This window comes from Watersipora subatra, chromosome 8 (assembly GCF_963576615.1).
Source record: "Watersipora subatra chromosome 8, tzWatSuba1.1, whole genome shotgun sequence".
NCBI classification, from domain to species: domain Eukaryota; kingdom Metazoa; phylum Bryozoa; class Gymnolaemata; order Cheilostomatida; family Watersiporidae; genus Watersipora; species Watersipora subatra.
In genome coordinates, this window is record NC_088715.1 from 61,765,586 (window position 1) to 61,906,170 (window position 140,585).

The 140,585-nt window shown below is 36.2% G+C and overlaps 2 protein-coding genes and 1 pseudogene across 4 annotated transcripts; 2 read left to right on the forward strand and 1 right to left on the reverse strand.

Moving 5' to 3' along the window:
- Positions 1–21,596: 21,596 nt before the first annotated feature.
- Positions 21,597–53,733, reverse strand: LOC137401715 (uncharacterized). 2 transcript variants are annotated; one of them, XM_068088173.1, is made up of 14 exons: positions 53,624–53,733; positions 51,160–51,749; positions 49,171–49,410; positions 45,074–45,267; positions 43,421–43,586; positions 42,229–42,377; positions 41,816–42,028; positions 36,156–36,283; positions 35,824–36,006; positions 33,897–34,007; positions 31,499–31,637; positions 30,698–30,901; positions 26,473–26,623; positions 21,597–22,126 (listed from the first exon to the last, which is right to left on the reverse strand). In XM_068088173.1, exons 1-14 carry the CDS (start codon positions 53,727–53,729, stop codon positions 22,076–22,078), a joined length of 2,625 nt encoding a protein of 874 aa, XP_067944274.1. In that variant the 5' UTR covers positions 53,730–53,733; the 3' UTR covers positions 21,597–22,075. The 2 variants fall into 2 exon arrangements, with proteins under 2 accessions (XP_067944274.1, XP_067944273.1); XM_068088172.1 differs by having other exon boundaries at positions 35,824–36,021.
- Positions 53,734–63,439: 9,706 nt separating this feature from the next.
- LOC137401721 (uncharacterized) lies at positions 63,440–112,470 on the forward strand. 2 transcript variants are annotated; one of them, XM_068088179.1, is made up of 16 exons: positions 63,440–63,498; positions 76,189–76,293; positions 76,607–76,719; positions 80,032–80,630; positions 81,376–81,609; positions 83,530–83,720; positions 85,158–85,311; positions 88,295–88,443; positions 91,078–91,311; positions 95,355–95,482; positions 99,255–99,440; positions 101,224–101,334; positions 103,147–103,279; positions 104,345–104,548; positions 104,998–105,154; positions 112,059–112,470. In XM_068088179.1, the coding sequence occupies exons 2-16, from the start codon at positions 76,286–76,288 to the stop codon at positions 112,113–112,115; spliced, it is 2,658 nt and encodes an 885-aa protein (XP_067944280.1). In that variant the 5' UTR covers positions 63,440–63,498; positions 76,189–76,285; the 3' UTR covers positions 112,116–112,470. The 2 variants fall into 2 exon arrangements, with proteins under 2 accessions (XP_067944280.1, XP_067944281.1); XM_068088180.1 differs by lacking the exon at positions 101,224–101,334.
- Positions 86,201–87,210, forward strand: LOC137401901 (uncharacterized; annotated as a pseudogene).
- Positions 112,471–140,585: the final 28,115 nt, after the last annotated feature.

Here is a 140,585-nt window from a genome sequence, read left to right on the forward strand (position 1 = left end):
ACTTTTTAATATACTTTAAAAACTAAAAATATTGTTTTACCAGCTCATATCTATTGCTTGCCATTTGCCTGCGATGATACTACAGGCTGCACCCAGCATTGCAATTTGTTTTAGCTTTCAATTATTTACTTCATTCTAAATGTGGAGGCACATCTTTGTTTTATAACTATATAACAAGTTTGAATAAAAGCTCATTGCACTTACCGATGTGCTTGCTACAACTTGCAGCCAAAACTGGCTTTTTATGTGCAATAGAAAGTGAGTTATGAGTATTGATCCATTGTAACCAAAGTTTAGATAATCGCGATGTTGCCATATCAAACAATATGCTATAATTCTGCATATTTTAAAGTCATATAATATATCAAGAGCTACAAATATATATTTAAGAACAATTGCCATCAACAAACCATACATATATTACATTAATATTTGCATCATTTGCTTGGTTAGTTGTATTCTGATTTTTGCTTTCGTTTGAAACCATTTGGTCTTTTTCTGGCTATTCAATACTTTGCACAATGTCTTCTAACCTCAATTCTTCTTCTGCACTGCTGAGCCAGTCGATATTAGCCTCCAACCCATTTAATCCCTTTGTTAATTAATGTTTCCATGCTGTTTCCGGAGCTGTTCCAAATGTTTAAATTTAATTTGCATGCTCCACTTTAGTCGAGAACCAAATTAATGTTTGAGATCTGAGACAAGCGAACCTCAATTTTTTTGGTCGAAAACCGAATTGGTCGAGAACCGAAGCATTCAAGAACGTGAGATCATACGTGAGATCCAATTAACTTTTATTATTGCCACCAACACTATAAAAATATAAACGTCACGTTACACTGAACATTTGTTTCAGTACAGTCTGGGTCAGAAAAATATAATATTTGACAGTACAAAAATTCAAATACGTCTTATCAACCAAAAATTTTAAACCAGACTGACTAATATTTCACAAAAATATAGCACAATAATAATTACAACATATCGCTCTCAGTTTTTGAAAGACTCTCTTTAGAAAGCTAGCCTTAGTCCAAGAGCAGACTACTGCCGGAACAGGGTAACCAACCAGTGGATTTTGGCCTACAGCAAGTAAGCCAAAACATTGAATCTAATTGAGGCGCTAAATCACAAATTCATATCAATAAGAAAGCAAGGTATTCCAGTAGGTTTAAATTTAATGGAATTCGTTTTCACACCGATGAACTTCGGCATAACACACTTGGTGCAAGCTTTCCTTTAGTTAAAATAGTGCAATTAGATACTGCAAGTCAAACAAACAACAGGCTGACAGAAAGACTCTGCAACTGACCAGGTGTTATCCAACAATGTTTAATTATAAGCTAGGTAAATTTGAATGATAAGATATACACCTTAGGCCTGGTTTACAGGCTTTTATTTTTACTTTCGGCCTAATGATGTTTCTGTTAAATAATATATTTATGACTTTTACCACCTATTATCAACTCAGACTTGTATTACACATTGATAGCACTTAATACTAGTCTAATACCAAAGCATACATCAATTACTAACGCTCAACTGATCAACCCCTTTTTGCTTTATTCAACATGTCTAAAATGATGAGATATTTTGACTGTGCAAAAATTGTAGCATTTGGATACAAACATGCTCTCACAACTTAGAGTAGTGTCTTAACATACTAGGTATGCTTATTTGATCATGTGACCAACCAATAACGCCATATGTAGTTTCAGTTTTGTTGTTCTTTTTAATTTTTTATAATTGCTGAAGGCTGAATAATAAAAAAAAACTAAATGTTTTATTTGGAACGAGTATGAAAATGAATGACATGAATATCACATGAATATGTGACAAAGCCTTGCAAACACCTTTGTCATAAAGCGGGGGACCTTTTTGGGTTATGTTTGTAGCAAATCAAAACTTATCCTTTCAAAATCTCAGTCATTTACTTTCTAGTTACTTTACGTGTATGTCCCAAACATGTTTAGTTTGTAAATGACATGAATAGTTCAGACACGACATGTCCAAAACTATTCTACTTTGGTAAGATGTAAAGTAAGGATAGAAATCAGCTTCTGTAATTTTACAATTTTACCTTTAGTAATTTGATGTGTGAAGCATCTGTTGAAGCAAATTTTTGTCATATACATAATTTATTACTACATATTCATATATGTCATTATATAGAGTGGGATTCAGTTGTTTCTTTCTTAAAAATTACCATTCAATGCCACAACATTTTCTGTACCAAGTTACGCGCAAATTACCATTAAGATCAAAGAGTGAATCAGCAGCTGACATGAGGTAATTAATAAGCTGCTCAATCTGCAAGTAAATGATCATCAAAGGCAAAATGACAGAGCCAACTCACTCTTGCTGCCAGCTCTATTCCAAGATAGTCAGCTTCAATTTCAATTCTTCTGTGGGTGGGCAAGTCTACCTTTTCCTAAAATTTGACTCAGAATAATAATATCCTTCTACAGACTCACACTTACACAACAACAGAATTACGCGTAAAATTGTAAACCATTGGGGCTGTACTACGTATATCATCTTTGTACTTCGATATCAATCATACTTATAACCCACTGTAGCAGCATAGTTTTGTCTATGTACTTTTGCATGACTCAAACTTATGGTTCACTTTGACAACGTGCTATAATCTCCTTAGCTTAAACTAACAAACATACATACAAACTAACATCTCCTTAAACTTTAACAAACATTACATTTATATAATTATAACTAGTTTCATCAAATTGCTGCATAAATTATACAAATCTATTATTGAAGCAAAGTATTAAGTAGTTTATATGTTTTTGAGTTTATCTGTTGAGTAGTCTATATGTCGTAGAGTTTATCTGTTGAAGCGCTTATGTCAAAGAGGCGTGTATTGTGTAATTGTAATTATGAATTGTTTATTTCATATAATGAGTAATGAATATAAAAAACAATGATTCTATGTGTTAAGCAATCTATATATTCGGTAAACTATATGTTGAGTTGTCTATATATTGAATAGTATATATATGGAGTAATCTATATACTGAGTAGTCTTTGTATTAAGTTTTTTATATGTTATGTAGTCGATATATTGTGTAGTCTATAAATTGAGTAGTCTATATGTTGAGTAGTCTATATACTGAGTAGTCCATATGTTCAGTAGTCTACATACTGAGTAGTCTATATATTGAGTGGTCTATATACTGAGTAGTCTATATATTGAGTAGTCTATATATTGAGTAGTCTATATATTGAGTAGTCTATATATTAAGTAGTCTATATATTGAGTAGTTTATATATTGATTAGTCTATATATTCAGTAGTCTATATACTGACTAGTCTACATAGAGAGAAGTGTATACATGTATGTTGAGTAATATATATATTGAGTAATCTATGTGTCAAAGAGGCCATCTAGTTCAGTACAATGTATTACTCGAAAAAAGCAAATACATGTGTATTGCATCTGTATATCTGTAGCTATATACGAAATTAATTACAATACAATTACAATGTCAATCAAAACTCAACAGATTACATCTTGGTTTCACAAAAGCAATTACTAGAGGTCAAACAACTACATTAAAACTTTGTTGGGTTTTTTAACTTTGCAAAAAAGTTTTCTGACTTTTGCTGTGACTTCAGCAGATCAACGCAATTTTAAAAGCCTATATAAGTCATGGAGATATCCACATCTACATGAATTGTAAGCAAGCTGATTTGGCACATGCCGTTTAGGCTTGCTCTCATCTGCACTTTTCCTGCCATTACCCGAACGCATGCGGCTTGCTTATCAGAATTTTATTTTGGAGTTCTGGTAAAACAGTTAAAACTTTACAAGCATATTAAAATAACAAGTAGCAGTTAATTGCATTGAAAAAGTGTTGCAAATTGTCATAATTTACAACCTTTATGCGATAAATATGAGTTCATATATATAATATATATATGAATATAATATGAATATAATATATATATTCATCATATATATACAATATATAATTTTCTCTGAAGCGCTGTCAGTCTCAAAAGCAAGTATTAGTATTTGTTAGCCTTAAAGTCTCAGAGTACATCTCATCCTTATAATATAATACATTTGGACTACCAAAGAGTGTTAAGGACGGGGCTCATAAAATCGGAGTTACAACACAATGAATTATTTATAAATTATCCGTTCAAGCAACAGATATCCAAACTTGACGCAATCAAGTCATCATTCAAATACTTACCTTTGTAATAAATCAAGTCATCATTCAAATACTTACCTTTGTAATAAATGAGGCAATGTAAGGCAACAATACCGGCATCACATGAAATTGAGTGACTGGCAGCACAGACCAACAAAATGCTGTAAAGCCAATTATGAATTTGTCTAACAACTTCATTCCGCTGATCAACTCGACCTAAAATTACAAAGTTAATGTACATACTTGTGGGATAACAAAAGGGAGGCTATAAGATTAAGGTAATCTAAAATGATTGACATATGTTGAACTTTCAATGATGTCAAAAGTTAGTTACCAAAAACCGATCATAAGTGATTATTCTGAAGCTTTTAAAAATATCTGCGTATCGAGTGTAGTAACACAATCATCTCGGGTTTCTCAACAAACTTATTAGATTATTATCAATCAATAAATTTTTACTATAATGAAAGCAGAGTTTGTCCGTCTGTCCAAAGCTTTGCTAAGAGCAAAAAAGAATTGCAAAAAAGCAAATTGTCAGAAAAAAGAATTGCCACGAAGAGGAATTGAACTCGGTATTTCAACTTTCAGCTCAGCACTTTAACCACTTGGCCACTGAGCAGTCAAGCCAGTGCAAGTATTAATAATGCACCTGATGATTACTTAATATGCTCTCTCAGGGTACGGAGGTCTGCCAAGCGTACTAGTGTATTATAACTCATAAGTTATATGTACACTAGGGCACTGGCAGTCTCGTGACTATCATCATGATGAGATTGTCGTGCGTAATAACTATGTGCACAACTATTCTCTACTGCAGCAATGTGGTTGAGTGGTGCAGAGGATAATGTGCTGGGCCTAGAATCTGAATATCTGGGTTTGATTCTGGTGAGGTACCGTTTTTATCCTATTCTCAAACTAGCTTCAGACAAACGGCCACAGCTTTTATTATAATAATTTTTCATTTTTGTGTAAATTAGCTTTCAGCTGATGCTCATTAGCATGCTGAAGAAAGTGGTGGGGATATAACATTTCTGTAATAGGGTAGATATACATGTATTTTTAGCGCTAAAATAGTATTGTATAGGCTAGTAACCAGGCCCGTGTTCCTTGAGGGGGCTTGGTGGCTGAGCTGCCTCAACTCTTTAGTATTTTTGGTGGCTAAATACTAAGAATTGCAATCTAAGCTCATTCACTTGGATTTTCCAACAACTAATTTACTAGCAACTAGCGTTCTATATTGTCTCCGTCGTGATCTCGCCAAATGAGTGATCTTGTGAGACTTTGTTAAGGCTTGAAACTTTATTGCTTATAGTGGGGGTGTGAAGAAGACCCCAAACTTACATTTTCCTTATCATATAAAACTTGATCAACGTAGAATCAAAACATCGATGAGGAGAACTATGAGGCAGGCTCGTCTAAATGATATTTTAATATTACACATATATAAACATGTTGATATAGATACAGAATCAGTTGTAAAAGATTTCTGCCACGGTCACATTGACAGAACAAGAGCTAATGCAATAAAAAAGTAATAGCTCTTGTTCTGTCAATGTCCCTTTCAGAAATCTGTAGTGTCGTGAGTTTTATATCGTAATTTTATTATCGTTCGTTGAATAAAGAAAAAGTTTTACTTTCCATGAACCATAAACAATATATTTATGTAAATTTTAATGCTTACAATTGATTGCATTTATGCATACTTTGAAGGTTGTTAATGCTTAAAAGTCCTGAGCTTCGTAGTGCTGCTTCGAACCCCATTAGGGGGCTTACACCACCCTCAAACCCTCAGGTGTATATAACTAGTCGCCTAACATTTGCTGCCCCAACTTGCAATCAGGGAATACAGGCCGGCTAGTAGCTTACTCTCCATTTCATGTTGATATATTGTAAACTTTCTTTGTTTTATCTTATATTCTATTATTTTCTATTGTATCATATTAATAAATACAAACGGTGAATATCATTATTTTAAAACTAACTGAATTCACCACATATTGCTGTATTTTAGATCTTTTAGTGAGTGATAAAAATATGGTTCATTTGAATGAACCTTGTTTTTGTGAAAAAACATATTAATAAATAATTCGATACAGCTTACAACAAACAATGTGTTTGAACAACAATGCTAAAATTTATACTTTAAAAATCTCATGTTCTTTCAATACTTATTCAATACACATACAATTCACATTCAATACACATACAATACACATTCAATACACATTCAATACACATACAATACACATACAATTCACATTCAATACACATACAATACACATACAATACACATTCAATACACATTCAATACAAATACAATTCACATTCAATACACATACAATACACATTCAATACACATTCAATACACATACAATTCACATTCAATACGCATACAATACACATTCAATACACATTCAATACACATTCAATACAAATACAATTCACATTCAATACACATACAATACACATTCAATACACATTCAATACACATACAATTCACATTCAATACACATACAATACACATACAATACACATTCAATACACATTCAATACACATTCAATACAAATACAATTCACATTCAATACACATACAATACACATTCAATACACATTCAATACACATACAGTTCACATTCAATACACATACAATACACATTCAATACAAATACAATTCACATTCAATACACATACAATACACATTCAATACACATTCAATACACATACAATTCACATTCAATACACATACAATACACATTCAATACACATTCAATACACATTCAATACACATTCAATACACATACAATACACATTCAATACACATTCAATACACATACAATTCACATTCAATACACATACAATACACATTCAATACACATTCAATACACATTCAATACACATTCAATACACATTCAATACACATTCAATACACATTCAATACACATACAATACACATTCAATACACATTCAATACAAATACAATTCACATTCAATACACATACAATACACATTCAATACACATTCAATACACATACAATTCACATTCAATACACATACAATACACATTCAATACACATTCAATACAAATACAATTCACATTCAATACACATACAATACACATTCAATACACATTCAATACACATACAATTCACATTCAATACACATACAATACACATTCAATACACATTCAATACAAATTCAATACACATTCAATACACATACAATACACATTCAATACACATTCAATACACATACAATTCACATTCAATACACATACAATACACATTCAATACACATTCAATACACATTCAATACACATACAATACACATTCAATACACATTCAATACACATACAATACACATTCAATACACATTCAATACACATTCAATACACATACAATACACATACAATACACATACAATTTACATTCAATACACATACAATTCACATTCAATACACATACAGTTCACATTCAATACACATACAATACACATTCAATACAAATACAATTCACATTCAATACACATACAATACACATTCAATACACATTCAATACACATACAATTCACATTCAATACACATACAATACACATTCAATACACATTCAATACACATTCAATACACATACAATTTACATTCAATACACATACAATTCACATTCAATACACATACAATACACATACAATACACATTCAATACACATTCAATACACATTCAATACAAATACAATTCACATTCAATACACATACAATACACATTCAATACACATTCAATACACATACAATTCACATTCAATACACATACAATTCACATTCAATACACATACAATACACATACAATACACATTCAATACACATTCAATACACATACAATTCACATTCAATACACATACAATACACATTCAATACACATTCAATACAAATACAATTCACATTCAATACACATACAATACACATTCAATACACATTCAATACACATACAATTCACATTCAATACACATACAATACACATTCAATACACATTCAATACAAATTCAATACACATTCAATACACATACAATACACATTCAATACACATTCAATACACATACAATTCACATTCAATACACATACAATACACATTCAATACACATTCAATACACATTCAATACACATACAATACACATTCAATACACATTCAATACACATACAATACACATTCAATACACATTCAATACACATTCAATACACATACAATACACATACAATACACATACAATACACATTCAATACACATTCAATACACATACAATACACATTCAATACACATTCAATACACATACAATACACATTCAATACACATTCAATACACATTCAATACACATACAATACACATACAATACACATTCAATACACATTCAATACACATACAATACACATACAATACACATTCAATACACATTCAATACACATACAATACACATTCAATACACATTCAATACACATTCAATACACATACAATACACATTCAATACACATTCAATACACATTCAATACAAATTCAATTCACATTCAATACACATTCAATACACATTCAATACAAATTCAATTCAAGTCTTCAAATACGCATTCAACTACCAAAAAGTTGTTTTAATGTTCCCGTTATACTAACTTGAAAACTATTCATAAAGTTCATCAAATGCTTGTCAGATCCTGTGTCGTCTTCTATGGGTTTAACTCTATCACTATTGCACATCTGTACGCTCTAGGTAAACTAAACCTTTTCATTTTTATGTTGTGCTCAGCATAGCAGTCACACAAAAACAATAATGATAGCAATGATAACAATAACAACCTATATGACATTCGATTACAGGAGCATATCTATTTGTAGTAAATAACATATTAAAGCATAAAATAGACTTTTGTATAAAACTTATAGTCACTAAAAACTTAAATTTAATTCTAGTATAACAGCAAGGAAGTTGTTTAAAAACGCGGCTGTTTATAAATGTGTCAGTACAAAAAAGGTGTATTTGTTAATAATAGCTATTAACTGACAACTCTCACATTGGGTCACGTTTGTGTCATAAAAGGACTATTGTGTTGAGGCATACAACATGAACACAAATGGAGATTATTTTGACAGAAACTTCCATTTCGATAATTTCCTAAAACAGTTCAACTCCACTTTCCAAGACTACATTTGTCAAAAGTATTATTATCTAGCAGTAAGCATGACAGACACTCCTCAACTAACGAATAAGATATGTTTCGAACAGCCATTTGCTGAAAACCTAAAAAAATTTGATCCAAAGTGGTCTCTGTTCATTATTTTGAACTGGAGTGAAACAGTATTACTTAGAGCCACATTACTTGGAAAAACCTACACAATACATATCTACCCTAGATTATTTCTGTGCAATCATTTTTGACATACACACAAAACCGTTTGAACCAACCAATAATTTGCAAGTACGATAGCACCTGTAATTCTTATCTGTGACCAAATTATTGACAAAACAATATAATCAAAAGCAATTTCTTGCATACCAAGTGTACTATATAACGCTTTGGGATTAGGCAATAAAATATAATTTTCTTCCGAATATTCAGTGTAAAACAGGTATTATGCACAAAAAGAATTATTTTAAATAAACAAAAACTAGTAGTAGTCAATAATGTGCTGATATTGCTAAAATGTTTATCAAAGGGAGACAAACCTTAAAAAGTGGTAACTTGTTAAAAGCTTACCGGGTGTTGTTCTACAGCGTGAACCATTTCGTGAGCCAAGACATTTCCTAGTCTGTCTTTATTCTCAAGATATTTTATCATTCCTGAGCTTATGTGAACATGCCCATCCTAAATCGAATTCATATTTTCACATATTTCATTTCATGAAAAGTAGTTTTAGTTGTTGCAGTGTGACTCTGTTACAAGTACAGGTAAAGAAACTCTATTGACACCATTTCTTGCTAAAGTAAATATTCTAAAAACAGACTATTCATGAAAACACCCTATATAATATATATAATAATATAGTAGCATCTAAGTATTTCATTTAATGTAAATAGAAGTTTGTTCAGCTCATTGCCTACAGAGAATGCTGACCTTATAGCTGCTTTTTATGTTGAGATTCTCTGGTTATGGAACAGATTTGACAATTGAAATATGGCCTTTTTATTCTCAAATATTTTTTTGCCTTCTAGATGTGAATCAATTATTTCATTTGAGAGTTCAGAATGTTAAATATTATTTGTCATCATTGAAAAAATCTAGTTGTTTAATTATAAATACATTGACTTCCGTTGAAAACAGTTGTAACTTGTTTGATTGGTTTTAATGTCTTTGAAAATAGACACCTACATTCTAACGCACTCTACTTTCATAACATCTTATTTATTTAACTTATATTCATGTATAATATTATAAATCCCAGTATTTTATACTAGTAACAGTTATATAATAGATTTCTAATTAACTATTTTGAAGGAAAAAAACATAAAATTTGATTTTTTAAATTTGATTTTTCATTTTGATGGAATAGATTTAAAGATTTAAAACCGATTTCCAATTGTAATGTTCTGAATAAAACAATATTTGTGCATTTATATATTCTAATAAAAACACATTAATATTCTGAAATCCAGTTGTAAAATGTATATCCATAGATATCTTTTTTCAGGTAAAACACCTTTATTTGTCGAAATCCACATAACAACTGACGACCATGGTCACACAGACAGGGCGGTCATCTAGTGCATAATAAGAATGACATACAAGGCAGCTAAACACACGGTGTGATGGCTAAATATGCAAGAACTGGCTTACTAAGAGATTAGGTATCTCAACCGATAAGCATGGGGCACTAATGATGTGAGGTCATAGAAAGGTCACAGTAACAATTTCAACATAACATTTTTGTATTAATGCTGAAGTGCATGTTTTTCCGCAAATTTGTTAGTAGGTTAAAATAAACTACAAGTTCCCAACGAATAACAAAGTGTAAACAACATAAAACGGTAGTTCTGTAACAGATACTGCCAAGCTATTGTCTCTCATTTGTTTCCTGATCGGTGTCCCAGTATCCATCACTAGGAACCTATCGGTGTCACAGTATCCATCTCTAGTAACCTATCGGTGTAACAGCATCCATTACTAGGAACCTATCGGTGTACAATACAAGGGACCTATTAGTGTAACAGTACCATCACTAAAGACCTATCGGTGTAACAGTATCCATCACTAGGGACCTATCGGCGTAACAGTATCCATCACAAGGGACCTATCGGTGTAACAGTATCCATCTCTAGCAACCTATCGGTGTAACAGTATCCATCACTAGGAACCTATTGAAAACTAAGAATAACTTCCACTGAATTCGAGTAAAGTTTATTAGAAAATAACGGTATTTTTTAACATTTGCAAAAATGTTCGATTTCGATGTGATCTGACGGCCAAGATGTTTCAAGATTATAATCGACAAAACTTGATTGCGGTTAAAATACTCGGATCAATTGAGAATGTAATTATGACGTCTGCAGTTGCCAAGACACCGACATAATAGAGACGCATAACGCTGCAACCTGAATGCAATAGCCAATATCAACCATAGCAAGGATAGAAACTATTGTGGTGTCATTTCACTGGTTTTTACTTCTGGCCTTTATGTCAATGATCATGTATTGCCAATGTTAATCTTGAAGCATCCTGGAAGTCAGATCATCTCAAACATCAAAAACGGTTGCAAATGACAGAAAACTACAAAAAATTTTAATAAAATCTGTTAAAAGTTGCGTAAGTTCATATCTAAAACACGTATAATCAGAACTCTATGCTGTTGCTATGAAGATAAAAGAAGGGGCTGCTTATTAGTGATACCACTATTTAAAAAAGTCTCCCATTGGGCTCTTTGACCTCCTGGTGAACAGTTGCTAACTCACGGGGTAGACTCCCGCTATAAGTTTGTCCGTGTCCACCACCGTTACTTTCCAGGCAACATCTTTGAATCTTTTGGAGAGATGAGCATTAGCTGTGACCAATCGACTAACACATTCTTCGCACCACAGACTGTAGCTGTGATCAGCAGGCAGCGTACTATATTTGCTGAATGCCTAAAAATAGGACACAAACTAACAAGGCTAAATAATATCACCAATGTTTGAGTTTACTCGAGGGTAAGCAGCAAACGGGATGACAGGCTGAAATAATTCACACCTATAAAAATTTGAGCTACTGCCTACCATCAGCTTTTGAACATCTCCAATTTAAAAAAACTGGAGTTCATACAAAAAATAACATGAAGACTTCTTTTTTAACGTTAAAAACAACAATTTTTCATTAATCTCGTTCAGAGAGTTGCTGTGGACTAGTGTTCTAGACTGCCAGACCTGCCAACAACAGGTCGATTCTGATTTCAAAAAATTACATTAGTGGTAATAGGAATGACATTCAACCTGAAACTTGTCTCTGAAACGGGGCAAGTCTCCAGTCATCGAGGCTCTTTAGCCTTTGGATTTGGACATGTTCAGCCAAGAACACACAGCTATTGTCTGAGCAACGATACTCCCAAAAAACTCTCACACAGCCTCTGCTCGCAGTAAGCTAAGCAGACGTCATACTCGATATTTGAGGGATTGTTCACACACTCCACTCCTCCGCGATATATTCGGATAACCCCATGACACCTTAAGTGCTCAACAAAATACGGACTGTGAAATTTATGTTTGAAATATGGTAATACTGTATTATATTATTTTAATATTATTAGATGACTTTAGCCATATGCACAGTTGTTTATTCTGCACAAAAAGCTGAGAAAAGAAGGCTGGACTGCCAGACTGTGAGCTGTGACAGACTAAGTAATACATCCACTAGCCTAGCTCTCTTATTAATAGAGTATTTTAGAGAGCATCAGCTACTTCATGCGGTAATTTCAACATTAGTATACATCTTTACGAATTCAACATGATGTTAAACCGTTTAAAAAAAGCGTTTTCCCATTTGGGATGCGATTAGAATTTTTACATTGGTAATTGAAAAAATGGTTTTAGATTTGCAACAGTTTGCTTTTCAACCATTATTGGAGAATAAATTGCAAACAGAAAGTGAAGCTGTGAACTACTGAAAATGCTTTTTCATATTTGTACAGAAATTTTAAGAAAAGCGGATCAGATGAATATGAGTCTTTAATTTAGAAACCATTGCAACTGATGAGCATTAAGTCGCGAGTTCGTCAGATTCTTCTTCAAAACAAAGCCATAAACAACAGAATCATGAAAGAATATTTTGGCTCTTTTATGCCTTCTAACATTTACTGCTTCTATATTTGCACAATACTAAACAAACTTTTTAAAGTTTAAGACAAATAAAGTTTAAATGTGAAGTGTAGCAGGATAAGTTAAGTAAATACTACCAGAGCCATAACGAGCCTGCTATCCTTTAGAATGATACCCTGACCAGGAGCCATCACTGCTGTAAACTAGCAAACTACTTGCTCTCAGGCTTTTACATTTTTCAGCAAAATCTACCTGGGATACAGATCAAAAACTCAATACGGTTAAAGCCTCAATTTGCCAACAATTTTTTTTACCTCCAGTACTGTACAAACTTTTGCAAGAAATTTTACTTTTAGTCAACATATACATACAACATCTATCATTCTAGCTTTTAAATGAAGCTGTTTGTTCATTTCTGTGTAGTTCATACTGTACCGGCTACAGTACCAGCTACAGTACCTATTTTAGCTCTATACGGATAACAATAGTCTTGCTGCCCATCTGAGTTTAAGCATTTTCTTCTGGCTAACAATTCTATCATAATGGTACTTTAAGTTTTTAGCATGAAGCCATGAAAAATGTGCATGCATAATGAGCATGGGCACACTTTATTCCATAGTATAGCCAGTTGCAGTGTAGTGTATTGGATAAGTGCCTGCCTACAGAGCTGGAGGTTTCAAGTGTGGAGCCATAGACTAAGAGCCTCCACATTATGACATTAGACTTTCTAAGTCTTGTAAATATTCCTATATATCTTGCATGTTGTGTTTGCTTTTTTTTTATTGCATCATTAATAATCATTATACTATATCTCTATTATGTTTTACCTTCGTTATGTTGTATCGCTGTTGAAATGCATTATAGCCATGCCGACGCATTAGCGACTCCATTTATAATTATTATTATAGGGTTTTTCTTACTGGATTCCATTCTCCTGAACGGGTAAAATGAATGTATACAAAGGGAGTGCAATCGGTAAGAGAGCAGAGCAATAGTCGTAACCTCCTTGACTAATGGGTTTCCATTCATAAATAAGACAAACAGAAAAGACACTTATTCTCTCTTCTTCATGCAACAGTCTAGATCGTGTCAAAGTAAAGGCCGGCAAATTCCTTTACACAAGTTCAACTCCAGGGCATAGCGAATTTTTCATTCCTAAAACTTTGTTGATATAACTGGACACACCGACAAACAAACAATAGACAAACATTTAAGTTTATATTTATACTAGCTGAATGCTCGATGTTGCCCGGGTAATAAAATAGTCTTTGGACAAAAAGTTTATTTTCATGTAACATATACAACATTTATCATCATAACTTTTAAACTTCATACCGCAATTTTGTGCAATTCAAATAAATTATGAGAAAAAAACTAAAAAAAATGTAAAAGTGTTTAAATGAAAATAATGAGCAAGTAATGGCTAGAGAAAGTAATGGCTAGAGCAAGTAATGGCTAGAGAAAGTAATGGCTAGAGCAAGTAATGGCTAGAGCAAGTAATGGCTAGAGCAAGTAATGGCTAGAGCAAGTAATGGCTAGAGAAAGTAATGGCTAGAGCAAGTAATGGCTAGAGCAAGTAATGGCTAGAGCAAGTAATGGCTAGAGCAAGTAATGGCTAGAGCAAGTAATGGCTAGAGCAAGTAATGGCTAGAGCAAGTAATGGCTAGAGAAAGTAATGGCTAGAGCAAGTAATGGCTAGAGCAAGTAATGGCTAGAGCAAGTAATGGCTAGAGCAAGTAATGGCTAGAGCAAGTAATGGCTAGAGCAAGTAATGGCTAGAGCAAGTAATGGCTAGAGCAAGTAATGGCTAGAGCAAGTAATGGCTAGAGAAAGTAATGGCTAGAGCAAGTAATGGCTAGAGCAAGTAATGGCTAGAGCAAGTAATGGCTAGAGCAAGTAATGGCTAGAGCAAGTAATGGCTAGAGCAAGTAATGGCTAGAGCAAGTAATGGCTAGAGAAAGTAATGGCTAGAGCAAGTAATGGCTAGAGCAAGTAATGGCTAGAGCAAGTAATGGCTAGAGCAAGTAATGGCTAGAGCAAGTAATGGCTAGAGCAAGTAATGGCTAGAGAAAGTAATGGCTAGAGCAAGTAATGGCTAGAGAAAGTAATGGCTAGAGAAAGTAATGGCTAGAGAAAGTAATGGCTAGAGCAAGTAATGGCTAGAGAAAGTAATGGCTAGAGCAAGTAATGGCTAGAGCAAGTAATGGCTAGAGCAAGTAATGGCTAGAGAAAGTAATGGCTAGAGAAAGTAATGGCTAGAGCAAGTAATGGCTAGAGAAAGTAATGGCTAGAGCAAGTAATGGCTAGAGAAAGTAATGGCTAGAGCAAGTAATGGCTAGAGAAAGTAATGGCTAGAGAAAGTAATGGCTAGAGCAAGTAATGGCTAGAGCAAGTAATGGCTAGAGCAAGTAATGGCTAGAGCAAGTAATGGCTAGAGAAAGTAAGATTTGTTACAATGATTACAAGAAAAAATGAATTAATATTGAGTCAATTAAAACGAACTAAAAAAAATAAAAGTTTTGAATATGTCAAATTAATAATAACTAAAAGTATATAAAAGTGTGTCCATAAACTGTTACTGTTGCCATAGAAGCTATTTCTAAAAAAATTTGAATATAAGATTATAATACTAGTACGAGTTGATAGCCAGGACTAGCACAAATGTAAACAAGAGATATCGAAATTAAATACAACAATGAGGCACACGTGGGTACTTTGTCTGACCGAACCAAAAGAAATGTAGAGGCAAATCTTACTTGAGAATGTCTACATGAAAATTTTTTAATTTTACAATTTCGAGCATTTGCCCATTGCAATTATGGTCGAAAATTAAAGATTAAGGATGTGCCATTACAGTGCAACTGTAATGGCATTTTTAATTTGAAATTGAAAAAGCGCGACTGAAAATTCTAAATAAAGAAAATGGATAATGGATTAAGAAATGGCTTTTAAAGAGAGAATTAAATAAAGAACAAATGAAAAGGTAATATTCATTCATAAAAAACGTACATATTTAGCTTTAATTGCAGTAAGTATACCGTATATAAGCTAACTAAAGTAAGAATGGCATTGCCTTGTGGTTAGGTGCAAGTGTTTGCATAATTGCTTACTTTGCCGTTTGCATAATTGCTTACATTGCATTTGCATAATTGCTTACTTTGCCGTTTGCATAATTGCTTACTTTGCCGTTTGCATAATTGCTTACTTTGCCGTTTGCATAATTGCTTACTTTGCCGTTTGAATAATTGCTTACTTTGCCGTTTGCATAATTGCTTACTTTGCCGTTTGAATAATTGCTTACTTTGCCGTTTGCATAATTGCTTACTTTGCCGTTTGCATAATTGCTTACTTTGCCGTTTGCATAATTGCTTACTTTGCCGTTTGAATAATTGCTTACTTTGCCGTTTGCATAATTGCTTACTTTGCCGTTTGAATAATTGCTTACTTTGCCGTTTGCATAATTGCTTACTTTGCCGTTTGCATAATTGCTTACTTTGCCGTTTGCATAATTGCTTACTTTGCCGTTTGCACAATTGCTTACTTTGCCGTTTGCATAATTGCTTACTTTGCCGTTTGCATAATTGCTTACTTTGCCGTTTGCATAATTGCTTACTTTGCCGTTTGAATAATTGCTTACTTTGCCGTTTGCATAATTGCTTACTTTGCCGTTTGCATAATTGCTTACTTTGCCGTTTGTATAATTGCTTACTTTGCCGTTTGCATTATTGCTTACTTTGCCGTTTACATAATTGCTTACTTTGCTGCTTGCATTATTGCAATACAATCGTCGCGAGTTCAATTCCAGTACAACGGGGATTTTTCCTTGCAAGATTTTACTCGCTATACATGTAGCTGGACATATTCAAAAGACAATACAAAAACGTTGAGATTTTTATATATATGTACGTGTATATATATGTACGCAAATGTACGCGTATGAACGCGTCTGAGCGTGTACGTGCGTGTATGCATGTGTATGCGCGTGTATGTACGTGTATGCGTGTAGATGCACGTATATGTACATAATATACGTATATAATACGTATATAATACATATATAATACGTATATAATGCCTATATACATATATAATACAGATATATACGGTATATAGTGTCATGTTACAATAATAGCATTGTCAAAGTAAAGAAATATTTGTTCAGTGCACACTACATTTGATTGGTCAATAAATAAAGAAGTGATTCAGTGATGATTGAGCTGTAGATAGAAATAGGTGGACCAATGTTAATTTATATGCAATTTTTGTTGTCTTAGTTGGTTGATTTGGTTTAGATCTGTACCAGCAATGAGCTCTTCAAGCTAAAACTACCTTGAGACTCCCACTACGATCATGATACATTTACAATAGAAATTTACTGGGTAAATTTCATTCAACATGATAACGTTTTAGTGTTCAAGAAAGACCGATACAACTGAATCTTACCTTCTCCTGGTGAAGCTTGCTAACTTGAAGACTTTGATTTTGTGTTAGAAACATGTAGCGTCTACGACCGGAGAGGGGGGCTGTTTCTAAGTGGAGATAATAATGAATCGCGGCAGTACAACCCAGTGCTAGCATTCCTAACCAATACAATTTTTTTCGCTCTTGTGGCAAGTTGAAATAGACTCGTCTAGCATTCCTTGATGAACAAATAACAGAGTTTGTCTCAAAAGATGGCTATTGGGTAAGGAGAACACAGAAATCAAATTTGTAAACAAAGTACAAATACAAAATTTATAAACATACAATTCAAGTCAAAGTATTACAGCTTTAGAGTTCTAGCACAATTTAGCTTTGCTAGATCTATTTATACACCAAAATATATTGGTTAATATTGCTATCATTTGCCTGATCAGTGACCTAATTCTGCGACCCATTTCAAAACCGCATTCTTTTAGCGGTAAGAGGCAACTATGACAGTTTACATCGGTTGATCGTCTGGGATAACGTTTTTCATGTTATCATAAACCCATATTCTGATAGTTCGCTACATAGTATTCTCATTTTACGATGCTGTCATTGAATTGATGAGATACTGTTCTTCTAGCAACTATCATGAAGAGAAACATACGGTAGTTTAAACAGTCTGTCACAGTCATATCACCATCGCAAAAGTAGCAAGCATTGCCCAGACTGTCATGGATGCACGACGAAATATCAAGTGGGACAGCTGCGTTGTTTGACAGGTTTGTCTACCTCGGCAATGCCATTGGGCTACGGTGGGAATAATCGACAAATAATTGCTAAAAGGACAATCCCCCCTAACTGCGATCACATGTATAACATCATTAATGTCTATCCATTAGTGCGTCTACTAGGAAAATTATAGATTGATAATATTTATTTTAGGAGCAGCATATTTTACTGACGACAGCGGAGAAGTAAACAGAATAAAGATTAGGTCTGATTCTATCCCTTACTGATGAATAGATTTCGCTTCAAGATCTTCCTTTATGCAGTTGAGTTTCAAGAAGAGCAACTCTGTATTGTGGTGGTTGTTACAGGCACACCTAATACTGCAGTTGTATTAAATTGTTGCATACTAAAGTCATTGTATTCAAACCAAAATAGCCTTTCCTATTGCTGAAGAATCAAACAGTATGTCACAGTAAGTCACCTACTACAAGGAGGCGCAGGTTCGTGAGAATGGTAAGAAGAGCCTTACCAATGCCATCTTCCGTTTTGAAACTCTTAAAACGTTGAACTTGTAAGCACCTGAGAACTTACCATCCCCAGAATGCAGCCAATATCTTGTCGATAACATGAGCTCTTGGAGTCGTGTGGAGAGCCCTCTGTTGCCATGGTAGTTGAAGTGTCTTTAGATTGTTTACTTGCGACCAATGGGTAACTTTGTGCGGTGGGTGCTTGGCAAGTGACCGACTAACTGCTAGCGATCTAATTGTGTGCAGATTTGAAAATTTTTTAAACATCCTTAACGATATCGAGCAGAAGTGTTGAGGGGGTATCATTTTACAGTCTTCTTGTTTCTGAAGCAGTTTGTCAAGCCAGCTGACAGTAGAGGTTAAAGTTGATTATGCATAACTGGGAAAATACATTTTTGCTTTCATTTTGATTTTTTTGAAGTATTTAGAAAATTTGACAAATTTGTTAAAATATTTTTGGTGCATTTCGAGGTAGTAAAAAAGTTGACATTAGGTTAATTTTAACAGTAGGCCTAATGACCAAGTCATGCAATACAGTAGGCGCTCCTACAATGTAAATAATTCGTTCCAGGAATGTTTACGTTATAGGAATTCTACATTATAAGAACAGTAAAATATATGTAAATTGCCTAATCCGTCCAAGATTTTTCCAAACTCATTCCTTTGGCCATACAAAAAGCAAAAACGTGACTTGAATTTTTCAAATTGTGGACAATACCCAACTGCAGCATTATTATTTTTCATCGTTAACTTTTCTCCTTTCTATGATCAATTCTACTGGTTTTATAGAAAATGATTGCCATAATTTCACAATAAGTTGACGGGGATCACACATCTTCAACATTCATTTACAACAATTTGCTTTGTTTTTAAGCAGCAAAGTCTAATCTGCAAGTTAAAACTAATAAAAAATATGTTATGTCTACAAAAACTAAACCACAAAATATTTATTAAAAAAGCGGTAAAAGAGAATTTTCATCGATACTCTAACTTTATACTCAGCATTCGGATTGGCGGACCGACGCTGTAACAGCTGCACCAATTGATCGCCTTTGTATCTATAAAAAATTGCTCAGCTACCGTATTTTCTGTTTTATCAACATATCTGATGATCTATCACAATGAACTGGATTGTCACAGAAGTTGTATGTATAATAGATAAAACGCCACACACACGTCGTTTTATTTTTTCCAAGTGATTAACGATCAAATCAAATTTGAGAACTCGCTCAACCTAACACTTTGAGTTATACCTATATGGAAATATTTATGTAGTAGGAAGCTAAAACATCACATAATTTTTATGTTATCTGGAATCTACGTTATAGGAGGTATCTGTTATAAGAGGTATACGTTATAGGAGGAATACGTTATATGTTATAGGAGGTATACGTTATATGTTATAGGAGGCATACGTTATAGGAGGTATACGTTATATATTATAGGACGTATACGTTATAGGAGGTACATGTTATATATTATAGGACGTATACGTTATAGGAGGTATGTTACAGGAGGTATCAGTTATAGGAGGTATGTTACCGAAGGTATCGGTTATAAGATGTATGTTATAGGAGGTATATGTTATAGGAGGTATATGTTATAGGAGGTATACGTTATATGCTATAGGAGGTATACGTTATAGGAGGTATACATTATAAGTTATAGGAGGTATACGTTATATGTTATAGGAGGTATACGTTATAGGAGGTATGTTATACGATTGTCTACTGTACTTTAGAACCAGACAGTAAAAACTAATTTAATTCTCTTATAGTTTTTACGGTTTTACAATAACAAATTCAAATGCTGTTCGGATTATGGATTCAGAGTTTTCCGATTTGTTCATAGAAAGCCTTCTAAAATAATCAGCTTCTACAATAATAAGCTTACAACAACATAACATGATTTTTGTTTGTGTTCATGAAAAGTACAATTCATCTTTGTGTTTACTAAAACGTATTGGTAACGGAGGGTACTGAAGCAGTCATTGTTTGCATAACTCCTTTTTCAGGATGTCATCTTTAACTAATATTATAGTGCTTGCTAGCTTAATATCTATATAGCATGACTAGCAATAGAACTTGCAGCTTATCATATTTTGTAACTATTCACTAATAGTAAAATAAAAGGTTTCAAATATTTTCATCTTAATTCGGCACCTGCTGGCTATCAGTTTGTTCTCCGCAGTAATTAACTCAGATAATATAAAAATGAAAAAGCTCACTACAAAAAGAAATATAGGCCTATATTTCCTGTTAAAACTCAGTTACATAATAGTTTAAATATCCCCCCAATGGTTCTCCCGTGATAATACAAATGAGAAATAAGTAATCAGGGACAAACCCATTTGGTCATGCGATTGCTAGGAATGTATTCAAGCCACTCTAGATGACCTGCTGTTAAGTGTCACAGATGTAGAATGTTCCCCTTTCTACTATTAGAATGCAATTCTCTACATCATGAATATTGTCTAGTGTAAATGTACCTTCACTTTATAACTGAGCCAGCAGATTTACCTGGACAGCACAAGCTGAAGGCTTAAAATGAATGACCTATCTCGATATTACCACTACGATATCATGTTTAGCAAAAGTAATTTGGTCAAGGGTTCAACCAAAATGTACATGATTTTGTGAAATGCGTCCATGTTGAACATATGATTGCTACCTGCTGTACTGTAGCAAAAATGAGTAAAAATTTGATCCCGAAAATGCAAAGTGATACTTTATGAAATTTATTTCTAAGGAAGCTGGTGAATTCGAAATACGACTAGCCGCTACGGTTCAGTGAATCACTACTCTAGAATTCAAAATAAAATAAATTACAGCTAAGAACCTCTAAACTAGGCCCATCATGGCGGATATCAAACTCTACAAAACTAAAGTCCAGAATGCGACAATAATTATAGAATATTAGGAGACTACATTACACAAAATAAATCACAAAGGTTTTGTTCTGGCGTGACCATCACTGCAGGTGGAGTTTACAAACCTGTTGCTTGAACAGGAAGTGTCTGGTGTTCAAATGGTTCCGCCTAAAATAGAAAATGAAAATTATAGATATAACACTGACCTGTCAAGCTCTTTTAAACAGAACACATCAATACTCGGCCCGCTTACACTGACAGGCACGCAGGACACACCACCAACGAGGCATAGAAGCTTTACGTAAAAATGCTTATAATTTAGACAGGTTTGGGGAATGAACAACCCTAATTCGCTCTACCATAGTTAAATGATACTCTACAGCTTGCTAGCACAAGTTTTGTGCAAACGGATACTTCTATGTATTACCGAACTGTAATGCGTGAGAAGTGTATATTAGATCTGCAATAACCATGCCTTTGAAAACAAACACCTGAAGAAAGGCTGAGAACATGAAACAAATTTGTAGCCTCTGAACTTCCTGGTTTATGAACAACTTCTGTCTCCCCCCTTTCAACAGTTTGCATAGCTAACACGAAAAATTTTTTAGAAGCTATTTTGTTATAGTAACAGTGCTATAAGTTGTTGACATAAGTTGCATCTATAGATGTACTGTGTAGTCATAGAAAGGAAATAACATTTTAAAGCCCAGCATAAGTTGATAGAGAACCCTATGAGCGATATTATTATTATTGGTCGTTGGCCGTCTGTTCACTTTTTCTCTCGCTAAGCAATCTTTCTTTTCTGATTGGTGCAACTCTTCTGAGGATTCAGAATGTGGCCAATTAGCTCGCTATATTAGCGTGTCAGTCTATGAGCCAAATGTCAAGGGTTTGAGCCTTATATTGACCAACATTTTAGTCATTTTATTAATTGCATATACAGAATATTGCGTTTACCTGAAAGTCGGCATATTTAAAACTGCTATTGTAACCCAAAGATTAAAGGCTTGGACATTCATACTGATCATTTCATTTCCTTATCATTTCTTACAATTTAACATTGATTCATAAGTCATGTTAAAACGTGACTTATGCGACTCCTCTTAAATGAATCCCAAATGAAGCTGATTTCACATACACTAGATAGAATTACAATAGAAATAGCGATCTGTGCAATAAGAACAACTCATTTTAATAAAACACATATGCATGAATTGCTTCTCATTAGTTGATTATGAAGGTTCATTAACGGAAAAAATGGTAGCTACCATTCAACTTGTATGTCTATAATTTTACGCAGATAACTATGGTGACTGCATTATTATATTATGTCAAACACACACAGACAAGCACACGTGTACACACGCACACGTGTACACACGCACACGTGTAAACACGCTACAAACCACAGATGCGCCCACACACACACCACACACACCACACACACGCACGCATACACACCACACGCATACACACCACACGCATACACACCACACGCACACACCACACTAGTGCTGGGCACGGGTAATAAAACTCGTTGAACTCGCGAGTTTATCTTATCTCGAGTCTCAGGTAATAGAGATTTTGAGCATTGTGATCTTGTGTGTTCAGGTTTTGACTTGAGAATTCATGTTATGGTGCACGGACCCGTCGAGAAGAGTGAACATAAACTAGGTCTATTGTACTACGGACCCGTCGAGAAAAGTGAACATAAACTAGGTCTATTGTACTACAGACCCGTCGAGAAGAGTGAACATAAACTAGGTCTATTGTACTACGGACCCGACGAGAAGAGTGAACATAAACTAGGTCTATTGTACTACGGACCCGTCGAGAAGAGTGAACATAAACTAGGTCTATTGTAATACGGACCCGTCGAGAAGAGTGAACATAAACTCGGTCTATTGTACTACGGACCCGTCGAGAAGAGTGAACATAAACTCGGTCTATTGTACTTGCGCTTTAAGCACTGTTTAACTCTTTCTCTGTCGCATGCACATTTATGCAAAATCTATGGTCGACTGCCACATGTGCATTTTTGCGAATTTCCTAGCAATTGCGTAGCTGCTTACTTTTATTATCTGTTGACAACACAACCAACGATCTTTAGGACTTTCATGGTATCGACAGTGATGTCCGAATATTTCTCCATAAAGTTAGCCTAAAATCACGAAGCAATTTTAAATATTTGTTTGGGAATTTCCAACTTGAAAATGGAACATTTTTTGTGTAAGTTTTATGTATGTACCTCTCGAGTTAAAAAACGGATTATTACTTATGTTGTTGACATTATAGCCGATTCAGATTTTGTGATTACACAGATAATTGCTATAGCTGATAGTGGCGAAAGTAATAGTTTTATAAGAGTTAGGAACGTTGTGGAAGGTCGTTTTAGCTTCGGAGAAATCGTAGCTTCACATCGCTTTATAAATGCACAAAGTATAGATATATTGAATTTTTTGCATAGCAGTGTTTGTTAACATGTTGGCAAAATAAAATATATAACAAAATTTTCTAGATAGAGTTTGAAATTGAAAAAAACCTTATATACATTTCATGAAGCAATAGCGGCAATTTTCGGTAAAATGGCTGGCAGTAGGCCCATAGCTAAATGTGTACATGGGTGGCAGTGAATGAGTTAACAACTCGCCTGTTAATGCTGCGAGCAGGAATGTCAGTCGATAGAGAACCGTAAAAAATAACAAATGGAATAAAATTATAATTGCATTGTAAATTTTAGGATATGTATGTCTGGAAATTTTAAACATAATATCCGTATCAAAAAAACCTGTTGGCCAAGAAGTACTTGTGCCAAGCACTACACCACACACACCACACTGTATTCACGTATACCACTTTATAATATATACTTTCATTTATTCCCTATTCTGATTACAGCTAACATACTATATAAGGTAAAAATATGTAGGCTATTGTATGTATTGTTGACTCTGTATTTCGGTTTAACTGTTGGACATCTTTAAAACTGTACTACCTCTTTATTCCCATTTATGAGAGCAAGTGACACTCTATCACCCTGCCAAAAGCTTTTTAATTTTTCCAACATTACTGTGTACTAGAAAAAAGCGCAATCCAATAATATAGCAAGCAAGAAAAGGGTAAGAAAGAATAAGCAATACGCAAACATAATTAATCATCTTACAAGTTCTTAATGAATATTCAAGTCAAGGGTAAGAATAAAATAAAGTGTTCTCCAGTTATTAAAACAATTCAGTATTATTCTTCTATTCGTCAACTAATATCAGTTTCATAACTTGTCATAGTAAATCATCAGGTACCTGTAGTAGCTGTAGGACTGTAGTAGCTTATGAACTGACCGTAGTAGCTTATGAACTGACTGTAGTAGCTTATGAGATGATTGTAGTAGCTCATGAATTGACTGTAGACGCTTATGAACTGACTGTAGTAGCTTATAAACTGACTGTAGTAGCTTATGAGATGACTGTAGTAGCTTATGAGATGACTGTAGTAGCTTATGAACTGACCGTTGTAGCTTATGAACTGACGGTAGTAGCTTATGAACTGACTGTTGTAGCTTATGAACTGACTGTTGTAGCTTATGAACTGACTGTAGTAGCTTATGAACTGACTGTAGTAGCTTATTAACTGAATGTAGTAGCTTATGAACTGACTGTAGTAGCTTATGAACTGACTGTAGTAGCTTATGAGATGACTGTAGTAGCTCATGAATTGACTGTAGACGCTTATGAACTGACTGTAGTAGCTTATGAACTGACTGTAGTAGCTTATGAGATGACTGTAGTAGCTCATGAATTGACTGTAGAAGCTTATGAACTGACTGTAGTAACTTATGAACTGACTGTAGTAACTTATGAACTGACCGTAGTGGCTGAATAGACAATACATATAAATATATTTATTCCATGGTTATCTTTTGTTAAACAAGCGAAACAATCAGGATGTAAACCTTATCAATGATACTGAAACCCATCATCCAGTTTTCAATAGTTATTGCTATATTCATATTGTCATTCATAGTGTTATTCACTGCTATTCGAACTTGAAATGAATGTCTGAGTATTTAGATGGAAGAACTCACTAATAAAAGAAAGATGTATTTTCTTTAAAATATTAAAAAATTTAAATAGTGGCACGTGATGTTTTTAACATGATAATACAAATGAGAATTACGTAATTACAGACTAACCCGTTTGGTCGTGTGACTGCTAGAAAGCTATTCGCGTAGTAGCTAATAGTAGAAAATGTAAAGCAAAAGTAATCCAAAATTTAATAACCGTTAGCGTAAAGCATCATTATATATATTCTTTTAATAATATAATAATACTTCAATAATTTCATGCAATAGCTTCATTTCACACAACTGTTTTTCAAATCATGCCATAGAAGCATTATAAAGAAGTTTTACACCTTGATGATGTTTTAGCCAGTTTGAGGTATTTGTGATGAGTGAGAGACATTACAAACTGGTAACATCTAATAGACAGGAATCCAACACTTTATTAATCACCTACCAGGTCAATGTCACTTGACGATAATATCAACTCCATAATTTTAAGTTTTTCTGGTCCGGGATGATCATTTTTCTGCCAACATTTGACAAACCTTGCAACATAATCGATTCTTTGCTGGTCTGCACCATCATGTTGAAGCAGTCCTCCAGCGCTAAAAGAGCATCGACTATAATAGTAACTTTTAGGGTTAGGAGCCCTGCGCTACTAGGAGATTGACTCTATGCTATACTCATGGTCAACTAGTTATTTGAGCTATACAAATGCTATACAGATATACAATTTGTGATGCTATCAAATTAACGTGTCCAGGATAATGCCAGTACAACAACACTGTCTTGGCTGGCATTCTTTCAACGCAGCAGATAAACATCTAGGAGAAACTTGAAGACCAATAATTTCCAAAAAGTTGAAAAAAAATTAGCAAAGCCTTTGCTTTTGCTAATGCTTCACATAAGTCAACATTTAAAAAGCTATTTAAAGTTTTACAGCATATATTTCCTTTTACATCCGACAGCCGTGCACTTTCTTTAAAGGTTGACTTGCAACAAAATTCACATTACAGTACTTTGGTATCAAAAGATTCACCATGTCTTACTCTGCTGCGTTGTAGGTGCAAACTATGTGGAAATAAGATTACAAGCTCTTAAAAACTCAAAAACGAACAGTTAATCGCAGCCATCACGAAACCGCCGTAGATAGGAATCAGTTTATTTTTCTGACGTAGTCATTAAATTTGGTTATTGTTTTTTCATGTGATGTTCTCATGTAAATTAAAAGGCCAATAAAAGGCTCGATATAAAACTTCTCGTAGCACTAGTTTATGACAAACACTTCAGGTTTTACCGAAGACCTCGTATCAAATATAGATGCTCACTACTTTACAGTTTTGTTTCGGCTTGGTCTAATCATCTAGTCGTAATCTGAGCATGTGACCCATACTTCGTGAATAATTTTTGCAGCATTTTTCGATTATCACAGGTGACCAACAGGCTCATCATGTTTATCAGACGATGATATGTACTCCTTCGAGCTGAGGTTAAAAAATCAAACAAATTTTCACGGTAGGTTATAAGATATCAGTGCTGAAAGTGACAGCATTAAGTGACGCGTAAGAACAATAGACATGGTTTTATTGAATGCGTGAAGTATATTTGTGAAAATATTTCGACGAATGAGGTTGCGTGAAAGTGTAAACAGAAGCCATCTTGTACAACTACGTCCCATTTGAGCCGTTTGGGAAATAGATTTTAATCTACGGCGGTCTCGTGATAGGAGCGGTTAACTGTTCGTTTTTGAGCTTTTAAGATCTTGTAATCACATTTCAACATATTTTGCACCTACAATACAGCAGAGTAAGACATAGTGAATCTTTTGATACCAAATAACTGTAATGTGAATTTTGTTGCAAGTCAACCTTTAAGGTTTAATAAATACTGTCGAAATTGAAAAAGAACAAAATTCAACTTCAATTGATGCTAAAACAAAACTTTGATGTTTTTGCTTGGTGTTGGCTTCATCATGTTAGTACAGTAAAGTGCTGCCAACTTCACAATTTAATAGCTGTCTTGCAACATAAGTCAAAAACATAGAGTAAAAACTAAACAAATTTGACATTTTCTACTCACAGATTAGTTAAATGTTGAACAAGTTTTTTCTGCTATATATTTATATATAGTAAAAACAAAATCAAAAACATATTTATATTATATATATATATAAATCTTAAAATTTGTGTGTGTGTGTGTAGGTACTTCGGTTTGTCTGGCTATAGTTATTAAAATATTGGAATTAAAAGCTCGCCATCCTGCTGGATTTGATCTTGGAACTTCCCGTTCATCAGGCAATTATCTTGCCAATTAAGCTACAGGAAATTGCTGGGTACTGCTTATAAGCTGATTGTTAATACTTTTCCAAAGGGCATTCCTGTTCCATACCTTTAATACGATAGGGCATTTCGCTAGTATATATATATATATAATATATATACTAATTAGACATAGGAATATATATATATATATATTACTATATAAGATAATACAGTGATATATAACTTATATAGTAATACATATCTTACACTAGAAATTCCCGTCATACAGCCTACGACCTGATAATGGAATAAGTGATAATGGAAAAAAGAAAGGGTAGTGCTGGTTGTTCAAAAAGTAGTTGTCAGCAGGAATTGACAGAGTATAGTATAAATGAGAGTTGTTCGAGATGATATAAAATAAAGTTGAGGGAGCACAACTTCAAAAAGGAAATTCTAGTAATCTAGGAATTTGACAGGGGAACTTGTAGGCACGTATGACATAGTTGTATTTGAGCATCGTATGTAATGAAATGTTTCTCATTACATCCAGTACACGTGAGCTGTGATATGTTGTCAAGTCTGCCTAGAAAGTTGTTACGCAGTTCTTGAAAATCAGGACAATCTAAAGATTGAAAATGAGGAATGTGATGAAGGGGGGCAGCATTGGGAGGAGCAATATTGTTTTGTGCAATATTTTCATGGTCAATGGTGTCCATAAAATGATGATCATCATCTGGAAACAAGGGGGCTGCCAAGTCCATGTCATTTACATCGCCTACAACATCTACTAAAAAATTCTCTGAATCAGATGAGTTGTTGTTATTAATTTGAGTAGCGTGTTGTTGAACATTAGCACTTGATGTTGATGGTTGCTGTGAGGACCTTATATTTATCCTCCTATTGAGCTGTAATAATTGAGAGACATGTGGACAGCCACTGCATCAGCCACGACGTGGTGTTATGGGAAGTTGTATGTTCATTGTAGTTGTCACGTTGTTTTGAAATTAAATTCAAAAAGTCAATTATGCAAAACAAAAGGTTGTAAAAAATTCACACCTAATCTACTACTATCTCAAACCTATGTTTTACAACAATAAAATGAATATTAATTAAAGCTGTAGGCCTAACCTACTGTAATGTATGTAATTTAACAACAGCAATAAGGAAATATGTTCATTATATCTCTGAAATGCAATATTAGAAGTAAAATGGTAAGCTGTTGTGTAATATACACAGTTTGAAAGTTGGTTGTGTTGAATGTAGAATGGTTTTGATAGCGATCTAGCAGAAAGCAAGTATGAGCGTTTACACGTCTGGAAGTTTTCTGCAAACTGGAACAAAATAAAAAAATGTTTTCGTCATAAAGGGGCCTTGTAGTTAAGCCCTAGTTTGTACATAAGATGTAAAGAATTTTGGCTAGCGTTTTAAACAATTTAACGAAACCTTCGGTAATTGGGAACAAACATCGGCTGATAGACTATGTACCACAATTTCGTACCTGCAAATCGGTCTACACCTCAAATGGTCTACATTTATTACAGAAACCTTCGGACAAATAAATTCGAATAATTATTCTTATGATTATTTTATAAAATCAAATAATTATTCTTATAGTTAAATATTTTTGCAAAATACTAAAAACGGAAAAATATTTTAAACCTTCGGCAATTAGACAATGCTATAGACTGGTGAAATGAGCACGTTTTTCTCGTGAAATGCGCCCTTCTTAATAGTTCTATCTGTCGCACGGCTTTATTGGCGTATCGTTGGCCGGTCCTAATTTGGATTAAAAAAGCTTGTCAAGTTCTTTTTTGCGAATTTCGGCCAAATTAATCTGGCTATTTGTGTATAATCCGATCAGATGGGTAAGTTTTAGGATATTGTGGAAAATTTTCCAAGACTTGGTAACATATTTAAATAGGTTTATATGTGTTTTGTATTGTTATTATACTTAAACGACTCCATTGAAAAATGGTTAAATTTGTTGATGAGATTTCGGTACAAGGGTTTGTGACGATGTTGATGAATAATTTTCATGAGTTGTGTGCATATCTATTTATCATAAATCTCTCAAACAATCGCTCCGCTCGTGTTTGGTCGCGGGATAATGAATATGAACTCATCTATTATACGCTATGCTGACTTCTAACATATGTTACAATGTTGCAACAGTGATATAACAGTTTTTCACACTAGTGTAAAATAACACGGTTACATGAAATAACAACATACCACAGTTTGCCATTATAGCAACATAACATAATTTGCTACTATAGCAACATAACACATTCTGCTACTATAGCAACATAATACAGTTTGGTACTCTGGTAACATAACAATGTTTAAAAGATTAAAATAAGGCCATCTTTACCTAGCTAGTGGCACCTTTTACTCAAATCTCATAGACTTGGACGTTACCTGTGGCTCGCGTCATAGCCTCTATAATAGAGCCACAATAAGTCAAGGAGAGGTTTCACTTTGCTGCATGTCTCCTCCTGTTCAGGAAAGTCAGACCTATGGCTCTTTGTGAGTAGGAAGGAGTTGAGAAAGATGAAGGCATCTAAAAGAGCTCTTACAGCCTCTCTTAGCTTCTCACAGTTCCACAGAAAATCAGCGTAGTTCCTGACAGACAACGGACATAGATAGACAATCAAAGGCTTATCATACTAAACATATGAACATGTGAAAGATGAAAACATTCTTTCACATGTTTCCATCTTTCATGAAACGTGAATAACACTGTTTCTTGCCTTTCACAGAATGTCGATGTCATCAATTCATCTGCACATGCGCTCAATTGCGGAAACGCTGCCATATTTGGAGACAAACAATCATCATTCTTGTCCACTTTAAGTTATTGAAAAATAATTTTGGTGTTATTTCAATATTAAATTTTCCGAAAAATAGTGTTTAGCGTCGCGATACAAAAATGTGAAAAACAGCGTCATCCGCAAAAGCTTTGTGTTTTTTATGGTAAAAGCTCTCCACAAAGATGGTGGACCATGATAATTCATAGTCCCGCACTCATAGAATAATGTCAAGTAAAAAAGAGGATAGATTAGACATGTTCTTCTTTGACCACAGTTTTTTGTGAATGAACTGTCGTCACAAACACAGTTCCTTGACAACTTTTGTACCGTGCAAGTGTCAAGGTCGGTAAGAGAAGAGGCAACTATTCCTTCAACTATCAGCAGCGCTACTAGATGTACATTTATATACCTGTAAGCCTTGCATGTTGTCATTTGATTGCATGTTTTAAGCTTAGGATCACCTTCTTTCGTCTTGCTAATGAGCTGATCGAACATAGAGCTAACTGTATCAAATTCATCGTCATTGTGCTCGAGGGCGCATCTACGACCTGTGGTGAAAGTAAGGAATATAGAAGTCCCATTGGTTGTCACAAAGATTTCATAACAGCACATGCCACTCGCAGGGCATCATCATTTGGCCTGTGAACAACCAAATTTACCAACGTATGGAAACTTTGTGAATTCAATTAGGCCCCGACACAACCATTGAATTAAAATGAATAAAAAGCAGCACTATATATGACAATTGGAGACAGATGTCATTTAAAACTTGCTCAACTTTTTCTATGAAGGGATTAATCATACTCAAAATGCCTTTCTGAGGTTTCACGTTGGCTTTGTTAAAAATAACAGCAGTTCTAACACAAGTACTATTAGAACTAAGTAGTAAGTAGTGACTCAGAGTCAAACCTGATTACAAACAACAGACTACGTAAAGTAACTAACAATAATAACTATAGTAATAATAATTGTAATAATAATAACAATAATAATAATAGTAATATTAATAACAGTAATAATAATAATATAAATAATAATAATAGTATTAATAATAATAGTAATAATAATAGTAATAATAGTATTAATAATAATAGTAATAATAATAGTAATAATAATAATGATAAGCAAAAGTTATCAAGAAAAAGAAATAAAGCAGAAGTAATCCAAAACTTAATAACCGTTAGCATAAAGCATCATTATATATATTCCTTTATTAATATAATAATAATTCAGTAATTTCATGCAATAATTTCATTTCAAACAGATGTATTTCAAACCCTGCCATAGAAGTATCATGAAACCCTGTCATAGAAGTATCATGAAACCCTGTCATAGAAGTATCATGAAACCCTGTCATAGAAGTATCATGAAACCCTGTCATAGAAGTATCATGAAACCCTGCCATAGAAGTATCATGAAACCCTGTCATAGAAGTATCATGAAACCCTGCCATAGAAGTATCATGAAACCCTGTCATAGAAGTATCATGAAACCCTGTCATAGAAGTATCATGAAAACCTGCTATAGAAGTATCATGAAACCCTGCCATAGAAGTATCATGAAACCCTGTCATAGAAGTATCATGAAACCCTGTCATAGAAGTATCATGAAAACCTGCTATAGAAGTATCATGAAACCCTGCCATAGAAGTATCATGAAACCCTGTCATAGAAGTATCATGAAACCCTGCCATAGAAGTATCATGAAACCCTGTCATAGAAGTATCATGAAACCCTGTCATAGAAGTATCATGAAAACCTGCTATAGAAGTATCATGAAACCCTGCCATAGAAGTATCATGAAACCCTGTCATAGAAGTATCATGAAACCCTGTCATAGAAGTATCATGAAACCCTGTCATAGAAGTATCATGAAACCCTGTCATAGAAGTATCATGAAACCCTGCCATAGAAGTATCATGAAACCCTGTCATAGAAGTATCATGAAACCCTGCCATAGAAGTATCATGAAACCCTGTCATAGAAGTATCATGAAACCCTGTCATAGAAGTATCATGAAAACCTGCTATAGAAGTATCATGAAACCCTGTCATAGAAGTATCATGAAACCCTGTCATAGAAGTATCATGAAAACCTGCTATAGAAGTATCATGAAACCCTGCCATAGAAGTATCATGAAACCCTGTCATAGAAGTATCATGAAACCCTGTCATAGAAGTATCATGAAACCCTGCCATAGAAGTATCATGAAACCCTGTCATAGAAGTATCATGAAAACCTGCTATAGAAGTATCATGAAACCCTGCCATAGAAGTATCATGAAACCCTGTCATAGAAGTATCATGAAACCCTGCCATAGAAGTATCATGAAACCCTGTCATAGAAGTATCATGAAACCCTGCCATAGAAGTATCATGAAACCCTGTCATAGAAGTATCATGAAACCCTGTCATAGAAGTATCATGAAAACCTGCTATAGAAGTATCATGAAACCCTGCCATAGAAGTATCATGAAACCCTGTCATAGAAGTATCATGAAACCCTGTCAAGCTAGCAATAATACTTTCAAAATACTTGTTACATGTTGTATACAATTTGTTTTATTATTACAAAAAAAATAATTAAGGCACAATTATTTATTATCCTTAATAAATAAATAATGGATGTTTCATACAATGAGTGTGACAAGAGATACACAGGGCTATGAAAAGGTGTCAGAGATATGACATCTTCAAGATGTTCTGAGGCCAGCTGTATTGACCTTTAACAGCTTCATGAGAAAATAAAGACATACTTATTAATAGAATATGGAAATAACAAATCAAAAAAACATGCCGTTCTACATACCCAAGGTACGTATGAGACCCTCTTCACAGAGAAATTTATGGTAAGCGTCATTGGTGAGGTCCGCTCGGAGTATTCCGTACTCAAACCTTTGCCCCTCAAGTCCACTCAGGGCTACAAGAGACCATCCTTCACAGAAAGAGACCTACACGGGCAACTCTGGTAATCTGCCTTCATCATAATGACATAGCTGATGGGTTAAACAAGCACCACCAGATTAACCATAATACCGGACCTTTGTAAATGTAATTGTAAGATAATGGATATGAAAACCAGAAACAGGTCAAGGTTAAGCTTGTGTCTTCGAATTTCAGCGAAATCGGTGTAACATAGATGAGAATTCTACCTTGGATACATAGATATAAATGCTCATAATGCTATAATTTTCTACATTATTTGAGTGAGTAGAAACAAATATACACTAGAAATTCCCCTGTCATACAGCCCACGACCAAAGAGATATTGGAAAAAAAGAAAGGGTACTGATGGTTGAGAAATGCAATATTAGCAATCAAATGGCACTGCAGCGCAATAGGATAACTGCAATGGTAGCTGTAATGTACTGGGTATGGGTGTTATTATATACAACAAACAGCAACAATAAAAGGAAAAGATTATATGTTTATATCTCTCCCCCTGCAATAAGAGAAATGCAACAATGGCCAATATTAGAAGTAAAATGCACTGATATTATTAGAATAACCAATATGATTAATATAGTAATGATATACAACCAATGCACAATTTTGTTTACATTTCAAAACGCCATAGCTAGCAATATCAAGAAGCTGTGATATTTACATAGATTTTTAGAAAATCTGTACTACGTAGTCATTGTCCTGTAGTCATCAAAACTTATAATTAAATATTGTAATAATCTCATAAGAATCGTTAGAAAAAATATCATCGTCGTTTCCTTTACTTACACCGCGTTGGACATCAGTTAGAATACCAAAGTACTCAAAAGTGTCTAAAATGTCAGTTTCTTTGAAATCGGCAAAAATGAAACGATTTCAGTACTCCTACGTTAATTACAGAAACCTTCGGCAATTCGACAATGATATAGACTGGTGAAATATGCACGTTATTTTTTCGTGAAACGCGCACGACTTAATGGTTCTATTCTTTGTCGCTCGGCGTTTCATTTGCCGGTCTTAACTTTGGTAAAAGTGAGGCTTAGCAAGTTTTAATAACGATTTTCGGCCAAATAAATCTGTCTATTTGTGTATAATCCGTTCAGATGGGTAAGTTTTAAGAATTTGCGGTAACCTTTAAAAGGCTTGGTAACATATTTAAATTGGTTTATATGCGTTTTGTATCATTGTCATACTTAAACGACTTTACAAAAAAATAGTTAAATTTGTTGATAAGATTTCGTTACAAGGGTTAGCGACAGCCGCTAATGAATATTTTTCGTGAGTTGTGTGCACATGTGCATTTATCATAATTCTCCCAACCAATAGCTTTCTTTCTTTTACCCATAATGCATTTTATGTAGGTTTTGTTTAACACATCTGGAACCACTTGCATTTGTGACAGAAAAATTATAAATTTTCCATCTATGCTCTCACCTTGGCTCTTTTGATCAAATTCTTCAATGCCATTTTTATAGCCTTGTTTTTACAATTCACTGCTTGATAGGTTATTGGAATTTTCCTGATTGGCTATTGACTATTTCTTAGGAAATTACAATGGATTAAAGTAGATAATCAGTAATATTCTGTGTAATTACTGGTATTCTTATGTTTCAATTGCAAGCTGAAGCTTATGGGCATGCTATTGGAATTGGTTTTGCTCAACATATATAAATAGATTGATTGATTGCACTCTCAGTTTAATTGAATGAAGGTTCATCTATTAGAATACAAAAATATTCGCAGATCGCACTTTTATAAAAGCTTAAAGATCATGTCGTAAGGAAATGGTTTACCTCTCCAACTATCGGCCATGATGTCTAACTGCTCCAAGTTGAGGGAGTCACTTTCTAACTGAAAATTTAGCATGTCTCTCTCCAGTAAAACTTCTGCCAGCAATGATACATCAAATTCCTGTCTGATTCGCTGGTAGATAGACCGAGCAGCTGCGGCGTAAGCCAGGCTGTTGGGCTGCGATTCTACTAAAACATATTCTGTAGACCGAGTTTTAACAGTCTGCGACACAGACTGAACTGTATATGTCTATGACATTGATAACGATAAAATTACAAGATCTTTCCCAAGTAAGCTCACTACCTATGACTTGATTTGTAGCCTGAATACCTACCATCTGATCGGCAAGCAGATGTTCTGGCAGCCATGCCGTAAATGTCTCCTAACAGCTCAACTACATAGAATTCCCGAATCTTTACAACGGCAAGGACTTTCTTTGACAACGGCAGCTCTCTCAGACGGCTACAAACATACGACAACCCTAAATAAATACTATAACCGTGCAGACTACAGCCATGTTTTAGGGTTATGCTTAGCATGTTACCGTGTTATGCAATAGACATCTGAGAGTTTTCAGAAACCCTATTAGGTATCTTATAATTTACTTGGTACCTTTTGAAGTGAACTCAGTCGTAAAAAATAGCTGTAATTGTCACTGATTGTTATTGATTTCATGACGTAATTTTTTCAGAAACAACCACAAACCATAACCATCAAGACTGACCTTGCAAAACAAAATTTCCGAAGTTACGCAGCAAAAACCTAGTTGTGCCAGTAGACATTACAATAATGTTCACATAATGTAAAACAAACAATGAGACCAACAATAAATATAACTCATAGCTTCCCAAATACGAGTTCACTAATTCAATTCTGTTCACTTTAGCTCACCAAAATATAATATCAATATATAATGTACGATATGAATCTTTTAGATTAAAAAATTCATCTCTATTTTCAGAAATAAAAAAGCACAGACAATCAGGTCACGAAAATGCTACGCGATGCGCAAGGCCAGACTCTGGTAATTGGCCAGAACATTTGCACTTTATTTCCAACTAGATTAATGTCCGACGTTGCGCAGGTGATGAAAAGTTTTTGTGTGGAAATTTTATTTATAATCTACATTTACAACATTTACCGTTATAACTTTTAAATGAAGTTGTTTATTTTAGTGTGTGTCCAGCCAAGGCATAACTCAAATACTTGAAAGCTCGAAGCATAGCTAAAACAGATTGTTGAAAAACATTTCTTACTTCTTATGCTACACACTTGCTCAAGATTTCAAACCACATATAAACGGTGGCAGGTAATGTAGTTGACATTGACTAAATTTCTTTACCTAATGAATGTGAGTGACTTAAGCTACTCTAGATCTTTATTATAGTAAGAGGCGTGACCTTCTTCCCGTCTGGGCGTTAGGAAAAAAGACTGCACCTAACAGGAATCAAACCCATACATTCAGATGCACGGATGTGAAACCAAGCCCACTACCACTAAGCCATGCAGCCACCTTGCCACAACTTGAAATAATTGCATTTATAATCATTACACTTCATGACCTCTTACAGCGCATCAGACTGAAAACATTTTTATAAAAAGTCTGAGCACATATTTATTTCTTCTAGTAGTTCAAGTGCGCTTCTAGTAGTTCAAGCGCTGCAAGCGTGCATATTTTCACCAATCGCTATAAACTGGACATACAACAGACAAACAAACAAACATTGAGATCTATATATATCTACTACATAAACGGCAATCGTTGTCTGTCTGTGTGTGCGTGCATGCGTGTATGTGTCCGCCTTATAGAGTACCGTACTTTTCGGACTATTACCCGCTACTAGGTATCTAGGGCGCATTAACAGGAATCTTCGGTTACTACACACCTCTATACATAACCTTTTCATCGTTTTTACACAAAATACGTCATCTCTGGTTAGCGCGCCTCTTTACAGCGCCCAACGACACTGGTGCGTTTGAAATAGCAAAGTTTCTGCCGTGTTAAAAAGCACCGTCCTGAGTTCGACTGCCTATACAGCTATACAAATGTACTAATCATTAAATAAAATAATGAATGAATGAATAGTAATTTACATGTGATTAATATTTACTGCCAACGTGTACCGAGAAGGTCACGTAACCGTTTGTTTCTTGCGGTCACTGAAAAACGCAGTTCACACCTACTAAATTTCTACATAAAAAATAAGTATTTCTTAATCAATGTTGTATTCTCTATGAATTGCCACACTTCCACTACATAACCTTTTCACTTGCGTCCATGTACAAATGTAGCTATCGGCCTACTGCCAGCCATTTTGCCGATATTGCTTCATGATATTTTTTCAATTTGAAACTCTATCTAGAACGTTTGTTTTGATTATATAATAGATTTTGTCTACATGTTAACAAGCACTATTATACAAAAAATTCGTTGTATCTATATTTTATGCATTTTAATTATCTGTGTAATCACAAAAATCTGAATCGGCTATGTCATCAACATAAGTAGTTATTTGTTTTTTAACTCGGACGCATTTAATGAACTCGCACAAAAAATCTCTGTTTTCAAGTTGGAAATTCTCAAATGAAGATTTACAATTAAATTTTATGCTAATTTTATAGAGAAATCTTTGGACAACACTATCACTACTATAAAAGTCTTAAAGATCGTTGGTTATGTTATCAATGAATAATAAAATTCAGTTACTAGCAATTGCCGGGAAAGTCGCAAATATGCGTCTACGGCGGTTGACCATAGAAAACGCATGAGTTTACTTCAGTGAAAGGGTTAAAAGCGTTGGATTTGCCACTGTTTTTGATAGTAAACATGTTCATTTCCTTCCGCAGCTGAATTACTTTTACTTTTTTCCAGCTATGAATACTACAGAACCACACCTACTACAGAACTTGCACGGGCACTCCGAGCGTTGCAATAGGCGACGGAGAAAAGAAAGCGAGCGGTGTATATTACAAAAAAAGAGCACACCATCTCATTCAATTTTAGAAAATTTTAGAAACGCTTGAAGCAGTGCAATGCCTTCCAAAAAGCCTCCTGCTCAAACGCAAGAACAGATTGATTCCCGTAAAGAAAAAGACCGAATTCGCAAGGCAGCAGCTAGACGAGCAGAAACTGCAGAGCAAACACAGCTGCGCCCACAACAAAGCGGAACTGCTACTGCAGCTGCTTAAAAGTGCAGAAACTGCAGAGCAAACACAGCTGCGCCCACAACAAAGCGGAACTGCTACTGCAGCTGCTTAAAAGTGCAGAAACTGCAGAGCAAACACAGCTATGCCTACAACAAAACAGAATAGCTACTGCATCTGCTAGAAGTGCAGAAACTGCAGAGCAAACACAGCTACGCCTACAACGAAACAGAATAGCAGCTGTTAGAAGAGCAGAAACCGCTGAACAAACACAGGTACATCGAGAGCAGGCCAGAATAGATGCTGCAGCCGCTAGAAGTGCAGAAACTACTGAACCGACCCAGCAGCGACTCAAATGGCTCAGAGCAGCCGCTACATCGGCCAGACGTGCAGAAACCTCCGATCAGATGCAGCGGCGACAAGAACATGATGCACTAGCTACAACAGCTGCTCGGCGAGCTGAATTTTCTGAGCAGATGAAACGGCGACAACAGCAAGATGCACTAACTACAGCAGCTGCTACCAGGCGCCGTGTATGGACAGAAAACTTCGCACTTGACTACAGTTCTGCAACACAGTCTAGGGCCGAATTTTTCTATGGGACGAATGTCCAAAAATGCTCCAGATGCAATGCCTTACGTTGGAAAGGCGAGAGGCCATATATGTAGTTTATATAGTAGATTTTATTGAGAATAAATTTTATCAACACAACCACATTACTGCTGCACAGTTTGTATATACCATGTCAAAACACAGGCTATAGACGAAGAACTGGTGAGTCATGATTAGTGTTTCAAGAATGTAGAAGTCTCAATTCAATAAATGCTGGTGATAGCTAAGCAGTGCAATAGCAAAATATTTTCTAGAATTTTTTAAAATATGTAATTTAAAATATGTAAAATTTTTTAATACTGCCAGTTTGAAGAACTTCAGTTTGCCTAGCAATGTCAATTTCATTATCAGTTCTGTGTACAGAATTAGGACAATTCCGATTTGAGTGGTTCGAGACTGATGCATTGTAGACTAGCTGTAAAACACATTGCATATTTCCATTGTTCTTTCCAACATTATTGACATGTACAACTGCATATGTGTATGTAATCAGATCAGCACAAAGATTTCAGTAGATTGCATATTTGGAGTTGTTTTACAGTATGAAAGACAACTCTCAATAAAACTCTTGCTTTACGTAAACTTGTTCCCGAATACGGGTAATGCAGCTAGTATATATATAAATCTCAATGTTTGTTATATATATATATATACAGTATATATATATATATAAAACATTGAGATATATATAACATAACACAACATATATATAACAAACGAATGTTTGTTATACATATATATATATATATAGATTAACTAATTGAATGCCCGGCGTGGCCCGGGTAATAAAGGTCGTTGCACGGAAGATTTATTTTTATTTAACATATAACAACAGTTACCATTCTAACTTTCCAACTTCATATTGTGAGAAATATATTTTGTGCAGTTTAAATAAATAAATTAAAAGAAAAAACAAAACAACTGTACAGGTTTTCAACTTTTTCAAACTGTAACTTTCAAACCTCATATTATTAAGAAAATATTTTCGAGCGAGTCAAATAAATTAAGAAACAAAATAAAACAAATATAAAAGGGTTTAAAAGTAAATGTGAAACAATTAGCAAGTAATAGCTAAATTAAGTCTGTTCTGCTACAATTACAATAAAAGCTGATTCGGTAATGATACTGTACAATTAATACAAACTAAGAAAACAAAATAAAAATTCTGAATATGTTAAATTAATAATAAAAATTCGTGCAAAGTGTGTGTGTGTATAAAAAAGGTTACTGTTCCAGCAGAAGCCATCCATCAAAACTTTGAGTACGACGATACTGGTACCTCTCGACAATGGTACAAATGTAAAAGTGGGATATCGGACTGTCTCTGTCTGACCGAACGGAGAGAGAATGTAGAGGCTATTCGTATTCGAAATAATACAATTGTCCGCGTTCAAAGTATTGACCTTGACCACAATTTAGCAATTGAACCTTACAAAAAACCGAAAATAGAAATCCACGAAAACACGTAAAAGGATCGTGTTTCATAGAGTTAATAGAATTCATAAAGTTTTAATTGATACGCCATTTATCGCGGGCTATCGAGAAAAGAGTGTATACAGTATACAGTAAGACTGGTGATTAGGCAATTAGATTACCAACCTGCGGTTGCAATCTTTATGAGTTCAAATCCAGCAGACTGCGAAATTTTAATTCCATAATTTTAATAGCTATAGCTGGACATACACAGACAAACAAACTTTGAGACATATATATATATATATATATATAAAATATATATAGAGATGGTGTGCTATTGGGCTTTAAATACAATGCTTTTTACTGTATTCAGATGACAATAGGGAAAAAAAGGACTGTAACAGTAGAAGCATTTCATGCTTCGCTCTGGGAAATTCATCATGTAGGATTCTATCTAAATTCTATTATGTAGGAAATTCAACTCTATCGTCCTAATGTAGTCTTGTAAATATTCTATGCCTGGTTTGATTCAAATGTTTGATTGATTTCATCTAACTTAATTTCATTGGCTAATGTCGACAAAAGCAAACCAAGCTGCGTGGAAAAAATAACATAGGAAATTAATATTTTAAAAAAAAACACTGGTGATACATGAATGTTCTAGATATGGGATAAATGTTCTTAGATGGGCTAAATATTTGCTTAATGACAAATAACTTGATTGTTACACACGCTGATAGAAAGAGAGGCTAAATGTGTACAGCCCCTGGATAACCTTTCCAGATTTTTAATGTAAGAGACACACAGGTTGATAACCAGTACCTGGCAGTGAGATGGTTGTTGACAAAGGAGATGTCATAGGTGTTCTCAGATTCAGCAAGCAGAGTCTTGTCTGCCTTAGACAGCCGCTGGAACTGTAATGACTCCGTTACCAGTTGGTGGTAGTCTTGTTCTTTATAGAGAATCGATTGAGCCCCTATACTCTCATCGTACAATGTCATGCCTTTCTGAACATCAACTGGTATATCTGGCAGCCTGAAAAGAAATGCAATTCAAATCACTAATGCATACTAGCTATCGATATTTGGGTAATAATGTCCATTATAGTTGTACTCCTGGTGCTAGCGACATAAGTACTGATTATGATAGTCTCGGTACCAACGGCAGATTTACTACCAGTAAAAAAGCTACTGATATTAAGCGATGTTTCAAATAAAAACGCAAAAATAACTAACCAGGCTCCAAGATCACTGTAGTTTCGATCCGTGTGTAGTTTGGAGTAGTAGTTGAGAGCTGTCTCTACATGTCGGGTGGCAGACTTTCCCGCTCCTCTAAGTGAAAACTGCGCATAAGCCATTGCCACATGCAGTTGACACATCAGTAGCTGCAGAATAGGTTTACCAGTCTTTAAACAAAGTAGAGAAAAAACTAACAGACATTAAAATTTAAAACTCAACCATATGTTTGTTGGCAAAGAGATTTGAACATCAAGAAAGTGAAACTAACCTTTACTTGGAAAGCGAAACTAACATCTGTCAGTAAAGTGAAACTAACATATGTTACAAAAGTGAAACTAACCTCTACCCAGAAAGTGAATCTAACTACTGTTGAGAAAGTGAAACTTTCATCTGTTATGAAAGTGAAACCAACTTCTGTTAGAAAATTAAACCTACTTCTGTAAAGAAAGTGACACTAAGTTCTGTTAGGAGAGTGAAACTAACTTCTGTTAGAAAAGTAAAACTAACATATGTGAGAGAACTGTGAGTTCAAACCATGTGGAAAAGAAGAAAGCAACTCGTATGATGGAAGTAAAAGAGAAGTCCTGTAATAAAGTGAAACTACCTATTGGTAGACTTAGATTAATTACTGCTATAAAGTAGAATCAAGCCTGGCAAAAATGTCCAAATGATCAAAGTGAAAGCACCACCTAAAAGAGACGTAAAGCTAACTGCTAACAGAAAAATGAAACCAGCTCATGTTAAAAAATGAAATCAACCCCTGTTAGTGAAGTGAAACCAGCTCGCTCTTGTCAACAAATTAAATTAACCCGTGTTAGTAAGGTGAAACAAACTACTTTTAGAAAAAAATCTTTTTACAAACATAAAACTAGCTGCAGTGCCATTACAAAAGTGCAATGAACTCCTGTGAAAACAATATAACTAGTTTTGTTGGGAAAGTGAAACTAAGATTTGCCAGATAAGTGAAACAATCATCATTAGGAAAGATATCATGGAGTTAAGCAATACCCAAGTTATGAATGTAATGAAACTGACTGTCTCCCAGTTGCAGTGGCTGTGTCAGAGATACTATCTATGAAAAAGGCACAAAAACCATGGGAGAAGCAAAAGTGTTCTTGCTCTACCAGGTATAAAAAGTGTCAACTGCTAGAGGGCATCAGAGACTAGAAGAGGTCAGAATCATACTAACCAATACGCAAGGAGTGCGAATCCTGCTGACTGCACCCCAGGCCTCTAGTCGCTGTACTTCTTGGACAAGGCACTGAGCATGATTGTACAGGTATTCATGCATCGCTGGAGGCCAGTGAAACCTGCCATCCTTTGGCATCATTCTGTTCAATGCTATCAGGGCCATCCTGTTGCACAGCGACGGAAAGGTTAGAGTAGATAGTACCAAAAAGATGACAACTCTTATTGTGTGACAAAAAGAATAACAGTGGTCAGACTATTCCTATTTGTTGTATCTATGCATATTGACTACTTGTATACTAACAATAACAGAAGACAGACAACTATTATCTGTTGTCTCTGTATATTAATTAAAGTAACAATAACAGATGACAGACAATTCCTGTCTGTTGTGGCTCTGTATATTAACCATATTAATAATAACAGAAGACAGACAACCTCTGTCTGTTGTGGCTCTATATATTAACCAGACAATACTAATGATAACAGAAGACAGACAACTCCTATCTGTTGTGGTTCTGTCTATTAAAAAATCTAAGGATTAACTACATTATACCTGAAAGGGATCTGCGGGTGTTTTACCAATAATAGACTGCACGTTCGGTTGACCAGGGGGAAGTACTCAGTTGGTCAGAGGTAGAATATGCAGTTGGTTGGAGGAAGATTATGCAGTCGACCAGAGGGAGATTATGCAGAGCGTCAGAGGTAGAATATGCAGGTGTTCAGAGGTAGATTAATTCGGTGGTCAGGGGTAGATTAAGCAGGTGGTCAGAGGTAGATTACGCGGGTGGTCAGAGGGAGATTATGCAGATAGTCAGAGGTGGATTAAGCGGGTGGCCAAGGGTAGATTAAGCAGGTGGTCAGAGGTGGATTCAGCGGGTGGTCAGAGGGAGATTATGCAGATAGTCAGAGGTGGATTAAGCGGGTGGTCAGAGGTGGATTAAGCGGATGGTAGGAGGTGGATTAAGCGGGTGGTCAGAGGTAGATTATGCGAAGGTCAGAGGGAGATTATGCAGATAGTCGAAGGTGGATTAAGCGGGTGGCCAAGGGTAAATTAAGCGGGTGATCAGAGGTGGATTAAGCGGGTGGTCAGAGGTGGATTAAGCGGGTGGTCAGAGGTGGATTAAGCGGGTGGTCAGAGGTGAATTAAGCTGGTGGTCAGAGGTGGATTATGCAGATAGTCGAAGGTGAATTAAGCGGGTGGCCAAGGGTAAATTAAGCGGGTGATCAGAGGTGGATTAAGCGGGTGGTCAGAGGTGGATTAAGCGGGTGGTCAGAGGTGGATTAAGCGGATAGTAGGTGGATAGTAGCTGGTGGTCAGGTGTACATGAAACAGGTGGTCATGTGTACATTAAGCAGGTGGTCAGAGGAGGCATATACAGCTGATCAGTGCCCACCAGCGGGTAGAACTGAGATTATCTATAAGTCTGCTCTAGATGAGCAGAACGGCCTGGTTCAAGAAGCTAAGCAAGTTATCCACAGTCAGTGAAACATGTTTCGCTTATAAAAAAGATAGACTTACTCTCTGTAAGAGCAATGCTAAATCTCAACTAGAAATATACTACAAAGCCTCCCATCAACTAAACCCTAAGGTGGGCATTCACTTTGTTATAAGGTCTCTAGCTTGTAAGCACAGAATACCTACATTACTTACTTGGCAACTGCAGCATCCCTCTGCGCATCAGTTGGCTCCCTAAATAGCCTCATGCCCTGCTTAACCATTTTATGTAAGCTAATGAGGGACGTGCCAGCATAGCCAGCATACTCAACTGGCCTCTCGCATAAGTGCTGCCGAACCATGTCCCCTGTGAAACTTATCTGAAGTCTATGAGCAGCCTTCGGAAGCTCCTGCAAATAAAGAGAGTTACGATATATTCCAGATACTAGCGAATATCTATGCATAGCTGAAATTCACACCTCTCTAGTTTGACCTGTTGAACTTCCAACTCCCTAGCGTAATCACCATTTTCTATAATAGTGACAATATGCAAATGATCCCGACATTGACTGTGTTGATGTTCAGTGCATAATTAGACTCTCACTTGGCCAGTTTGGGTTTATTATTCAAATTCAACTATGATATGCACGCTTGCCTTCAAGTCATGCAGCTTTCTAACACATTCATTTAGTGCTTTGGCAAGTAATATTATAGCAGAAAAATACTCAATGACAAACGTAAGACAACTCCAAGTGACTAGTCTAATAAACTAAACTTCATGATAAAGATGACTTTTGAAAACTAAGTCTACTCATCCAAGTACCCTTATTCATGCACAGTAATACTTCAACTTACGAGTGCTCAAACGTACGAGAAACTTGAGATACGAGCCAGCTTTTAAGCAAGTTTTAGCACTAACATACGAGCCATGTTTGAGATACGAGCAATTGAGTCAGTTGCCAAGTATGGCGGAGGTGTTTTATGAGAACAGCATCACTCTGTATTTTTCAACTGCTCAGGTTATACTGTTGTACCGTGTTTTTTGTGCACGATTTTCTGTGCAGAATTATGTGAATTAAACGTACTGTGCGTAGACCGAAAGTTTGCCAGTAAAATGAAAGATAATACAAAGAAAAAGCAAATGATAACAATTGATATTAAACGGAAAAATATTGAGAAATATGCGAAATGTGTACCCTAGGACACTTATGTATTCGCAGCATCTAACTTTCGCGTTTTCGCGGTGTCATCCTCTCGCGAAAGTTTCATGTGCGAAACTAAACTATCATAACAAATGAGCGAAAAAGCGAAACTAAATAGCTTTGTTCATTGATACTGTAGAATGGAATTTTATAACGACATTTATTTTAACGTTTTTAACAACCACTATAGCATCGTTAAAATATAAACCAACAAAATAATTTGACTGTCAAAATTTATTACGTTATTATTTTGCAATTAATTATGATTAATTTCCCATTAAGAATGATTTATAATGATAGGAATTTGATGTCAATGCACACGAATTAGTAGATTATCGTTTGCTGGGGACATCAATCAATGCAGTGAGCACCGTGTGTTGAAAGAAAATAAGACACATGCACTGACACTCGCAGTACTACACAAGCAGCATGGCTCTGGAAAGGTTTGGATTCACCACTGACACCTCTTCAATAACTTGTAATTTTTTGAGATTTGTTTTGTTTTAAGTGATGTGATTGACGAGACGTTTTTAAATTAAAATAGGCAAACATGACCGCAGTTAAAACGCTCAGAAAAAGACATCTTTTTCTTTTGAGCGTTTTAACAAAGATCAATTTTGCCGATTTTATTTTAAGTTCATTCGGAGGCTTTTACGTTTTCGATGGGACATGGCCAAGCGGGTGTTTGATAAAACTTAATCTTCTGCAAGCCTTTATAAAAGTCGTTAACAAAAATATTTTGCCTCTGATGATAATAATAATGATGCCTAAGAACTACTAGAAGTTGATGTTTGTCTCTATGGCTTGGAATGAAGTGATATTCCACAGCGATAAAAATCGCGTCCATGGCCGTTGGGCAAATAACTTTTCGAATAAATGATGTTGAGGTCGAGTTATCTGAAGGAATTTATCATTGCGTTGGAACTGACCAAACAAATCCGTTTGAGTTGACCTTGTGTTTGAGATGAAATGTTACATTTTCTCTGAGGGCGAGTTATCCGAGTTGGACTGCACTTACCGTAAAAAATTCCCAAAAAGTTGGGGCGGCTCAGCCGGCCAGCTAGCTGCCCCAGTGAAAACGGGCCTGTTGATAGTCCAAGAAACAAATGGCGGCAAGCGATCAAATTGCATTATCAACCTTGCCCACACCATTCTACCTGCGGTTCACAATTACAAACTAGTCGCAAATTGAAATTTTTTTTTATCGGTGAACTGAACCTGAGGAATCTAATTATGTTTGTTCCACTGCATTTATTTTCACATCACTATATTTTCGCACTCATCAGAGCTGCGAAATTAAGTTGCTCCGAAATTTTACTCTGCGAGCTACTCACGAAACTAAATACTAGCGAAATATAAGTGTCCTAGGGTATGCGTGATTGAGCTAGCTCGGCAATATGACAGAAATACATTTATAATTATCAAACAGAAGGATTATATTCAGGGTATTTAGTTCGCAAAAGGACTAACCATAGTTTCTAAGCGGTGCAGCGATTTTCACGACCGCTGGTGGCATTGGACAAACAATTGCCGGTGACAGCGTAACTGAAACGATGCTATGTGAAAAGGCCGGCGCTATCTATCCAAACTGTTTAATCGACATTCGGACAAGCTGGCTAGTGGTCGTGCATTAACCATTTGTGACGACACCCGTGTTCGTCCTAATCTCAACATGTTGCAAGGGCGACAAAGGCAAACGTCCTTAGATAGGTTTATCTTAAAACGGCCGGCTAGTCGTGAAAGCGAAAAAAAAGGAAAAATTTCTCGCTAACCAGCGAGAAACTTCAAACTATGAACGCCGAAGAAATTTTAATTACGTTTAGTTGAAAATGAAAGTTTGCTTTTAGATTTGCTTCTAAGTTTGTATTTTAACACTTTGATAAAATCCAAATTTATCAAAGTCAAATGTTGTAACGAAGGATAACTTATATCTCCCTCCCTGGCAAATGCGAGTGTTAACTGCTATTGTATGTATTTAATTTTACATTTTAATTAATCACATTTCCTTGCATTATTTTTTATTTGTTGCTGTTTGAAAGCATGTAGTACGTAAGAACAATAACCAACATGTTCTTTCTGTTACAATATCTTGTTTTGAGTGTTTTATTTGCTTTTTTAGAGTAGGGAAACCAATCAATATATATTTAATTGTTCTATATATAAATAAATTGCACCAACATGCGAGTAAATTGACATATGAGCTCAGTCTCGGAACGCATTAAGCTCGTAAGTTGAAGTATGACTGTAGTTGAAAAGTTAACTCACACAAAATTTTAGTAAATTTTATTCAAAGGTGTCAGTATTTCTCTATCATTTGTGGCTGTTTTTCAAGTTTGAGATTATGTGACTGCAGGATGTTTCAAAATCGACAAAACTTGATTGCGGTTCAAACACTCAGATTAAGCAAAAGTGAGATTATGACATCTATAGTTGTAAAGAGCCTGACAGAATAGAGCACACAACCCTGCAACTTTGATGCAATAGCCAATATTGGCTATAGCAAGGACAGTGACTAGACACATCATCTTGCACATCGTTTTCTTGTTTCGTCGTTTTTAGTCTTGAAACATCCTGACAGAAATACCACCTCAAACATTAAAGCTAAAATTACAGCGTTACGCACCTCTATTCTGATGGTCTCTACAATTATCGACGTCACAATTGCACTTTCACTTGATCTGAGGATTTCAACCATGATCAAGTTTTTTGGAGTTTAATTTTAAAACATTCTGGCAGTCAGATCATCTCAATTATCAGAAACAATCGCAAATGATATAAAATGACCGATACTCTCTGATAAAATCTACTAACATTTTGTGTACGTTCAATTTTAGACTTCCTCACTTATGCACAATGCAGTAATCTTTATTGAAACCAACTTGATTTAGTGGTGACTTGAAACTTTACACAACAAGTCTATTCCGCATTACTGCAATTACAGTAATGCAGAGATTGGAGAGAGCACAGCAATATCTGCATCACTGTAGAGATTACATAGAGGACAGCTCAAGCCTTTGTGCAAGAAAAGACAAACAGCCACTACTTTTACTATTACCAAATGAGGTGAAGAGTGAAGTAGCTGTTTTATCTTTCCGCTACCTAATGACTCACCTGCGCCTGATTGTCTCCCGGTAAAATAACCTCGATGCAAGCGGTAAGTAAGTCCGTGCTGATGTTGCGGTCACTAAACATTGTGAGAGTAATGAGCAGTTGCTTGTAACAATCAGAATTTAGAGACTGCAGCACGAGTCGTTTCAGACTGACATGTAAGGCGGCGTAAGCTTTGTTTTCTGGGTTGATCTGGTTAATACTTCGAACAAAACTCCAAAGAATGTCTGACGCCGATACTGACTGTAACAAGAGCGGATAACTGACTGTAACAAGAGCAGATAACTGACTGTAACAAGAGCGGATAACTGACTGTAACAAGAGCAGATAACTAACTGTAACAAAAGCAGATAACTCACTGTAATAAAAGCGGATAACTGACTGTAACAACAGCGGATAACTGACTGTAACAAGAGCGGAACAGCTTATATAATCAAATGGGAAACTATCTAGAATAAATGCGTGAGCGATCGCTCAAAGATCAAGTATGATTTTTGCTGAGCTGACTGCAACCAGATGCTGTGCCTGTTTTTAAAAGCCAGTATTACACAGAAAAAGGCTTTGTAATCTTGGTTGGACATATCTGAGTCCATTGGTAAGGGAACCTGGGTGACCGGAGACATGCCCAGTTGCAGAGAGCAATTTTACAGTGGATGACATTATGGTTACCACCAAGGCTCTCTTTGGAAATTAAACCACGGACTGTTGTTTGCATACCGGTCGTTCTAGACCACTAAGCGACCCCATTTTTTGAATAAATAGAGAACTGATGAATTTATGGATGTGTTTATTTGCATTTTAGTCAAGCAGATTAGCTATGCCATGGGAACTATGCTCATGGTGTAAGACTTGAACCCAAAATGGCAGGTGTTCTAACAATGAGTGCTTCAAATGGCAGCACTCATTGTTTGGGAAAAAGGAACTCGGGCTATTAAAGTAAATGCCTAAAAAGAGAAATGTGAAATGAACAGACCGGAATATGAAAAGGCTTTTTGAATGCTGAAAAATTACTGATTCCTCTAACAAGTTTCAAATCTTTACTATAATAAGAGCCGTGGCCATCTGTAGCCGAGTGCTAGGAAAGAAAACTGCTCCGTGCAATAATGGAACTCCGATATTCAACTGGGGGACCAACACACATCACAGCACCACCTTCCAGCATTCCAGAATAACTGTACACATAATTATTACACATGATGGTCTGTCTCGGTGCACAGGACTGACCACTTACTAGTTAATATAACAACATGATAGCAGTTACTCTCTCTGAAATTAAAGGGAGTTACGAACTCTTGCAGCAGAGGTTACAAACATATGTAAGTGATTTCTGAATGTAACACAGATGTCAACAACAATTTCAATCTTCTGAATGGTGACACTCGCTGCCGGTTACAAAACTCCTTGCCAATTCTTCTAGCCATTGGCTGTTATTAAGCCATGGCGGTAACATAATGTACTCTCAAAGATAAACTTGCAACAATCTTAACATATTTTATCATAAAGTATTGATACTTTTCTATCATTTGTGATTGTTTTTAATGTTTGAGGTGACCTGACTGACAAGATGTGCCAAGATTAAAATCGACAAAATTTCATAGCAATTAAAACATTCAGATAAAGTGAAAGTGCGATTATGACATCTATATTTGCAAAGACCGATAGAATAAATACACATAATGCTGCAACTCAAACACGATCGCCGATCTCAAACATAGCGATGATACCAACTAGTGACGACCCTTCGCACATATTTTTGTACTGACCATTTTAATCACACACAAGTTTTGTCAATTTCAATTTTGACACATCCTGGCAGTCAGTTCACCTCAAGCATCAAAAACAATCACAAATGATACAAAATACTGATATTTCCTGATGAAATCTACCAAAATTTTGTCTAAGTTCATCTTTAAATGACGTTTTTGGGAATATTTTGATTTGCGATCAAGTAAAAAAAAGCGGTATAACAAACGGTTGGCATTATCTACTTACCACATCACTCTCGATTTCCATCCTCAGATACTTGACCATAATCGGTAGTCGTCCAAACTTCTCCTTGATCACATCAAACTCATCATCAGTGAGAGCCCGTGCTCGCTCACATTGGTGCAAAAAATCTGCTAGTTCGACTTCGGAAAATCCATTAATTTGTAAAAAATGGTCAGCCTTGACATAGTCACAAGTAGTGAGCCAATCAGACGTCGAATGCTGGGTGGTAACAACAATTTGCCAACTTTTTCTTAAAAGGCTGTCTTCTGGCAGCTGGCAGAGTGGTCTAAAGATTTTCGAATCGATTTGATAAATGATTTGGGTAGACAATTCCGCATCATCAAAAACAAAAAACTTAATCCTATCATGAAATCTTTCATTAGTGTACTTGTAAAAATTGGTAAATATTTCATCTAAGCTTTCGGAATGAAAAGAGTCCAGTGGAAATCCTTTACGGGTCGAGTAATCCCACAACTCTGCTTTGACACTTTCCAACGAGTCGCAGCGAAACCTCGCTTCCACCAAATCTTCCATGTGAGAATATTTCTTCTTGAGCTGGTTTGCCAACTCAGTCTTTCCTGATCCACTAGGTCCTGTGTACCAACAGCATAACACATCACTACTAAACAGTTGGTTAAATAAAGTAAACTGGATAAGGCAGCCACTAAAACTTCTGGCTAGACTAGACCGACCAATCTTGAGTATTATTTTATTTCCTAGCCATCAGTTGATTAAAAGAAATTTCAGATATTAATCAATAAAACCAAAGACTTGCTTTAAAGTGTTTTTGGTTTCATTTAATCACTCATATTGGTTGAGAATATTTCCTAGTTCGACTTCAAAAAATCTAAAGTTGAACTTCAGATTCAAAGCAATAATTAGAGACTAGTACGAAGATTCATTCACTAAATCTTAGTTAAGCAGCGAGGCCGCAAGCACATATGAGTTACCCCATGACTTCACTCTCTTGGCTTTCAATGTGATTATACTATAGCACTAGCCTGGGCATGGCTCTCGTGGGAGATTGGGAGAGAGAGCCTGGGACACATAGCGAAAAAAAGGTAAGATAACTTCTGCAAAACGAGCGACATATGTTACATATGACGCTAAGACTGATACTAATGAAAGCGTTTCGATAGATTCAGATCTCACGATGTATTAGATGTGGCGCGTTTAAAAGCCTATCGTCACGGTAACGTGACTTGATCTAGTGAAAGGCCCTATGTTTTTGATAGGCTGGGTAGTTATGTAATACCCCGTTTGATAACAAAACGATAAGAACCATAGGTTACTATTCTCTTGCGTTTTCACGTTTGCAGTTTCATTTCATATACTGATAAAAAAATGGAGCGATTCAAAATTCATCTATCAAAGCTAGGCATAGTCACGCTGAGACCAAAACAGTCTCAAGCTTTACAACATATTATCGCAGGTTTTGACTAATTTATAGTTCTTCCTACTGGCTTCGGAAAGAGTATTTGCTTTCAGATGACACCGTTTTGCAGTGTTAGGTCCGAGTTGTTCATAATAACTGTCGCGAGTAATCACAATACTCGGGAGTAAAATAAAACTGAGATTACTTTTTACTAGATAAACTTTTCTTTACTAGCAGCATGCAATTCATTTTTGTTGTTCTATTGCTATTCGTTTGTATTGTTATTGTGAAAATCTTTTATTCAATTCATTTAATTTTTGATTATAATTAAATCAAAACCGAATTAATTAAACATGAAATAATATAACTCCCGTGATTGATTTATTATGCAATCAACATTTCATACTTACCAACCAGCGTTTGTTTGCTGCCAATTCAGATTAAAAATACATGTACAAGTAATACATAATACTCGCGAAGATCACGAAAAAGACCATCACTCGTTACTCCTTCGGAAATAACGATTGTGATATTAGCGACTGCAGAAGTCGACTTTTAGAGTTGTCTTCCTCGCGTGTTGCAATGTGTCCCAGGCTCTCTCTCCCTATCCCCATGAGAGCCATGCCCAGGCTACTATAGCACTATTTATATAATAAGTACAATTTATTATTAATTAATTTATATCAGTTAATTTATAATAATTAATTATTTATATAAGTACAGATAGAATGAACCACAACCTTACCAGGGCTACCGAAAAAACCTGTAAAACAAAATTAATTTCTTTTTCCGATAAAATCATTTTTTTTATCTTAAATAATGAGTAAGATACTGAGTGAGGTAGAGAATAATTATTGTTTCTATAAGTAATAATAAATTAGTATGTAACTAATTCATGCGATCAAATATGAAACATGTATAGAAAATATGGAATGCGTTAACATGCCAGTAGGAACTAGTAGCTGAAAAGAATTTCTGGTTACATATAAAAATAAATGGGCATAATGCAATGCTAAGATATAAACAGACAATTGATAGTTAAGGTGATTTGTGTTTAATATAACCTAAAGAAGAAAAACTAAAAATACATACCTGTTAGAATTATTAAACCATCTTTTTGTAACACTTTGAATGCAGTTTCGAGATTTTTTCTTTGAAAGAAATCTTGATAACCAACAGGAATAGGTTGCTTCGCCATTGCATCAAACCTCATTTAACCTAGAAATGAACAGAGAACTCTCTAAATAATGTAAGAATTATGAAGCGAGTAGCGCAAATGAGAGCTTATGAGGTTAGTTTTTAGCTATTTCTATTTGACAATTTGACCTACATGTATGTCACCCATGTCTTACAGTAAGTACCCAAGGTTCAATAGCATATGATTTAATTCATATTTATGTTTGTTGGAGTTGTCTTATCTAACTTTACCTCTCCGGCCGGCGTAAGCAAATCATGTCGCACAAAAAACACACAGTAGATGGTTGTACAATATAAAAAATTCGTTTCAAGAACATTTACGTTATAGAGATTTTAGGTTACCCTAGGACACCTGTGTATTCGCCTCATCTAACTTTCGCGTTTTCGCGGAGTCATCCTCTCGCAGAAATTTTATGAGCGAAACTAAATTATCATAACAAACGAGCGAAAACGTGGAATTAAATAGCTTTGTTCATTGATAGTCCAAGAAACAAATGGCAGCAAGTGATCAACTTGCATTATCGATCTTGGCCACACAATTCTACTTGCGGTTCACAATTGCAAACTAGTCCCTAATTGAAAAAAATTTTCTTACCGGTGAACCGAACCTGAGGAATCTAATTATGTTTGTTCCACTGCATTTATTTTTACATCACTATATTTTTGCACTCATCAGAGCTGCGAAATAAAGTTGCAGCGAAATTTTACTCTGTATGCTACTCACGAAACTAAATACTAGCGAAATATAAATGTCCTAGGGTATACAAACCGTAAAATACATGAAAATTGCCAAATCCATTCTAAGATCATTCCCAACTCGCCCTTAACTTTTCAATTCAATGATGTCCAGTAACTGTGGTATTATTTGTTTGTATTGACAACTTTTTTTTTATCATTCTTACTTATTTTAGGGTTCATGATTATGTAATGTTATGCTTAGTTATCGAGGGAGCACCCATTCAATGTCAATTTAAATCTATTTGTCTACTTTTTCAACACAGGAAGGTCTAAACTGCGAGTAAAAAAGTTATGTAAGTAAAAAAAAAGTATTTTTACTATATAACAAGAGCGCTACTTGCTTGTCCCTCCATCTATAGCCAGGGTTAACAGTTAGGGTAAAACACCACTTTCAACTAGACTCAAACTCGTTAGGTTCAGATTCATATTCAGAGATTCGGATTGGTGTAGATGGTCATTTAGTGAATCAGTGAATTCTCCCATAATTTAGGACAATTACATAGTATTACTACTTCCGCTCCTTAAGTTTTTCCCAGAGGCTTATACTAAAACACCGCCATCTTGAAACATAACCTTTACTTACGCTAATGCCCAACTTATCCAAGTCTGACTGTCTTCAGTGAACTCTCTAACAACCATAATCTTCGAGATCACAAACAACTAATGTAGCTTGTAAGCGATAATAATTACTAAGACCGAAATAAAAAATTTGTGCTGATGATTGGCTAAAGAAGAGACCGTATATTTATCACTTGTGGACTCCTTTCTTCATACACCACTTTTACATCACAAATTCACCAACTGCCTAAAACTGAACAGTCGAGCGCACGATCAAGTTTTGTGGATTTTAATCTTGAAACATACTGGCAGTCAGATCGCCTCAAACATAAAAAACAATTGCAAATGATAGAATAATACTTTCTAATAAAATTAACTAAAAGTTTGTGAAAATACTTCTTTAATATAGCAAACTTCAGTCCCATATAGCAAACATCCGCTTAACAGCAAACATTCGCCTCACATAGCAAACATATGTCCATAAACAAGTCTTTAGGCTCTGCTGTAAATAGCAAGGTCTACTGAACCTAACAACCTTATAAAGACAACAGGAGGGAGCTGCATCAAACTCTTTGTAATCAGCTGAATTCAGAAAAGGCACTGAAATAAATGCTTCTTGAAATATGAACTTCTGAAACCAGCAGGAGGGAACTGACAACATCTCTTTGTATTCAACTGAAACCAACAAAGGCTTTAAAACCAATACTTTTTGAAATACAAACCATTAAAGCCAACAGGAGGGAACTGAAACCAACTTTTGTATTCAGCTGAAACCAACAATAGGTATTCTGCAAAAACCTACATTTCCTGAAACGCAACCTGCTAGAGCCAAGAGACAACTAAAACTCTTTGTAATTATTGTCTTTACATCTTTACATAAAGCACGACAGTCTCCTGTCGTGCTTTCACTCCCTTCATGAGATGAGCAGGTTGATTCAACGAATAACAATTTTATTCAAATAATATTCACATAGCTCCAATGAGTAAAACCTGAACTGAAACTGCTTAACAACCTCTGCAGTATGTATGTTAGATAAGCGAGTGGAATTCAGTTAAGCAGCCACTATTTGAATCGTCCGATGCTAATGCATTGTTGACCACAGCTTATGGTAAGAATTCTCATAGTATTAAGATAAAACATAATACTTGACAATTAACTAGAATTACACAACAAAATATGTACCATTATAGGTCTGCAAACTATTACACAACTTACACACATATTTTTAAAGCACATCAATTACATAAGTATTTTTATCATATATTTCAGTACATCAGAGTCTTGGTTTTCGAATGAGCCTATATTCAATACACAAAGAATAATAGAACTAAGAAAAACAGGGTGTCAAAAGTATGTCCTGCGATAAAAAAACACTTGATTGTGGTTACCACAATGTGATGTCATAATTATCATTCAGCCTTGGGTCGTCGATCCCTTTCGCTGCCATTGAGGCTGCGCTTTTCTGTGACAATCGGTGCTCTTAAACCCAGAGAGTGCTAACAATAAACTAGCATCCTAGATAATCAACAATGCCCGGGGATCAAGCTAATGCCCGACTAATAGAAACACATTTTCTGGGTTAACAGATTTTGGGTGATTGTTAGAGTTTACTTTTTTCCTTCTTTCGTTCATTTTAAACATTTATAGTAATGATTATCACATCGTTTTATATGATGGCATTGTTTGTCCAATACAGAAATGATTAATAACCTGATTAATAACTAATTATTAATAACATATGAAAAGAAAAAATATAAAAATTAAAATATTTATATTATATTTGAATAAATTACAGTAAATGGAAAATAGAAAACAGTTATGTTAAACCAGTAAAATAATCACTTTGTGTATAATACTAGCTTATAGGCAGATTAAGTTATTTACAGTAGTACTCTATTTTGAACAATCCCGGAGTGCAGTGAGTCAACCCCAACGATTGATATAATTCAATTGACTTCTACAACAAAATTAAACAAAAACAGAAATGACTACTAACAACATACCGGGTTGTTAACCACCCATGGTGGTAAAGGTAATGAAATCACATGGATTAAACTGTGACCTGCAGTGATGTGGCCCTAAGACTATATGTAATGTAGATCGCACTCTTGCGAAATCAGGCAATGCTTGAAATAAATTGGCCTCAGTTGTGCCCCTCAACACCACAATAAAAAGTGAGGGCTAGTGCATATCATTGGAAAAATATAGTATGGTGCTTGGAATCTGTGTTATTTATCATAAAAATAATTTGTACATGGAGAGCTAATGACACTGATTCCTTTTTCATCTTCATTGGTTCTCTGGAGTTGTCCTACCTTCGCCTGCCACTAGCGTCATTATCGTAGGTGATAAAAATAAGCGGTAAGCGGTAAAAATAAGCGGTAAGAGCAAATAACACCGAGTTTGAAAATTGTGACGTCGCAATTTCCGAGCCTATACCATTGAACATCTCTGCGGCAGAGCTTTGGGGAAATTCTATAAACACCAACCAATGTCTGTCTCACCATGTCAAACAATGGCTCATTTGAAAGCCAAGATATTGAAGAACTTGGATAAGCTGAAACAGTACTTATGTAATTGATGTGCTTTAAGATACATGAACATGGGTGATTAACTCGTTGCTCATTCTGTGAGAACAGACCTTTTAAGATTTCTAGGTTAACCTCTTATTGGTTATTGATGATGCCGTACTTATAGAAACAATGGCTCGCTATTTCATCAATTGTTGTCATGATTCACTGCTTTGTCTGCTTACAATGTTGGTACGAGTAATGCCTTGTGACAACACGTTGTCACATGGCATTACTCGTTCTTTGTGACAACACGTTATCACATGACATTTTCACATGTGACAATATGTGAAAATGTCCTCCCTGCTACTTCCGCTTCTTGATGAGGGTAGCCCTAGAAAAGCATCTAACAACCTAACAAGGACAGTGAGTTGCCACCAAGATGTCTCCTACTGGCATCTCTGGTGTGAAGAGATCAGAGCGACCCACTTTGCCAATGCCAAGTCACAACCTCCCCGTCACAGACTCTGTGCCAGCACCAACCATGGTTTAAGAAACCACCTCAACGATTGTTCCTCCTTTGTCTTGAGAAATTACCATGCAATTGTTGCCATTAATATTAGGCAGCTCGTCAGAGATGTTCACTCCAAAGCTCTTTTCAGGGCCACCGCTGATTTCATAGAGCTGGTTTTGTCATTAGGATTTATCGATCTCCTGTTTTACTACAGCGCCTTGATTCTAGAGCTGTATTTGCCAATCTATAAAAGCTTTTAGTTAACATTTCCCTAAGTTATAACAATGTTTAATAGTTGAAACTTGTATTTTTTTCACTAACAGGCAGAATATAAGCTGGTGTAATAATATGTATCGCAGGCAAATTACCTGTGTAAGGTTTTGTAGCAAAAGTCAGAGCTTATCAGGATGACAGGGACTGGCCGGCCAGGGGGAGGGTACTAACTGCAGGGTGTAATCAGAATCTAAATCCAGTTCGTGATTGTAGCCTACTTTTTATTACGCGCTTCCACTGCGGCTGTCTTTGGCAGTCTGACGAGATCACAATTACGAGCATTAAAATGTCACGTGCACTTAATTAATACCGTTACATCTTCCTTTTTAAGCATGATTGACAGAATTAGTATTTTTTATACGAGTGTTAATAGTTCAACTGTAGCCTTGGGACATATTGATAAGTATAGGTTAAAAAGATAACAAATGATTAGTAATTGCCAATTATTTACAGAGATAAGGAGTGGCCAAAGCCGACTCCCGTGGGGTGGGCTAAATGCCTACTTCATGTGGAAGTCCTTGTACCTAGATGGAATGACTCCATGATTAGCTTGAGACTGAGACTCATAAACAGATGCAGGACTTCTGGGGATGTCGGGGGTTGAGGCAGTATTTCAGGTGTGGTTTGGCGGAAGCCTGCAACATCACTGTTATCTGTGGGAGAATACTGGGCCTCAGTATTCTTAGCAAGAACTGTAGTCATACGAGCATGATCCGGTTTCGGGTGAACACGTTTTCTCCGAACTATGGAGTGGCCATTATCTACAAGATAAAACCTGGGAGAGTCATGATGATCTACGATTACACCCGGGGATCATTATTTTTCAGCATCAGTCCTTATGAGAGCAGAAGCACCAGCTTGCATTTCAGTTAGAGTCCATGCCTGGCAATCATAATATGCCTTTTTAATCTTTTTGTTAGCAGCCAAAACCTTAACTGGCTCAACAAGTATGGGTTTGAGTAGCTCAGTTGTGATTGGTAGGTCAATTCTTATTGATCTGTTAAACAACAATTCTGCCGGACTGAGTGAACATCCTGTCATTGGCGATTCTTGATATCTTAGTAGTGACCGGTAAACATCCTCTCCCTTTTCTTCACACTCTTTTAAAAAGTGTTTCATTGTTTGCACATAACGCTCAGCCATCCCATTGAACTTTGGATAGTGAGGACTTGAGGTCACAATGGTGGTCTAATTGGTCACAATTTTAACATTGTTTTAGTGAGCTGTGAATGATCAGGCATTCTTCAAAGTAGAGAAAGCCATCTACATGTAGTTCATATATATCAGCTCTTATATTCTAATAATGCTGCAGAAGTGTCGGGGCCTGACTTTGCACTGCCCAGCTCCAGCCATCCTTTAGAGCAGTCCTTAACAGTAGCAATGCATCATCTTCAGCATAAGCATGCCTCATAGTGTCAATTGTGCCAGCATCGGCTTCCAAGCTTTGAACCATTACAATCTCCTTCCCAAGGTTAGCTTGATCGCTAGTAATTCTTTGGAGATAAGCTCGCGACAGCGTGTCAGCAATATAAAGGTATTTCCCTGAAACATAGGTCCGCTCAGATATACTGTATCGCTAAAGCCTCGGTAATAATTTCTCTACTCTAAGAGACACTTTGTGAAGAGATTTTTTCAGTATACGAACCAGAGATTTGTGATCGGTTTGTGCATGTACCTTGCGTCCATATGGGTAGCTGTGAAAGCGTTCACAGCCAAACACAACAGCAAGCAGTTCTTTGTCGATCTGGGGGTAATTCCACTCTGTCTCAGTTAGGCTTCTCGATGCATAGGCAACAGGTTTGCCCTCCTGTAGCAGCACAGCTTCAAGACTCCTCTTTGAGGCATCAAACTGCAGATGAGCATCCAATTACATCGAAGTGCTGCAAGACTGGTTCAGACGTGAGTAGGCGTTTAATAATTCGGAAGCTTTCCTGCTGCTTATTTAACCATGGCCATTGGCTATCAGTTCTCAATAGTACCCTCAGCGGTTCTATGCAGGCTGACATGTTAGGTATATAAGCTCTGAGACAATTTAGGGTACCAATCAACCTCCGTATTTTTTCTCGATCAGAAGGATCTGGCTTGGCACTGATTGCAGTCACCTTCTCGGGATCGGGTTGTAAACCATCCTTCGATACTACATGGCCAATATATCGCATCTCAAGACTGGTTGAATTGGAATTTCTCGCGATTGAACTTTACATTGGCTGTTTTGGTGAATAACCTACAGAGATTATTATCATGCTCTTGTTGTGTCTTTGCAGCTACAATAATGTCATAAAAATATACTGATTAACCTGGCAAGTCTCCAAATATCTGTTCAAACTTGTTTTTAAAGACCTCAGCACTTGAGCCCAAATAGAAGCCTGTTAAAGCAGTATCGGTCAAATGTGGTGTTGAAAGTGGTCAGCAGACTACTCTCTTTTGTGAGTGCCACATGCCAGTATCCACATTTCACGTCCATAATAGTGTAGTGCGGCATTCCATTAAACCAGAAAGCAATGTCCTCTAGTGATGGTATTCTGTGGCGTTCACTCTTTACAGCTCTGTTTAGATCTTTTGGATCCAAGCACATTCTCACAAAACCATCTTACTTCTCTACACACCATACTACTGACCGAGTTTGTTGGTTTATCAACTTTTGAAACAACTCCAGAAACTTCCATACTATCCAGTTTTTTCTTCACTCTATCCATCATGCTCAGAGGTACACAATGAGGATGGTGCACAGGCTCTACTTTCCCATCAATGCATATCTCATGCTCTCCTTCTAGACATCCTATACCATTGAACAAATCAGGGAACTCATCCAATAATGAGGTATCACAAGTCACCTTATCTATACGACAGATCAATCTAAAGAGCTCAGCTGCATTGAGACCTAAAATGGGGGGGGGCGGGTTTGCATCAACTACGTAAAAGTGGACTCCATGGCTGATACCATTATAGATCACAGAAAGCTGTACTGCACCTACGTTGTTGATTTTCAAACGGTTGTATTCCTTAAGTTTCACAGCAGTGGGTGAAAGTTTGGTTTTCAGAGAGTGGATGGTGTTTAAGGTGATACAGTTTGTTTCAGCTCCCGTATCAATCTTGAATGGCATCTCCATGACTTTCTGCTTGTGGTTTAATTCATTGGCAAAATCCAAGATTTAACATACTTGAGATTCAATTTGCTTGGGATAGCGTTTACCGAGCCAACAAACAGACTGTTCATTTGTTTCTCAGCGTTGCTCTTGGGCTTTTAACATACTTTTTCAAAATTATTTTTCAGCCCACAGTTATTACAGGTCTCTCCATAGGTAGGGCATCGGTCTTTAGCATGTCTATATCCACAATATTTGCATTCTTTGTAAGGTTTGGGCTTTTTAAGTATAGCACCCGAGTTTCGTTGAACGAAATTAACACAAGATTCAAGGGGTTCACTTTGTAGAGTATTTACAGCTGGGTCACTGGTAGATAATCTATACATTTGCTGCCATAATAATTTGCTGCCATTTGCTGTGTATAATCTATACATTATACACAGCCCGTATGTCATCCAAAGCATTCTGTAGGTTGATGGCTCGGTCCCTAAGAAGACGTTCTTTCAGTTTGGCATCTAGGGTTACGATATGCCTCAAATCTTTCTAATACATCAATAAATACGTCTCTGCTTTCGCCAACTTCATACTCAAACTGACTAAATATCTCAGTAGCCTCATCACCGGCTTGCTAAAGCAGTATAGCTACTTGACGTCTGTTAATCAGAGCATTTTCAAGCAGGGTAACGCCCTTCACGTCTGGCTTCAATACCAAATCAATTGCTAGCAAATAATTCTTAAGAGAGATCCGCCACTTTCTACAGTTGTCAGAAACATTTCCCTCAAAAGAAAGCTCTCCAAGAGCTTTCAAGCCACAGTTCATCATAAAAATCTAAGGCAGTCACAGAAGCCAACTATAGAAACAAAATGCGGAAGCAAAAAAAGTCAATTAACAGAGCCGGGTCCATAAACTCCAACTGCCACCATGTAATAATATGTATCGTAGGGAAATTACATGAGTACTGGTCTTGTAACAAAAGTCAGAGCTTATCAGAAAGACCGGGACTGGCCGGCCAGGGGGAGGGGTACTAACTACAAGGCGTGATCAGAATCTAAATCCAGTTCATGTTTGGAGACTATTTGTTTATTACGCACACTTCCAATGTGGCGGTCTTTAGCGGCATGACAAGATCACAATTACGAGCATTAAAATGTCCCGTGCACTTAATTAGAACCATTACAGTAGGAGCTGAGCCGGGTATCAGGTTAGGTTGACCTATGCCAAATGAGCCACCAAACTAGAAAAGCTGAGCTTAGGCTATTCATCGTTCAACAGATAAATTCCAGATAAGCCTTATCTACCCTGTAGTCAGACATAACAATTAGCAAATCCCAAACCACAGCTTAAACAGCGTTTTTACTTCGAAACTTGAGCAACGCAAAATAAATGTAAAACAATCAGGCGGCACATCATGTGAACAGAGACAAATGTTTGTTATAAATGAATATATATAACAAAAATAAACTTGCCAATTCAAAACAACTTGTAAACGTAATCAACCACATGAGTAGTAAAATTGTCTTCGACTGTATAATTAAAATCTTATACTACATGTTATACATCATATTATTGTAGCCACTATCAATTTTATTCTTAATTATCATACTATACCACATTATATTAGCTTTAATTTTTAATTATGAGGTCAACAGAACACTATTTTCTCATGAAAACCTCAATAAATAATATTCACAAACAAACATGTAATTTAATAAAATTGGAATACCAAACAGAGTATTTGTCAAAAATTGGATCGCTAGTATTTATGGCTACGAGTCGAACTGGTCCAATTGTCTCTACGAGAGTAGTCCAATATCATTGGCGTTGCTATGAATCAGCGCTACCCGTAATTAGCGTAAGATGAGTTCGATACGATGTTTCGTAGAGACTCAGTCGGTTTGGCTCTTGTATCAACTTGCCTGCGTTTTTAGTACCACACCGCGCATAATTGGAAAATCCAATTGAAGTTTCACTCTGACGTCTTCATAATAAAATACACAATCATATCAAAATCGGATCATCCATTAGCTACATGAACAGTACATATCGTGGTAACCGTTTTCAGTTTGGACGAACCTACAACTACACTTTGGTAACTGTGTGAGTGCAGGCTTGACGAGGTTGTTTGCTGTTGTGGTTGGATACAAGTATTGTATGTACGATAGACATTACTTCAAATTGGTCGTACAGCGTTTTCAATGTCGCATTATCACGATGTGAAACCTCTTAAATATTTCTAATTGCGCAGTCCTCCACTTATGTAATGGTTCGTTGTTAAATAAAAACCTAACGTAACTTGCGTAATGCGTAAAGTAGTAAACTCATTTGTAAGCATGTTTTGTCCGCTATGGCATGTGCATAAAGTCTTCCTAAAATATTGTTATGGAAGTCAGCCACTGACTAGCCACTTGTGTCAGGGTTTGAAACGATAGATGACCAATAAGTCAAAAGAAACAATAAATTGTGGGATCATGGAACACCACAACTGCTGCAAAACATTGCACTAAGCACTGCGATACATCAACGAACAAGCGTGAAAATCTAGGGCCATTGCTATGCTGCTAGAAATATCAAGCATGGGAGTTGTCCAAGCACCACAGCTGATGCAATGTGAATATATGGGACATCAATTGGATTGGGAGTTGTCTGATCATTATAATGAAAAGCTTATGAATGAAAAACATCACAAAATTGCTTCTAAATCATGATTACTATTGACCAATACCACCTAATATGAAAGAGACTAACTGGCTACAACAATCACTAATGGCTATTCAGTGAAGCAAACAACTCTACAGGGAGTCAAGCACAAGGAGAGGTACACCACCAATATTACAGGAGCCAGCTTGATTTATGACTTGTTGGAGCGAAGTAGCAGTCAGCATACACCAGATCAGCAACCACTCATCAGCAAGACAATTATTTACAACACTTTATTTAGTATATTTAGATATACCTTATAAAATCGTTTTGGTCTAGAAAATGTTGTATTGTATAGCAGTAGAAAATATAGCATAATTTTTCATTACCCTAGGACACTTATGTATTCGCGGCATCTAACTTTCGCGTTTTCGCGGTGTAATCCTCTCGCAAAAATTTAATGAGCGAAACTAAACTATCATAATGAACGAGCGAAAACGCGAAGTTAAATAGCTTTGTTCATTAATATCCACAATAAAATCGTAATATTAGAAATGCAGGCAACTTTCGTCTGTGGTTAGGATAAACGGGAAATTTCTGGTAAACTCATTATAACTAATACACCAACTGAGCAGCATGGCAAAGCAATATCAGTTTAGTCACCGAATTTGTAACTGATGAGGATGAAAGTCTGGTAGGTGAAGTCGTAAAATTGAAGAATAATTATTGCAGTGATGAATTTTATTCCTATCCAAAAACAATATCAACCCTCATCAGGTCCAACCACATTATCTCTTTCACTGCCAATCATGTACAAATTCGTTACCGGCCTAGTGCCAGCCATTTTACCGAAATTGCCGATATTGCTTCATGATATGTATACAGTATTTTTCAAGTTCTACTTTAATTATCTGTATAATCACGAAAATCTAAATTGTCTGTTATGTCATCAACAACTAATTACCTGTTTTATGACTCGCGTGGGGTAGTTAATGAACTCACAGAAAAATGTTCGTTTTTAGATTAGAAATTCTCAAACAAAAGTTTAAAATTGCTTCGTTGTTTTAGGCTGATTTTATAGAGAAATCTTCGGACAACACAGTCAATTTCATAAAACACTTAAAGACCGTGGGTTATGTGGTCAACAAATAATAAAATCAGGTTACCAGACAATTGCTGAGAAAGTCAGAAACTGCGTTTATGTCAGTGGTCCCTAGAAAACGCATAAATGCGTTTATGACGGCGTAAGGGTTATACAGTTTTGGTTGTGAAGTTGGTTGTTACCTATCTATTTTCTTCTTCTTGGGATTCGAGTGTGAAAGTCACGGCGGGAGGGACCTAGACGTCATTGATAGTCTAAGAAACAAATGGCAGCAAGCGATCAAATTGAATTGTCGATCTCACCCACACATTTCAACCTGTGGTTTACAAATACGAACTATTCCCAAATTGAATTTTTTTCTTACTAGTGAACTGGACCTGAGGAATGTAATGTTTTTTCCACTGCATTTATTCTCACATCACTATATTTTCGCACTCATCAGAGCCGCGAAATTAAGTTGCAGCGAAATTTTACTCTGTGTGCTACTCACGAAACTAAATACTAGCGAAATATAAGTGTCCTAGGGTAACTAAGATATTGTATTTTATGCCAAAATATTGAAGAAATGGCTGTGAAAAGAATGGCATAGAATGATAACATGTTTCTTGCTTTATGTAAGTTAGCTAACTAGTAGCGTCTTAGAATGAGAATTACTGCAAAATTAATTTCACAATGCTACTCCTATTAGTTTTGGAGTTATGGCCAGTTTTGTACAATATGTTGCCGGACTTAAAATATTTTTCGCTTGTCGTCATGGAATTCCAAGAACAGTAAGGAATTTTAGCTCACCGCAGAGAATCTGAAACAGAAATTATGCAAGAAATGATGCAAAAACCACAAGCAAAACACAACCAACCAATGACCTTTGGCAATGACTCAGGGGCAAGTATAAAAGACGAGCAAAATTGACGAGAAAGCCAAGGAGAAGCCGGCAGCGAGCCAGGCAGCAGAGCGAGAAGCCGGCAGCGAGCCAGGCAGGAGAGAGGAACTGGCAGCGAGCCAGGCAGCAGAGGGGAGGCACAAGAAAAGAGCCAAGACAGGAGAAGACTAACAGAAGCCCAAGATAGCTAAGGAGCTGGCAGCAAACAGCTTGCCAAAGGAATACATAGCAGATATGATTCACCCAAAGAGGTGGCAAGCCAGGCAGCCATAGAGCCCTGAGGAGAGAGTTTATCCAGCCCCCCTGACAGCAAGAGCTATCGCTGCACGCCTACTAGATACATACTCATTGAACCTAGTAAGGCCATAACAAATAGGGCTGAGTATACAAGCATATTGTTATTTTTCTTGAGCTAGTAAGCCTTGACAGAATAATTGTTATTTTGACCTTTAGAGGAAAATAGAGTTCACAGACACTTAGAAACAAACCACTGGCGTATTATTGTCAATTATAAAATAATTACCTGCAGAGAGTTGCCTACAAGAGATAGTAGGCCTCGTAATCTCAATAATACTTAATACTTGGGCTCATTGTTACAGCAACGCCTTACTGTCAAAACAAATTGCAAGGATAACTATAGTAGTGCCCATCTCCATTGATTGAGTTGCTATTTCGATTTTGCTCTATAGCAACAGTCTGATTTTTGTGGAGCAGAAGTGCCACTTTGTCTGCGGTCAAAATTTGTCTTGGGAGAAATTGAACTCAAGGTCCAGAGGCTAACCGTTACACATAGAACCATTGTAGTATTTCACTCAAAGGAAACTCACAAAAACAATACATTTTATATTACTATTTAAGTATCAAATAATCATTACAACAATTATTATAACAAAAACAAATCTATTCATATATTAATTCAATTTTAAATATTCATTTATTAAATAATAAAATTTCTCCTTTGACACTTGCAAGTGGGTTCTGCGTACAATTTGTCTTACACCGAATGAATAATAGCTTGCATGCACAACTGTTTTTGTTGCAAGCAAGGTTACTGGTGAAGGAGTATGGCTCTTTATTTACACAAGCTTTATAAGCATGAAAAGATAGAACAATTCAATACAATTCAATACAATCAAGCGCAATGCTGAAATGAGTTTACAAATAATAAGTACTCAAACAGTTAAATTCATAAACGTAAGAATGTTCAGATATATTTATGCGTACACAAAGCTTCACAAAGGTAAGTTAACGCAAGCTGGTTTTTAAATTACAGGGCTAGTCTGAGAATAGCTAAACACTTATGGTAATTAAGGCAGCTCAGCTTAGTAAATCCATCACAATATTCAGCGTTTTGCGGAAGTCAACATTGAGCCGTTGCTTAGCCACTTGTAAATGGGTTCTACATAAAAGTTGCATTATGCTAGGTCAGTAATAGCTTTCGTGCACAATTGTAAATGTTGCAAGCAGCGTGATTGGTTGTTCGGTATGGTGTCATGTGGGATTAAGGAGAAATTATGTATTATACACAATTCATTCAAAACCGCTCATATATCAGTGTTGAACTTGCTCTATCATTTTATTCTATTTTGTTTATGCTTAGTTTGTACACTTTTGCACACTTACGCTTGTGTGAACTAATTTGACTATCACTGGTTCATGCACTAGAGAGGTGTTAGGCTATTATAAGCAATAATGATCTTTACCATTTAAAGACACGTCTCTATTCTACAAGTTCAACAATCAATATATACAATTACAACAAAGTTGTAAAACAATAATGTTAATAGCAAAAAGTTAAAAATAGTCAATGAATGGTGCACCCTTACTCGAACAATCATCTTAGTTGTTTTTTTCTCAGTCCCATATGGCTGCGAGTTTCGACAGTTCATAGATAGGGATATTCAGCAGCTGAAAAGTAGGAAGCCTTGGCAGTGAAAGAGAAGAAGCTTTAGCAAATGGAGGGAAAAAGAAGCCGAGTCATTGTAGCGCTTCTCTTTTATAGATGTCTGTGTTAATCTGTAAAAAAGTGCTTAGGCACTCAGGTTCTGTTTGTTATGTCGCAGAGGATCAGTTTGTGAGCGGATTTGTCTTAAGTACATCATGGGACTTGTTGAAAATGATGCCCAACTCCAGTTATTTTGTTCATGTTTGGCAGAGGTCTAATTTCTTTTAGAAGTTATGTGACATGCCAATTGGCTCATCTTCTGTGATGGATTCTTCCACTTTGGAGTTTCTGATTGTTGGTATTTGATTGTTGGTTGACTTTTTTAACTATTGGATTTTTCAATGTCTTGGGCGTTTTGCTATTTGTGTGTATGCGTGCATATCTTGTGGTCTGGCTCCACTTCTTGTTGGTATTTTGTTTTGGTGATGCTTCCATATAACAATGGCTTCTTTTTATTAATCAAGCGCGTGTTGTTCTTTATGGTGATGTGGAACGTAGTTCTTTGCTCTGTTCCACTAAGTTCCTCTTCCAGAACACTGGATCAGAGTTGCTTACATAGCAAGTTGTGTGTTAATCCATTGGCTTTCCAGTCATGCTGGCTTGAGCATTATTGTGCTAATCGAACGATGGGTTTCACAAATCAATCTCATCATCTACCCCCAGATGGAATGTCAGTATTCAAGTATTTGCTGGTCAGCTTGGATTGCAGATTTCGCTTCAATAGCAACAACCTTGTTGTAACCTCAAGGTTACAATGCTTAGTTCGCTTGATAAAGCTTCATTTCTTTTTGATCTGCATCATATTTTGTGATGCATCATCTTGAGCTAAAATGTGTTCCAAGTTATCATATTTGATAAGCACTGCGTGTATTAGTGCTGGGCCGGTGAGGATTTATCTGCTCTTATCGACACCGAGAGGTTTTCGGTATCCGGAAAAGCAATCATTTTCACTGACAGCTAGTTATCCGCGGCCGGTTTGATATGATCGGTATTTATCCGTGAAAGCCTATCGTTAAATGGTCATCCGGATAGATTTTTGTATTTGACAAGCTACAGCATTACCAGCTATGTGTGTGCGCGGGAGAATCTCCCGCACATTCAGCTGCTTATGAAAGAGCTCATTCTCGCGCTCAATCGCTATGTAAAGGAATGAGAAAAAAATGAGAAAAATTGCGCGTCAATTGATGTCATGGTTAATAGCAAAACGCATCTTTGACGAACATCCTAATCAAAAAGAGTCTCTTAGTGCACATTGGCAATCACAACTTGTTTCTCAGACATTCTGCAAACACAACACATGCGAATTATATTATAACTTTCTTCAATGAACATTACCTCGCTTACCTATAGGTATCTAGTATTATATAACGTCTTACATTGATAAAATGTAAAACGTAATATACGTTTTTTATTTTATCAAATATGAAATTTATATTACGTTTATATTTGATAAAACCTCCGTTTAATATTTGATATGTTTGACTTATACGTTTTATATTTGATTTATCCTCCCACCTTCGTTACCCTAGGACACTTTTATTTCGCTAGTATTTAGTTTCGTGAGTAGCACACAGAGTAAAATTTTGCTGCAACTTGATTTCACGGCTCTGATGAGTGCGAAAATATAGTGGTGTGAAAATCAATGCAGTAGAACAAACAGATTACATTCCTCAGGCCCAGTTCGCTAATAAGAAAAAAATTTCAATTTGGGACTAGTTCGTATTTGAAATGTGTGGGTGAGACTGATAATTCAATTTGATCACTTGCTGTTATTTGTTTCTTGGACTATCAATGACATCTCGGTCCCTCCTGCCGTGGCTTTCACACTTGAGTCCCAAGAAGAAGAAAGTATATAACAACCAACTTCACAACCAAAACTGTATAATGTGGTTGGACTTGGTAAGGGTTGATATTGTTTTTGATTGGTAATGAAATTCATCACTACAATAATTAATATTCATTTTTATGACTTCACCTACCAGACTTTCATCCTCATCAGTTACAAATTCAGTGACTAAACTGATATCATCTTAATTTGCTTTGCCATGCTGCTCTGCCTGCTCAGTCGGTGTATTAGCTATAATGAGTTTACCAGAAAGTTCCCATTGAGGCCAACCACAGACGAAAATTACCTGCATTTCTATTATGACGATTGTATGGTAGATATCAATGAATAAAGCTATTTAACTTCGCGTTTTCGCTCGTTCGTTATGACAGTTTAGTTTCGCTCATGAAATTTTCGCGAGAGGATGACTCCGCGAAAATGTGAAAGTTAGATGGCGCGAATACATAAGTGTCCTAGGGTATATAAAAATGGGCAGTAGGTAAGCTGAAGCTAAACACACACTGAAAACCATATACCGAACTACAATACCGACAATATCGAACTTGTTTAGTTGGCAAAGGATACCGAAGATGGTAAATACCGAGGATGCCGACACTGGGAAAACCGATAAAAAAGTGCAAGGATATCCTATCCGACACTAAATTATATACCGGCCCAACACTAGTGTGTATTAGCTTTGAAATGTATTTCTTTTTTTACCACTTCTGTGAGACATGATTCTAGTTTGAGCTTGTAGTTGATGCTGCTCGTGGTCGCTTTGCATCTTTACTGTTTTGCAACTGGCCGGCTACTGCGGGCTTATGCGTAACTTTGCTACTCGAATACGGTCAGCTGCTCTGGCAGTACTCTCCCAAGCTATGGTTGCTGCTCTACACGCATTACAGTCTCTGCGAATACATGGTTACTGCCATAAGCATTATGCCCAGCAGAACTTCGCGGATGCACTTCGCAATATGTGTGGCTGACTTATATTGTTTTGGCCCACTTCTCTTGCCCAGTTCAGACTGGTTTATTTGGGAGTATCTTTTCTCTGTTTTCTTTGTCTTTCATTCAGGAGCTCTCGCGCAACCCGCTGCATTTTAGTGCTTGATTAGTTGATCTGAATTTTTGGCAACTAAAAGTTGACACTATAGCAGGCTCTAAGGCCACAGATAAAGGCATCTGAGACTCACCATGTAAGCTTTTAAACTTGGCGTAAAAACTGGGGTATGCCAGTATCTTCTTTCAAGGCCTTAAAGCCTCTTGGGTCTATCTAATACATTGTCCTATCAGCGATGTGCTGTGTATTGCCTCCTTAATACATGAGTTATTGCTTTGTTCTTTTCCCATTTCGGCTGACCGCAATGGCAGCAATATTGGCTAAAGTACTGGAGAATTTCCCGTTTTATTGTCCTGCCTTCTTTGAAATTGCAGAATTTGCACAGGTTTTTACCCCGTCAAAAAACTCTGCCTGTCTACAGCCTTAACTATACACCAGTTGATACCAATCTTCATAGTCAGTCTAGAAGACTCTTGCTTAACTTTTACCTCCATTGCTGACTTTTTTGAAGCAGGCTGAGACTCATTTTGTAAATCCTCAAGTTGTTTCTCGAGCAGTAGCATATCTATTCCTTCTTTCAACAGTGTCACCTTTAGTTCATCACTCGCTATATACAGTAAGGCAAAAAATCATGCACCCGTGGTTACAAACACGTTAGGGATAGTAATGTCATTATACCCCTGTTATTACATTGAATAAAAGACAATGAAGAAAATTGTCCAAAGTCCTATTTCTACACTCTACTACGCCAATAAATTAGAGGTGATATAATTTTGTGCGAGTTTTAGTGATTCTTCACTTGTCGCAGAATTCTGTCATGAAATCGCTTTCAAACTGTGCTCCTTGGTCAATGTGCAGCTCTTTTGGTAAGCCAAATTAGCAAAAGACTCAGCTATCTAAAGCCTCAGCAATTGCGGAGCAGTGGTACCCGGTAGAGGTATAACATTTTGTCAATAGGAGAAATTGTCTGTCACTACTAGAATCCATCTGTTGCCTTGAATGGTCAAATGTCTCATTAAGTCGATAGCCAGCTTTTTCAAAGGATGGCCAACTCAGAGAGTTCTATGGCTTGAGGAATGATGCAAAAATTCAGGCTACATTTATTGGCATATCTCACATCTGTTCACCAGACATTGAACACCAGAAGTCATTGCCTGTATCATGTCAGTCTAAGTCTCCGGCAGGTCTTCATTATTCCAGCATGAGAAAGGGTATGTGTACTCCACACGGACGGCTTTTGGGTGTTCATAAAACAAAGTATCGACTTTCGAGATTTTTGCCCAACAAGTATATGAGTTACGAGCACTCAATTCACTCTTATTTTGCATCCAAGACAACATGATGCTAAATTTTCGTAATTCTGTACTGACAATGTGACTATGGCTAGATTCAAAAATTGATGATTCTTGGTATATAATTGCAATATCATTTGGGAGCTGCTATGCGTGACACAATTAATGAGAGCTACATGTAGGTATACCTAAACGTTATGTTTGCTACAGCAGGTCAGATGCTGGGAAATGCTGATTGCTATTCATCTGCTGATTGATAGAGGAATCTAAACTCATCTGTTCCTCATCCATTTGGCAACCATCATCAGTCCTGGAATATTCTACCATGCGACAACAATAACAATTTGCTAGGTTTAAGTTAGCATCTTTCAAGGACTCTGATAAACACCTAGCTAAGACTTGACAGTATGTACACACATATTCCGGGCTACGCTTGCCATCCAACAAATCCTTAGTACATTATTCTGTATTCAACTTCTCACCAGCAATTCTAGTACTTACAGATTCTTGTTTTGTGCCCTCACTAATAGTTCATTTTGGATTCGGTCCATGCATTGTCCCCCACAAAGTTTTGTGACTCTTGTCACATCTGATTCAGTAATGGTATGAGCTCAATGATAATCCATGAATATTTTTATGATTGACGGTTGATCTTCTATGGTAAATGTGTATTCACTAAGAATCGCCAACCACTTGGCCCGAAGGCTAATTCAAGATCATGCTTCACGTTTACATACCCATAAAATTGAAATGTGTTCAGTATGAATTCTAAACTCCTTAGCACACGGATTTGAATGAAAATGAGTTATAGCTTTAACTACAGTTAACAATTTCCCTCTGGTTACACAATAGTTTTGCTGAGTGACAAATCATGACTATAATAAAACCATAGATATATAAACCTAGATTGGCCAATAATAGCTATTCCCATCGGTTGCCTTGTCAGACTTAAATAGCATGACGTAACGTCATTGTATTGTACCTCACGCTTGACTGCACTGTTGTTAACACTGGAGCTAATCAGGAGAAAGTGACAAAATCACATTTATTTTCACATAAAAACCTTCTTGGATACATAATCCTGTAAACTAAAGCAATTATGTGATAATATCTGATAACCACCATAGATTAAAACTAAAAAAGCTATGAATTGTTGCACACAAATCATGAGCCATCAGGGCTTTATTTGCCACCCTCTTTTATCCCCATTCTCTCTTTTTCCCTTCTCCAAAAAAGAAGTGAGAAGGGGAAAAGAAAGAAGGGGAAAGGAGAGGGGGGCAAATAGCCCACCCACTCAAAGAGCCAGACCCTGGCTAAGTAAATAGACTAATATCTTGCTGAACTAAACATGACTAAATATGAGTAGCCTGTGAAGTTTTGATTTGATCAGGGAAATGGAATCAATGGCTTTCTTAGCTAAAGCTGGAACGAGAACAAGGAATACAGGGTCGGACCAGACTCTGGGTTAGCAATGAGGGCCAAAATCGGGTCGGACTGGGTCAGCAAGCGATTTTGTGTGCAACATTTCATAGCTTTTATACTTTTAATCTATGGTGGTTATCAGATATAATCACAGAATTGCTTTAGTTTACTGGATTATATATCCATGAAGGTTTTTATGTGAAAATAAATGTGATTTTGTCACCTTCTCTTGATTAGCTCCAGTGCAGTCAAGCATTAGGTACAATACAAGGACGTTACGCCATGCTATTTAAGTCTGACAGGCTTTTTCCCTATTGGTCAATCTAGGTTTATACATCTATGAATAAAACATTATCCATTCTTTTATATGAAACAATGATTAACTGTATCATTGCTAAATCATTTTTATTGTAATCATGGCAAAACAGACTTTATTTAGCGATTACTTGCTAATTATTTCACATTTACATTTAAACACTTTTATAGTTGTTTTACTTTTCTCTTAATTTATCTCAACTTCACAAAACACCTTTTCATGATATAAAGTATGAAAGTTAGAATAGTAACTGTTATGTTATATAAAAATAATTTTCTGTGTAAAGAGTTTATTACACGGGCAACGCCGGACATTTATCTAGGTAATCTATATTTGTAAGTCTGAATGTTTGTCTTTTGTCCAGCTGTAGCGATTAAAATCTAAAAATGAAAAATCTGCATCGCAGATTTTTCATTTTGATACCTCCCAGTCAGGCGACCACCAATCTAACTCACTACGCTATGATAGCCAACCTGCCAATGGCTGTTAGCACATTCATTACATTTGTTAAAATAATCCCGCTCTAAGCTCTCGGGGTCATTAGCTAGCACAGTTGACAATTATGAGCGACGTAACGATTATCAACATCGTTTATTGTTTCCGTGGGGAAATGACATAAGTGTCGTTTTTTGGAGGATGTTTATAAAGTTGTCGCCTAGTAACAATAAAAAGGCATATAAACGTTTTTATGTTTAAGATATTGCCGCCAAGATATTCATCTATAAATTACAATATGAAACGATTGTCTGAAGATTATCTCTTTTTGCTGCAAACCAAACAAATACAAAATCACAATTCCATCGCTAAAATCTAAAATGGAAAAACCGGTCAGCAAGCAATTTGGCTTTCGAAACAAAGGAATAAAACTTTTATTTGATCCTGCGATGGTCAGTGATCATTTGATTGATCATTATATAAATAATTCACATGATAGTAGCACTTTTAACTCTGAAAACTTGAATATATAGAGAAAGTAATGGTTAAGGTAACTTAGACGATGATAATGACATATCCACTTGTGCCATTGTTTTGAATACTAGAAAAGTGCTTCATAATAGCAACTCCAATACAAGCAACATTCGTGCTGCCGGCTCAAATACATCAGTCGCTACTACTGAAAGACCAGAAGATGGAGCATATGTAATCACACAGGCTTTTAATGGTTGAAAAATGTTACGGATTTAGATTGTGACAAGCCTTGATTGCTCTACAGTGTTTCCTCTCACTCAGAGCCTAACGTCACATAATCTGCTGATACTGCAGCATTACAGTTTTTTGATTACTTCTTCCTTCCTACCGAGCGAGGCGGAAGTAATTTGTAGGAGCTTATAGTAGCACAATCTAATAAGTATTACGAGTATACACATGCAAAAAGTTCTGGAGCTCAAGGAGTTCCGCAACCACAGTCCAAACTGCATTTATGGGAAAGTGCTACAGTAAACCGCTAGAGGGCAATTATTTGACTGTCTAAACAAGGGTTTGTGAAAAGCTTCAAACAAGTAACTTTCTTTAATAGAAAGCAGTTCATCCAAAACCATCCAGCAAATATCAGCTCAAGTCATGTATGTTCATAGACTACTGATTTAATTGAATTGTCAACAAACAATTACACAGCTTTTGGTCGTCTTTTGGAGATATTGACCCAGCTAAAGGCTAAGCCACCTGCAAACACAATAATTGTTTTAGTAAAGGTAAGCTTATCTTTATAGTAAAGCTTAACTTTACTAGCTTATCAAGTGAGTTACTCTAATTCATCGGGTCATTGTTTATTAATATATAATATGTTAATTTATTGGCAATAATTTCATTTTAAATTGAAATGTTTTTCAAATTATGCCCTACAGGGATCATAATCCAAAAAAGAAAAAAAAGGGCAACAGTTAGCCACTAAAATTAAAAAAAATGGTTTGATATATGGGCATGTCCATAAATAATAGTTTAACATTTAGAGTTATATGATGTCACACTACACATGCAAATTTGCTTCCATTATAAAATTCTTTGAAATAATTGATGCAGTACTTTCTTGGCTTTCAGATAATATAAAATTTACTGTTTTCAAAGTAGTAGTTCTGGAACTATGAAGTGCAACATGCGTAAAATGGAACATCACAAAAATAAAAAATAGTTTAATATATAGTGTTTAAAATGTCTTTCTCGGCTAAAAGAACAGATATTAGGCGTTATTAGATATAACTATTCTTAGACCAATAGTCTTATTGAATTATTTTTGTATTATAAAAAATTGTTGACTTGTTATTGTGTTAAAAATCGCGGATACTGAATATCTTATATTGTAGCTTAAGGCGTGTATTACTCTCTTGTCTAATCAAAGGAACTGAGGCACCATTTGGAGAGGGTGTGATATTCTGTGGTTGCAAGTTTTAGAAAATCATAATGGACAGGTGAGTGCGCCCATGTTGCTCTCAGCAACAGGACTAGGGAAACTCTAGTCAGCCATAAATAAAATCCTTTGTCATCAATAAAACCTTACTGGGATTTTCAAAGCTAGCATCGATTTTACCGATTCTATCGATTCGTCGACAGTAGATTGTGACTTGAACTTGTGCAAAGAGTGAATTGCGCATCGTTTTGTAAGTTCCGCAAAATTTGGTTTTATTGCACTACACAGATGTTATATTGTCATGGTTACTAGATGCATTCTGGCTAGTAGTCTTGAGCTTAGGCTAGTACTTTGCTTCTTTTTCAAATTGACAGTTTTAATCACAAGAAAAATCCACTCGGAGAGAAGGAGTTCAATCAGCACACAAATCTGAAAAGGGCGTGGGAAAAGTTTAATCTTCCTGAGAAAAATGCGATCGGCATTACAGGTCTGTCAAACCAAATACATTTTATGATTTATGAGTATCGGAGTTGCATAATATAAATGGCAAGGTATGGTCTCATTTAGCCTGCGGGTCAGTTGCTAACTTTTGTCTGTTGTTTTAGGGCCTGTTCTTGGGCTACCATAAGTTTGCAAGCAATCAGAACTATATTGTACCGCATTTCTTTACAGACCAAAGACTATATTCCCTGGCTTGCTCAAACCTCTCATCAGTCCTAACACTATATACTGCGTTATGAAATAGACCAAGTGATTGTTTACTGAGAGGTACATTCAAAAGTATACATAACACACATACTGTTGACAGCATGCCCTTATGTTCATATATGCTGATGGTAGCAAAGAGTTAATAAGTGGGATTTTTTATCATTAGTCTGGGAAGTAGACTGTACCATAGAGCCCCTCATTTGTACTAGTAAGATAGTGTATCTGCTGACAAGACAAAAAGAGTAGCGTGTTTTCATATTGTTCCAAAGAATACCGAGTGGTGAGGGCTCAGGCAGGTGGGTTATTCAGCTACCTGTTCTTGGTCATGGTACTGATTTTTAAATTCTGGCATTCTCTGATTCTCTATTAAATTTTAGTCGAGTCATGCGAATGGCATTGAGCAATTCTTGCCACAGATGTTGGGTTCTGGCAGTTGGTTGTATTTACTCTTCTTTTATTCTAATTGATGTAACGTCGTTGTTTTGCAGGACATGTGCAGGACTGATTCGTGATATTACATGTAAAGGACTGTTGCATGATATTACATGTGCATGATTGTTGCATGATATTACATGTTCATGATTGTTGCATGATATTACATGTGCAGAACTGCTGCATGATACTGCATGTGCATGATTGTTGCATGATATTACATGTGCAGAACTGCTGCATGATATTACATGTGCATGATTGTTGCATGATATTACATGTGCAGAACTGCTGCATGATACTGCATGTGCAAGGCTGATGCATGATATTACATGTGCAAAACTGCTATATGAAATTACATGGGCAGGACTGCTATATGATATTACATGTGCATGATTGTTGCATGATATTACATGTGCAGAACTGCTGGATGATACTGCATGTGCAGGACTGATGCATGATATTACATGTGCAGGACTGCTATATGATATTACATGGGCAGGACTGCTATATGATATTACATGTAAAGGACTGCTATATGATATTACATGTGCTGGACTGCTATATGATATTACATGTGCAGGACTGCTATATGATATTACATGTGCAGGACTGCTATATGATATTACATGTGCATGACTGCTATATGATATTACATGTGCAGGACTGCTATATGATATTACATGTGAAGGACTGCTATATGATATTACATGTGCTGGACTGCTATATGATATTACATGTGCAGGACTGCTATATGATATTACATGTGAAGGACTGCTATATGATATTACATGTGCTGGACTGCTATATGATATTACATGTGCAGGACTGCTATATGATATTACATGTGAAGGACTGCTATATGATATTACATGTGCAGGACTGCTATATGATATTACATGTGCAGGACTGCTATATGATATTACATGTGCAGGACTGCTATATGATATTACATGTGCATGACTGCTATATGATATTACATGTGCAGGACTGCTATATGATATTACATGTGAAGGACTGCTATATGATATTACATGTGCTGGACTGCTATATGATATTACATGGGCAGGACTGCTATATGATATTACATGTGAAGGACTGCTATATGATATTACATGTGCAGGACTGCTATATGATATTACATGTGCAGGACTGCTATATGATATTACATGTGCAGGACTGCTATATGATATTACATGTGCAGGACTGCTATATGATATTACATGTGCAGGACCGCTATATGATATTACATGTGCAGGACTGCTATATGATATTACATGTGAAGGACTGATATATGATATTACATGTAAAGGACTGCTATATGATATTACATGTGCATGACTGCTATATGATATTACATGTGTAGGACTGCTATATGATATTACATGTCAAGGACACTTAAATGATGGTATTACTAAATTGCTTTGTCGAAGTTCACTTGAAAACACCATTTAACCCCATAAGCCATCCATAAGCCAGCTCATCAAAGACACTAGCAGTGATGATGTTACTACTAACAAACTTGTAATGTTCTCCGATAATACATTTCATATTCAAGAGTATTTAATAATAATCTTAATGCACAATTTAATTAAAAGTTTTGGTTGCTGGCAAAACTTTATTCTAAATAATTAGTCACTGTTCGTAAATTCAATTGTTTAATCTTTGCCTTTAAACTGTTGTCATTGGTAATGTCTAGAAAGATCTAACATTAGCTAGCTATGGCAATGTAGTACAGCGGAACCTTTACTTACGAAGGTAATTTATTTGAGAAGCCGTTTCGTGAGCAGAATTTTTCGTTGAAAGAGACACCTTGCACTAAAAATAATAGTATAAATTATAAATACATGTAATGGTTATAACTCACAACTATCACATTTACATGTCTGAATTTTGTTATTATGATACTACGTAGTGAAAGAACAAGTGCATGTGGGAAATAATTATAGAGAAATAATGAACAAAAATTGAAATCCACATGTTTGTTTATCTCTGGTGTTGGCTATCTAGACGAGGCTAAGCGACCACTGTGTGGGTGCGAGAGGACGACCAGTCTGAAGTGTTGGATGTTGTATTGCTGTCCTGGTTGTTTTTGTTCAAAATAAATTTTTTACAAACATTACTAAAAATGTGGTTACATCGCCTGAAATGAAAAAACCGTGTCATCAGACCAAAGTACAGAACTTGAATTGCTAGAAGCTGTAGTTGTCTTACTCCAAGGTGACACAAGATAACTCCAAATTATATGACAAACGTTTACTGACTTTGGCTAGCAGATGAAACTGAGCCAAATGTGTGGTATACAGTACCTACAGAAAACAAGCGTGCCAAAATACAAAACAAACTAACAGACCAAAATTAGACGTGAACGGGTCCAAATACATATGCAAGTACATTCCTATCTAGAAAAATCTTCCACAAGTCGAAGCATATTTTCTCGCAAAGGGCGTTTCGTAGTTTAAGACTTTCGTATGTAGTCTTTTCTATGTAGAGGTTCCACTGTATTGGTATTTGTGAACATGACCTATCGAAAGCATAGGTGGCACAGCATTATTTCAATGACATTACAACAGCATCCACTATGAAATAGGCTTTAAATTTGATACAAATATCAAGGATTCACATTGCGCCGCTGTAACCACCTCACATCTAACTTTGGCAGGTCCTAGTGGTTCAGGCAAATCTGAACTGGCCCGCCAGATATGTAAGAAGTTCAAGAACGACCCCATGCATGAGCAGGTCAAGCATTATGAGTATGAGTTCACCTGTGATGATCGAAACCATTTCCTCTCCGGTTTACGAAGTTTTGCAGAGTCAGCCGGGTTTCCACTCGCAGAATCGGATGACAATATTGAGCAGCACATTAAGGATTTGTTTGATAAAATGAATTCGCCTGCTCGTACTGAAATGAACTCGTACAAGCTGTTCATATTTGATGACGCAGACCTCGACCTTGACATCCTATATTATATTGATCAGAAAATTCTAAAGCCACTCAGGGCAACAGGAGAGCCAGATCCATTCTGGATGATCATTATCACTGCCGATCATGCTATGAGTGATCATCTTCGGGGGTGCGATGTATTCGCATCGGAGGATGTTCTAGAGATATCAGGCTTCAGTGATGAGGAAATAAAAGAATTTTTCAAACTGAACAAGAAGGATTTAGACATTTCTCCTCAATTGCCGAGGATAAAGAAGGAACTCGGCTGTACTCCAAGTATACTCGTAGGTCTGCGCAGCGATATAGAGGATGGAACGGTAAGTTTTCTTGACGCGTCCACTTTTCATCTTTCTATATTTTGCAGCCATATTCTTTTTTTTTGATTCAGTGTGACTAAACCAAATTATGGTAAACAGTGGATTAATAATTTGCTCACAGCGATCGTTAACCATATTCTTAGGAGTTTCCTTTTTAAGGTGACATTATATACACTGTCTGCTGCATTACCTTTTACCTGGGATGCTTTAAAAACACAAAACCTATCAGTTGAATTAGCATCGTTGAAAAATTTACAGAAAATTCCCTTGCTAGCTTGTCTTATGAAATGCTCTGCCCCTTCTCAGGCTAGGCTTTGGTTTTTCAACATAAAAATATTTAATCTTAGGATCAGCGACCAAAAGTGTGCATCTTATTAGAAAGTTAAAATAAGACAACACATTGGTAACTCACCCAACTTGTTTCTATATTTTCAACCCTGCTTTATACATTGTAAACATTCGTAATATATTTCCATGCCCTGACAGGTGTCCTGCTATATATTATAAATCAGGCAGTTATGTTATTTGTTCTGCTAAAATGGCATGTCCTATAAGAATCTATATGACTGAGAAATGGAGCTATACCTTATATCTGTAGAATAAATTATGTTTGCTTAGCCTTTTAAGTGAAAATCACTAGATTAAAAAGTTTACTTGATTGTATTTTTTCATAATATTCCCTAAAATATTTGCTAAATACTTTTCCATATCTCCTGATGATATCCCAAACCGCTTTATGTTTCAGCCAATTGAGCAGGCTTTGCAGACGCTCATTGATAATATGAGTAAGTGTCAGGCGGAATCTAAGGTGGTGAAGGCGCAGCATGCAAGCCTGACCAAACGCCTAATGAAGTCAGGCTCCAAGAAAGAATACACGGAGCTTATAATGCTACTGACCATGTTCAACAGAATGTTTTTTACCACTGAGCTCTTAACCTCCTGTGCAGAGGTCATGTTTTCTGACACCCCCCATTCGAGGGTGAGTCTATGCACTCTCCATAGTCTCTGCGTACGACTGAAGTAGTTTTTTTATGATGTTTATTGTGGTGCTGTTCTTGGCTAATCGTTGCATCTGCTGGTCGAAAATTCCGACGAGACGACAATAGTAATAATTCACTCTCTGTATGAATTTTGCTAATGTGTTCTCTTATATATATATATATATATATATATATATATAAAACTATGTGTACTAAAAAACTACAAGTTTTGTTAAAACATTTTATTACTTAAAGTTTCGTGCGTTAGGCTTGCACTCTTCAGATAAAATGTTGAAAATAAATATTCCACTAGCAGTAATGTTGTATAAAAGCTAAAAGCCAGAGTCTTAAGTAATACTGTTTCTTTAGTATTACTTAAGACTCTGGCTTTTAGCTTTTATACAACATTACTGCTAGTGGAATATTTATTTTCAACATTTTATCTGAAGAGTGCAAGCCTAACGCACGAAACTTTAAGCAATAAATTGTTTTAACAAAACTTGTAGTTTTTTAGTACACATAGTTTTATATCAGCCCTGTTTTTACTCAAAACATTGAGCACTCTTTCTACTAATGTGTATAAATATAACTTATATATATATATATATATATTATATATAAATATATAGATCTCAGTGTTGGTTTCTCTGCCATGTGTGTGTCCAGTTATAGCGATTGAAATCTAAGAACAATGAACCTGCTTCTCACTGGAATTAAACTTGGATACACCTACATGTATGCCACAGACAAGCATAATATCCAATACACAACACTGTCCTTACCATTGCTATTGTACAGTTGTTCAAATACTTATTGCAACTGCCAATCCTTAATGTCAATTGTTTAAGCTAGCACGATTATAGATCATGGTTGTGTGAGACATCATGATGCAATATTTTCCGCTAATGCTGGCTTAAGTTATAATAATGGCTCTCATTATAGTAAAGATTTAGACTAGCTTAACTTACTAGCTTAAGTTCCTCTAATTCATTGGGTAAAGAAACTTAGTCAATGGCAACTACATTACCTGACACTGTTTACAGGCTGTTTTAAGTCTTGAATAAATGTGTAACTTAAGAAATACGAAATGTTTTTTCAACAGTCTGTTTTAGCTACTCCTCGAGCTTTCAAATATCTACGCATTAAAGTTCAAATAATATGCATTGGCGGGACCCACAGAAATAAACAAACACCTTAATTTAAAAGTTAGAAAGGTAAATGTGTATGGTTAAAAATAATTTTTTTTTTTAAAAAGCTCTTTTATTACTTGTGCAATGCTGGGCATTCATCTAGTGTATATATTTACATCTATATACATACATGTATATGTATCAATATTTAGCAAGAACTGCTGATTTTTTTCTGAACTTTCATAGAAAAAAATGTTTTAAATTTTCTGTAAAACTTTTTAGTGGTCCACTTAAAGTTTGTTAAGCTGTTATGCTATAAAGCTTAGTTGTCAGTAGTACTCACTGAATATTTATAGTTATAAAATAGTACGTTAGAAATTGTATATTAAAAGGTGATTCTACTGTTAGGGTGCTAAAAACTAGTTTTTTTTTTAAACAAAATTATTATTATAGAATGCTATAAATATTTTGCAACCAGGGAAAACACTCATTTAGCCTTTGAAATAACAAAGTTCTTGGGCTGATATTGCAGGAATGAGTAGCATTCTGCAGCGCTTGAGCTAAACAGAAAAACTCACTGGGAGAGAAAGTTTGTCCGTAGCTTTTCTTAGCCAAACATTGCATGAGTTCTCAATACAAGCTTGATAGTTGCACAAGGGTCAGGCAACTCTCAATTCTGTCGATATGCTTTGTTTATAACCTATGTTCTATAGTTAATTACTCCTGGATTGTTGATTATCTGATTTAGGGTCTTTAAAGGACTGTATTACGGCTATTGTCTATTTTCAGGAAAATGTGCTTCTGAAAGCTGATGAACTCAAGAAGCAGCTGATCCGGGACCTCAAAAAATTATATCTCTTCGACGAGGCCAAGTTGTATGAAGGCTTTCCATTGTTCAGCATTCATAAACTTTCAAGGCAGGCCATGCTTCAGCTGTATGTGGACGAGCCAAACGCAGAGAGAGATATCGACTTAGCCAGGTAGAACATTGCATGGGGATGTGCCATATTCCTTTTAATAAAGTGCAACTTGATTGACAAGCTCAAACATCACTAATTCTTTTTAGACCGTTGGCCGCCATCTTGGTCAGCATCGCAAAACGCTTGTAATACAATTATTATCATATTATTTATTATTATATACTATATTATTCAGCTTCAACTAGCAAAAAAAGATCCTTGCATCACCGGCTGATTAGTTGATTCAAATTCAACTGAATTTTGGAGTGCTGGAAGGGCTTTAAGGGTTGACTTGCAACAAAATTCACATTACAGTTATTTGCTATCAAAAGATTCGCTATGTCTTACTTTGCTGTGTTGTAGATGCAAAATATGTGGAAATGTGATTACAAGCTTTTTAAAGCTAACAAACAAACAGTTAATCGCAGCCACACGAGACCGCCGTAGTTTGGAATCTCTGTCCAAAATGGCTCAAATGGGACATAATTGGACAAGATGGCTTCTGTTTACATTTTCACGCAACCTCATTTGTTGAAATATTTTCACAAATATACTTCACGCATTCAATAAAACCATGTCTATTGTTCTTACGCATCAATTTTATCGTCATTGTAATGCTGTCACTTTCAGCACAGATATCCTATAACCTACCATAAAAATTCGTTTAAATTTTCAACTTTTGTTTGAAGGAGTACATATCATTGTCTGATAAACATGATGAGCCTGTTGTTCACCTGTGATGATCGAAAAATGCTGCAGAAATTATTCCTGAGGTATGGTTCACATGATCAGATTACGACTAGACGATTAGACCAAGCCGAAACAAAACTGTTAAGTAGCGAGCATCTATATTTGATACGGAGTCTTTGGTAAAACCCGAAGTGTTGTTCATAAACTTGTGCTACGAGAAGTTTTATATTGAGCCTTTTATTGGCCTCTCGATTCATGTGAGTACATCCTACGTAACAAGACAATAACCGAATGTAATGACTACGTCAAAGAAAGAAACTGATTCCAATCTACGGCGGCTTTTTGTGTTTTAGCGTTTAAGAGCTTGTAATCACATATCCACATATTCTGCAACTACAACACAACAGAGTAAGACATGGTGAATCTTTTTGATATCAAATAACTGTAATGCGAATTTTGTTGCAAGTCAACCTTTAAGCATTCCTAACCGAATTACACGATGACATCATAGTGATTAGCCAATCACAAGCTGCACTCGTGAAGTCCCTTATCAATCTGAGATCAACGCAGAGGTGTTGCTAATGGCGTGATGGTTGTTAGATCCAAGTGTTGGTATATCTTTGTATGAAGGATCTTGCAAGCCACAAAAGTGCTTTCCGACTAATGATCGATATCAAAACAAAATATCATCCCAGTTGTCTTTTTTATTCTTATTTTTGTTGTTTGTTGCTTTATTTTATTGTTTATTGATGTTTATGCGTATTTTAGGAAGGCCTTAGTTGCTTTGACTAGAGTAATGCCAAGAGATGGCAGGGCTCATCAACCACATAGGATTTATCTCCACCTTTATGAGCATGCGCGTGCTCTTGTTACTCGGGTTAACGAGATGTCCATAAGCAGGGATGGGCAACCTTGCATCATGGTAGGTGCCGCATGGCTTCTTTGTAGCACTTTTAGATTTTTAACTGGTTTGTTCATGACAACACCATTTTATGCACCATTCAAATACAGCAAACATTTTGTGGTTAAGCACGGTTATACCTTTTCCTAATTAAACAGGTTGTAAATTTTAGTTCTAGCAATTTTGGTTGTTTTTCATTTGTTGGTGCTACGAATAAAAGAACTTGCCTAGCTTGAATTAATGACTTCAACAGAGACTAATTTTATAGTTTTCAAGAGTTTTATAGAGTTTCAATATGACTCGTTTGCACAAGGACAATTTGTTGGAGCTGTGTTTCCGCTGAGAGAGTTGAAGTTAAAATGGTTTCTAGTCTGTTTATGATGTGAAGTATGTTTTTACAAAGACTATACATTAAACCAACTCAGATACCGACTACAAGATGTGGTTCGCCGGTTTGAGCCAATGAAATACAACATCGATATCTATTCCATTTTGACCATTCATCATGATAAACACAAAAGAATGACACTCCATTGTTACATGTCATGTATATGTATGTGCAATAACTATAGCAATTAATCACTACAAATGAGTATTAATTATAAATCTTCCTGGTGTAAGCCCACCTGATGTTATCAAGGCTATTTTTAATTGATCCTGTTGGAGAGCAGAATATATCGCTATTGTATTTCGGGGGCTATTGCGAGATACGAGGGTCAGTCAATAAGTCGTGGGATTTTTGTGATAACTCGTTCTATTTTATCTGCCAATTTAATATTTTATAGACTTGTTAGAATGGAAGTTGTCAACACAACCCAAAAATTCAACATTTTAGCATTTCAACTATTTTATATTCTTTATATTCAAAATTGCTACCAAACTGAAAACATGCTCACTCATGATAGAGCAAATGGCTGTTGTGAGATTCTGATAGCTGAAGGGGGACGCCAAGTGGCATGCACAGGCACAGTAGAATGACAGAACAGCATGAGGAATGCTGTATATCACAAACAAGCTGCTAGAGGCGAGAAGACATTACTGAGGAGCCAAAAAGTGTTAGACCAGTGGTGGTTTCAGCTCCACACACAGTAGCTGAGGTGGAAAAGTAGATTAAATCTGATAGAAGACTCACTATAGATTATGTTGCTGAGACCATGGACATTTCACATGGAACTGTGCACAATATTGTTCATGAAAAGCTAGCCTTCAACAAAGTCAGTCCACCATGGGTACCCAACATGCCGACTGAGGATCACAAAGCACAGCGTCTTTTGGCTGCCAGAGAGTATATGAGAAGACTCAAACTAAAAGAGAATGCTTTTCTATCTATGATTATAACTATTGATGAAACTTGGCCGTATCATTACAAAGCAGAATCGAAAAGACAATCGATGGAGTGGAAGCATACTGACTCTCCTGTAAAGAAGATCAAGTCCCAGAGGATGACACAGAAAATATTGCTTATGGTATTGTGGGATGGAAACGGACCTACAGCATTAGATTTCAAGAGCCAAGTTAACACTGTTCTCAAATTTACTGTAAGCTGGCTGGGGTGAAGCATGACATAGGAAACAAGAGAAAAGGCCTCCAGGCTAGAGGTGTCGTGTTCTACCAGGACAATGCTGGCCTACGTACCGCTGCCCATACAATGGCCAAAATTGAGGAACTAGACTGGGCAGTGTTGGTACACCTTCCTTATAGTGTAAATCTGGCAACAAGCGGTTTGCATCTTTTCAGACCATTAAAGAACAACATGAGAAGTAAACATTTCACTACTGTTGTACCGGTCATTGAAGCAGCGCGTAAATAGTTTAGAACCCAGCCGCCGGAATTTATTCTGCAGGAATTGAGAACTTTGTATGAAGGTGGAACAAATGTATAAAAAAGAAGACGATCATGTTGAAAAGCAAAAAACTGTAAAGCTCTATCATATTGTAAAAAAATATGAAAAAAATTTCCATTACTGACAGACCTTTGTATGATTGGTCAAATCCATGTTGTACTACATCTTGACAGCTGTCAAAATCAGACAAACATAGTAAGTAGCACTTCACCCATTTTGTGTCAGCGACTGGAATAAGGCCTTTTTAACAACCATTTTTTGTTTTTTACCAAACCAACTTGGTTAGAAGGGAAACAACTCTGATGAATCATTTGGGTGTAAACACTAGATTACTCGTGATATGCTTTTTCCAAATTAGTTTCTATATTTTTAAACGAAACAAATTTGAGAAAATTTGATGCTAACTTTTAGAAATTTTTTAAATATTTATAATTTTGTTCTGTCCTATTACTATTGTGTTTATGGATCATTCCATGTCGCTGATGCTAAAATGCCAGCTAAAATACCAAGAGTACAATTGGGATTTCTGCACAGCATGTCTGGTTTTGCAAGACATTAGTTTGAGTATGAAATATTGAATGACAGATGTAACTAACCATGTAACTAACAGATGTAACTAACCATGTAACTAAAAGATGTAACTAACCATGTAACCAACAGATGTAACAAACCATGTAACCAACAGATGTAACTAACCATGTAACTAACAGATGTAACTAACCATGTAACTAACAGATGTAACTAACCATGTAACTAACAGATGTAACTAACCATGTAACTAACCATGTAACTAACAGATGTAACTAACCATGGAACTAACAAATGTAACAAACCATGTAACCAACAGATGTAACTAACCATGTAACCAACAGATATAACTAACTATGTAACTAACAGATGTAACTAACAGATGTAACTAACCATGTAACTAACAGATGTAACTAACCATGTAACTAACAGATGTAACTAACCATGTAACTAACAGATGTAACTAACCTTTGTACAGTGAGAAGTTTATTTTACACATTATCTAATAATGTAGATCCAAAATTTCATGTGAACGTAGTGCGTAGGATGGTGGCCTTGATAGTTAAACAACCTTGACCTTTACGTTATCTTCGGCTTGACCTAATCAGGTAGATTCACGGCCCTTTTTTGTAGTTGTGGATGAGCAACCTTCAGATGGCAATGGGCTACTGCCAGCTAGCCTTGAGACAGCCAAAGGAGAAGGCAAAAAAGCATATTGCGGAGGCCCTGGATGGCTTTGCCAAGCTTGTGGGCGCTTATAGCTATAGTGCCCTTCGAGTTCCGTAGGTTCCATTTTAGTAACTCAGGCTCTATTAGGGAAGCATTTCTAGCAAATTAGTTTTAAGTTGTCGATTATAGGCCTAGTGATAATGTACCGAGGAGTTGTCATAACTTTAGTGAAAACCTTTTTATTCGGTAGCTAGTATCACTAGGACGAAAAAGTATATATGTTGATGATAGCATTTAGTATTAGTTTGGCTAAAAAGTTTTTCCTCTTAGCTGACTGTTTTTGTGCCTTTAAAATTCAATTTATTATTTCATTTACTACTAGCTATTTCAGATGCAACTATATCCGCTAAACAGCTGACATCCATGTCATGTCCGTGACATTGGTGTCACAGACATGGTGTCACAGACATGGTGTCACAGACATTGGTGTCACAGACATTGGTGTCACAGACATGGTGTCACAGACATTGGTGTCACAGAATTGAAACAGATGTTTGTCATATGTATCCAAGGATAAATACAAATATTCTGGGCATAGTTTATGCAGGATTTTAAAACCCGTAACACAAATACAGCAACAAGCAAATTTGAAATAAGACAACGTGTTCAAAGATTTTGTGATGTACTTGGTGGAACTGCAGCAAGATAGAATATGTGATCGGTAATAGCGAGTAACTTCTCGTCTATAGTAACTTCTCTTAATATTTAGTTTTCAGCGACAAACAATTTCTTAGCTGTAGGCCGCCAATTAGCAAAAAGCGTTCCGCTCATCCAACTCATACCGCAAGCCTTCGTGTAAAACCACATTGAAAACATGTTCAAAACAAGAGAAGCTTGCAGAATACTGGTTATTTTTGTATTCATTGAGAATTGTGGTTTTATTCATGCTCTACTTGCCTTATAAAAACAATGATTACTGACAGACACCTGTAATTTTATTATGGATTAAACAATAGTTAGTGACAGACACCTGTACTTTTATTATGGATTAAACAATGGTTACTGACAGATACCTGTACTTTTATTATGGATTAAACAGTGGTTAGCGACAGACACCTGTACTTTAATTATGGATTAAACAATAGTTAGTAACAGGCACCTGTACATTTATTATGGATTAAACAATGGTTAGTGACAGGCACCTGTACTTTTGTTATGGATATGGATAGTAAAATGACTTGATAAACAATCTTACAGTTTTCATATGTATATACAATATACTTATACATATCTATCTATTATAAAATATTAGGTGAACTTGCTGTTCATCATTCTGTTATTTACTGGTCAGATTAAATGCTTGTTAGGACAGTTATTGTCAATATAATGTTGCCTGGTAACCATTATAAATGAAAATCTCATAGTTAGCCGAAAGCATATCGTTTTTTTCTTGTTGCCCCTGGGAAAAGAAAATGTCATATAGGGGTGCTATCTCTATTATATACTAGTACTCTGGCAGTCTAGTGTGTCGTGAGAAATGTCATATAGGGGTGCTATCTCTATTATATACTAGTACTCTGGCAGTCTAGTGTGTCGTGAGAAATGTCATATAGGGGTGCTATCTCTATTATATACTAGTACTCTGGCAGTCTAGTGTGTCGTGAGAAATCATTAAGTGTACTGATAAAGCACAGGGAATATGTATGTGCGCAACTATTCAGGAATACTTGAAGGTATAGGAATACGTGGTAGGAATACTACCGAGATGAATTTTACAAGTTTCGTCTAATTGAAAACAATCTTTCATCCTAACCTCTAACTGTGGCTTGGGACAAGCAAACGGACTGACGGCTTTTATAGTAATATAATTATAATTTATTATAATACTAAATAGACTTTTTTAATTTTAGATACAATATTTTTTACTTTATTCTTACTACAGACTTTGCTCTTGCTAGTAGCTATTCTAAAACATCTGTGTTGGCACTGTACGCATTAATATCATCGTTGCCATTCTTGTTGATTTATGACCTGACAACGATAAAATTGTACTAACTGAATGCCCAGTGTTACTCTGGTAATAAAAAACAGCTTATTTATAGTGTGGGGTAATATAGTTGCCATTGGCAAATTGTTTAATTCGAGTAACCTATGCTCGTAACTTAAGGTAGTGTAGACAAGAGCAGTGGATAGTAAGCTCTATAATAAGAGCCGTGAAGTCAGCTTAATAATCCTTGTATGTGGTGTTATGCGTAATCGTCTCTAATGCAATCATGATTTTGCTTGGAGTAACCAATAGTATTTTCCCAAGGGCTTTAGGTATGAGTATTTCAGCCGATGTAATGAATATGGCCACAAATATTTCGTTGTATAGTAATGTCGGCGTCTAGACTAGTGGCATAGCATACATGTCTGCATACCTGGAGGTTTCGAGTTGAACTCCGGTGCAAATTGGATTTTTTGTTCCTAAAACATTATCGCTATAACTGGACACACGAATGACCAACCGACGATGAGATTTATATGTAGATTATTTATCAAGCATTTGAATATTTCGAGGTTTAAGTAATCAAGCTTTATCCTTGGAATTATTAGATTTTTGTTGTTTTCTAGAAAGTAGCTGATGTCTTAGTGTGTATGCTGTCAATATGTCATTTATTTTAGTCAATCTACTTTTTTGTACATAAAATATCTGGCCGTTACTATAATTAGTTTATAGTAGTTTTTAGTTAGATGTTGCTTTACAGAAATGAGCAGGAAGGTGAACACGTTCAAAAAGCATGCATCTTGTTTGAAGAACTTACAGGACCACAGACAATTGCGGGTCCAGACTCACTCTTTATGGGTAATAAGTATTACAAGACATTGGTGTCTCAAGTTCCATTGTTCCTCAAGCTAACTGAGCGAGACTTGAGGATCTTGTTTGAAGCCGATGATAAAGGTTCTTCAAGTCGACTTACCAATGGCCACCTTGATAAAAAGTAACAAACCCTTCCTAATCGATCTTTTTTTTGCTAGACATTCAAACTGTTTAGAGCATGAAATAGAGAGAGTATATCTAGTAAACCTAGTAATAGTATAGAGTATGACATAGAGAGAGTGTATCTAGTAAACCTAGTAATAGTATAGAGCATGACATAGAGAGAGTATATCTAGTAAACCTAGTAATAGTATAGAGTATGGTATAGAGAGAGTATATCTAGTAAACCTAGTAATAGTATAGAGTATGACATAGAGAGAGTATATCTAGTAAACCTAGTAATAGTATAGAGTACGACATAGAGAGAGTATATCTAGTAAACCTAGTAATAGTATAGAGTATGACATAGAGAGAGTGTGTCTAGTAAACCTAGTAATAGTATAGAGTATGACATAAAGAGAGTATATCTAGTAAACCTATTAATAGTATAGAGTATGACATAGAGAGAGTATATTTAGTAAACCTAGTAATAGTATAGAGTATGACATAGAGAGAGTATATCTAGTAAACCTAGTAATAGTATAGAGTATGACATAGAGAGAGTGTGTCTAGTAAACCTAGTAATAGTATAGAGTATGACATAAAGAGAGTATATCTAGTAAACCTATTAATAGTATAGAGTATGACATAGAGAGAGTATATTTAGTAAACCTAGTAATAGTATAGAGTATGACATAGAGAGATTGTATCTAGTAAACCTAGTAATAGTATAGAGTATGACATAGAGAGAGTGTGTCTAGTAAACCTAGTAATAGTATAGAGTATGACATAAAGAGAGTATATCTAGTAAACCTATTAATAGTATAGAGTATGACATAGAGAGAGTATATTTAGTAAACCTAGTAATAGTATAGAGTATGACATAGAGAGATTGTATCTAGTAAACCTAGTAATAGTATAGAGTATGACATAGAGAGAGTGTGTCTAGTAAACCTAGTAATAGTATAGAGTATGACATAGAGAGAGTGTATCTAGTAAACCTAGTAATAGTATAGAGTATGACATAGAGAGAGTGTATCTAGTAAACCTAGTAATAGTATAGAGTATGACATAAAGAGAGTGTATCTAGTAAACCTAGTAATAGTATAGAGTATGACATAAAGAGAGTGTATCTAGTAAACCTAGTAATAGTATAGAGTATGACATAGAGAGAGTATATCTAGTGAACCTAGTAATAGTATAGAGTATGACATAGAGAGAGTATATCTAGTAAACCTAGTAATAGTATAGAGTATGACATAGAGAGAGTATATCTAGTAAACCTAGTAATAGTATAGAGAATGACATAGAGAGAGTATATCTAGTAAACCTAATAATAGTATAGAGTATGACATAGAGAGAGTATATCTAGTAAACCTAGTAATAGTATAGAGAATGACATAGAGAGGGTATATCTAGTAAACCTAGTAATAGTATAGAGTATGACATAGAGAGAGTATATCTAGTAAACCTAGTAATAGTATAGAGTATGACATAGAGAGAGTATATCTAGTAAACCTAGTAATAGTATAGAGAATGACATAGAGAGAGTATATCTAGTAAACCTAATAATAGTATAGAGTATGACATAGAGAGAGTATATCTAGTAAACCTAGTAATAGTATAGAGAATGACATAGAGAGAGTATATCTAGTAAACCTAGTAATAGTATAGAGTATGACATAGAGAGAGTATATCTAGTAAACCTAGTAATAGTATAGAGTATGACATAGAGAGAGTATATCTAGTAAACCTAGTAATAGTATAGAGAATGACATAGAGAGAGTGTATCTAGTAAACCTAGTAATAGTATAGAGTATGACATAGAGAGAGTATATCTAGTAAACCTAGTAATAGTATAGAGTATGACATAGAGAGAGTGTATCTAGTAAACCTAGTAATAGTATAGAGTATGAAATAGAGAGAGTGTATCTAGTAAACCTAGTAATAGTATAGAGTATGACATAGAGAGAGTATATCTAGTAAACCTAGTAATAGTATAGAGTATGACATAGAGAGAGTATATCTAGTAAACCTAGTAATAGTATAGAGTATGACATAGAGAGAGTATATCTAGTAAACCTAATAATAGTATAGAGTATGACATAGAGAGAGTATATCTAGTAAACCTAGTAATAGTATAGAGAATGACATAGAGAGAGTATATCTAGTAAACCTAGTAATAGTATAGAGAATGACATAGAGAGAGTATATCTAGTAAACCTAGTAATAGTATAGAGTATGACATAGAGAGAGTATATCTAGTAAACCTAGTAATAGTATAGAGAATGACATAGAGAGAGTGTGTCTAGTAAACCTAGTAATAGTATAGAGTATGACATAGAGAGAGTATATCTAGTAAACCTAGTAATAGTATAGAGTATGACATAGAGAGAGTGTATCTAGTAAACCTAGTAATAGTATAGAGTATGAAATAGAGAGAGTGTATCTAGTAAACCTAGTAATAGTATAGAGTATGACATAGAGAGAGTATATCTAGTAAACCTAGTAATAGTATAGAGTATGACATAGAGAGAGTATATCTAGTAAACCTAGTAATAGTATAGAGTATGACATAGAGAGAGTATATCTAGTAAACCTAATAATAGTATAGAGTATGACATAGAGAGAGTATATCTAGTAAACTTAGTAATAGTATAGAGAATGACATAGAGAGAGTATATCTAGTAAACCTAGTAATAGTATAGAGTATGACATAGAGAGAGTATATCTAGTAAACCTAGTAATAGTATAGAGAATGACATAGAGAGAGTATATCTAGTAAACCTAGTAATAGTATAGAGTACGACATAGAGAGAGTATATCTAGTAAACCTAATAATAGTATAGAGTATGACATAGAGAGAGTATATCTAGTAAACCTAGTAATAGTATAGAGCATGACATAGAGAGAGTATATCTAGTAAACCTAGTAATAGTATAGAGAATGACATAGAGAGAGTATATCTAGTAAACCTAGTAATAGTATAGAGTATGACATAGAGAGAGTATATCTAGTAAACCTAGTAATAGTATAGAGAATGACATAGAGAGAGTGTGTCTAGTAAACCTAGTAATAGTATAGAGTATGACATAGAGAGAGTATATCTAGTAAACCTAGTAATAGTATAGAGTATGACATAGAGAGAGTGTATCTAGTAAACCTAGTAATAGTATAGAGTATGAAATAGAGAGAGTGTATCTAGTAAACCTAGTAATAGTATAGAGTATGACATAGAGAGAGTATATCTAGTAAACCTAGTAATAGTATAGAGTATGACATAGAGAGAGTATATCTAGTAAACCTAGTAATAGTATAGAGTATGACATAGAGAGAGTATATCTAGTAAACCTAATAATAGTATAGAGTATGACATAGAGAGAGTATATCTAGTAAACTTAGTAATAGTATAGAGAATGACATAGAGAGAGTATATCTAGTAAACCTAGTAATAGTATAGAGTATGACATAGAGAGAGTATATCTAGTAAACCTAGTAATAGTATAGAGAATGACATAGAGAGAGTATATCTAGTAAACCTAGTAATAGTATAGAGTACGACATAGAGAGAGTATATCTAGTAAACCTAATAATAGTATAGAGTATGACATAGAGAGAGTATATCTAGTAAACCTAGTAATAGTATAGAGTATGACATAGAGAGAGTATATCTAGTAAACCTAGTAATAGTATAGAGCATGACATAGAGAGAGTATATCTAGTAAACCTAGTAATAGTATAGAGTATGACATAGAGAGAGTATATCTAGTAAAGCTAGTAATAGTATAGAGTATGACATAGAGAGAGTATATCTAGTAAACCTAGTAATGGTATAAGGTGTGACATTGAAAGAGTCCAATTTGATGAGTAGATGATTTCAATTCTTTTATGTACTCATTTGGTGTGCGATTGGTTTTAAATCTATTCATATTTTTTGCCTTTATCTAAAAAGCTTTTGGGGGAAACTTTTGTTAGGTATGTTCTCACTGTTTTACCTCGAGTTTTTGGGTTCCTCATAGTTATTTCCTAGAATGTGCGGAGGTTATAAGTCAGAATTCGTTTTAGGGAGAAGGCAACGCTGGTTCGTGCTAAAAAGGCCCTAAAAGTCGAAGACTTACAGAAGTTTTATGCAATTGAGCTCCTTGCTGAAATTTATTCCACAGCAGCAAAAGTTCGAGGATTTTTCGCTGATGGTAGGTCTCATCAAAGTACACACATTGTGATACAATAGCATGCAAGCAATAGAGACTAACTCGTACTACAGGTTGCATGTCCAGTAGGCACTCCTACTACGTAAATAACTTGTTCCGAGAATGTTTACATTTTAGGAATTTTATGTTGTACAAGTTGTAAAATACATGTGAATTGCTTAATGCCTTTCAAGATCATCCTACACTCACCTTAACCTAACTTTTCAATTTATTGACCGTACGGTAACCGTGGTATTATTTGTTTGCTTCAACAATTTGTTTTAATATTCATCACTTCCACTTGGTTCAAGCTTTATGATTACAGTAATTTACGTTAAGGGCAGCGCACAGCTTCAATGTCCATTTAAATTTGTTTTCACTTTTTTTCTATGTTGAAAAATAGATAAAACAATTATGGTACATGTCTAAAATGTAGACAAACAAAATTATATATTTATTATTGTGAGAGCGGTGTATGTCTGCCTATTTGTGTCTTGGAAGCCATGGTTAAAGGTTGGATAAATGATTGATTTCCACGAGAATCTAAGTTGTGACATTCATATTGGTAGACAAACACTCTAGCAACTCCACCAATCAACGACCTCTAAGTATTTTAGAATAATTGTGCAGGAACTTTTTTTCTTTGCTTTATCTGCACTCCTGATGATCTCTCACAGGACACAAGACTGCCTGAACCATATATAACTCTCAAAGTCTGATGTTCATTCGTCCAGCTATAGCGATTAAAGTCTAGCAATGAAAATCTGTATCACACAAGATTGAATCTTGGAACTGCCCCCCTCACAAGGAAATAAACTAATCCATTAGGTTACACGAGATGCAATAAATTCATCGGGCGATATAAGATACTATGTGAGTTAAAATTTGCATAGCGACTATGTTACCCGCAATGTCAGTAAAGCGTGCTCTCACGGCTCTTATTAGTGAGCTTAGCAATACGGATACTAGCTTACTCAACTTAGCCAATGTCAAATACATTGCCTGCCACTGTTTATAAGCTGTTTTTCAATACCTGTGCAACGCCAGGCATTCCGCTAGTTATATATGAATAGAGATACCCCAATACGTCATTTTCTTTAATAAGTGCAGATAGAGAGAAAATGTGAGGTTTAAGGCTAACTACGGCACTCTCATTATTCAAGTCGAGTTTGAGAACTTGTACCGATTTAACGCTTTACAGTATATGGAATTTCTTCTGTGATACGAAGCAAAAACTTTACATAATTATTTACGTTGGGTGGAATTTACATAAAAGGAGGATTACGTTATAGCAGCGTCTACTGTCTATGTATATGTCTGTAATGCATAGAAGCTAAGAATTAGGATATAGACTAAAGTGTCCTGCAATGTATACGTGTGGTGATACAACAGCTTGTTGAGAATATAGGCCAATTGGTAGGATGCCTTTCAATGATTGCTATTCCAGCCATTTCCTGTCTTGTGGTAGCATGACTCAATTGGTTTCTGCCCGATGTATGTCGGGGCTGATTGTTTGCGATGCAATTAGTAAAACACTTGTGCTACATCGTTGAACCAAAGTTAAGTGAAACCGAGTTAAGGATGATTGAAGAGGACTGGCTGCAAACCTTTGGGCGTCAGCTGCTTCAGATTATTCACCAATCAAATCTTTCAACATGGGCAGCTTCACTTCACTTGTATGCTTACAATAGAGACTAGGGTTCTACCAACCGGCAGTTTTGATTAACATCGGAAATTTTTAATGGAAAATGGGTTTTAGTAAATTTAGTTACTTTTGCATGATTTTGATATGGGCAACCATGAAATTCTTTGTTAATTAAATTTAGCAAAATTAGTGAAGTCAACTGTCTATTTAAACAAATCTTTATGAAAAAATTAAAACTACCCAATTTTTACGGTTAGGGATCATTTCGAAATTGATTCATGTTTGTTAGCATGTCTTCATTGCTACAACACATTCGCCAGACAACAATTACATGAAGTTGTATTTCCTTTGACATCTCAATTGAACAGTAATTCTTACGTAAAGCTGTAACTACAGCCAAAAAAATTAAGAAAAAAATAGCCTGAGAAAAGTACTGAATGCTTACATCACAAATTGTTTGGAGGGGATTTAGGCTAAAATCTAATACCAGATTATGGGGTGGAGCCCACGTAACCTACCTGCCGAGTGTAGTTTTGTTTGGTGTTCTATTTGACTTGAAGTACAGAGATTCAGCATAAAACAACTAAATTAGCAAATAAGTTTTTTTATTGGCCAGTTTAACTTTTGTTGAACTTATTACTATGACTCTGTCGGTAGTTGCTATTAATAGCCCGATTATGAGTACAGTAGGTGCTATTAATAGCCCAATTATGAGTACAGTAGGTGCTATTAATAGCCCGATTATGAGTACAGTAGGTGCTATTAATAGCCCAATTATGAGTACAGTAGGTGCTATTAATAGCCCGATTATGAGTACACTAGGTGCTATTAATAGCCCAATTATGAGTACAGTAGGTGCTATTAATAGCCCGATTATGAGTACAGTAGGTGCTATTAATAGCCCGATTATGAGTACAGTAGGTGCTATTAATAGCCCAATTATAAGTACAGTAAGTTGAATGCAAAGCATAAAGGTGCTAATATAGGATGGTTTGAAGCAGCATTTGTGGAGCAGTAACTAAAAAATAACTGACAGCTGTAAATTATTAATAAGCAGCGAAGATACCTTGTAGTTCTTTAAGTTTTCGGTTCAGGACTTTTTGACACAGACTTCTTGGCGCTGGACCTTTTGGCGCTAGTCTTATTGGCACAGTTATTTTTATAACTTTATAGTTATTTTCACACTAAAGAAACTATTTATGCTTATATGCAGTAAATAAATAACACGATAATAATAGTAAAAAGAAAATGCAAAAAAAAACATTATTTTATTAAATGAAACTTCACACAAAATCATGTTTTTCGAAATACATAAACAAATGAATCTTTATGTTCACATCACCCAAATTTGATTGAAGTATTTCGTGGACTACATCTGTCAAATATATAAATGTAGCCGTTATGTCATAATTGTTTCTTTCCACATTTACTTGAAATTTTTTGAGCCAAAAGTCACAACGAAACATGGATAAATTCTGAAATTTCAACTTGCGCCAGTAGGTCCTCCGCCAGAAACCGTCATGTCAAAAATTTCTGTTTCGTAAAATTTCATCACATCACTTTTTTTAGGCGCAATCTGCCTTGATTTAAGGTTGATTAAGTTTAGCTAAGGTGTCTGCATCATTTAAGCTGCGTTCTATACCAGCAATGGCCAAATTATTTTGGCCGTGATCCGTTACAGCCAAATATGACAAATTAAAGATCCACAACGAGCTGAAGGTGTGCACTTTTATTTTTTACCATATATAAACATGCAACTATTTGTGTACATCTTCAAACAAAGCTTTAAATACTGTTTTTTCAAACTTTGTAAAGTCAGTGAATGAATGTGCTGTAATAAATAAGCTGATATCAGTCAGAAAGATTATGAGTGGGCTTCGACTTCACAACTTTTACAAAAAAAAATTTTAATTAAATTAAAAATTGATACTTCAAAAAAAAATTTTGTCAGCCAGTATGAGAGATCCACAAAAAACTACAATGATCCAGATCTAGATCCGCCATTTGGCTATAGCTGTTCTATATGGTCATCAATAGGTATCCACATTAACACTTTTGTTGTATCTTCAGAGTTGCCATGAATCTATATCTGGCGGCCCAATAGCCATGTTCCTCTTTTGTTTCTACCAGCCAGCCTCGATGAAGCTTGTCACCAGTTTGCAGAGGCAGCACAATTCTTGTATGGCAAAATAAAAGTCGAGTTTGGAGTGACTTTGATGGCTTCGGTGGTCACAGAGCGAATCATGCTTCAAAATGAGCTCCAGAAGGAACTACTGACTCTTGATCAACTTAGTTCAATCAAGCGTCGCTGGGAAGGTAGTATTACTAGGCATTGTGGGTAGTGAAGTTTTAAGTTGGAGATAGCAGAATGGGTTGGTCTGTTCTCTCTGCTTCAGTTTTCTTGCAATTTTAAGCATTAATGCTACCGTAAAACCTGTAATGGAACACCATGGAACTCAGTTTTTCAACCCTTCCTCTTTAGTGAGGACAATTGGAGGTGGCGTTCAAATAGAGGTGGCATTCAATTAGAGGTTTTATGGTATATATATTGCGGTAAAATAGGCTTCAGTGTGATGGAATTGCGCATCATGTGGTTCTAAAACATTATTTGCATGACAGTCATAATTAAGCCATGTTAGTGCACTATAGTAAAACCTAAGTTTCTGCTATTTTGGAGGCTGGTTTCACATAAGGTTGTCAGTTTGCAACTTTTTTCCCCTTATATTGTTTTATTATAATATTATATTAGATTCTTTGCGTTGTATTAGTGTACTCCAAGTCTCAGGAATGTGTTGCGTCTCCTTGTGTGTTCTGACTAGCTTGTTATTTACTAGCTACTTTTCTATACCATGTAGCGTTTGGTTGAGTCGTAGCAGCATATTCAGATGGTTGACACATTACTAGCCTAACTGCGCAAAATTGTTTCTGAACTGCATGCGTTGGTGCTAGACAATAGTTTGCAACATGCTCTGCATTGGTATTATTTTTCAATAGCTCTGACTCAGTCACTCGTGTTGTATATCTGTAGATTTGGCTGATACCAATGAGAGAGCCTATGAGTCACTGACTTGGTCACTCGTGTTGTATATCTGTAGATCTGGCTGATACGAATGAGAAAGCCTATGAGTCACTGACTTGGTCACTCGTGTTGTATATCTGTAGATCTGGCTGACACCAATGAGAGAGCCTATGAGTCATTGACTTGGTCACTCGTGTTTTATATATGTAGATCTGGCTGATACGAATGAAAGAGCCTATGAGTCACTGACTTGGTCACTCATGTTGCATATCTGTAGACCTGGCTGATACGAATGAGAGAGCCTATGAGTCACTGACTTGGTCACTCGTGTTGTATATCTGTAGATCTGGCTGACACCAATGAAAGAGCCTTTGAGTCACTGACTTGCTCACTCGTGTTGTATATCTGTAGATCTGGCTGATACGAATGAGAGAGCCTATGAGTCACTGACTTGGTCACTCATGTTGCATATCTGTAGACCTGGCTGATACGAATGAGAGAGCCTATGAGTCACTGACTTGGTCACTCGTGTTGTATATCTGTAGATCTGGCTGACACCAATGAAAGAGCCTTTGAGTCACTGACTTGCTCACTCGTGTTGTATATCTGTAGATCTGGCTGATACGAATGAGAGAGCCTATGAGTCACTGACTTGGTCACTCGTGTTTTATATCTGTAGATCTGGCTGACACCAATGAAAGAGCCTATGAGTCACTGACTTGCTCACTCGTGTTGTATATCTGTAGATCTGGCTGATACGAATGAGAGAGCCTATGAGTCACTGACTTGGTCACTGTGTTTTATATCTGTAGATCTGGCTGATACGAATGAAAGAGCCTATGAGTCACTGACTTGGTCACTCATGTTGCATATCTGTAGACCTGGCTGATACGAATGAGAGAGCCTATGAGTCACTGACTTGCTCACTCGTGTTGTATATCTGTAGATCTGGCTGACACCAATGAGATAGCCTATGAGTCATTGACTTGGTCACTCATGTTTTATATCTGTAGATCTGGCTGATACGAATGAGAGAGCCTATGAGTCATTGACTTGGTCACTCGTCTTGTATATCTGTAGATCTGGCTAATACCAAGGAGAGAGCCTATGAGTATGGACTTATGAGAGCAAACTTTGAAAATGACCCATACAACAAGTTTTTATGTAAAGAAGGGCTAGCCATTTGTGAAGGTATAATGCCTCTGGCTAGAGCACTGCTATTTATAACTTTTGTAGCCCTTAAGGATGAACTTGCACAAAACTTCAGTAGATTTTAGCAGAAAGTATCAGTATGTTTCTATGATTTGCAATTTTTTTTTAATGTTTGAAGTGATCTGACTGCCAGGATGTTTCAAAATTTAAATTGACAAAACTTGACCATGGTTATAAAGCTCAAAGGTTGCTAGTTGTTATCGCTGGTATAGATGATATTGTCTATTGCGTTCAAGTTGCAGCATGACGAATCTCTATTATGTCGGTCTCTGCAACTGAAAACGTCCTAATTGCACCTTTTGCTTGATCAGAGCGTTTTAACCATGATCAAGTTTTGTCCAGTTTATTCTTGAAACATCCTGGCAGTCAAATCACCTCACACATCACAAATAACTGCAACTGACAGAAAAATACCGATACTTTCTAATAAAATCTACTAAAATTTTGTATAAGTTCATGTCTAATTTGTCGTTACAGGAATCACTGATAGTTTGCTTTATGATAGTTAGAAGCCACTAAGCTTTGGTATTTGTTTCCTGACTAAAACCTCAGTTGTAACCACAGCTTGTATCTCATCTACTCACACTTACCTGTCTCTCATCTACTCACACTTACCTGTCTCTCATCTACTCACACTTACCTGTCTCTCATCTACTCACACTTACCTGTCTCTCATCTACTCACACTTACCTGTCTCTCATCTACTCACACTTACTTTTCTCTCATCTACTTACACTCATCTGTCTCTCATCTACTCACATTTACCTGTCTCTCATCTACTCACACTTCCCTGTCTCTCATCTACTTACACCTACCTGTTTCTCATCTACTCACACTTACCTGTCTCTCATCTACTCACACTTACCTGTATCTCATCTACTTACACTTACCTGTCTCTCATCTACTTACACTCACCTGTCTCTCATCTACTTACACTCACCTGTCTCTCATCTACTTACACTTACCTGTCTCTCATCTACTTACACTTACCTGTCTCTCATCTACTTACACTCACCTGTCTCTCATCTACTTACACTTATCTGTCTCTTATCTACTTACACTCACCTGTCTCTCTTCTACTCACACTTACCTGTTTCTCATCTACCGACAATTACCTGTCTCTCTTCTACTTACACTCACCTGTCTCTCATCTACTCACACTTACCTGTATCTCATGTACTTACACTTACCTCTCTCCCATGTACTTACACTTACTTGTCTCTCATCTACTCACACTTATCTGTCTCTCATCTACTCACACTTATCTGTCTCTCATTTACTTCCACTATTTGTATCTCATCTACTCACACTTACCTATATCTCATCTACTCACACTTACCTGTCTCCCATGTACTTACACTTACCTGTCTCTCGTCTACTTACACTTACCTGTCTCGCATCTACTCACACTTACCTGTCTCTTATCTACTCACACTTATCTGTCTCTCATTTACTTACACCCACTTGTCTCTCATTTACTCACACTTACCTGTCTCTCATCTGCTCACATTTACCTGTCTCTCATCAACTTACACTTACCTGTCTCTCATCTACTCACACTCACCTGTCTCTCATATACTCACACTTACCTATCTCTCATCTACTCACACTGACCTGTCTCTCCTTTACTTACATTTATCTGTCTTTCAACTATCCTTACTTACCTGTTTCTTATCAAAATAAGTCACCCACTATTCTTCTGACTGTTTTTCCTAAACCATCTTCAATATTTGAACCAATGCTACAGCTGCTGTTAACTATAAACTGCCATGTAGGTTTAACCTTTTTTAGGTTTAAAATGCGCCCTCACCAACAATGACCAGTTGCAACAGGTTCGAGAAACCTTTGAAAATCTGATAGAAATGACAAAAGAAAAAGACTCAAGACTTCTCGTAAACCCCCAGACTACATCAAAGGTGTTTCGGTGAGCTTTTCAATAGCATAGACAAGTAAAGTTAATGCTTTGTGTATGATTTTATGCTTCATCCTCAAAGGGGTTTTGCACTAATGTAAACCTTTTTCTTATGCAGAACTCTGCATATTTATCATGTTTGTTCTAATCTGCCACATATTTTTCGATCTTTCAGCTAATCAGCTGGTGCCATATTTTAGTTTTAAATGCGCAAAATATTTAAAAAAAACTTGGTTGACACTTGATAGCAATGCTAGCAAGAGTATTCTATAGTAACCCAAACCCATCATATGAATATTTAATTGGTCTAGACAAGAGGCTAGATTGATGGTTGGATATGAATAAATATTTCAAATAGGACACAGTTTGATCACATGTTCATTTTCATTCTAACACTTGCTAATCAGTATAATCCAAGAGTTTCGTATGTCATCATTCAATGACATACTCATCAATAGTTTGTACTCTCACTTCCTGTTGACTCCTTCATATCTAAGCTTTAATTCAATTGGTTCTCGCAGCATTGAAAAACTCCATACAGTTTAATGGGGTTGTCAGCGTATCAGCATTTTTACTACTCCTTTAGTAAAAGAATAGTGGAGTTATTTCTCTACTTGTTAGAGAGTTCACCGACTTGTTTGCGCTTGTCAGAAAGCTCACAGATTTGTTTGTACTTGTTAGAAAGTTCACTGATTTGTTTGTGCTTGTCAGAGAGTTCACCAACTTGTTTGTACTTGTTAGAAAGTTTACTGATTTGTTTGTGCTTGTCAGAGAGTTCACCGACTTGCTTTTACTTAGCAGCAAGCTCACTGACTTGTTTGTGCTTGTCAGAGAGTTCACTGATTTGTTTGTACTTGATAGAAATTGTTCCAAACCTTTGGAGTTGTCCGTACTGAAGGATTAGCTGAGTTTTCTACACCTATTTGCCTAGTTACTAGTTCAACCATTGACTAGAATGAGAAGTTTCTAGCTCATCTACTTGTGCAAACCTATTATGAGTATACATCTATGAATACATCTATTAATCCATGTATAAATACAATTGTGCTGAGTTATTATCTGCTTGTCAATCCTTAGGAGTTATGGCCACATTCTCTGGAAGTGTGGGCAGTATCAAGATGCTGTCAAGAAGTTGATTGATGCCTTTATATGCCTCAATGAGTTCCTACGTAAAAAGAACCAGGCTGACCAGTTTCCTGAACTTGACAAGTCCTGTGGTAAAGTGAAACCTCTTTTTGTTAGCCTAAACAAGTACTTTGAGGACTATCAACGCTGTCCAAGGTGCGCTCCTGCCAACAATTATTTACTCAAGTCAAGTAAAGTGTCATGTCTGAGTTTTGTGGAGGCTTGGAATGGATTACGGTATTTATAGAATAGAGTAAAATGTGTTCCTACTTACGAAATTGCTTCCGCAATGAACTAATTCCAAAAGTAGTGCTTGTAACATAGAAAATTTGTATTTAATTCTATATTTATTAATGTTTGTGGTCGGATACCTGATAGATGTTGTAATTGGATGATTAGTGGCTATTTGTGATTTGGTAAGTGGTGACTGTTTGGAATTAGCCAATCCGATGAACGTCTGCAATTAGATAATAGTTCTTGTAAAATATTATGATGTTGTTATTATATGCAAAAGCATTAGAATTTTATTGGCATGAACTTGCAGAGTTGATGTTCTTGATGTTAAGGGTTAAGGCTATTCTCTAATATTTCCTTCTTGTTTACAGTGAGCATGGCCTCTTGCAGCAAGATGGATCTGACGGCCCATTAATCACATATGTGACCGCTCTAGTGAGAGAGTGGAAAATAAAGAAAGACACCAAATGTGTCCAGGATTTTAGCGTCTTTAGTGTCATGGAGATGATTCTAAAAGACTCTCATTTGGTGAGTTCATGCGAATGTTAATAGGTCTTTATGTCTATGGACGTATGTCTATGGACGTATGTCTATGGACGTATGTCTATGGACGTATGTGTACAGCGATCTTCATCAACTAACACTTCGTTGAAAATCCTGAAATGTGTTAATTAAAAACTTATGTAATGGCAAACTTATTTGTAAATACAGCAGTTTCTATACGCTCCTATCCTCCTTCTACGTAAACTTCACTTGACATCAAAAATTTATATAAATTCTTTCTTTGTAGTATGTAAAAATACCACATATGTATGTATATGATATAAATATTTGTAAATATCAATGTTCGTCTGTCGTTTGTCTATCCTTCGTCTGTCCAGTCGTAGCAATAAGGATGTCATAGCAATGAAAATTCACCTTGATACTAAATTTGAACTCGTGACATTCAAGTTTGAAGTTTACTAACAAGCGCACATAACCGCACAACTAAGCCACTCTTACCCTAATTAATATTACCTTTTGCGTTTGTTAGTTTTTTTTAACTTTCCAACGGCTAATTTTCTTACCATCACCTATTTTTAATGTGTAATTTTCAAATTTCAGTTTCAAACGTCTCGTTTACACTCATACTTGCGGTTTCGGTAAATCTGTTAAAGCTAAATGCTTTATGCTTGAATGCTAATGCAATTGTATTATCTGGAGTAAGAATTGCATTTACTTTCTCCTTGTGTTTGGTCAGACAAAGCATCCGATCAAAACAGTTCGATATCTCAATTTTGCGTTTGTACCAGTAACGAGATATACCGGTATCGTCGTACTCAAACACACTTTTATGTGTTCATTGTTTTTATTAGTTCAATATATTCATGATTTTTATTGTGTTTTCTCAGTTCATAATAATTGTATAAGTATCAAATCACTTTTCATTGTAATCGTTGTAGCATAACAGACTACCTAGACACTATTCGCTAATTATTCAACATTTAAACATCTTTACAGTTTTGCTATTTGTCTCCTAATTTATTTGAACTGCACTCACTTTTTCATGATATAAAGTTTGAAAGTTAGAATGAGGAATGTAGCATATGTTAAATAAAAATAAATTATTTGTCTAAAGACTTATTATTACACGGGCAACACCTGGCATTCGGCTAGTTATAATAATTATATCATCAGATGTGCCATATGATATATATATTGTATTTATATATATCATCAGATGTGCCAGATGATATGATATATATATTATATTTATATATATCATCAGATGTGCCAGATGAAATGATATATATTATATTTATATATATCATTAGATGTGCCAGATGATATGATATATATATTATATTTATATTTATCATCAGATGTGCCAGATCATCCGGTGTGCTAATAAAGTACAGAGAGTAAGTAGCTTCACAAATATTCAGAAACACCTAAAGGTGGTCAATGGCTAGATTGTCGATCTATCAAGCTAGTGTCAAAAGTTGCAGTTAAAAGAAATATTTTATCCTAACCTTTAATCCTGGCTTCAGACAGATAAACGAGCAGGCAGACACAATTCTTATTGTGGTAAAATTATATCTTTTTTACTTCGTTTCAGATGTACACAATATTTTTTGCTTTCTTGTGCCATAAACTCTGCTGCAAAGGACAGAAGTGAAAATAATATAAATTATTTAAATTTACATTGAAAGTGTGCGCTCCCCTTATTTAGTTTCATCAATGATATAGATATACAACTGTTACAGTTGTAATACATATATTTACAGTTGTAAATATACAGTTGTATATCTACATCATTGATTAAACGTAAATCTGCTGTACGCATGAAAGTAATCAGAAACAAATAGTTGTTGATACGAACCAATAATACCTCAGTTACTGTGCAGTCATTACATTAAAAAGTTAAGTTTGGTTTTTGCTTTTTGAAGGTTCAAAAGGGTGTGTTTGGTAAGATCTTAAAATGGATTAGGAAATTTACATGTATTTTGTTATACGCATAACTAAAATCTCTATTGCTTGTAACCTCTATTGTAAAACCCTTATTGCTTGAGGGTTCTCAGAACTAGTTATTTACACTGTATGAGCATCTACTGTAGGTTTTTCTCGCAAAAATAAGAGTCAATAAGACTTTTATTAGAAACTAAAAGGTCTACAGCACAGCAATATTTGACTAGTGTGGGTAGTTTTGCAATATTTATTGTTTAAATTTATCAATATAATGCAATAAAATGCAAATAAAATAGTAAACTCATAATATATCAATGTATAATATGTAATGTAGAATAAAATACTATCCTACGCAATACTATTTTAGGACTCAAAATAAACGTTCCCTTAGCTTTCTTGGAATGGATTATTTACATTGTAAGGTTGTTTACTGTATGATTTAAGGTTGTCAACTGTATGCTGTAAGGTTGTCTACTGTATGCTGTAAGGATGTCAACTGTATGCTGTAAGGTTGTCTACTGTACGCTGTAAGGTTGTCTACTGTACACTGTTAGAAAGCATCAGAACGAAAAATGAAAACTTTTAATCACTCTGCTATGTAGACGGCTAGTCCCAAGGACTGGCAGTGTATCATATTGAACTAAACACGCTCTATACATCCATCAAGGTATTTTGTTGAGATAAAAATGGATGCATTTGATCACAGTTGCAGACTAACTTGAACATATTTTGTTTGTGATTTATTAGTATGTGCATTTTTAACGGTCGCTGTATTACTACACATAAAACAAACGAACGTAACAAACTACAGGTAAACAAATAAAATATAAGAGCAGACAACTCCCAAAAAAACAATATTTTTGATAGTTTAAACAGAGTGTTTCTTACAACACTGAGCTGTTTGTCACCTTATTTCTTAGTCATGTCTACACATCAACAGACACATGTCTACATATGTCAAGCACACACACACTGGCACTTCAACTCCGATGGTGATTATGGTGCCAGTAAGAAACAAATAATGATGGTCTAGTAACTCTAGTTTGTGATAGGCTGCATGTATAAGTTTGCTCGCCATTGAGCTGCATTTGTATAGGCTCAAAATGTGTGCATTTCATCCTAGTTTTTTACATATAGCTTATCGATGTCTTTCAATTTGGTGATGTTTCATCTAACACTAAGAAATCGGAGGAACATGTCAGAATACATCGATTGGTTTGAAAAGGTTTCAATGAGCAGACAGTTTAATATGTGTTTGTTTTTATCGCACAGTTACTAGAGGCAAAGTGCGTATGCGCGTGAAAACTTGTACTCACCAGCAGGTGCATCATGGGCAGTCGAATAAGAAGAAAAGCTTTGGTAGGAAGATGCATAAGCATAATAACACACGTGCAACTTAAAGATAGTCGTTCATGAATGTCAGCTTTTGCTAGTAGGTTAGTTTGCTAGCTTTTGCAATAAGGTACTCGACGCTGTTCTTGTAATCTTCTCAGACTACTCTGAATCTGTGAATCTCTATAATAATAAGAGTCGTGTCTATACATATGACTGCGACCTGCTTGTCATACTCGTTAAGTAGATCTAGTTATATAATTCTCAAAGTTTGTCGTCTGGTGTCTGTCCAGCTATAGCGATTAAAACCTAGCAATGAAAAGTCCATATAGCAGAAGATTTGATCTCGGAACCTCCTGTTCACAAGGTGACAAATTAATCCATTACCCTACACAGAGTGCAACGATTTCATTGGGCGACGTGAGCCAGTATCTAGGTCAAAATACGCAAAGCGTACCTGTATTACGTGCAACGTCACTAAAGCTTGCTCTCGTGGCTCTTATTAGTAAGTCTAGCTATAGGGATACTAGCTTACTCAAATTAGTCAACGGCAGCTATATTACCTGCTACTGGTTATAAGCTGTTTTTAATACCCGTGCAACGCCGGACATTTGGCTAGTCAAGTTATATAGTACAGCCATAAGCTGGCCTCTTTGATTTTTGTAAAAAAAGTAAATGCATACAGAACAAATAGAATTAATGTTGCAACCAAATTTATAAATGTATAAATTCATTCAGTTGTATGTAGTCAATGTTTAAACTTTAAACTAAACAAACAAATGTCATTAAAGGAAGTCTGAAATAAGAAATGCCGTGTCCTACCTTTCATCATGTGACCATAACAAGTATCATCTACAGCAGGAAGAACAATCTAGAAAACATGTCGAGGCTGTGCTCGTGTGCAATGAAAGCTCTGATAGCAGTTTGAAGCTAAAACCATAATTGTATGGCGCACTTTGGTTTAATCTTTTGAACATAAAGCTTAACAAAACTATTAAGTTTAGAGGTTTCTTGATGTTCCCGTATGTATGGATGTAGCAAAACATTTGCATAATAGGGGATTCTAACTCACACATTTAGCTTACCATCTAGGCACACTACCATGTGCAACACTTGACCACCTTGCTCAATATTGGAGCAATTGCAAATGTGCTTATTTCACTTGATGATTTGTCATGGAGCACCGAATGGCAAAGGTATTAGTCAGTTATAGGTGCTGACAGGACAGCTAGGGTACTAGTCAGTTATAGGTGCTGACAGGACAGCTAGGGTACTAGTCAGTTATAGGTGCTGACAGGACAGCTAGGGTACTAGTCAGTTATAGGTGCTGAGAGGACAGCTAGGGTACTAGTCAGTTATAGGTGCTGACAGGACAGCTAGGGTACTAGTCAGTTATAGGTGCTGACAGGACAGCTAGGGTACTAGTCAGTTATAGGTGCTGAGAGGACAGCTAGGGTACTAGTCAGTTATAGGTGCTGACAGAACAGCTATGGTACTAGTCAGTTATAGGTGCTGACAGAACTGCTAGAATTTTGCCTATATTTTGCTCTTTTTTTGCGGAGGAGTGATATTAAACCTTTTGGATGCAGTAAATCTGCTAACTTACTTCCAACTTGTCAAAGATTTCTTAATAAATGTGCATTGACAAACCGAAAAATATCTCTATTAGCTGATATCTATTGCTTACAATTGACATGCAATGATATTATAGTTGTTGGTATTTTCAATTTTTATTTCATTCTAAAATTGAAAACATATTTTTATTTTATATCTATATTTAACATTGTTGAGTAAAAGCTCAATGCAGTCACTGATATGTTTGCTATAGTTTGCAGCCAAAACTAGCTTTTATGTGCAATAGAAGTGGAGGTATGAGTATTAGTCCATTGTAAGCCGTGTTAAGATAGCCGCAAAGATGCTATTAAATAACATGCTATAAATCTGCATATTTATAAGTTATACAATAATAATCAGTTACATCATGCAAATATATATTTATGAACAAATAACGTAAATGAATCATACTTACATTACATGCAGAAACAAAAATTAATGTTTTTAAAACAAAAACATTTCCTTTTTGTTTGCTCGGATAGCTGCGTTGTGATTGTTGATTTCGATAGAACGAACATCTTCTAGTTGTCCAATGCCTTTCACAATATCTTCTGGCCTCAACTTTTCTTCCGCACTGCTGAACTAGTCGATATTAGTTTCCAAACAATTTTTTGGCAGAGCAAAACTTTTCGCGCCGCATTTAGCATTAATGCAACGCATAAAATTTTGCTCGCTAAACGTAATTTTTGGTCAAAAACTTGCCAGCAGGTTTTTATATGCATGTCTTTCAAAGTATTAGGACGGGAACTACTATTAGCCTGAGACAGTAATTATTCCTATAGCATTGCTTTGAAAGTTCATCTGCTTTCGTAAATTTAAACCATGTTTTAATAAATGTAGGCTACTTCGAAGTAGAAAGACCGCATTAAACAGAGAACTACTACTAGCCTGAGACCGTTATCGATTATTTCTATGACGTTGCTTTCAAAGCTTTAATGAAAAAAACGAAAAGCTTTGGAATTAGACAAGGAGAGAGTTAATTGTTGTTATAAACGGTTCATTTTGAATACGATTTTGTGGACGCTTCTACTGATCAGTTGATATTATGGGCTCGTAAAGATCAAAGAATGTCAAAATGGCAGCCAAATTGAGGTCCCGTTCAATTGGAGAGTGGTGGTCTATTTTTAAACCCTTCTCTCATGGTGGAGGTGGCGTTCAATTAGAGGTGGCATTCAATTAGAGGTTTTATGGTAAATACGATGTTCAACACGTTTTTATTGCAAGGCCAGCAAATCTGCAGATCACCCACAATTTTCCTTCTCACAAGATACACCACTGATAGTCCAATCGTAAAACATATTCAAAGTTCACCTACAGGTCATAGGGTGGCATCAGTTAACTTTTTATCACACTGCAGCCACCATTCATTGCAAAGGTCGGAAGAGCTCCTCTGCAAGCCAACGGCCAGCTAGCTAAATATGGTGTCTTAATAAAAACACCCAGCAGATGGCAATTACAAATCACTGTTGAAACCTGCCAAGAAAAGTTATGGGTATAAAAAATGGGAAAACCATGATCATTTGTGTCTCTACAAAACATGGTACTTGGAGAGAAAATAACCATTCAATGTCATTTTGCAATTGCTTTTAGAATTCTGCTAATAGGTTAGAGTTCCTACAAACATGAAATATGTGTTATTGTAGACTTATATAAAGCAGTCAGTAGCAAGAACATGAAGGAGAATAGTTTATATAAAATGGCCTCTTGCCATGAGAACGAAGAGAGTGTAATTGGAGTCGCTGTGTCAGCAGTTTTTAGCAAATAGAAGAATGTTATTTGCCTTTACCTATACCTATCTGATCTACTCCTGCCACCAATGTTATTTAAATCGACTTCCTGTTTGGTCGCCAGGCACATATTTATTCAATCACCTTTTTTTAGATAAAACACAAGTTTGTTATATTAACAAATTTGTTAATGTTTGTTAATATTTGTTTGTTTAACAAGTTTGTAATGCTAACAAAATTACTCCATAAATAATCAATGTTGTTGCGATTGGAGGAAAGGTGAATGTTTTTTTTTTCTGTTATACTTGAAGGATGCCTATGGAGAACTATTGCAGATGCCACAGGTTGCACAAGTGGATGAATCATGAGGCTCTACGCAAGATTTATGGTTTGCTTGTCTGGCCTTTATCTATTGACCTTGACTATGCTTATTTTGAGCAGTATCTATTCGTAGAATGGTTTGTTGCTAAAAGCCATATTTTTATTTCTTTTGAATATTTTGAAGGCGTGGAAACTAGTTGAGATGTTTATTTGCTGGCTGTTTAAGAAATTTGATTCTATAACGCTTGCCTTTTTTATGAACTATCAATTAGTGTATTTGATGCTTTGTAGTTTTTAGAGCTTTTCTAATGAGTTGTTACATCTTTTTCAATTTAGTAGGCAATAGAGAACTTTCCCCTGTGTCCATTTTATAGCGATTAAAATATAGCAATGGAAAATCTGCATCACAGAGGATTTGATCTCAGAACCTCCCATTCACAAAGCTACAAGCTAAAGTTGGTTTACATGGAATACAATGGATTCATTGGGCTGATAGGCATTTTCTGGGTTAAAATACACATAAAAACACCGTATTACGTGCAATGTCACTAAAGCTTACTCTCACGGCTCCTATTCGTAAGTTTAGCAATACGGCTACTAGCTTACTCAAATAAGCCAATGGCAACTGCATCACCTGTCACTAGTTGTAAGCTGTTTTCTATTTTATTGGCAGCTCCGGGCATTTCTCTAGTTCAAGTGTAAGACATAGTTCTCTCTCATGATCTTTTCTCTTTTTTTTCCCTCGCCCTCCCTTCTGCATCCCTCTATCTTTCAATCTCTCCCTTGCCCTTTCTCATTTAATATCTCCCCTTCCCTATGTCTCCCGAACTCTCTATATCTCTCTCAACCTGTATCTCTCGCTTGCCCTGTATCTATCTCATTTTGTGTTTCCCTCTCTGTATCTATCTAGCGGTATCTCTTCCTCTATATCTCTCTAGCTGCTTCTCCTGTCGTATCTCTACCACTGTAATCCTTCCATCCTTATTTCTCCTTCTGCACCCCTCATTCTGCCTGTTTCTGTCCCTAGTTCTCTCCCTAAAATGGTTATGATGACACCTTTATGAAATCCATAAATAGTGGTTGGAAATGAATGAAAAACAAACCAATTAAATGAAGAACATTGTTAATATATTATTCAAAATAATTGATAGACCACTAAATTTATTGAAAAAAACAAGTCAGATAGTGGACTGAAACAAACACGAACTTGTCACAGCGACATACTAGGCAAATGATGAAGGCCTATAGTAAAAGCTGACTTCTTTAGAGTAGTTTATTCCAACATATACATACCTGTCAACTCTCACCCATTGTTGGCATGTCTGAACATACATAGTCTCACGCATTGGGCGTGAGAGTCACACAATTGCCCCATGCTTCACGCATCTCACGTCTGTGTCACGCAATTGCCCCTTTTACCCAAGCAAACCTGTTTTTTGCCCCAATCTTCAAGTAGTAATCATATACTTACTACTAATAAACAACTATGTATAAACATATTTGTGGCATTCTCATCTATCAATAACCTCCACGACATGTGGTTTCCGTATGGAGTTATATTATCTTTCGCTGTGGTGTTTTTATTCACTATGAAAATTTACCCCACTTATCAAATCCTCGCGATTTCATTGCCCCCCAAAATAGACTCTCACTCCTTTCCCCACTCCAGGGTTGGCATGTCTGAACAGACACTGTCAGATGGGTTGATAACGTCATTGTCAAATGCTGCCAAAATTGGCGATCTTGCATAAGCCGAAAGTATTAGCCTGCTAGTTTTGAAAAACTAGTGAAACACTAGCCACAGCTTCAGTGGACTAGGTGGTAAGTAGCCTGTCTTGACAAGCTGTTGTTTTTGCGTAGTTGTCCCCCGTCGAGCGGCGAGCAACAATAGGTTGTTGCTCGACGGGGGACAACTACGCAAAAACAACAGCTTGTCAAGACAGGCTAGGTGGTAAGGGAAGGTAGGCAGCAATATACAGGATGGTAGTGTAGGTGAATAAGATTAAACTGCCATTGAACAGCGATGAACAAGTAGCACTGCAGGTGATCAACAGTAAATAAGATATTACTGTGGGTGAAGCACAGTGAATAAAAATAATACTGCAGGTGAACAGCAGTGAATAAGATAGTACTGCAGGTAAACAGCAATGAATAAGATAGTAGTGCCGAGGAACAGCAGTGAATAAGATAGTACTGCAGGTGAACAGCAGTGAATATGATAGTACTGCAGGTGAACAGCAGTGAATATGATAGTACTGCAGGTGAACAGCAGTGAATAAGATAGTACTGCAGGTGAACAACAGTGAATAAGATAGTACTGCGGGTGAACAGCAGTGAATAAGATAGTAGTGCAGGTAAATAGCAATGAATAAGATAGTAGTGCAGGGGAACAGCAATGAATAAGTAGCACTCCAGGTGAACAACAGTAAATAAAATAGTACTGCGGGTGAAGCACAGTGAATAAGATAGTACTGCTGCAGGTGAACAGCAAATTAATAAAGCATAGTTTTAGTTAACTATAGCACAGTTACGATCTTCACATGTTTCTTGACTTATAAACTCCACCGTATTATTAAATTAGTGTCAAACTTTAGAGCATGAAAAGACAGGAATGAGCATTCGTAACCCAGGCAACTGTCCTCCACAAAATCACATTCTTATCTATCCCATTTTCAGATTGGAAGTTAGATAGCTCAACATCCAGTCGTCACATCCCTAGTGCATGTATAGAGATTTTGCTCTGCATCTTTAGTGCAGTAATTTGAGCAGCCTGACGGCAGTATCATTAACAGACATTTTTTTCATGAATTAGAGGCTACTTAGGCAGGCTACTTAGGTTATTAGGCAGGCTTTTCAAATGAGTGTTTAAACCTGGAGCTTATATACTTAGTATTAGTTGATTGGAGGGCTTGTATACCATCATTAGTTTTTGGCGTACTGAATGAGCTTCAGTGTAAGAACCATACGTTTGCTAAGTGTGTAGCTTTGAGGTATTAGCTAAAAAACTCTACTTTCGCTACAGCGAGTGCAACAGTTGAGCAAATGCGTAAATAGCAACAGCTCTACTCGAGCATAGAATGGAACGGAGGATATGATCACTGAGAAGAACACCAGATGAAAGAGTTATTTAGCCTGGATTGTTTGTTATGCTGCAGTTATTGAACGGAAATGTTTGAAGCAACCTGTGACTACAAGAACATCATATGATCTATATGTACATAGGCTATATATGACATATGTCTACATGTATATGTGTGTGTGCGTGCGTGCGTGCGTGCGTGTGTGCGTGTGTGCGTGTGTGCGTGTGTGCGTGTGTGTGTGTGCGTACATGCGTGCGTGCGTTAGTGCATGTGTGTGTATATTTGTGTACATGCACATATGTACACAAATATTGGGATTGTCTGTCTGTTGGGATCAGACAGACAAGGCTATTGTCTGTCTGATCTCAATAGCCATCAGTCTCTTCTGCTCTGTATTTAATAATTTCTTTTTTAATTGTTTTCATCGCTCACTGTTATCCAAACTAATCGACTCTCTTTCAATTAGCTACATGTAGTAGCTAGCTTTCTTAGCTTTGTCAAATTTATCTTTTAGTCTAGTTTTGAAGGCTTCATTCTTTTTCTTAAACTTTTTGGTACCCTTTTCATCGCAATTTTAATTGGTAGTTTGTTTCTCAGTTGCCAGCATTAGAGCAGTTCATCGAGTTTGCAATTATTTTCTAGAGGTGAAGGTGTAGCTATCTATGCTAACTTGTACTTATTTCCGTTTCAGTTCCACGAGCTCTTTTTCGGTTTCAATAAATTTTTCCGCCAAGTATTTATGTCATGATGATGTGGTCTGCTTGTTATATCAATTATGTTATAGTCTTTCATTAGTAAATGTCATTCTAATAAAACTTAACATGGAACATTGTCAGTGCAAATTCTCAACGGAGCTCCAAATCTTCAATAAGGCCTTCGAACTTCTTCACTAACTCTGCATCTTGTTTGTCCTCTCATTCCTAGTAATTTTATCCCTGTAGAATAGTAGTTGACAAACAGAGCATAATTCTTTCCCCAAACTTAAAATAGATCTAAAGCAAGATAAGTTCAGAGCCTATGTGATAATTATGTTTCCTGGAAGAGAATACTCTACATTCTTCTGAATTTGATGCATTTCGGGCACACTTCCACTATATTAGTGATTTCATCATTATGGTTGACCACCATACCGAATCCAAGCACTTGCTACATACCAAAGATCACCAGGTCACACGCCAAATGCAGGTCACAAGGTCACACCGAGGTCATCAAGGTATGATGATACCTCACCGTACCTTGATGGTCTACGTGTACTCGAGACAACATACATGTACCTTTCCTCATACTTATCAGAATAACCATCTATAAGTTACCATGACCAAACCATCTTTCTCTCTGAGTAGGTTAGCATTCTCTTATCGCGTCTTCAACCATCCCCACACCTGTTTTGGCCTTCTTTGGCCTCCATCCCTTCTTTTGGCCATCCCTTCTTTACAGCTTTCCCTACAACTTGTTATTCTATGCCCCCTTTTTCGTATTTTCTAATTATTTCTTCCATTCCTTTTATTTCCTTATTTCTTTCCTTTTCATCACCCTGTTTGCACATGCGCTCGTCCACAAAAAAAACCCTATTTTTGTAGAAAACAATCGTCTTTCTCTTGATTAATAGTATTTTTCGGTGTTGTTTTGATAATAAAATAAAAAATTTGCAAACAAAAGCATTCTTTGCAATAATTAATTGCAGAAGCTTCATGTTTTTAACAATAAAAGTTGTCCATAAAGATGGCAGACAACGATAGAATGACGTCACAAAAAAAGGAATGATTCTCCTCTGCCAGCATCAGAGTTTGTACTTGGATCCTAACTTTTTTTGTTCTGGCATTTTTTGTAAACGTAGAGGTCATGAGGTCACGACAGCAGGTCACTATGAAAATCCTTTTGGGGGGTTTACAAAAAATCTTATTACTATATCTCATCAGTCTTATCTTGATTCTATGTTTTCTGAGTGGGATTCAGGAAGGTCTTTATATCCCAACGATGGAATAAGCTTATACTGTTTTGATTTTAAAATTTTGGCCTACCAAAGGAAAATTAAACTTCTGGCATGGTGAGGTGATCAAGAGCTAGATTTTTATTTTCTCATAGCGACCTGCATTCGTAAGTTCACAGAATGCATAGGTTGCAGGTTTCCGCTGACCGCCTTCTCGATTATGTGGTAGGGCAGCTCATGAGGTATGGAAATTTTTACCAGCTGTTATACATGTACTATGGCTCCCATTAATGTCAAACAAAGTTAACATGATTGCTGAGATTGTGATTTGTTTCACATTACCAAGTCTTTTTGTCTAATTCTTTTGACAGTGTCTCCGCTTCTGACAAAAAGTCAGCTAAATTTGCTCAATTTACTGACCATAACAGAAACCTATGTAGTTATTTTTAATAAATAAGTGCTGGCATATCTCTGGTTGCTCTCTTTTCAAGAACTGTTCTAATGCTTTCTTAATCTAATATGTCTTCAACGAACTTCCTTTTTTGAACTTTTATAACTTTTATAAGAATTTGTCTATGCTGGGTGGCAAACCAGCCTTCTCTCATATTTTTAATACTTCTGTTAATGTTCTGTTTTTACACTCATCAAATAAAATACACCAGGTAATCCTTCAATGATCTTATTCATCTATCTCTCAGAATATTCAGAGGCTGCTGAGCAGCAGCCTCTGTAGCAAATTCTGTAGGCATTCTCAGCAGCCTTGTAGCAAATGGCATCTTCTCATGCTGATATCTTCCAAATGGTCTGATAAACATTGGAAATTCTTTGGACTCTTTTGCCAAAACTACCTACAAAAATCCCGAGTTGACGAACATTTTTCTAGAGTATTTTTGCCTTCTAATAAGACAAGTGTGTCTTCTAAATGTGGAAATAGATAGGTTTCTGACAGGATGTACTTACTCAGTTGGTTTAAATCAACAAAAGTTTTCACTCTATTTAACTGTTATATATTCATTATTTTGTTATATATTTATTTATACTTACACATAGCCTCTTTGGGTCTTTTAAATTTCAGTCCTGGTCTAATGATATCAGCCTAAATCTCCTAACAAATAATTACCACCCCTCTGACTCTGCTTCCAGCTCTATTTTAAATATTTGCGTTTTCAGCCCTTTTTAAAACTTGCCATCCATACTTCAAATCTGTTCAAGCTTGTACTGTTTATAATCGCGAGACATCACTGAATAGGGCCAGTGCCAAACTTCTCACCTAACAAATGTCACTTTTCACAAATCTTGAATCACCAGGTAGTGTTCCCTCTAAAGACTACTATTTTTTATGGACTCACCAAGGTTGAATATATCTTACACAAAATATATGACACCCTATAGTGTAGATTTTGTATTTTATAAGATATATCGAGTGTTTCATATGCCTGATCTAGCACAGATAATATGATCAACGAAGCTGGTTGCAACTGAGTAAAGCTTGTGCTCAATAGAATGTCTGCTGATCTAGTCCAAAAGCCTTTGTTTTCTAAATTCCAAAAACATAGTTTGAATTAAATATAGTAACATAACCTTTTGCTAAATTGTGACAAGTAGCTTTGTCACATAAGAAATTCCCTGTATATATAAAATATATAATATATATTTTATATGTACAGAGCTCATCACATTTGTGATTTGAGCACTCTGGTGTCAGCACATCGACTTTCCTAAAGTTTGTGAGGTCACTTAGTTGTTTCATGGCAGGAAGTCAACTCTCATCGGCATTGTGATTTGTTTCCCTGCACTATTCTGAGCTGCACTGCACTGAGCTGCACTGATGAGGCTTCAATAGCTAAAACAGTACTGTCTGTAGCATAATATATACATATTATATATAATAATATACATCAAAATACAATAATATAAATTAAACTTAATAAAAGATCATGAACAATTTTATATTTTGTTCTTCTTCGCTATACTTATATACTTTTTAATATTATTTATTGCTCTTCACTGCCTCCACTAAGTGAAATAAGAGTTCTTCTTAAAATGCTGTTGTATATATATGCTTGGGGCATTTAAACCTATACAGGAGTCGAGCTCCAATATGTCAACGTAATAAAGGTTTCACCTTTCAAGGCCGATCAGGTCGTGTTAACCCAAGTTCCTGTAATTCTATCGATCTCGCAACAGACACATGCATATATAACAAGCCTCACTTTGGGACAAAATAAATAAAATCATTCAAATAATCGTAGTAATAAATCTGAGGCACACCCAAGGAAAAGGGCCATTTGATACTTTTTCTGATAGAGAATTGTCTGGTGATTCCAATGATATATAACATTTTATTCTTCTGAAAGTTATGAGTGAGTTTATTGCAGGAAAATGTCCACAAGACTAGGTATTTCGGTAAAACAATGATTTGAGAAATTGAGCGCTGAAAACCAACATGGCCGCTAATCTCCTTAGCAACCAGTTTAAGACCCATAAAATGTCATTAAGTCTTACTTTTGAGCATTTTTTATGCAGAAATTTGAAGAGAACATGTCAAAGAACCTTATATTGTAAGAATAAAAAAACAGTGTGTGAAATAGTTTTCCAACTTTGGAAGCCTCTAGACAAAATTAACAAAAGTATCAAATGGGCCCTTTTTCCTTGGTGTGCCTCGACTATATGAATACATATCTCATGGAAAATGTCATCGATCAAGCTTGTTTTCAAAACTTTTGTAAAATCGGAGGGATTTTTACCTAGTTCTCGTCTGAAGGGTGACAACACTTTACTTCAAAGACTCCTTTTATACTAGCTGTTTGGGTATAACTGATTTTAGTTGGTTTGTATCAGCATTTTGCAAGCTATGTACGAACGTTGAGTAGGCATAGCTCTACACATTTTCTGATGTTGAATGCATTACTTCACCTTTTGGGGAACCCATGTCTAAAAACCTTAGTTATTTTAGTGAGTGTAAGATTTATAAATGTGTCTCTATTATCTCTTTCAATGTCGGCTTTTAGGATCTAAAAAATTCTGGAATATGTATTTTGCTCTATTTGTTTTACTGTTAAAGTAACAAAATTTTTTTTAGCTCGGTAAACTCATTAAAGCTTACTTTCCAAAGGCTCTGCTTACTGCTAAATACCAGCTCCTTCGCAAATTCTATGAGTAAATGGAATCCCATAGAAACTTAGCTGAAATGAGCTGTTTTCATAACTTTGGTTGTTGCTGAGGACCATTTTGATATTACTAGTGTACAATAAAAAGGAATTAACACAAAGTAGAGAAATAAACAAAGCAAACATAACATTTACTATAAAATATAATTATTAGAATGCAAGCATAACGTGCTAATCGTGTTTAGGTGATATACTCATTTTTTTTGTAGTAGTGTGGAGATGCATGCATGGGAGCTCTATTCAACCTTTATGGGATATTTAATGTGTTGAATAAGTATTCTATTCACATCTCTCCTTTTGTTGCGTGTGTGATGTGCGTTAGGTTGAATCGGCATAAGTATATGAGTACATTTATGTATTATGGTGAGATGTGGAGGTGCATTGTTTTCCCGTTCAGTCTACATTTGATATCCTCTGGTGCTTTGATGTATTGTATTGATGATAAATATTTAAAAGTCATTTCGGTAGGCGTTTTGCTATAAATATTGTGTATGATTATGAATAAAAAGTAATGCTATGCTTCGGAACCAGTCTTCAAAATAAGGACCATCAAACCAGCCAGACCTACAGTAACTGTAGTTACATCTGCTGACATTCTGCTATTTTTTGGATATGGTCTATCAAAAATGAATACTCCACTGCACTCAGAATGGCTTGACCCTCTGACTTACGCGTGTGTTTACCAGCTACCCTGTTTTGGAATGTCTCTCTGCCAATCATGTACCTTTTTGCCACTTCGCGCTGAGACGTTCTGCTTTCTATTTTTTCAGAGCAACAGCAATGGCTGCTGCTAAAACACCTCAACTGCAACATCCATGTCTGGTTTAGTACTTTCTAGGCACGACCGAATGGATTGTCTGCCAGCAAGCAAGAAATTGTATGCGTGTAATTATAACTTCATCAAATTAGAATAAATAACCTTTCCGGGTTTACTTTGGCCAGGTCAAAGTAAACCTAAATTTCTAAAAACCCATAGACCTCATTTCCATATTGCTACTGCACAAAAAATATAAACTAAAATTATTTATTTGTCATATATTCATTTGTAAAAGTGGTATACTTGCAGTTTCCAAAAGTTTAAAAGTCTTGATATCACTTGTAGTGTAAGATGGAGACCAAAGATGTCAAAATTCAAACCCTGTGGTAAAATTAGAAGTAGAAAAAAGAATAATAACAGGCCAGCAGCAAATGATGCACCAATGTTTTATTGGTGTGAATTATTTATAATAAGTGTTATCCAGTGAAAAAAAGAATTGACAATATAAAATTAATTAATTTTGTATTTAGCAAAAAAATTATTGAAGAGATCAAAGTTACCTCAACAATTTTAAAATTAATTAATTTTACATTTAGCAAAAAAGTTTAAAGAGATCAAAGTTACCTCAACTGGCTGAAATAACTCCATTCTATGGTATATAAATTTGAGTATACTGCCATAAAAACCTCAAACTCGAGTACTTACATACATTCAGATTGACATGAATATAGTCCACAGACTATACTTAGCCCTCAAAATATTTTAGATAAGATACTGAATCAAACTACTGCTAACCTACATGTATAACAGCGACCACCTGAGTTCATATGATGGCTCTGTTAATTATATACATATATTATTACGCTGTTTACTTATCCAATGACTAAACACAAGTAAAGCGAGTGTTTGGGAGATCAAAGTTAAAGAGATTTGTTAATTATATACATATACTATTATGCTGTTTACTTATATAAGCACACTACAGAATTGTACTTGCAGTTGCACTCCAGCCATTTGGAAAGCAACTCCCGCTATATAAATTAACCTTCTTGTTGACAGACATGATCGAACATCTTTTCTTTGTCATTTGTTCGATATTTATCTCAAAATAAGTACAATTTAGCAATTTTAAGTCTGTCAATTTTTTCCTGTCAACTATAAATACATTATCAGTATCTATAAATACTAGAACTTATTCCTCATTATTAATGAGTTACATACTAACCAAGTTTGTTTTAGCGGACTAGACCTTACACAACCTAGTTGCACACACTTCTTGCTGCTATCAGGAGACAGCCAAGCAGTAAAAAAGAACATCCAAAGGAGCAGCCAGAGCTGACATAAAGCTACTCCCATAGATTAAATAAGCTAACCAAAAGTGCGACAGCCAAGTTTGGAGATGTCAAAGAAGAAAGCTAAAAAAGTGTTCTCTACATTAAGTAGAGCATTGAAAAATGAACCCATAACTCACGAACTGACTCCACAGGATAAGCAACCAGCCTTAGATGACTCCAAAGCTCAGGAGTAGAGTCCACAGGGTGAAAGACCAAGCTTGGACGACTCTGAAAATTTCTTAGAGATTGACCTATTCTGAAACGGAGTACCAAGAGGAGGTCATTGACGATTATATACACTAACACCACGAGCTACAGGAACTGACCTACCCGCCTTTAGCATAGTACTTAACATTGACAACATATAGCCATACATGAAAGAAATAACTTCAAAAATCACATTGCCTGATGGGAGATACGGATGGCTCAATACAATTATAACAGCAGGTAGCTAGTATAAGCCCTACCTGCTAAACATTTAGGACTAGCGTGAGAGTCCTACAAGAATTTCATCAAGCTAAAGCCCTCATGTGCAAACAACTCTGACTCCTTAAAGAAGGAATTGATATCAGCTTATTGAATTGATCAACCAATTCAGGGGAGGAATATTTAGTTTATCAGCCAAGGGAAGAAGTCAGTCAATGATGTCTACACAGGGATTGTTCCAAAGATACACCAAAAGTGAACCGCAATGAAGTAATAAAATCAGTGATCATAGAAGGTCTGTAGGAGAGTTACCACAGATGAATCCTGAAACAAAAAAACATCACTTCACAAGAAGCTCTAAAGGAAGCAAGAAACCTGGAAGCTAGGCAATGAGTGTTAACCAAGTGGATACTGACCCTCTCATACCAATGACAGGACAAATACAAGGTTTGACCATGTTAGTAAGCAACAAGGCAAAACAAATAAAAGAAAGCAGAGCGAAATTTTCGAAAAGAGAGGAGACACCAAGGAACTACAGGAATGGAACAAGTTACACAGCCCCAAAAAGTAATTATTATGATGGTTGCCAATGCTATAAACCACAATCTAAAACGAAGTCGCACAACCGAAGTTACAGCCAACAAAAAAGAGACAAAATGATATCTTGCCTTTACATCTACAGAGCCGGACTGGATTCCCATTGAGACTGCAACAACTCACAAGTTTTGCTCCTATCAGCAAAGCCTTATGGTCAAGTTACTCACACTCTTGAAGAATGCTACGCTAAATTCTACAACCAGCAATTGGCTATCAGCAGTGGGTATGAAAGCTGTCGTATTTGACTCCATGTTCCAGGCACTTGCTTGCCAGCAAATTAAGTTAGCTCAAAAACTATTTTGGTCAGCTTACTACCACGCCTTTCATAATTTAGCTGAAAATCTACAGGTAGTTACCATGGTTCGAGGAGAACACCCAACATTCAGCACAAGATATTTATTGTGCAAGCCAAATGTCATTGCTACTGTAGATCCTGGTTTTCTTCAAGTTTACCCCTGTACCATACTTAACCAAAATCAATACCAAATACTGCCAATAGAAAAGAATAATTGTACAGAATTTATTCCAATAAAGATCAAGATAGTCAGAACAGAAAAAGTTGGATATTTTAATCCGAAAGATAACATGATACATTCAGATACCTATGCAAGACAAAAAGAGATACATGGATGATGCTGGAGAGAAACGTTATGGAACACTTTCTAAACAGAACCATTATACCAGTAAGAGAGATCTCGAACTTGAGTATTCCACGCGTCAACCTCGGTAGCCACCCTCTACAAATACAGGAAATCATCTTCAGTAGAACATATATTAGGATGGTCAATTGCAGACGATTACGGAAGCTTGAATGAGGTTTCATTTACTCTAGACAAACAAAAAAAGAGTGCTAGAATCCATGGAGATTGTTACAAGTCGACAAAACACCCTACACCACAATACGATCGAGAGCTGAGAAAAACTCTGTTTCTTTGCTATTCAGCTTTTTATCTGGAGAACATTGGTCCTCAGGCTGCAAAGTTTGGACATTCGCTTGCAACATTGTTAGTGGTATTATCTATGGTCGTCAGAGGTATCACGAAGGGATGCTACGTATACAGAGCAAGAAAAAATGCCATGCTAAACGCTTTACATTAGAGGCAGCATTGGAACTAAAATGCCTGAAGGAGAAGACGAATCCGAGAGCAAATCTGATATTGATCCATCTGCATTGCACGAGTATTCTGAAATGGTGTCATCATCAGGAGACCTAAGCAGTTGTTGTACAAACTTGTCACATCTAAATACCCACAACTTAGAATAACTAATGAAGAGCGCGAATGTCTACGAGCATGGGATGAATACCTTTTTGCAAACATACGGTATCCAAGGGTTACTAAGATATCAAGAACAAATCAATGGTGTTATCAGCGCTTCAAGAGAAGATTGTGGAAGAGCTACCACAGACGAAAAAATCAACGAATCTATCGGCACATCACTCGTCGATGCACGAGCTACCATAATCCGGATCAACACCAGGTTCGCTCGCAAATCGAGAATACTCTTGCAACCTAGCAACCTTACAGTTACAGGCATAACTAACTTATAATAATAACTTATCGCGCAATCAACAGTGATTCTAAAACTAAAAGACAAATTAAAAACATCCATGATTCTACGTAACAGACGACATATCAAACGAAGCAATCTTAGGAACAGATCTACTGAGCAGACTTGCCACAATCACTTACAATTTCGATAGATCCACTCTTTGCATCAACGAAGGCCCATCAATCCCAATAGGAAGAAATTACTCCACCAGCTCTGCATACATCTGCAATAACATCAAAATGGCATCATTTACATAAATAGCAATCATAGCAAATGTGAATATCAACCATAAAGGAAAATAATGCTTATTTGAGAGAAACAGTAATACTTTGAGAATATTGATGATTGGCAGATTGATATTGATGATTGGAAGATAATAATCCTTATCATAAACCCAACTGGCATGCCTTATGAGCTGAAGAGAGACACCATAGTGTCTTTTGATGAAGATTTAGATAAAGATTTATGATTGCTCAGTGCGCCAACAACTCATGTAGAACCGGAGAAGCACCACCCTTCTCCAAATGACCAGCTGGATACCTCAAAAATGAATCTGACAAAGGAGCAGTTCAACGAATTGAAGGAACTCATGAACAAATTCTTAGACATTGCAGTAAAATGAATCACTGAGTTCGGATAAATGTCAATAATGGAGAACGTTGTGGAAACTCTACCAGATACTATACCAATACGGAGCAAGCCATATAGCATACCAGTAGGAGTAAGAGCTGAAATCAAACAGCAGTTTGATCAAATTCAAACAAAAATATCATTTTCCCTAGCTCAGGCAAATAGACATCGCCAGTCGTTTTAGTACGAAAGAAAGATGGAAACTGGATGTTCTCAATACCCAAACTCAATACCGCCACAGTGAAACAGTCCATGGCCATATCACGATTAACAGCTTGATAGAGATCATGCAGGGGAAGAAGTGTTTTAGGCTGATCGAATTATGTTCAGGGTTCTTTCAAGTCTCTCTACAAAAACACTCGAGAGAAAACTTTGGTTTCATCACTCCTTTCGGCTGTTATGAATTCAATACAAGGAATATCAGGCAGCCCAGCTACTTTTACACGACTGGTCTTAGCTATCATCACGGACCTGAGAGTGAAGGACATCAAAGACTTCTGAAGAAAACATTCAGCTGTTGACAACCGTCTTCACCCGCTTTCGCTTTTTTTAGACTGAAGTATAGACACTCAAAGAGCTAACTCTGCAAAAAAAAAATTTTGCACCTAAGACACATCATATCAGAAGAAAGTATATCAGTCGCACTTCATAACACAAAGAAGATAGAGAACTTTCCTGCTCTTAAGAGTATGATGAAAGCTGAAAGACTGCTAGGACTATTTGGCTACTACAGGACATTTATGAGAGGAATTGCAAAAATTTCTGCGCTAATCACACAGCTAGCAAGTAAGGACCAAAAGTTTGGATTAAGCCCAGAATGCGAAGAGGCAATGCGAATCTTAAAGTAACGCATCACTACCGCCCTTATACTCAGCTTTCCAAACTTTGAAAAACCATCCATTCTAACTACGGATGCATCATCTACCAACATTTGAGCAGTATTATCGCAAAAGCAAGCTGATGGTAATGAGAACCAAACATTTTTCTACTCCACCACTTGGAGCAAAACCAAAAAGAAATGGGACTCAAGTGAACAAGAGCTATTCGCCATAGTAACTGCGATAAAACACTACAGATTTTACCTTTCAAGATTCTGACAGATATGCAGCATGAACTTATATCCTGAAGAAGCCAGAGTAATCTCCACGCCTAGCAAAATGGGCCATTCAACTTTCAGACTACACTTTTGAAGTAGAACACAAAACTGGAAATCAGAACAAGCTAACAGATGCTCTATCAAGGTCAGTCACAGCTACTAATGCAGATGAACCACCATCAACGATAGACACTGACAGGAGAGAAGATCAGAAAAAGACTTTTTTCTAAAACCTTTTTACAGGTATCTTGCGAAATCAGAGTATACCCAAAATGCAGGAAAAGCACGAAGGAAAAAAATTGTAACAGACAGTAGAAATTTCGTTTCAAAGGAAGTTTTGTACCGGAAACGGGATGAGAAATTACTGCTTAACATACCTGCAGTGCAGCGGCCACTTCTATTCTACACTATCCATGACAGTTTGACAGCAATGCACTCAGGAGTGATGGAAACTTTGCTGAAGCTAAAAATTTATTAGTTTTCAGCCATGTCACGTGAAGCAGAAGATTATATCTGACATTGCACTTCCTGTCGACAGAGAAAAAACCCGCATGCACCTACACGACTACCACTTGGCACCGAGATGGCTAAACTACCATTTGAAGTCTTGTCTATTGATGTTCAGGGACAATTAACGGAAGTTATCTGCGGAATGGAGCAAATACTTGTGTTTACAGATCACTTTACAAAATGAATAAAAATAATGCCAACTAGAGATCAGCTTGCTACAACAGTTGCAAAAGTGTAAGTAGAACAGACATTCTGCAGGTACGGAGCTTCAAAAATTGTACTGAATGACCATGCTAAAAAATTGATGAGCAAAATGATTGCGGAAACTGACAGGCTTCTAGAAGTAGAACACAGATTTAGCAGCCCTTACAGATCACAGACAAATGAACAAGTTGAGATTTAAAAGAAATCGATAGCGAACATGCTATCACACTTTATAAACCCGAGCAATCATAAGGCTTAGCATCGATACATCTACTAATGTGCAAGAAAATGAGACTACCATATGACTTGATCAAACCATTACCAGAACCAATTGAAGCAGATGATAGCACATAAAAGTAAAAGCTACAAGAAAAAATGACAGCAGCTTGGGTAAAAGCTAGCAAACTATCGGAGAAAAAGAAAGCTGGACAGCAGAGTTACTAGACCAGAAGACTACTTCCAGTTTTCTACAAGTAGGGACTACTACTACTACTACTACTACTACTACTACTACTACTACTGTTCTCTACTATGACAAAAGAGGTTACAAGAACAAGAGGTCAGAATTAATCAAGAGATGGAAGGATGCTTATGTGATTAAGAGCAGGCCAGACACCGACGCAACCATTCAATCGCCCAGACCAACCAGCCGTTACTGTACATCTCAACATGCTTAAGCCATACTTTGGACCGCTGATTAGAGGAAAACACACAGACATCGTTTTCAAACTAAACTCATCAGAAAGAGCAGATAATGAACAAGACAAAATTAAACAGGACGGAATAGAAATACAGGAAAAGACCACACATTATAATGATACCAAAGAGTTTAATTCAGGCTCAACAGAAGATATGATGACAAAAGAAGACGTGGAGTTGTTAAAAAAACAGTAAGTCCTGATAAAAGAAGAATAGTATGATGATTTACGTAAAACAGAAAATCAACCATTGATGACAGAAATGAATCAGGATTCAGATGGGTGTGTACCTTAGACACAATTCATGAAAACAACAGCAAAACATAGCCAGACACTATTACCCAGCTATAATCAAGAACGAAAGGAAGATACAGCTCACAGACTATGAAAAGCCCTAAGCCTAAACGGATAGAAGATATTGAATGCTACAAATAGTTACAGCTCTTACCTACACAACTGGAACAAGATTCTCCCTCAAAAATTAACTCCACTCAGACTACGATTAAACAGACCAAGGTTGAAAAAATTTAATCTTTTTTTATAAAACAACAATAAACAATAATTATAAAACAAAACAATCACCACAGCCCCTCCAATACAGAGAGGCATGACAAGCTTGAGATCTGAAAGGAGACAACGATAGACACTACATTCTAAAGATAACGACTTAGAAATTGAAGGAATCCAATCTAATCTACGCAGACATAAGACACAAATAACCGCAAGTTTATCAACTTACCAACAACAATTGGAAAGTCAGGGGTGACCACCTTTCTTCCCAATAGTGAGTGCATTGTCAGTGTCACCACATCAGTTTGAGTATCAGGAGATATAAAAAAATAATAAGGAACATTAATAATATGAAACAGCAAAAATGGACAACACAACTAGGTGATCACTTACTTACCCGAAGTAACCGGGAGACGATGTCGATCTCAGTGGTGCACTGGGACACCATGCTGAAGTAAGTGCACCAGGTGATGTCACACGGCTAAAGAGGAAAAAATGTATTTGAAGAGTAAAATTATACATCAACCCGAGTAACTTTCAGCTACAGATCACTTATACACAGACTAAATGGAAGGAGAAGAAACAAACTTATTTTGTCATAAATGGGCAAAGGACAAATGCCCATACAAACAAACAGTAAAATCGAGAAGATAATTGATGAAAGTATGTTCAAACTCTGACTGCACAGAAAGGGATGAAAAGGGCATGGCTAGAACTCGCCTAATGAGCATCACACCTGATTGTGTGACACCAACAGGGTCTTTCATTGGCTATTTTCTTCTCGCCAATGACTGATAACTCTAGCCAACCTACAAGGCTATTGGTTACCCAAGCTCTTGAACCATCTCCAGACAAAGACAGACTAGGTGCACTCCAAGTATACTGAAAGCTACCCTGACCGAGAAATGTTGGATTAAGATGTGAAAGGAACATGAAGAATTACAAAATATTTCCACTGCACTCAATGAGCCCAGACCTAAACAATTAACATTCATCGAAAAGAATGTCACCCAAGAATTTATAACAGCTCTCTCCAACTATTCTATTATTACCAACAAAAGACCACCTCACAGCTACGATATTCAGAAAATACAGATCCGCCATGATTAAAAATTATTAAAGATTAATTTAATCATACGCCGTCAGTGTACCCACACCACAAGTCCCTCGTAGAGAATTAATTACAATTTACACAAAACAGTGCCCAATGTCGGCAGCGGATGTAGCCATGCCAAACACCGGCCAGGCATTCGGGCCCGCATTCTGCCCGGTCAGCTCTTTATTTTTGGTGGATTCTTTGCTCACCAGTAAAACAGGGAAAGACTGTTGTGGCCTAAAATATGAACAACACAGAACTACCATCAAGATAAAATACAAGATAAAGGTCAAGGGCGCACACATGCACACGACAATTATCCACCTTGCTTACCTGGCCCAAGCTAATAACATCGACAGGAGCGCACCACACATCCCCTTGGTCAGACGATACGTCAAGGGGGCACCCTGGCCAGCCTCCAGTTCATGAAAGGAGGGACGACTCCTAGCAGTACTCCCTCAGTTTGTGTACTGGTCCCCAACGATGTAGAGTGTTCAGGCATCTCCGACAGCTCGCGCTGTGTCATCTCATTGAGCCTATATATGCAGATATATAGCAGAAAGCATATACGCTACTGGTAAGTACAAATTACCCTAGGACACTTATATCTCGCTAGTATTTAGTTTCGTGAGTAGCATACACAGTAAAATTCCGCTGCAACTTAATTTCGCAGCTCTGATGAGTGCAAAAATATAGTGATGTGAAAATAAATGCAGTGGAATAAACATAATTAGATTCCAATTTGAGGAACACAATAATTAGGAACACAATTTTGGACTTGTTTGCAATTGTAAACCGCAGGTAGAATTGTGTAGTCGAGATCGATAATGCAATTTGATCGCTTGCTGCCATTTTTTTCTTGGACTATCAATGAACAAAGCTATTTAATTCCTCCTTTTCATTCGTTCGCTATGATAGTTTAGTTTCGCTCATGAAATTTTCGCGAGAGGACGACTCCGCGAAAACGCGAAAGTTAGATGAGTCGAATACTTAAGTGTCCTAGGGTATTAATGACTAATCCCTTGATATTTGGTGACCCCAAGCCTAATTGATATAGTAATTCATCTTCTTACCAATGTTATCAACTTTGCTACTATTGCATCAACAAACAGCTATGTGGCCATTTTCGTTTAAAACAGTCGAGTATTAGAACAACAAAAAACATCATACATATACAGTTACCAGTAATTATTTATGCTTTGGTTATCTATGGTTGATAAGGGTATGTAGTTCACCACATTGTAACATTTACATTCCTTGACAGGTACAGAGTTCCGTAATGGTTTTTGACAACCCAAGCTAAGTGGCTAATTGACTATACGTAATGAGTCATACCCTTGATAGCGATGCGGACTGATACAAATAACCTATTATTATACATGTTCATAATTATTCCTTGTTGCTGTATGCTTAGTCATTACATGTGTAGCCATTATCTAATCATATGTTGTTTTTCATTACAATCTCATGCACCTAGCTATTCTCTTTAACCTTGTTGAACTTGCTAAGGCCCGTTCTCTAAGATATAAATACCCTGCCTGTATGGGTATGTTCATTCTTGTGCACACTACAAGACATACTGTGATCTTCACTGGATCTTTCTACAAACATCAACTAACTCGACCTCCCCTGAATTGCACCAGCATACACATTGCACCAGCATACGCATCGCACCAGCATACACATTGCATCAGCATATACACTACAGCAGTATACGCATTGCACCAGCAAACACATTGCACCAGCAAGCATCAGCTTCAATTAACAGTTACGCTGTTAATCTCTCAGATTGCACCAGCAACACAGTGCACCAGCAAGCATCAACTCCAATAAGCAACAAGGCTGACAATCTTACAGATTGAACCAGCATCTCAGATTGTGCTAGCATCATAGTGCACCAGAAGGACAGTTGCATCTCCTTGGTAATTTCCACTTGTCAAAACCCAAAGGAATTGGTATTTTTCCTTTACCAAAACAGCAACAACTTAAAAGTTGTGATCTCTTTGAAACAGAAGGTCAGGGATCAGACATCCCCTCTTAGCCTACTAACCTAAATCCACTTCATAAGCTTAAATTTGAGATAAAAATCCATTAAAGCAACTGTAGGAAATAGGTGGTGTGCCTCACTGCATGTAATGAAACTTGACTTTTGAATTTTTAGGATAGACTCTACTGTTAATAGAAATGGCACGAACCAAAAAATAAACTCACTTGAAAAAGTTCTAATTTTTATTATGACTTTCCATTTTTAGGATGAGAAAGGTTAGTGATGAACACAAATGCTTGCAGGTGTGTCTTCTTGTAGGTAGCTCTGATAGTGGAAAATGAAAATGCCTAATGCATATCTGAGTCATGCATACTGTAACATGTATTTTTGTGATTTTAGAATTCCCAGCTTTAACTATAATGCTAAATGAAGTTTTAATATCAAGATTTTGCCTTCTTCCCTGACCATTAAACCAAAGACTAAAGATAAAAGATAAATATAATAAATCCTTATTATATCTATGCAATTATTATTATATCTATGCAATTGACACTTGGGTAATTTACATGGCAAGCTAACAACCATATTGTATTAGGATTTTTTATAAGGCCAAACATGGAATTCGTTTAGTTTGTTCACTGTAACCTATTATAAAGCGTATGATTGTCACTAGATCTATCACAAGTAATATCTACAATTGACAGAGTTTTCATCACCTAGCAACACGATCGAGTTGGAGGCTAGCAAGTATTCTCATTGGATAAAGACTTCATTGTGTGCAGAACTCAAGCAGACTTGTCAAGCAACGCTATACTAGAGCATGAAGAAAAGCACGACGTACACACATTGTTCAGTTTGAAAGTATCGAGTTTAATTCAGTAGCTGTTGGTCAGTTTTCTTAATTAAATCGAACTCTAAAAGGACCAGTAATTTTTGTAAGTAGAAACTAACTTACTTATTTTATCCAGCTTTGAGATTTATTCTAATTCTAACTGTTCTGTCAATTTACATGTAAACTCTACTGATATGTTTGACAGCACGATGTGCTAAGATTAATAAAGAACCAGAACATATATCTTCCCATCCGTTGATTTTACTGGATACGTACAGAGCTAAAAATACAGTGAAAAATTATCACGCCAGACGGAGACAATCAGCACATCATGGACACGCAGCTACAGAAGCTCAGAGAACGGTGCATCAACTTTCTCACTCGGGTAAACTCTGTTTCAACTCAAACTACTTTAGCTATAAAGAGACATAAACTAGTCGACGTACTACTGTAGATACCCTACAGGACAATCTAACAGAAGTGCTTGCAGAATTAGCAGCTGCAAACACTCTGTACGATATGCTGCTGAGTAATGATGTAGGAGATAATTTTTCTTCATGCAAATTGACTGCAGTAAATCTATATCTGAATTCATGCTCATACAGAATATGACAGTGCTGTTAACTCTATAGTGGAGTATGAAAGGTCTATCAATTCTCTCTAAAGACTCCTTCCAGCATTTAACCTTTTGCTAGACTCCTGATGAAAGAAGCCCATCATCAAGGCAGTCACAGAGGTCGCGGTGCAACTTTAGCACGTTTCCGACACCAATACTGGGTGCCACAAGGTAGTATTCTAGCCAAATCCGTAAAGAATAATTGTATGCTCTGTCGGATACGCGAGCCTAAATTACTAGGTTAGCAAATGGGAAGCCTCCCATTAGGAAAGCTAGAGCAATCAGAACCGTTCTCACATACGATGTTGGACCTTTTTAGACTACATATCATAAGAGGAGAGGTTCAAAAGAGAACCACTGGGAAGGCATGGGGAGTGGTTTTCACAAATCTTTACTCGAGGGCTGTTCACACCGAACCGGTGTTCTCTTATGACATCAGCTCTTTTTTGATGGCATTACGACGGTTCACCAATATAAAAAGTTGGTCAAGAGTCATTTATTCAGATCAGGGCTCACAGTTAACCCATGCCAAAAAGGAACTCATAACAATATGGGCAAATATCAGCAAAGACACTTTGTACAAGGCAGGTACTGACAATGTCCTCGATTGGGTTTTTGGACCAGCCAATGCACCATGATATCAAGGATCTGCTGAAGCACTAATCAAATCCATTAAAAATGTCTGCGTTTTTGTTTGAGTGGAGAGAGATTGTCTGCGGCGGAATATCTTACCATGTGCACAGAAGCTGCTAACATGTTAAATGAGCGGCCTCTAGGTCATATGCCGGCTGAAGATTCTACAATAAATCTGTTAACACCTAACAATCTCCGTTTAGGCAGGTGCTTTGCCAACAGTCTAGGACATACTGCTGTCCTCACCGTGCCTGGCAACACTAGGTTTACTTTGGTCAATAAAACTGAACAAAAAAATCTCCAGGTAGCTCACGTGGTGTTAGTTATTGATTCAAATGTTTTACGATCTCAATACCATTTGGCGCAGGTGGTCCAAACCTATCCAGACCAGAATGGTATCATTCGGCGAGTAGACTTACAGTATCGAGTTTTCTGCACAGGTAAGGAATACAAGACCTACACCGGGACTTCCGTCATTGTATCGAGAAGCATACACAAATTAGCTCTGATAGTTCCAATAGAAGAACAGTAAGCACCACAAACAATAATGACATGTTATCACATCCAATCACACATTTATTGCATCACATCTATTAGGGTCCTTCAGCACTACAGCTTTCTATCACATCTACTCCTAATTGATACCATGTCTGATCATACACACTGACACATACTGGTTGAAGCACATATGCATTTTGATTTTAGTAATTTGTTTAGGTCAGACACCCATCAGACAATCCCTTGTGTTTATTTGCTTGGGCATTATCCTCTTGTGCTTGTTAATATTTAGTATTTTCCCATGTTTGACCAACCCCTACCCCTCCAATGTATTGGGAGGATTTTTTATTAGGCTAAATATGGGCTTTGCTTAGTTTGTTCACTGTAACCCATTACAAAGCGTGTGATCGTCACTAGATCTATCACAAATAATATCTACAATTGACTGAGATCTCATCACCTAGCAACACGATCGAGCTGGAGGCTAGCGAGCATTTTCATTGGATAAGGACTTCATTGTGTGCAGCGACTCGAGCAGACTTGTGAAGCAACGCTATGCTAAAGCATGAAGAAAAGCGCAACATATGCGCATTGTTCAGTTTGAAAGTATCAAGCCTTAGTCAGTCGCTGTTGGTCAGTTTTCTTAATTAAATCGAATTCTAAAATGACCAGTAATTTTTGTAAGTGGAAACTAATTTAATTATTTTATCTAGCTTTGAAATTTATTACAGTTATAAACGCTCTGTCAATTTGCTTGTATATACTACTAATATGTTTGACAGCATGATGGGTTAAGATTAATAAAGAACCAGAACATGTATCTTCCCATCCGTTGATTTTACTGGATACGTACAGAGCTTCCAATACACATATCCTTCAACTACTTTTAACATATACCTTATTGATGTGAGAAAATCACAAAAAAGCTTTTAATGCTTACTTTTGATGTCTTTATGGTTTTGAATTTTAACTCGTGGATTTGGTTTTATTAATTGTGCTCAGCTTTTATTAATACTGGTACTGTATATGGCTTTTAGATTATTAATATTTACCCATCATCTTTAACTGCTAATTTTATTCTCTATTATATATTTTTTCTTTTTACCCTTATGCCAGTGCCCACCTTACCATAGAACGCCGATACCAACATAGCGCATTCATGCCTAATGAGGAAATACAAGTGGAAAGACAACTATGAAAATATAGTTTCATAGCTGTCAAATATCTCTGTGCAGAGCCGTATAGCTTCACAGAGTCCTCTGACCAACGGAAGCGTATATGGGAGCTCACTCGTTTCTAAACAAACAGGCTGCGCCCACTATTTTTATATACGGTGAGTTATAACGGAGAAGCCGCAACATTTGTTGTGCTTCAGCACACTGATGCAAAGGATGTAACTAAGGAATATTTCGGTGAGCATTTATTTAACTGGAAACTGACGAACATAATGATAAGTCTGTATAATAGGATTACGAAAATAAGGAAACAATACTACATAAGTATTGATCTCCAAAAGCGTATCATGATTATACAATATCTCCCTTTCCCGGGTTGATAAAATAAAACTACCAAATAGTAGACCACAAAACCCAAATAAATAAAACTACTGCTACAAACTACGTAAAGCAATATATGTATAAAACCATTATTCAATTTAGTAATGTTGACAGGATTGTCGAAAGCAGGGCGTACTACACGCAATTCACTATAAATGAAAAATTTCATGTGGCCTAATGGCTCGGCCAAAACTGGACTGTTTTGCACTATCGTTTGCTTTGGGAGAATCGGTTAGTTCTAATGGAACTACATTAGTGATATTTTGCTTGACTACACTCCTGCTATCCTGCACCACCACTGAAAAGGGGTTGTGGGAAACAACCAACAACTTCAGCGCCCCGCTTCAGGTCTCGAACACGAACATTACTACCTGGACTAAGGCAAGGCGGGACTACGACACGACGTCTTTCATCAAAGTTAGCTTTACACTGAGTTTGACTGAGGTAGTCCGGAACGGACAGCTTTCAGATCAGGCTGTTCAGGAGTTAGAACTGAAGGCAGAGAGGGTAATGTTGTGCCAATTTTGCCACTCATGATCGGCTCAGCTGAAAAAAACTAGTATCCAGTAACCAGACTGGTATGTCATCAGACCTAAGTAAGGATCTAGCACTTTCTTGAGGATTTTCTTCATGGTCTGGGCAGCCTGCTTAGCAGCACCGTTTCCTTGTGGGTGTTTGGGAGAACTGGTGATATGTGTGAGCCATACGCCTTAACATAAAACCTGAACTCATCTTAGACATACTGGGGGCCATTGTCCAAAATTAAAACCTCAGGGACTCTATGGCGGGCAAAAATAGTCTTCATGTGTAAAATCACTTTGGAACTAGTTGTCTCTTCTAACAATGCAACTTCGATGAATTGAGGATGATAATCCACTACCAGCATATATCATTTGCTGTCAACAAAAAACAAATCACTGCTTAGTTTTTTCCAAAGGCGGTTGAGGAATTCCCAACGGAGAAGGGGAGCTGGCTGAAAATTAGACTCCTTCCTACACGATTCTCACCTACCCGCCATTTTCGCTATCTGTTGAGAAATGCAAGGCCATCCAACTGACTGGGCAGCTGTAGCTCAACACTTTACGATGCCAAAATGGCCACTCTGGATTCTTTCAACGACTGAGGGATGCTCAATTTTGGGGATTACGATACGGTCATCAAAAACCAGGACACTATCAGCTATAAAAAGCCTAGACCGGCACTCAAAATAGGGACATAGAAAATAAAATATCATGAGAAGAGAGGTATGTAGGCCAGCCAGACCTCACTTCACTGAAAACGCAAGATGTGACCTTATCATGCTCTTGTTGAAGATTCAACCCCTTTAAACGAGGTGATGAGGCAATGCGATAAAGTGCTGACACAGCAAACAATGCAACTTTTTTCATTAACATAACATCATCTTTACTGATAGAACCAAGAGAACGTGACAATGCGTCGGCAATAACATTATTTTTTCTTGGTATGTGTTCAACAGGATAGTGAAACCTCATGAGACGCATTTAAAACCTCTCGATTCGGGATGAGTTTTTTGTCCAATTCTATGTTGTTCAGTAGCAGGACCAAGGGCTTGTGATCGGTTTTTATCACTACTTTTACGCCTATGATATAATGTAGAAACTTTTCGTATGCCCAGACAACACCTAAAGCTTCCCGCTCAATAGTGGCATACCGTTTCTCGGTTTTACTCAGTGCTCGAGAAGCCGCACTGACTAATCACAACTACCCATCATCTTGCACTTGAAACAAGGCAGCACCAATGCCACCTCAAGAGGGCGTCTGTGTGTATAACTGTTTCACGTTGTGGGCTATATGGCACAAGTTCAACTGAGCGCTTCAATTTTTCCTTGACACAATTGAACGCTTGCTCGTAAGCTTTATCCCAAATCCACACAGAATTTTTGTGAAGTAACACTCGCAATGGGGCACTGAGTTCACAAAGCTTGGTGGTGAACTTGCTGAGCTGGTTTGGCATACCTAGGAAACTATGGATATCTTTAACACAGGTTGGTGTGGCAAAACTTTCAATGCCTTGATTAGCCTCCGGGCTAGCGAGAATACTGGAAGCAGATATGACATGACCGAGAAATTTTACGCTGCTGCGAGAGAACTTGCACTTATCAATATTTAGAGTCATACCAGCCTCAATCATCCTACTCAACACAGCATAAACTCTGGCGTCATGCTCAGCAGTGGACTTTCCCTATATGCACACATCATCCATACAGACTATCACGCCTTCGAGGCCATTCAGAACTTGAGACACAATCTTGGAATACAACTCTGAGCTAGATGACAAACCAAAAGGCAACCGATTAAAAACAAACCTACCAAATGGGAACAAGAACATGGTTGAAGTTTTTGCTTTAAGGGAGAAGGGAATTTGGTTGAAACCAGAATTAGCATCAAGGACAGTAAAGACAGTACAATTTATTAGTTTGGCAAGACTGGACTAAATGTGAGCCATTGGGTGAACCTTTTGATGGACAACTTTGTTTAATTCTGTGTAGTCAACGCAAATTCGGAGGTTTTTGTTGACTTTGGGACAACAACCATAGGAGAGCACTAATCGGTAGGCTCACTGGCAGAAGGCATAACACCTTAAGCAACCATATTAGCTAACTTTTGTTTAACATTAGGCAACAGCAGATACGGCACAAACCGTGGGGGTGTTGATAGCAAAAGGTCTGCAGTCAGGGCGTAATTCTATGCCTACTTCCTGTTTCATCTTACCTAAGCCTTGAAAATGTTTAGGAAACTCACTAGGAAATACAAAAGTTCAGTGGCATCATAAACAAAGTCTACATCACATTCACATGTTATCAAACCTAGTTTAACGCATGCACTGCGACTAAGTAGCGCTTTAGTTTGATTTACAACATACATTGGTTCACTATGATTAGCGTTATTGACAGAAAGTACAGCTCTAAATGATCCTAGCACTGGTATCTTAATGTTACCCGGGCATAAAGCTGTTTCTTGTTTCTTCAAGGGCTACATGTGCGTAGAGTGTACTAGGTAAAATGAAAACGTCTGCACCGGTGACCAACTTGAACTGAATGGGCGCATCGAGCTTGTCGACAGAGATGGTTTCTGTCCATACGCCCACAATGGTGTCGGCTATTTCACCAAGGAATATGTGTTCTTCTTCCACTTGGCAGATATTGGGTTTGAATTTAGTTCTACACATTTTACCACGGTGACTGACCTTTCTACAAGATTTACAGCTAACATCTTTGGCGGGGCATGTTCCTCTTGTATGCGTCAAATATCCAAATCTGCCACATGGAGTGTTATTGCTCTGCTTGCTGGCGTTGTTACTCGCTAGGTGGTTGTCCCTAAATTCGGGTCTGCTACTGCTTTGAATTCTTGAGACGGAGTCAACAGCATCAGATTTTCTTGCCGCAGCTCAACCATGCCCAGATAAGTCTTTCATGTGTTTGCTCACTTCTTCTGATTGTCGAGCCATGTTAATAGCAAATCCTTCTGTTAGCTGGTCCACGTTCATCTTTTGCATTTCATGGCTGCAGTCAGTGTCGAGGATGCCAACTACTATACGGTGTCGCATTTGCTCAGACCTGTTTGAAAACTCATATTTGTATGCAACCCTCATTAAGAGGTCAGATATATTGCTCAACTGTCTTTCCTGACTGTTGATTGCGTCTGAAGAACTTAGCTCTTTCATAGATAATGTATTTACGAGAGGTAAAATATTTCTGAAAAGCTTTAGTAATTTTTTGTAGCCTTTTGCATCATCAGCGGACAGACTTAGGCCAATAAATATGCCTTCACTCTTACTTCCTAGGCAGTATAAAAAACTGTCTATTTGTAACTGGTCTTCATCTTCATTGAGCTTCACTACTGCATGATAGTGGTTCCAACGAGCAAACCATTCTGTCCAGTTTGCCGGGTCAAAATCAAACTCCTTCAGAGGATTAAATTTTTGCATTATGTGTTAGAGAACGTATCTAAATATATGTACTAAATGTTGGTGCATCTAGAATTAGCATGTACTGGGCACCATGTTGTGTTTTAGCACACTGATGCAAAAGATGTAATTCAACAATATTTCGGTGAGTATTTATTTAGCCGGAAACTGACTGACATAATGATACGCCTGTATAATAGGATTACGAGAATAAGGAAACAATAGTACATAAGTATTGATCTCCAAAAGAGTATACGATTATACAACAACATTATCCAACAGAAATTACTATCATTAGCAGCCACTTTAAAATTGATTGGTTGATCACACACCATTGGAAAGATGACAAATTTGTTGGGCAAATCAATCATACACTCTTCATAGCTATTGCTCTTGATATTCCAACATTTATAGTTTAACATCTTTTAGCCAAGAAGTACATGTTGTGTGTGAGTTGTCTGCTCCTGTTTTATGTATGCCGATAGTTCATAATTAGAGATATCATAGACATCCAATACATGATCAGCAGTTAACTATTAATATTATATGTGTTGTGTTCATGCAGTTCTTCTTCCTATTTTCTTCATGTGTTTCATATATGTAACAGCAAATGTATATATCAAACTTTCATCCATGGCATCCATCAACACTTACAGGTTATGGACCTAGGAATCATTTATTTTGCTCCGGTAACCTGACTGACTATCAAATGTGAAAAACCAGGTTCACCAATTATCTGTATTTGCTGGATATTAAGCTTTACAAAGCAGCTTTACTAAAAGAGGATTCTGTTGAAGATGATGACGATTTCAATATCAGAAGAAAAGGATACACACTGAGCTTGTTCAAGTTCTCGATGAAAGGTCATTTCATCTCAT

Excerpts from the sequence above, each read along its gene's own strand:
- LOC137401715 (XM_068088172.1), bottom strand. The coding sequence starts at position 53,729 with ATGGCGAAGCAACCTATTCCTGTTGGTTATCAAGATTTCTTTCAAAGA. Across the intron at positions 36,284-41,815 it reads AACAACCATCTCACTGCCAG|CCGTCTGAGAGAGCTGCCGT; the intron begins GTACTGGTTATC and ends GTATGTTTGTAG. Across the intron at positions 34,008-35,823 it reads CATGGCCGATAGTTGGAGAG|CCCTGAGTGGACTTGAGGGG; the intron begins GTAAACCATTTC and ends GGTCTCTTGTAG.
- LOC137401721 (XM_068088179.1), top strand. Across the intron at positions 95,483-99,254 it reads TCGAGGATTTTTCGCTGATG|CCAGCCTCGATGAAGCTTGT; the intron begins GTAGGTCTCATC and ends TGTTTCTACCAG. Across the intron at positions 103,280-104,344 it reads ACTACATCAAAGGTGTTTCG|GAGTTATGGCCACATTCTCT; the intron begins GTGAGCTTTTCA and ends GTCAATCCTTAG.